Genomic DNA, 143,749 nt, shown 5'->3' with positions numbered 1-143,749 from the left:
TCTGAGGACTCATGAGACCAAACCATTCATCTTTGGTAGTGATGGAATAAATTATGTATAAAGAAGAATTGGAGGAGGTTTGTTTCCTGGATGTATTGTACAGTAACTACAATGAAGCATCCAGTCAGTGTTATGGTCTGGGGTTGTAGGACAGCAATGGTGTGGGCAGAATCTGTGTGATTAATTCTACTCTATATGGCAAATTGTTACAAAATACCATTTATTGTGGTTTTCGGTATAGAACTTTAAACGACCTTAAATGGAGAATACTATCTATATCTATCAATATCTATATCTATCTATCTATATCTATCTATCTATCTATCATCTATATACGCAGGGGTACCTCGGGTTACATACGCTTCAGGTTACATACACTTCAGGTTACAGACTCCGCTAACCCAGAAATAGTACCTCAGGTTAAGAACTTTGCTTCAGGATGAGAACAGAAATCGCGCAGCTGCGGCGGCACGGCAGCAGTGGGAGGCCCCATTAGCTAAAGTGGTGCTTCAGGTTAAGAACAGTTTCAGTTTAAGAACAGACCTCTGGGATGAATTAAGTACATAACCAGAGGTACCACTGTATATATATATATTCAAGTAGGTGGCCGTGTTGGTCTACCTAAAACAACTCAGTTGGCCTCTACGGTGCTACTTTATAATTTTAAAATTCCTTTTAAAGGGATTCTTTTAAAGACTTTCTTAGATCATATAAGAAGACTTGATTTTTTAAGGGTATTTGTAGGTTTTTAAGAAGTGTCTTTCTAACTATCTCTTTTAATAATCACACACACACACACACACACAATCAAAGGTCCTCCCACCCCTGCACTACACATTCATGTTCTGTAATAAAAGACTTTATTACCAATCCATGGCTGATCATCAATACTCACCCTTCTTTGGATTTGGGGCCGATAGCCCCTGCTCATATAGGCAGGCCAGCAGGAGCAAGAGGATTTGCAACATCTTTCTTCTGCTTAGTGAGCAGAGCGGCTTCAGACCTTGCATAAATAGCCACAGTGAGCGGCTGTAGAGATGGGTCATGAAAGACCCTGGCTAATCACATGTGTCCATACCACACAGGATCTTGTGGATCTTGATGGGCAGCATCTCATATCTGCTTTCCAGATCCAAATGTATGCACAATTTTATTGCAAGAGGGCAGACAAACAAGACCCTCTCAAAGCAAGCATACCTCTGTTTAAGGCCAACCTGGAATGCTGAGATTAGCCTCCCGCAGAGCATCCATGGGGTTGCCCCTTGATATTTCTGCATTCCCCACTAGTCACATTGGAAATGTTGATCGTGGTCTCTTGCAGATGACATGTTTATTGAGCATACAGTGGTACCTCGGGTTACAGATGCTTCAGGTTACAGACTCCACTAATCCAGAAATAGTACCTCGGTTAAGAACTTTGCTTCAGGATGAGAACAGAAATAGTGCAGCAGCAGCGCGGTGGCAAGGGGAGGCCCCATTAGCTAAAGTGGTACTTCAGGTTAAGAACAGTTTCAGGTTAAGAACGGACCTCCAGAACGAATTAAGTTCTTAACCCGAGGCACCACTGTATTTTATCCCATTGCTTCCTATTTCAAGAGGGAACATGGGTCAGTGGCTCAGAACCTGCATGATGTGATCAACCTTCAAACACTGAGGCTGCTAAACCAACAATTGAACACTTGGTCTGGAGCAGAGTTGTATGGAGAGGGATTGTTATTGATTATTATTTTTTTTAAAAAAGCTTTTATTATGATTTATGTGGAAATCGTTGTGCCTTTTTTAATGTTTTATTGTTTATGACTACTTTTTATGTTTTGAGTGCATAATTTATTCATGCTTTAAACAAAAGTGTGTGTGTGTGTGTGTGTGTGTGTGTGAGAGAGAGAGAGAGAGAGAGAGAGAGAGAGGTACTTTATTCCACACTAGTCACATTGGAAATGTTGTGGTCCCTTTTAGATGACCTGTTCATTACACACACATTCTCCCAGTGTCTCCAATTTCAAGGGAGAACATAGGTCAATGTCACAGAACCTGCATTATGTACAGAAGGTCCCAGGTTCAATCCCCAGCATCTCCACATAGGGCTGGAAGAAACCTATGTCATCTAGTTATCTAGCTATAATCTACTGTACTTGGTTCACACATGGAACACATATATGCATGATATCATTAATTCACGTTTTCCAGAACTCAAGTAATTTGGCTGCAGTTCTAGGCATCAGCCTTCACTAGCCTCCAGATATTTTGGATTCTAACTCTCATTAGCTGTGATGGGAAGAGTTGGTGGAAGTTGGAGTCCCAAACATCTGTAGGGAATCGGGTGCGTGAAGGTCCCTGTACATTCTTATCTGAGAGTAAGACCCATTGAACTGAATAATACTGACTTCCATTCCCTTTACGGTAAGCCTGCAACAAGTGCATTTAACAGATGCACATTCGGCTTAATTTGCTTAGAAACAAATAAAATTAACACTTTAAAAGAGGGCAGAAAGGGGTGGGTGTCTGGGGTAAAGAGGCTGGCCATCCTACCTGCCATTGCACTCCATGTGCTTTGACTGCACATGGTTTTTATTTTAAGTGTGACGCCCAAAACTCCTTCATAAGTTGTCTGCTTACTGTTCCTTTTAAAAGAAATCACTGAAGTGTTTTGATATCTTTATATATTTAAAAAGAAACTTACAAACTGCATTCCTTTGCTTATTATTTGATGGTAGTTTTGGAAAACCTGTTACAGGGAGAAGAGACTCATGGATAAATTGAATGAGTTTTAAGATTACTCACCAGAAAATGGAGATATTAACAAAGAATATGACAATATAAGATCAAAATACTTTGATGGAGAATATACGGATTCAAAATGAGAAAAACGTAAAATACTTGGGTATTAAATGCAAATAGAATATTGTTTAGAAATAACTATGTTAAGGCATGGGCTGAAATTTTTAAAAGATACTTTAAGATGGGAGAAACGAAAATTGTCATTGCTAGGTAGGATTTATGTGATAAAGATGAAAGTTTTGCCTAGAATGACATTCATGTTTCAAATAATACCTATTTTGACTATGGACACACCATTTAAACAATGGCAAAGTTTGTACAGCAGGTGGAAAAGGCACAAGTTGAACTCCAACTTATGCAAGATGCAAAGACAAGCTCAGGATTGGGCTTGCCTGATTTAAGGGTGTATTTTGCAACCTGCTGTTTGGTATTGTTGAAAGGATGGGTGACACTGAGAAATAAGAGACTTTGGAATTAGAAGGACATGATTCAAGGTTCGGATACAATGGATACGTGTGGTATAATAAAGTAAATGTGGACTTTAGGAACCACTTTATTAAATGTGCTATATTAAGAACCTGGAATACATGTAAAGCTAGGTCAGTCACTTTGAATGATTCATGTTCTATTGCAATAGAACCCATAATCAATCCTGGTTGCTCAATACTCACTGTTTGCAGGTGGTCCTGGGGGTGTGGCTGTAACCCCCAGCCTATAAAGGAAGGCCTGGAGAAGGAAGAGAATTTACAGTATCTTTCATCTCTGTGGTAATCAGTGGGAACAGCCATTGACTAAATAATTGAAGTGAGAGGTTATAGAGATGGGTCATCAAAGGTCCTGGTCAGTTACATCTGCCTGTAACACATAAATGTGTGTCGATCGAGATGGACAGCATTCTGTAGCTGCTTTCCATGCCAGGAAGGTTTTATATGAAGAAGACAGATAAACAAGACCCTGTTATAGCAAATACGCTAATACCAATCTGGAATGTTGAGCTTTATCTCCTACAGTGCAGCTATATCATTAGCCCTTGATCATCTAGCATTCTCCATTAGCTGGGAAGGACAACTAAGAGGATGGTGTAGAAAACAGGTGGGAGAACTATCAAGAGCTACTAGAGTGAAACCAAGGAGACTGTAAAAGTGACTATAAAAGAAGGGAACAAATAATAGTGGAAGGTTATAACTTCTAGTGGTTTTCTCACTTACAACTAGTAGAGGCATTTAAGTTGTCTTTGGAACAAAGTGAGATGGATTTTGAAATGTAACTGTAAGGATGATGAACAAGTTGCTTCTAATATATAAAAATATCCAAACTTCTGTTGAAATTTCAAATGGAAGAGGAACAAGTTAAAGAATGTATGATTAAATGGGCAGAAAACCCTTTGGTTATAACATAGAGATGGAACAGTGGGGACAGTTAAAATGCACATTGTGCTATGACTTGAAAGAGAACAAGGAGGTTTAAAAAATGCTTGGTGAAGGTTTAAAAAAGCTAAACAAATTGAATACAAATACACTGATACAGAAGATTTTGGAGATTAATGTCCAACTGAAAGCAGTAAAGGAAATGGCGGAAATGGTAAATGCCGAGATCTGAATCCAAAGTCCGTGATGTTTGGGGAGCACCCACAGATTGGCTGCCTACCTAAAAATAGGGTTTGACAGAAGGCAGGGCCTGAGGCGGCCACCTCAGGGCAGCAGATCTGACCCCCAACTCATAGTGCTACTCCCACTTAAATCTTCCTCTGGCTGCAGCCCACCGCTCTCCTTCTCTGGCCTTGACTTCCAGCTCAGCTTCTGACTCCTTCTTGATCAGAGGCCCCTGTGATGCAGCTATGTTGCTTGCTTTTCACCAAGGTTGGAGAAGGGTGGCAGCTGAAGGATGAGGAGAGGGAAAAGCCAAAGCCTACACTTTGCCAATGCTGATCTTCAACCCCACTTCTTTTGTGCTCTTTCTCTTCCGCTTTCTCCCTCTTTTGGCAAAGATCCCTTCTTTTCCAGCTCCGTGCAAACTTTACCTCCCCCCTTTCTCATCCCCAAATGCAAGCTTTCCCTCCACCCTTTTCATTCTCTCCATGTTAACTCCCCTTCCGTCTTTGTTCCAGGGTTGTTGCAGTGGAAGGGGTTGCTGTTATTGATATATATTTTTTATTTTTAAAAGCTCGCATGATTTATGTGGAAATCATTTGTTGTGCATTTTTTGATGTTTTATTGTTCATGACTACTTTTATTATGTTGTAATTGCATAATTTATTCATGTTGTAAACAAAATTCTGTGTGTGTGCATGAGAGAGAGAGAGAGAGAGAGAGAGAGAGAGAGAGAGAGGAGGAGGGTACTTTATTTGGTTTAAAATGACAGATCTTATTACTTATTGTTATTTCTGTTCCAAACATTGCAAATTGTGGACAAAATGGACTGTTTCAAGAAGTGGCAGAAAGATATTTCTAAATTTGTCTGTCAGGGCAAAAAGCCCAGAATAAAATTTAAGATTTTAACTGATGTAAAGGAAAGGGCTTTGCCCTGCCGGACTTCAAACTCTATTATGAATCAGCAGCTTTTTGCTGGTTGAAAGATTGGCTGCTTCTTGAGAACACAGACATTTTGGACTTGGAAGGTTTTAATAACGCCTTTGGGTGGCATGCATATTTATGGTATGACAAGGTTAAGGTTCATAAAATGTTTAAGAATCATATTGTCAGGAAAGCACTATTTAATGTTTGGATAAGATACAAAGATTTATTGGAAAATAGAACCCCAAGGTGGTTGTCACCGATGGAAGCTAAAGCTTTTAAAAGACTTAACATGGAGTCCAATTGGCCAAAATATTGTGAGATCCTGGAGCAAGAGGGAGACAAATGGAAACTGCAGAGTTTTGAGAAATTAAAGAGTAAAGTACGAGATTGGCTTCATTATTATCAGATAATGGAGGTATATAAAATGGACAAAAAAATCAGATTGCAGGTGGAAAAATCAGAATTAGAAACAGAATTGTTAGAATCTAAAACTAAGAATCTGTCTAAGATGTATAACTTGCTGTTGAAATGGAATACTCAGGATGAAACTGTGAAGTCTGTTATGATTAAATGGGCACAAGACGTTGGACACAACATTATGTTTGCTGACTGGGAACAGTTATGGAACACCGGTTTGAAATTTACGGCATGTAATGCCTTAGGAGAGAATGTTATGAAAATGATTTATAGGTGGTACATAACTCCCGTCAAGCTAGCAAAAATCTATCATTTGCCTGATAATAAATGTTGGAAGTGTAATGACCGCTCCCCACTTAAAACGGGGGGCGCCCTTTGCGGGGACGCGTGCAGCCTTGGATCTGGAGTGGCCCCATCAGCATAGGCTTTGCCTTCCCTCAGGTGGGATACCTGGAGGTTCCCGCCTACCCCAGTGAGTTGTCCAATCCCACCTGGGGGAAGCGTTGCCAGGGAAACCAGGCCAGGTAGGGGGAGGGATTACCTGCCCACACAATAGAGGGTGGATCTTAATTGGTAATCCTCACTTGGCTCCAGAGCTTCTCCCACCCTACCCACCCTCAGTTAATGTCTTCTTTTGCAGGTTAACTTTTCTTCATAGGTTTTGCAGGTTAACCTGTCTCCACAGGTATGCGGGCGCTGCTACGATAAGGTCGCTGTTAAAGGGCCGGAAAGGAATTTCCCTGCATTGGCAGGTTTCGCCTTTCCCGTAGCAAAACGTCACAACTTTGGCGGTATCAGGCCTTGGGCGGAATCCTTTTGTCCATCTTCCTCTTTGCGGCGGCGATACCAGGGTTCCCCGTTAAAGGGGTTTTTGAAGGGAGGCTTTGGCCGTACGCCGAAAGGTTGTCATTGCTCTCCCCTGCTGCGGCGTAACGGGGGCTGCTATCTCTGCTTGATCATATGTTCTCCAGAGCCGGCACATCCCCCCACACACACACTTGATAACCCTGATGCTCCCTAGGTCCCTGGCTGGGGACTAGGGAGGGAGAACGCCCAATGCCTGAGCCAAGGTCTACCCACATTTGAAATTTAATAAAGTTGTGGCCAATTTAATCCCATAGCACGTTGTCTAGAGTCGTTATTCCACATGACGGGGGGGGACCACTCGGGATCTGGGGACTCCGCCTGTCCACACAAAGAAACTGAAGGTACATTCTTTCACCTTTGGTGGACTTGCCCAAGGATCAAGGCCTTCTGGGAAATGATATACAATGAATTGAAAAAAGTACTTAAGTACACTTTCTTGAAGAAACCAGAGGCCTTTCTTCTGGGCATGGTCGGCCAATTGGTGCCAAAGAAGGACAGAACATTCTTTATGTATTCAACAACAGCAGCAAGAATACTGATTGCGAAATATTGGAAGACACAAGATCTACCCACTCTGGAAGAATGGCAGATGAAGATGATCGACTATATGGGACTGGCAGAAATGATCGGCAGAATCCGAGACCAGGGAAAAGAGTTGGCGGAAGAAGATTGGAGGAAATTTAAAGATTATTTGCAGAAACATTGTAAAATTAAAGAATGTTAGAATGTTGTTGGACAGAAATTAAGTGGTTACCAGCTGTAAAGTAAAAATGGAGCAATAACCTAAAATAAGATATAAATAAGTTATAATAAGGATTTGCTGAATTAAGATTCGAACTGGAATACAAAAGGGGGAGGTGTGAGGAGGTTCGAGAAACAAGGTAATAGAAATAACTTTTGGAAACTATATTTGTTTTGTTTTGTTTTTCCCTTTTTTTTCTTTGATTGTGTATCTTTGTATTTTTGAATTTTTGTATTTCTGTTTTTTGTACTAAATTGGAAAATCTAATAAATATCTAATAAAAAAATAATAATAAAATGACAGATCTTTGCAGCTTTTATATATGTTGGAAGCCAACCAGAGTGGCTGGGGAACCCAGTCAGATGGGTGGGGCACTGCTACTACTGCTGCTACTACTACTGAAGGAAGGGCTGAACAGAACTTATTCTGAACCCCAATTTTGTGTAAAAAGTAACAAGCCTCTTTGCAAAATGAACCCCAAGCCGGAGCCTGTAAAAAATGAGATTTGTGACCTTGGAGTGCTAACCTCTACAGCACCTTCCAATTCAGTGAATCTATGTTAAAGCTTGGGATGTAGTAAAGAGGAAGTTTGATAGCTTGTCATGCTAGCTGGGGAAACCTAGGCTGGCATACTCTTTCATAAGGCAAATATAGGTGATGTGATGCCCTGGGAATAAAACAGTGACGGTTCTTCATAGCTCATCTCAGTAATGACAAGGGAAAAGCCAATGGCAAGGAATTGCTATCCTGCCATGTGTAGCGGTGTTGCTAAATGAACACAGCTTTCTTTCCCTTATCCGATGGGACAGGCAAGGCAAGGAGTCTTGGTGTGAAAAAGAACAGCCTAAAGTTCTGAATGAGGCAGAAGGAGAGAGAGGGGCGGGCAGAGCTTTGGCCTGTGTGAGCATGTGATGTGAATTGAGCAGAGTGGGTTATGGCTATTGGAGTGCTGAAGCTAAGTTTCTCCCCCTAATAAGGACCTATAAAGAATGCAGCTGGAATGCAGCATGGAAAGAATCCATGGAAGAGCTGGTTGAGCATACTGTCCTTACAATGGCCAACTGCACTTCCCATTATGGGAAGTCCTCAAGCAGGACCTGAGTGCAAATGGGTGTGATCAACCTCTGGAGTAAATGCAAAGTGTCATGTTCCCCTCTCAAATGTACGGTACATACAAATGAGGAAACCTTTCTCCTCATGGTCAGCCTTCTGGGACCTGCATGCAAGTGGGCCTAACATAAGCAGGCAATACCAGACCAGGAGCACACGCACACAGAGAGGCATACATACATACATGTGGCACACACTTCACACATTATGTACTCTGACAGGCCTATATCCACACATACAGCTAAAGCAACTATCACTGATCTATGGCCCTTTTGCACAGACATCCATAGTAGTCACTTTGTACAGACACCCTGCAGTCACTTTGAATGCTTTATGTTCTATGCCAATAGAACCCATCATCAATCCTGGTTGCTCAATACTCAATGTTTGTGGGTGGTCCTAGGGGTGGGGCTGTGACCCCCCAGCCTATAAAGGAAGGCCTGGAGAAGGAAGAGAATTTACAGTACAGTATATTTCATTTCTGTGGTAATCAGTGAGAACAGCCATAATAGCTGAAGGTCATCAAGGTCATCAAAGGTCCTGGTCAGTCCCATCTGCCTGTGACACATAAATGTTTGTGGATCTAGACGAACAACATTTTATACCTGCTTTCCACATCAGTAAGGTTTTATATGAAGAAGGCAAGCAAACAAGACCCTGTTGCAGCAAACTTGCTAATACCAACCTGGAATGTTGAGCTTTGTTTTCTATCATTAACCCTTGATCATCAACATTCTCCATTAGCTGGGAAGGACAACTAAAGAGAACAGGTGGGAAAACTTTTCCATTCCAGCTTTCATATTCCTCCCTTTTAGGGGTCCTGTGTCAGTGATGGGTGCTAGCATAGGCAAAGAGTAGATACAGACATGGATGTGACTCTTAACTTTGTGCAGCAGCTTACAGTCCAGCCATGTAAATGTCATCTGCCCTATACAATTAAAGTAGTATCATACCACTATAAACAGTAATGACTCCCCCTCCACGAATCCTGGGAACTATAGTCCATTAAGAGTGCTTAGAGACTCCATCTCACAGTGACAATTCCCTGGGAAGATGCATTGATTGTTAAACTACTCTAGGGACTGTAGCATTACTTGTCTTGATGAAGCTCAAACCTAACCAACAAGGGCCAAGATTGGTGCGGAGAGGGAGGAATACTGGGAGTGACACTGTGCAAGCAACTAACTAACATTAAAACACAGCCAAAAATATATATGTTGTTTTATTTTTACAATAAGGAATAGGATTCAATAACTTGAATAGAATGAAAAAGGGTTGGAAAACAAGCAAAAAAGTTTGGTAGAGTACGGTGTTTGTATGATAAACTAAAGAAAGACAAGTTGAACAGATAAATAAGGATAGGACTGAGATTGATGGGGAAGAGGAGGAAACAGGGCTGGTAGAGTACTGAAGTAGGAAGGACAAGCTGCCTCTGATGCCTTTCAATATGATTACAGTGGTACCTCGGGTTAATAACTTAATTTGTTCTGGAGGCCCGTTCTTAACCTGAAACTGTTCTTAATCTGAGCTAATGCAGTCTCCCGCTGCCACCGCACTGCCACCACACGATTTCCGTTCTCATCCTGAGGTACTACTTCCGGGTTAGCGGAATTTGTAACCTGAACCCAAGGTACCACTGTATATGCATTTCACAAGCAAAATGAATGTTCATAAGTGGTGCTCCATTTGTTTGAAGTCAGATTGGTTATGATGTCTCTTAAGTACAACAGTTCCTTTGACACATCTGCTTCCTTTGAGGCACCAGGAGGAGTCTACAGTTGAGCCTCAACTTCCTCATGGCTTCCTTTACCTCTTGGTTCCTCAGGGTGTAGATGAAGGGATTGAGGGCAGGTGTGACCACCACGTAGAACACAGAGGCCAGCTTGTTGGTGTGGGAGCTAGAGAAGGGCTTGAGATACACAATAGCACAGGGCACGTAGAAGAGGCAGACCACTGTCAGGTGGGAGCTGCAGGTGGACAGAGCCTTCCCGCTGCCCTGTCTGAAATGGCCACAGAGGCTGGTCAGGATTGTGATGTATGAAAGGAGCAAGGCCAGAAAGCATGGCAGAGTTAGCAAGCTGCTGTTGACTACCATGAGGATCTCATAGGCATATGTGTCTGCACAGCCCAGCTTGATCAGTTCTGGGATATCGCAGAAGAAGTTGTCCAGGACATTGGGCCCACAGAATGGTAGGTGGGCAATCAAGACCATCTGGATGGTGGAATGAATGAGGCCCCCTGCCCAGCAGAGCATGAGAAGCTTGAGGCAGCACTGGCTATTCATGATGACTGTGTACCTTAGTGGGTGGCAGATGGCCACATAGCGATCGTAGGCCATGAGGGTGAGGAGGAGCATCTCTGCACCACCAAAGACATGGAGGAAGAAGATCTGGGCCATGCAGCCCCCATAGGAAATGTTATGGCCACAGTTCAACAGATCTGCAGCTAGCTTTGGAGCAGCTACTGAGCTGAGGGACATGTCCGCAAGACTCAGACTGGCGAGAAATAAGTACATGGGGATGTGTTGTAGCTGTGTCTCAGACATCACAGTCACTATGATCAACAGGTTGCCCAGAACGACAATGGTGTAACAGGCAAACACCATGGCAGAAAAGAAGATCTGGGAAGGGCGGGAGGCAGAGAAGCCCAGCAAAATAAACTCTGAAATCGTGCTTCCATTCATGATGAGGGTGATTCTAGTAGGAGAGACAGAGAGAATTGGCATAAGGTGGTAATATTCCTTCAGCCCATGTTCATAGGGACAACCCAATACATTTTGCTGCCTGGTGGGAAGGACATGAGGGCATCGCCCATTCCATAGGCAGAATCTGACTGAGCTGGCTGTTGAATCTTGTTTCAGCACTGGTGGTGGGGCAATATCTTCCACCAAATCTGAGGGGTGCAGGAGAACTTAAGAGATACGGAGCAGGAAATGTAGGGGATTCAATGACAATCATAGGGTAGAATGAGTGCTATGCCCTTTCATCAGGCTGCCTCACTTTGCCTTATGGGAGGACCTGTCCTTAGTCCTATCTCTTCTGTTTTATTCCCAAGTTACTGCATGCAACAAACTGTTTCAAAGTGATATTCATCTCTTTAAGAAAAAGACTCTGTTTAAAACAGCACTATACCTGGCAGATTAATGAGTTTGCTGATTTACACCCCCCCCACACACACATACAGAAAAACACTCCTTTTGTTTCTGCTATGCATAAAGAGTTTGGGTAAGACTATAGAGTGCAGAAACCCAGTCCCTGACAGTAGAATATCACCTTTGATATGCCACTAAGCATTTCAAGCATATATTTACAATACTGAGATCTAGAAACTAGATTGTGAAAGACAACTGAGAGTTTTCAGGATGTCAAGTTCTGTCTATAGCAAAATTTTGGGGTGCATACAACTAAGACTATCCATAATATCGGGCACAGCAATGACCAGATCTGGTTTCTTTATTACTGGAGTTTTAGATGTAGATAAAAGCTTATCAGTTTTTTCTTTTTTCTTTTAAAAGGTGGGGAATTATGTATTTTTGGCAAGTGAGTTACTACTATGGTAGAAATGGTGGTGTTCTCTTCTGCTGTCCATAAAGCCCAGTTCTATACATGTTTCCTCAGAAGTATGTCTCACTATGTTAAATGGACCTCAGCTCAAAGAAGTCTGCATAGTTCTGTTGTGTTCAACGACACTTTGGAATTTACATGCTAAGGATTCTACTGTTATCATTCTTCTAGTTTTTCCTATTTTTATTACTGTAATTGTGTTGGTCTTTCTTGCTTGCAAGTCACTTTGGGAGCTGCAAATAGAAAACAGATCCAAAATCTCATTAACAACAACTTAAATTATGACTACGAATTCGTTATCATCATCATCGTTATAGATTTATAAACAATCCTGCATCATAAAATCTCAGGGTGGTTCACAAAGTAAAATACAGGGTAAAAACAATAATAAATAAATAAAAATAAATTCCCATTGCAGGGTCAAGGAGAAGAGACATAGTCTGCAATCCTAAATCAACTTACCACAGAACTCAGCGGGATTTACTTCTGAACAGTATTGTGCTGATAACTATGATAACAAAATGACTGGATGCAAGAGTCATGGCGCTGCTAGAAATAACTACCATGGTCACTTTCATATCAATAGAAGGCAATCCAGTGTCCATACCTCCTTCAATCTCTGCTATCAACACATTATTCCAAGGCAATCCTGAATTCTCCAACTTTTGTGATCTTTTAAAAGTATTTACGTGGACAAAAGGAGAAAGGGGGGGGGGAGGTTGGTTGGTTGGTTGGATGGATGGTTGGATGGTGATTATCTCCAGGATTCATTTGTGGGGGTGGATGGTGGTGAGGAAAAACTGAGAACCTGAGTAGGGTGTGTGTGGGAATCCTTCATGCAATTGTGAATATTGAGAATGCGAGTAAGAATGAGCACTTTCTTCCAATTTCTTCCAGACCATTTTGGAACAAAGAGGTGGCAAATCTTGGAGTTTCCTTTTATATACTACTCCTGCAACAGATGTCTTTGGTTCCCACCCTATGTGTATAAACATGGATTAACTCTTCTTGATGCTGCTAGCAGCCTAGAGAGAGTGTACTGCCTGCTGTGTGGTCCCAAATGACTTAATTAAAAATCAAAGAGGCTTAGAAGCTGTTTTAAAAGATCTTATCTTCTGCATAATATGTTGGGCTTCCCCCGCCCCACTTGGGAGAAGATCTGATGCTAGTAAATATTGGTGTGTTTTATTTGTTTTGTATCAGAACCTTTCAAGGGTCTCCAATGTTCCCATCTCATTTTCACAACAACTCCGTGAGCTAGCATGGCCCAAGGACAATAACCTACATAACCCAGTGGGCGCAGCATGACTGAGTTGGGATTTGAACTCACATCTCCCTTAAGAATGAACCAGTGAGATGTGATGGACGTTAGTCCATGAGGAGCAATGAGGCACTGTCCTACCAACCATAATCTGCCCTCAGCCAGCCTCCACATGCCTCCCTTCCAACTTCACAATGAGTCTTGGGGGGCACTATCTGTTGGCTTCCTCCTTCATAGTCTCCATGTAGACCCCAGGGACTTCCTGCTCCCATTATGCCAGATTATGCATTTTCTCAGAAGTGGGAAGTGGGAAGGAAAGAAAAACACCCTCAGCTTAAAAACCCAGATGACTTTAGTACAGTGGTACCTCGGGTTACATATGCTTCAGGTTACATAGGCTTCAGGTTACAGACTCCGCTAACCCAGAAATATTACCTCGGGTTAAGAACTTTGCTTCTGGATGAGAACAAAAATTGTGCTCCGGCAGCGCAGCAGCAACGGGAAGCCCCATTAGCTAAAGTGGTGCTTCAGGTTAAGAACAGTTTCAGGTTAAGAACGGACCTCCAGAACGAATTAACTTCTTAACCCGAGATACCACTATAGTTAACCCAATATACCACTGTGCCAATCTCAAGAGGATGTATCCAATACTGCCCCATCTCCGATGTATTGATCATGACATACAGTGGACGCTCAGGTTGCTAACGTGATCCATGCGAGAGGCACGTTCACAACCCGCAGCGTTTGCAACCCACAGCACCTTGTCTGAGCATGTGCGGGTCGTGATTCGGCACTTCTGTGCATGTGCAAGCGCCGGAACCCGGAAGTAACCCGTTCCGGTACTTCCAGGTTTCGGAAGGTCCGAAACCTGGAAACGTGTAACCCGAAGCGTCTGTAACGCACGGTATCACTGTATATACAAATAAAACCTTCAAACTTGTTCTTTCGTGACCCTTTCTTCCGGGTTGTTTGATGTGTTTTCAACTCTGCCATGAATTGCATTCAGCAACACTCCAATGAAACAGTAAAACTGAGCAATTTAATAAAGCAGTTATGATCAAGATGGCAGCAGCGTTATTTTCACTAGCAGAAATGGAGCTCACACATACTACTTCAGGGAAAGGGCTTCCTTCAACATTAGTCATACTCAGAGGGGACCCATTGAAATTAATAGCCCTAAGTTAGTCATCACTATTAATTCCAACCGGTCTTTTTCAAGTATGACTAACATTAGATGCAATGCAAAATGTTTGTGCAGTGTCCCTCCTTGATACTCAGATGGGAGCATTCAGAAATGTTCTTTCTTCTCCCTGTCATCCAGAATTTTAGCATCAGCTCATGGGTATGGAACTTCAGACCTATGGGGCTAAATGTGGCCCTCTAGGCCTTTCTGCCTGGCCTTTGGAACGTTCCCCGGGCAACACACACCTCCTTAGGCCATGCCCTTCACTTGCTCTGCTTCATGCACAGAATGTTTTGGCCTGGCAAGAATGCATCTTTGAATTCTGACAATGTATTTTGGATGCCTGGGTGGAGGATAGAAAGGGGTCTGTGAGTGTGTGTGGAAACTAACCTACCCTCAGGGCTGGAGTCGTAGGCAAGTCAGCATAAAAGACGCAGGGCTTTCTTGTCAGTGAAGCTAACTTTTTATTCAAAGAAATAAAGAATCATGGATCCAATGTGTGGATGGGGAAGGGTCATGATCAATGGTGGAGCATCTGCTTTGCTTGCAGAAGTTCCCAGGTTCAATTCCCAGCATCTCAGTGTAGACAACACAGAACTATTTAGACCAATGGTCAGACTTTCTACAAAGCAGCTTTCTATGTTCCTGAACAGTTGCAAGCCATGCCACATTTTCCTGTGGGTCTCATTTGTTCTTGATGTTTTAAATAAAATGGAGACTGTTTTCAGGAGATGCATTCCCCATCTGCCCACATTCCTTGAGGCCTGCACATCAGCCATATCAAAGCAGTCTGATGTAACAAGAAGTCAGTGATGCAATAGGGGCTCCTCTGCCTTTGTTACCTACCTGCTTGCTCTGTCTGCCCTTGAACCACACAGGTGGTAATCCATGGGATGTCCTTGTGCAACAAATTGGATGAGCCCCCTGCAATAGAGGTCTATGAATCCTCTGTGAACATCCTAGCGACCTTTTCTGAAAATTATTGACAAAGGTATCAAAACTCCGGGGAACGCTTGCTACTGTTGAATGCCCCAGAGGGTAATTAAAAATAATGATTCAAGAAATTTTGGGAAATATTCAGCTCCAAAACAGTTCAGCATGTGCAAATATGGAGATTTGAGAGATTTCTCTATTGGGGCACCATATATAGCACTCTTCCAATATACCTGATGAGCAGGCCCACCCTCTTTCTGAACCACTCTTGACCTTTCCTGCATCCAGTATTTTTTACCATGGGTTCCTTCTGGATTTGCCAGCTATCACATCTAATCATTTGTAGAAGCATGGGGAATGAATTTTCCCCCAACCATTGTGTTCAGAATAATGTTATGAAAATAGGAAGCTGTCTTACTCTAAGCCAGACCATTGGTCCCTCTTGATCAGTATTGCCCATGTTGATATGGCCCCTGCTAACCAGGAGCTGCCAGGGATTGAACTAGGAGTTCTACCTATCTATTGCATGTTTGTGATGCAGAGATACAAGAAAAATAAAACTAATCCAGCCAGGGTTTTTTTTTGGTGTGTGTGGTTTTTTTTTGTTTTTTGTTTTTTTTTGCAGGGGGGATATAATAGTACTTCAACATTCCCAGTTTCTTTAAATAAGTTCCCTCAATTAGAAGGAAAATATTGAATGATACTGTTTTGATTTTGATTTTATTTGTTAGTTATATTTATTCTGCTGGTGGATAAGCTTCCACGTCTCATTTAAATTTTGCTTTAGAAGAAATCCAGTGATAACATATGGCTATTGTCCTAATGCATATTGAAGAGTTGCAGATGAAGCTTTAAGTTAGACATCTGGAATACATATTGGCCCAATGACAATATTTTAATGACTTTTCTTTTTCACAGAAAAGATTCTGTGAGACATGGAGTAAAGATGAGAGAGAAATTTGGTTTCGCTCACATTTTAATGCTCTTAATTTGCATTTACCAAAGCAATACATGAACCAAAACACAGCTCTCCTTTGAAATCAATACTTCTCCAAATGTTGCAATGTAGTTCTTGAACCAAAAACATGTGTGCAAAAATGTGTACATTCATGAGAATAGCATATAAAAATGCATTTTATTAAGCTTCCAAAAAAGGACATATTAAGAGAAACAAAAACTAAAACACTGACCAATTGTTCTGAGGACTTTGCAAACTGATATGGGAATGTTGTGAAAAATGAGAAACTGAGAGGAACCACAAATAACAGATTTGTTCAACCCTAGAATGAAGAGAATTTGGGTTTGAGTTGGGCAAAGTGAATCACACTTCAATCCTACTGATATTAATGTAACTAGAACCAAACCCCAAAAGTTGTAGATCCACATTCTCATATTAACTTTCCAGTTAACATTACAATTTCATAATACTATACCAGTAATAGTTTCAGATGTTTATTTTCTTCTTGTTACTCCTTATTAGCTGCTCTCTTCTGTTCAGTTCAGGCCTCAAAAGAATTATGTATACTTTGGGGGAAAAGATGCAGCCCAACAATCCAGCGCTGGAGGCCAAGATGGAGAAAATTTCTGCAGCCACCATGTATTTCCCTTTGGTGCTTAGATAAGCTGGAACAAAAGAGACCCACACACTGAAAAACACCAACATACTGAAGGTGATGAACTTGGCTTCATTAAAAGTATCCGGCAGCTTCCGAGCAAAGAAAGCTAAAGTGAAGCTGACCAAAGCCAGCAATCCCATGTAGCCAAGAATATAGTAGAACATGTTGGTTGATCCTTCATGGCATTCCACAATGATTTCTTCAGGCAAGGAGTGCATGTCCAAATTTGGGAAAGGAGGGTCAGCACATAGCCATATCATGCAAATGTTTGCTTGAATACTTAAGCAGCAGAGAACAAGAGAGACTGAAAACCGGTTCCCAATCCATTTCCTTATCTGGGATGTAGGCTTCGTGGCCATGAAAGCCAGAACCACAGTAAGAGTTTTTACCAAGATGGAAGAAATGGACATGGAGAAGACTACTCCAAAGGCTGTTTGTCGTAGATAGCAAGTCAGCAACTGGGGATGGCCAATGAATAGCAAGGAACAGAGGAAGCAGAGCAGGAGGGAGATGAGAAGAGTGTAGGTGAGGTTCTCGTTGTTGGCTTTGACGATGGGAGTCTTCCTATGTTTGATGAAGATTCCAAGCACCAGAACTGTGGCTGCAGAAAAAGTCAGAGCCAAAATGGCCAAGCTGATGCCCAAAGGTTCAACAAAAGATAGGAAGTGTAGATCCTTTGGAAGGCATCCATTTTTATTGGAGTTTGGATACAGAGCTTCTTGACAATCGAAACAGTCATCCATGTCTGGGGGGTGGAATGGACAAAGAAATGAAGAGATATGATCTCTTTAACTCCAACATAGCATAACTGTTTTGCCATTGTAACATGCCATAATTGTTTTATTCCATGCTGAAGGAAACAGCTAGGTTTTCTTTCAAAGGCAGAATCCAACAAACTCATCTGATCAGTGCAAAGATTTACTCTTGCACAATGGGACTTCCACCTTCTCTTCTCCCTGGGTGTGCCCTATAGTTTCCTCAGATCTGCTCCAGAGGGTTGTGGGAATTCCCAAGATTTGATTTAGGGTGCATGGGGAGGAGGGAGGATGGGGTAAGTTCTATGGTACAAGCATAAATCTTTACACTAATTGAACATGTCAGATAATGTCCAGCATCTGGTTATGCCTATACAATCAGCATGAAGCATCATCATGCAGCAACTCCCTTGGAGATCCTTCAAAATGCAGGTCAGAATCAGAACAAATAAGGACATAGCTTTCTTAGAATTATTTCTGAACTGGCTTTGAGCAAAGAGAAGTCTGGCCAACTAAAGTATATGCCACAATACATATGTTAGTCTTGACATAACCCAAAGATCCTGCTGTTTGTGCTGACAGAGGGCAATAAACAACAGAATTATTAAATTCTAAAGGCAAATTATGATTCAGTTATCTTCTAAGTGGCAGAAAGTATAACAGGCAAATGGAAAATATGAAGAAATCTCATTGTTTTTCTGTTAAAGGTAAATTAACTGTGTTCAAGTCCACGCAATGGGGCTAGCTCCTGTTGCTCTGTCACAGCTCCTGTCAACCCAGCAGTTCAAAAGCATACCAGTGCAAGTAGATAAATAGCTACCACTACAGCAGGAAGGTAAACAGCATTTCCATGCACTCTGGCACTCGTCATGGTTTCCTGTTGCACCAGAAGCAGTTTAATCATGCTGGCCATATGGCCTGGAAAAGCTGTCTGTGGACAAACGCTGGCTCCCTTGGCCTGAAGTGAGATGGGCACTGCACCCCATAGTCAGGTTTGACTGGACTTAACCATACAGAGGCCCTTTACTTTTTTTTTAAAGGCCTGGGAGTCCCTACCTGTGTTATAAAGTTTGTTGGAACCTGTTATGAGACTTTATGGGGAAGGATGGGAAATAAATCTAATAAAAATAAAATAAGGAAGGAAGGGCGAGTGGGAGGAAGAATTGAAATCAATCAGAACTGAGCTATTTTGCTTATCCTACTATACTTTTCTGCACTGAGCATTGCACATCCTACCCTTCTTGTCAGACATCTTCCCTTTTGGGCATGGAACACAATCATAGCAACAAAATGGCTGTCCTTCCTTCTTTGTTCTTCTGTAGCCCGGATGGCAGTTGTCATTGCACAAAGAAAGAGGCAGAACCTACACACACAGAGAGAGAGAGAGAGAGATTGTATTTTCTCTTCTAGGGAGGGACCATAGTTTAGCACTACACATTGGTTCATAATGAAACCAGGTTCACTTCATGGCATTGCCATTTACAAAGATGTTGTTCCTAGTTGGAATCCACAAATAATAAAGAGCAGAAAGTTGAAGATCAGGACCACAGACAGCTCTCTTTAAATGGATATGTAGGTTTAGGCTGCATATGAAGCCTAGAAGCACTAGCCTGGATCTGACTGAAACTTTATATCAGGGGTGTGGATTGGAACCTCCTTCAGCCAAAGGACTGCATTCCTTTCTGGGCAGCCTTCTGAGGGCCACATGCTGTTGGTGGGTGGAAACTTTGTTTAGCTTTGTACAATACACACACATACCAAGTTTTCCATGCTTCATCCAAACAAGGAAGGAAGGGTTCAATGGCACATTCCAGCCAAGCAGAAAACTGAAGTAGAGCCAGTGAGCAGGTTGGGTTGGAGAAAGTAAGCTCCAAAAGCCCCAATTAGCCCCTGGGCCTGAGATTTCCTGCCCCTGTTAATAAAGTCCTGCAGAAAGAGAAGAAGACGACGACGACGAGGGGTTTGGATTTGATATCCCACTTTATCACTACTCTGAGGAGTCTCAAAGTGGCTAACAATCTCCTTTTCCCTTCCTCTCCCACAACAAACACCCTGTGAGGTGAGTGAAGCTGAGAGACTTCAAAGAAGTGTGACTAGCCCAAGGTCACCCAGCAGCTGCATGTGGAGGAGCAGGGAATCGAACTTGGTTCACCAGATTACGAGTCTACCGCTCTTAACCACTACACCACACTGGTGTTGATAGCCTCACTGGATAGTGCCTGCTTGGATATTTCAAAGATTTTGCAGTTTAATATGCAGATGTAGACTCAAACAAGGTTAATGAGCCCCCTTCAGCACAAGGATGAGGTGATCTTCTGAAGTTTACTATACAGCGGAAAGGAGCAGCCAAGCATACTAGGACTCAATTTCTTGACTTTAAGAAAGCTGACTTCATAAAACTTAGGGAAGTGCTGGGTGAGATCCCATGGACAGTAATACTAAAAGGAAAGGGAGTTCATGATGGCTGGGAGTTTGTTAAGAGGGAGATAGTAAAAGCACAACTTCAGGCAATACCAATGAGACGGAAACATGGAAGGTGCCTAAAGAAGCCAGGGTGGCTATCTAAAGAACTTTTAACTGAGTTAAGATTAAAAAAGGATGTGTACAAAAAATGGAAAAGGGGGGAAACCATCAAGGAGGAATTCAAACAAATAGCCAGCACATGTAGACACAAAGTCAGAAAAGCTAAAGCACAGAATGAACTTGCTAGAGAGGTTAAAAGCAACAAAAAAAGGCTTTTATGGGTATGTTCATAGCAAAAGGAAGAACAAAGAAACAGTGGGGTCACTCAGAGGAGAAGATGGTGAAATGCAAACAGGGGACAAAGAAATGGCTGAACTCCTCAATGCCTTCTTTGCCTCAGTCTTCTCCGATAAAGTAAACAATGCCCGACCTGAAGAATTTGGAGCAAATGATTCAGCAGAGGAAACACAGCCCAGAATAACTAAGGAGATAGTACAAGAATACTTGGCTAGTTTAGATGTATTCAAGTCTCCAGGGCCAGATCAACTGCATCCAAGAGTATTAAAAGAACTGGCAGATGTGATCTCAGAACCACTGGCAGTCATCTTTGAGAATTCCTGGAGAACAGGAGAAGTCCCAGCAGACTGGAGGAGGGCAAATGTTGTCCCTATTTTCAAAAAGGGGAAAAGAGAGGACCCAAATAATTACCGCCCAGTCAGTCTGACATCAATACCAGGGAAGATTCTGGAGCAGATCATTAAGCAAAGTCTGTGAGCACCTAGAAAGGAATGCTGTGATCATCAATAGTCAGCATGGATTTCTGAAAAATAAGTCATGTCATACTAACCTGATCTCGTTTTTTGACAGAATTACAACCCTGGTACATGAAGGGAACACAGTGGATGTAGCCTACCTTGATTTCAGCAAGGCATTTGACAAGGTGCCCCATGATATTCTTGTAAAGAAGCTGGTAAAATGCGGACTTGACTATGCTACCACTCAGTGGATTTTTAACTGGCTGACTGACCGAACCCAAAGTGTGCTCATCAATGGTTCCTCTTCATCCTAGGGAAGAGTGACTAGTGGGGTGCCACAGGGTTCTGTCTTGGGCCCGGTCTTATTCAACATCTTTATCAATGACTTGGATGATGGACTAAAGGGCATCCTGATCAAATTTGCAGATGACACCAAACTGGGAGGGGTGGCTAACACCCCAGAGGACAGGATCACACTTCAAAACGACCTTGACAGGTTAGAGAACTGGGCCAAAACAAACAAGATGAATTTTAACAGGGAGAAATGTAAAGTATTGCACTTGGCAAAAAAAAAAAAAAAATGAGAGGCACAAATACAAGATGGGTGACACCTGGCTTGAGAGCAGTACATGTGAAAAGGATCTAGGAGTCTTGGTTGACCACAAACTTGACATGAGCCAACAGTGTGACGCGGCAGCTAAAAAAGCCAATGCAATTCTGGGCTGCATCAATAGGAGTATAGCATCTAGATCAAGGGAAGTAATAGTGCCACTGTATTCTGCTCTGGTCAGACCTCACCTGGAGTACTGTGTCCAGTTCGGGGCAACACAGTTCAAGAAGGACACTGACAAACTGGAACGTGTCCAGAGGAGGGCAACCAAAATGGTCAAAGGCCTGGAAACGATGCCTTTTGAGGAACGGCTAAGGGAGCTGGGCATGTTTAGCCTGGAGAAGAGGAAGTTAAGGGGAGATATGATAGCCATGTTCAAATATATAAAAGGATGTCATATAGAGGAGGGAGAAAGGTTGTTTTCTGCTGCTCCAGAGAAGCGGACACAGAGCAATGGATCCAAACTACAAGAAAGAAGATTCCACCTAAACATTAGGAAGAACTTCCTGACAGTAAGAGCTGTTTGACAGTGGAATTTGCTGCCAAGGAGTGTGGTGAAGTCTCCTTCTTTGGAGGTCTTTAAGCAGAGGCTTGACAACCATATATCAGGAGTGCTCTGATGGTGTTTCCTGCTTGGCAGGGGTTGGACACGATGGCCCTTGTGGCCTCTTCCAACTCTATGATTCTATGATTCCCTCTTACTTTCCCTTATATTGGCGATTTGTTTGAAAATGTAAAGTGGAGCTCTAGGGTGAAACACCACGAAAAAGTGAAGATGGGGTTTATTTGGTGTGGTTGGCACCTAATCAGGTCCTTGGTGAATTAAGGAACAAAGGAAGCTGTGTTATGCTAAGTCATAGGAACACATAAATAAGAACAAAGGAAGCTGGTGCTGTCTTCTTTATGTCACCTTGAGTTCCTGTCAGGGGAAAAGGTGGGATATAAACATAATCATAATATGGGGTGGTGTTTGTGTTTGTGTGTGTGTGTGTGTGTGTGTGTGTGTATAAAAAGACTAGGGTAAATTGATCTACTCATGTGTCTATTTATTGATCCAATCACTCACCCATCACTGCATAGAAAACAAGAGATATATGATCTATTAAAACATACAGAAAATTATAATAAAAGCAGCACAGCACTCATCCTTTCCTTGTGGTCTCTTCCAACTCTATGATTCTATGATTCTATGATCTAGCTCAAGGTCACAAATGGAGCTTTATGGCTTGGATGGATTTGAACCTGGGTCTCCCCAGTCCTGATCTGACACTCATGCTAGCTGGTGAAAAGCCAATCACATTCTTGTTAAAATGAAATGTCTAATACATTAAGTTTGTGCTCACAAATCACTAAACTACCAAAAAAAAAAAGCAAATTGAAATGTATATCATTATTTTTGTCAAGGCTTGTTCCTCGTATAAATTCAACAGGGAAAAGAGCACAGACAGATCCTGGAACTGTTGGCAAGATTCATATGTGCATAAAAACATTTTTGCAAGGGCTAAGTCCAGAGATTCACTAATATTGTAGAGAATTAACCCAGCATTCTCAATATGCCTTAGAACTACTTTGATATCCTACCTGATTATACGCGCTGTGCCAGGTGATAATATCCTCATTAATAGTGAACTCTCTGCCTGGTGCTTGGGGATCCATCCTTCCTACCTTCACTCTTTTAAAAGATTTGTTTGGGAAAGTAACCCAGTTTATAATATCAAAGCCAGCTGTCAACACACCATTCTCATTGAAAGATATTGTGTCCCCAGCACTGTTATTAAATGAGATTGTCTGAAGAAAAGGGTGAAGCTAGAATGAAAGTGAAGAAGGCAAAATATAGATGTTAATGGAAAAGGGCATATGGGACACACTTCCCTACTTGTCATGTGATACCACTTCATGACTGGATTACTAGAATGCTGTCTCTGTGGAGCTGAGGCGGCTGATGGGGCAGACATCTGCTAGATCATCTACACTGGCTGCCCATAGGTTTTCAAGGCATATTCAAGGTTTTGGGTTGACATACAAAGCTCTGAACTACTTGGACCCTGGATACCTTGAGGACCTCTTGTGTCCTTATATTCCAACTGAGATAATCCTGAGGAGCACTGTTGAGTCTTCTCTGTGTTACACTGGCCTAAGTGATCTCAACTAGAAGTTGAGCATTTACTGTCACCAGTCCCACCTGCAGAACACTCTTCCAGCTGTGATCCAGCAGGCACCCTCACTTTGGAATTTCAGGCACCTCTTGAAGATCTTTTTAGGCTGAGAGGGCTTTGCAGCCATTTGATTCTAGTTTTAACCTTATCTATGTTATTTATGTATTTATATATTTATACTGCTTGATTGTACAAAACCTCACATGGTGGTATAATGCTGTAAACCTAACAGATAGATATGTAGATGATAGAGATAGATGATAGATAGATAGATAGATATAGATAGATAGATAGATAGATAGATAGATAGATAGATAGATAGATGATAGATAGATAGATAGATAGATAGATAGATAGATAGAGATAGATAGATAGATAGATAGATAGATAGATAGATAGATAGACAGACAGACAGATAAAGATGATAGATAGATGATAGATATAGATAGATAGATGATAGATATAGATAGATAGATAGATAGATAGATATAGATATAGATAGATAGATAGATAGATAGATAGATAGATAGATAGATAGATAGATAATTGATAGATAGATGATAGATAGATAGATAGATAGATAGATAGATAGATAGATAGATAGATGATAGATAGATGATAGATGATAGATATGGCAGTCTAGAAATACTTTTATAAATAAATAAATGTTCACACCCAAAATAGCTATTTTTGAGGACATTAATTACCTGCCATGTATGCAGGATTTCAGACTCCATCATAGCTCCATTGGCCACTGCTCTACATTTGGATCTTGAGGAGTGCATGGAATGCAAAGCATGTGCTATGGCATACACAGCATTATAGATGCTGTAGCTCTGGCCAGTCATGCTCATTTCAAATAAAGGCCCAGGAAGGTTCTCTAGTTGTTCCTCCCCTGTGCAGTGTACCTCCATATCCTCTTCTCCAGAACCTGAAAGTAAACAGCTGAAAGCCTGCTCCCAGAAGACTCTAGTAAGAGTATCTCTTCTTGTTGAGTGGGGATTTAGACTTTGAAGGAAATGTTGAAATTCAGTCACCTCACTGGAGTGAATTGCTAAAGACAAGGCACCATGGAACAGATCTGTGTCAAATGCCCTTTGAAATGTCTGTAATTCAAAACTCCAGTGGGCAGTCATAATCCACACCTTGCCAGCATACACACCTCCCATATATGTCTCAAGAGATAAATAGCAGTTCAACCCAAGCATAGTCTGAATGTCTGCATTTACAATAAAGACACTGAATGTGGTGGTCTTACTTAAGAAAAAGATCTCATTCTTTGTGATATCAAAGTCGTTCACCATGTCTGAAAAGTATTTCATGATGGGTATTCTGTAAGTCAAGGCAGTGCAGATGCCATTCATGGAAAGCTTTGCTATCAAGTTCTGCAAAAAAGTTTCACCTTTATCGTCAGCTGTTGCAATGAGCCCGACCCAGTTCCACTGGAAATGCAGAAGTAGTTGCACAATCCCTTCATACTGATATGCTTCATTGGGGACCATTTGGTATAAGAAAGGGAGTTTGGCTCGATCATTCACTGTTGGAGCAAATAAGCTATAAGTGACCTAAGAAAAACAAGGAGTGGAGTGTGTCTTTTCAGCTGGGGTAGAGATTGTTTCACGCTCATCATCACACACTCATCTTCACTACACTAGGCAAAATCTCACATTAAAAGCCTGCTGGGATTGAAATGTTTCCAGTTTCTTTATGACTGAAATGCAGGAAAGGGAAAGCCTCAGAAATCCTTAGAGGGGTGCTCCAGAGCTGCGTCTCAAGTTCATTCACTTAAGGCTGGGAAACTTGTACAGCAAAAAAGGTCCATATTGCCTTCTGGGCAAAGTTCCATGGGCCACATACCAGTGAGGGGTGGATCGAGAAGCAAAAGTGTGAGAAGCAATGATATATATTCATATATGTCATTGCGTTTATAAATGCAATTACTTGATATATGTTTTGTTGTATTGTGGAATCATTTGGAGATGCTTTGTAGGAAGCTATTCATAAATGAAATGAAACATCACCACCACCACCACCACCACCACCACCAATTTATCTTTGTAAAATAGTGTACATTCTTCACACACTCCTTTGTCCTCCATCCAGGCAAAGAAGAGGCTTTGCCAGAGTCATTGGACAGCACATACCATTTTAGAATTGTTTTTGTTCGTGTCTTATTGTTGCATTTGTAGTCTAGCTGTAAATCACTTTGGTCCTTTCTGTAAGAGTTCAGTGAACTCCACTCATGGCAGACAGCCAAGGAAAGTAGACAAAGAAGCTCTGACCGAGTCTTTATTCAGTATTCACAGCAAGGGGCATAGGTATGCTCCAACTGAGCTCCTCCTCCCTCACTTCTTAGCAACAGCACTTACCATTACGGTGGCTAATTGTCTCTGAGTCCTTTGTTCTTCCACTTTCAGTGCATGCCAGGTTATGGGAGAAGGGGGCTCAGGAATGCTTTCCAGTGATAATGTATCAGCTGGCTGCTCTGTCTCTGTCTCCCCCTTATCTTCTCCCTACACCTCCCAACTCTTCTGTTCACCTGTCTCTGATCTGTGACCTTCCTCAAATCACTGTTGTAAATCAATACTGCCTTCCTCTTCTCTGGAAGTTTCAAGAGGAGGGGGGGACGATCTCCACCACTCCTCCTCGGTCCAGTCCCCCTCAGTCCAATCCCTGCCACTTTCTTTTAGTGGGAAGTGCTGTATAAATTTAATAAACCTAACCTAAACTAGTGATGAATCCCCCATATACCATGCATGTGACCTACCTGTGGAGTCTTGTAAGTGCCTAAGATAGTGGCTATGTGGAGGGAGGTTTCCAAGTCCAGCCCCCCAATGATGGTTACCATCTTCTCAGTGTCACAGGTGTAGTTGGGCACAATCTTATCCTGACCGCAGAGAAGCTTCAAGGTGTTCTGGTAAGTCATCTTTGCATCAAAGTAATTCTCATAGACATGGAAACCCAAAGTGATGTTGGGTAAGAGCTCAGAGTTCTCACTGATCTCCTTCACAGCAAACACCAAGGAGATGACATGCTGGTAGTTCTTTGGCACTGATCTGCAAGAACAATCACATGTCAATTTTTGCTCTCTGCGAGCCCCTAAAGAAGAAGAGACAAAGGTAGAAACTGCCATTACCAAACCGAGCAGTCTTATCAGTGTCTCTATCTTAATCAGCATTTGTTTGTTTGTTTGTTTGTTTGAACAATTTTGATACTGCTTAATGCTGTAATTTCTGAGCAGTGTACAACAAGGTTACAAAATGAAATGAAATCAATGAAAAGTAACCATAAAAGTGATATTAAAATGTCCACTGATTATTTACTTATTTATTATTTAAAGTCTTCACTGGGGAAGGAGGCTATCTAATTTCAGTAAAGAAGAAGTTCCACAGAACTGGGTCTACCATATTGATTACACAGCTTCTGCAAAACCATGGATAATAGCAGTGTCTGCACCAAAGACCTCAGGATGTAATTTAGTCCCACTCCCAAAGAACTGCTGTCTCCAAGTGCCTTTACTTACGCAAGTCCCTCTATCTGCTTCATTTGGGGTGGTCCATTGAACATTATGCTATCTGAGAAGAATAAGAGTTGAGAAGCAATTCCACCAATGATGAAGCTACTTGGTTGATAATACTGGTGCTGGATATGGACTGGATTGTCGAAAGTGCACATTGACAGATTTGCCTTACTGTATCTTTGAGGCTGAATAACTAGAAGAAACAGGAAGAGACCAAGCATTCTGGGGGGGCAAACCCCTTTCTCCTGACAATAGTCCTGCAGTTTCCAACACAAACGTCACTGAGGTAGCAAACCTGCACCTGGGTTAATCATTTCACCTTCTGGATGGGAAATCACATGGAAAGCTATCAAAGGACTTTGCCCACAAACTATAAAGCATGGAGAAAAAACTTCCAGAGTCCCTCCCCACCCAGTTCTGTATGGCAAAAGGGCATTTTATATAAGCCTTCAGGGTTGGTTATTGATGTTGACTATGATCTCTCCAAAGTCTGTTGAGAACTGCCAAGATTGGGAGTGAACAAGATGTGGAGTACATTCAGATAATTACAGGATTCATAATCTTCTCTCCAGAGGCACACTGTGTAAGAAAACATGTTTGTCTAATAATGCTGCATCTCTTCTCTCGGAAGTGACAGGAGGGTCACTTGTGCTCAGTTTCACTCAATTGTACCTTAATGTCCTTGGATGGAACCAGAGAGGAGGTGACCATTTCTGGAAGCATATGTTACCTTGCTCACATTATTGATCCCCTTTGGGAAGAGGAACCTGTGGGCCACCAGATTTTGTTGGACTCCAACTCCCATCATCCCTGACCATTGTCTACATACCTGAGGATGATGGCAGTTGGGGTTCTCATGGAGGGCCGCAAGTTTTCCATCCCCACTGTAAGGCTAGAGTCAAATGAATCATTAGATTTCTGAAGTATCAACAGTGTTCATGTTAAGTATTCAGAGGTGTGAGTTGATGTATCACAGGTTTGCCCCCACTGTCAGAATGGCCAGTGGCTGTGGGTAAACAGCAGCAAGAGGGTTACTGGCTTCATGTCTTGTTTGTAATCACCAAGGGAAAATAGAGTGCTAGACTAGATGGGTCGTTGGTTCAATCCAGTAGAATTGCTCTTACATTCTTAATCACATCAATTCACATGGTCCTGGAAGTCCAAAAACCAGTGTGATGGTCATTCTCTCTGTTGCATGTCTGATAATAAAAAGCTGGGGCTCCAATTCAAAGTCCAATACTTAATATTAAAAGACCAAATGGCTTGGCACCAGGAGACCTGAAGGAACACCTCCTCCTATATATACCTCTTTGGACCTTATGCAGTTGGTAAACCAGGGAAAGGGCCTCCTTTGTGGTGGTGCAGTTTTTGGAATGCCCTTCCCAAGGAAAGACATATAACCTGGCACTGGGGGTGTTAAGTTGTGGGTGAACATATCAGACGACACAGCGATTCTTCAAACAACTCTTGTTTATTCACAGGCCAGGACAGAACTCCACTGAAGGGCTCAGTCAGCCTGCTTATATAGAGCTCCAGTACCACGTTACTGTAACAACTTTCTAAAACTATCCAATCACTGAATGTCACTTTCGATCCTTCATTTGCATAACTATCTACAGTATCCCCTTGCTGGTCCAGGGTGAGAACTTCAGTACATAACAGGGCGGACAATGAGAGCTTGTTCATTAAGGACAACTGCTTCATTGCAGAGGGATAACAGGTGGCGAGAGGAATGTTAAACCGTCCCTCCCTGCACATTGTGGTCCCAATAAAAAAAAAGTCCCTTAATACTTAAAAAAGAACCAAACATATTCCATGTTTTCCTTTTAGCAAAATATGTTATTTGACTTTAGAATGTTTCTCATCACACAAGGTACAAATTGTCTCCATTGACAACTATGGTGGTTTAGGATGATGCAAAAAGTCTTGTACATGTGCAGAAACTGAGCTTTCTGACACACAGAATAATGCACCCTCCCTGTACTCTTACCCTCTTGAGGACATGAAGTTCCTTTCACTTCCTGTCTGCAAATGAGCACCGCACAGTCACAAATTAATAATCCCCTTTGCAACAAAGCTCTGGGATATGGTGTCACTAACTTCTCATGAACTATTCATTCATTGTGCTTATACTTGTTTCCTTTGCCTTCAGAAGTGATATATCAGCAGCCACAAACATATTCCATCTTGGTGGAGTCTCTGTGTGGTGGGACCAGGAAATGTAACAGTTCCACACTCCTAAATGAAGCTGCAAATTAGATTGAAGACCACCAGGACAATGGAGGTAAATGCCTGCAAACCAAAGTCAATTAAGACATTCCCATGGCTTACTACAGAATTTCTAATGGCTGTGCTAGTTGCTGAGACTGTTAGATAGAATTATTGCCTTGGTAGACCTTGACCTGAAGCAGCTAGTGAAGAGAACCTGAGTAAGCACTCTTGTTTTGTAGACTTAAAATATGTACGTAGGAGTCGTGTGTGTGTGTTTGTGTGTGTGTGTGTGTGTGGAATTGTGTCATGTAAGGCAGGTGTTAGCCCATCTCTGATGTAAAACAATACTTTGTTGAATGGACATCCAGGTCAAAAACAGCATGGCAAGATGAAACCTGATGAAGTCAAGTAGTTTGTGTATTTATTTATTTATTTATTTATTTATTTATTTATTTATTTATTTATTTGCAATTATTCTATACTTCCAAAATGAAGAAAAAAATCACAGCATAATAGCATAAAATCAACAATAACATTACATAACTGCAGTGGTACCTCGGGTTAAGATTTTAATTCGTTCCAGAGGTCCATTCTTAACCTGAAACTGTTCTTAACCTGAGGTACCACTTTAGCTAATGGGACCTCCTGCTGCTGCTGCACTGCTGCTGCATGATTTCTGTTCTCATCCTGAAGCAAAGCTCTTAACCCAAGGTACTATTTCTGGGTTAGCAGAGTCTGTAACCTGAAGTGTCTGTAACCTGAGGTACCACTGTAGGGGCATTACAAATGCTTACCATGTATCTTATCTGTCAATCAAATTGCTATTTATAATCAATATAGTCATGATGCAGAGGTGTAGGCAGAAGTTCACCCCTCTTTGCTTTAAAAGAAAAACAACAGCAACCTTAGCTCCACCCTTCAAATTTTTTATTTTTTATTTTTTATTTTTTTAAGATAAGACAAAACTTTATTAGCATCACCCAATGGCCATAGCAACAGTAAAACATTACAGTATATGCAGAAAAGGAAGTTTGATATAAGAGCACAATTTAAAGTCCTGAATCAGCTGTCAGTTAGTGGCCCTTATTCTGATTGCCCCTGCTATGAACCTAGCCACCTTTGCTGTTATCTGCTCATTTTGATCTCATAGAAGAAAGGACATTGTGGCAGTGGTTGTGAGCACTCTGGGATGGTTAGTATGAGTGGGGTGATGATTTCGTTCCTCAGGTTTTTGTAGAGAGTACAAGACAGGAGGACGTGTGCCGCTGTTTCGGTGCTACTGCAGGTGGCAAAACATCCAGTCTTGCAAGTGTAAAAGCACATCTGTATTTTGGGATAATACGTTTGTGCAGATATAGGGCCAGAGAATCAAAATGGAGAGGTGGAAAATGAACATACCAACGGCAGATTTTCCTTCTAGTGGCCAGGTTATTCTGATGCTTGATATTTTGTGGACATTGACTAATTAGACTGTTTACTTTAGTAGTGCCCATAGTAAGTAGGTGTTGTGGGGATAGGCCACAAGAGTGAAGTTTTGGATAGATGGTTTTAAGCCAGGCACTTTTATGGGAGTCTTGAAGTACTAGGGCTAGTAAACCGGGGGGATTTGAGTTTAGGCGGAGCCAGAAGTTAAGAGTTCTTTGCCAGGTCTATACTTCTACTGAAGGGAGACTTGCCTCCAGTCTCAATGATACGTTTGGGACGCATGGTGGTACAGGAAAAAATCTGCCTTAGAAACTTTGATTGAACAGCTTCCAAAGTGCTAAGATGGTTACCAGTCCAAATCTGAGCCCCGTATAGTAGCTGTGCTAGGGGTTTAGCTTGGAAGACTTCTAGGGCTGATGGTATATGTTTGCCACCCTTTGTATGGAAAAAGTCTTGGCACTCCCCATGACCCCGTAGACTGGAAGAAAAGGCCCAGATATTTGAAAGCTTTGACCTGTTTGATTGGTTGATTGTCCATACACCAACTGTGGGGCCTATATTTTCTTGAGAAAACAATAACTTTAGTTTTCTGATAGTTTACGACCAGGTGTTCTCTCTGGCAATACACTGAGAATTCTCTTATCAATCTTTTTAGGACTATTTTTGTTTGGGATAAGAGGACCGCATCATCAGCATATAATAGTACAGTGATTGGTTTTGAGGCCAGTTTAGGGGCATGGAAATCTGGAGATGTTAGGCACTGGACCATGTCGTTTATGTATAGGTTAAGAGGGCCGGAGCTAAAATGCATCCTTGCTTGACTCACTTTGTGGCTGGTACAGATCCTGTAAGTTGGCCATTTGTAGAGCAACACACTTTCAGCACAGTGTCTTTATAAAGGCAGTTAATCAGATATAATAATCTTTGTCTATGCTTGAGGTGTTCAGTTTAGCCCATAGTCTTACTCGTGAGAGTGAGTCAAAAGCAGCTTTCAAATCAACGAAAGCAGCATACAGCACACCGTGAGATTGCTTGGTGTACTTATCTATGAGGTGGGCTAGGACAAAGCAATGGTCTATAGTAGATCTGCCTTGCCTGAATCCTGCTTGCTCTTCCGCAAGGATAGCCTCACATCAATCCAGTTGATTAATTTATTGTGGAGGTGTTTTGCAGATAATTTACTAACTGTAGGTAAGAGGCTGATAGGTCTGTAGCTGGCCGGATCCGATGTGAGTGGCCTCTGATGTGGCACAGGGCAAATTTATCTTTCCCTCTGTCTCCAATACGAGCATAGCAACCTGCCTTATACTGAATCACAGTATCACCTTGTGGCTCAAGGTGCAAAGCAGATGCTCTACCATGGAGCCCTGACCCTCCCCTTAATGTTCAGGCTGTGAGTGTCATTGCTTATGTAACCAAAATAGCACCACTCATGAGAGGGAGGTACCAGAAGGCACAGATTAACTTCAAGGTGTTCGTGGCAATTTTGAAGGAAAGTATTCTAAGGGAAGCGGACCCCAAAACTTCCCAGCGAGAACTGACCATTGTCATGGAATGCCCACGTGAAAAGGGGAAATATAAAATGGGAGAGGGGTTGGAATGAAGTAGAAACACTGGAGATCAAAACAGCAGCTCTGCCCATTGCAATTTTGTTGCAGTTCCTATGTTTCAAGAATGAGAGCAAAACGAGTACAGTGTTACTTCCCGTTACAAACTTAATTCGTTCTGGAGGTCCGTTCTTAACCCAAAACCATTCTTAACCTGAGGCGTGCTTTTGCTAATGGGGCCTCCCGCTGCTGCCGCACGACTTCCACTCGCATCCCAGAGCAAGGTTTGCTACCAGGAGACCTACTTCTGGGTAAGCGGAGCTCGTTACCCAAAGCATTTGTAAGGAGGATGGTATGTAACCTGAGGTTCCACTGTACTCAGAAATACCACCAGCTGCATACAGCCCACAAAGTGATGCTTTTTTCTGGACACACACACATCCAACCAATTCTATCAAGTTATAACTATAGATCAGTGGTAGAGTATCTGCACTCAGGAAGTTCCAAGTTTAATTCCCATCATCTCCAGGTAGGACTGAGAATGTCTCAAACTGAAACCCTGGACAGCCACTGCCATCCCATGTGGACAATACTGAGGTGAATGGTCCAATGGTCTGGACTGATATAATGCAGTTTCTTATGGTCCTACCAAAATGTGACAAAACGTTGTCCACAACATCAATGGAACAATTCTTCTTTATTTAATTTTTTCTTCCATAGCTTTTATTGATAACTATCCTGTATTCTTTCAGAGTCCCATCAGTGAGGCCTCAACACACATGATGGAAGGAGAGAACGACACCACTGTGAGAGAGTTTGTATTTCTTGGGCTGACCAGCAAGCCAGAAGTGAAGGTCCTCTTGTTTACTTTCTTCTTGGCTGTATATGGCACAACCATGCTGGGCAACCTCTTAATCGCTAGCCTAGTGGCTTATGCACCTATCCTCCATACCCCTATGTACTTCCTCTTAGGAAACCTCTCATTCCTTGATTTCTGCTACTCTAGCATAACTGCTCCTAAAATGTTGGTTGGTTTCCTATCAAAGACCAACACCATCTCTTATGTGGGTTGCATTTGCCAGATCTTCTTCTTCCACTTCATTGGCGGCATCAAGATCTTCCTTCTTGTCATCATGGCCTATGACCGTTACATTGCCATCTTCTGTCCATTGCGCTACATGGTCATCATGAACGGGGCAGTGTGTGGTGCCCTGGTATGTGCCTCCTGGACTGGTGGCTTTGTCCACTCCATCATCCAAGTGGCCATTATTACCCAGTTGCCCTTTTGTGGTCCCAACAAGCTGGACAACTTCTACTGTGATGTGCCACAGGTGGTCAAACTCGCTTGTACTAATACCTTTGTGGTGGAGCTACTCATGGTGTCCAATAGTGGCCTCGTGACTTTAATGTGCTTTGTGGTATTGCTTGTGTCGTACTCCATCCTTCTGGCCAAGCTCAGAGCAGGGTCTGCACCCAACCGGAGCAAAGCTATCTCCACCTGTGCCTCCCATGTCACTGTTGTGACCCTGATTTTTGGGCCTTGCATCTACATTTACATCCATCCCTTCCACAGCTTCCCCATGGACAAAGCCATCTCTGTTCTCTATACTGTCATCACTCCCATCTTGAACCCTTTCATTTATACCCTGAGGAACAAAGATTTCAAAGTTGCATTAGAAAAGCTCAAGGGAAAGAAGCAGAAGAAATTGACTCCCTGACAGACTATGCAACTGACTCCAATTCATATTGTGCATGGTTTCTTCACCATTCAAGGTGAAGCTGTGTACAAATGACCACGTTGTGGAAATCAGACCATGAGAGAATCATTTGAAGCATATGCCGGGGCATCACTTTATTTTCTGATATGCGTATCAGGGGAGAAACCTTGCACACCTGTGCCATAGGTGCTCTGAACATTGTAAGTGCAAAATATTTATACAGAAGTTGATATATGACAAGCACACAAGTCACTTTCTCAAATATACTGGAAAATTACAAAAGTTGAAAGAAGTTACTAAAATAGGTTTGCTCAGCAGCTTTCTTAGTGTTATGTGACAGTTTATAGTTATCCCAATCCTTTGTTTCATACAAATGTTAACTGTTGTGCAGAGCAAAGTTGATTTGTCAATTATCCAGAAGTCTAGACCTTATTGATTTCTACAGCAACCTCTTGATTTTCTGCACCCTGTTTGGGGGGAGAGAAATTGGGGCTGCCACATCCCAGAATTTTCTAAGGGATAGGAAAGCAATTCTTTAATGGTTTCTCAGGGTTTGGGGGCCCTCACCTTTCCAAGTGGCACTAAGAAATAACTCCCTTCTTGTTTTCCCTTCTTGTTTTTTACCACTGCTATGGATAACAAGTACTTCCACACCACTTTGCATCCACCACAATTTCCCAGACCTAGCATCTTTCCAGGGAATTGTGTGTTTGTAACAACATACAAAAAATTGCTACATAAGCAATGGCATTCACAGCCTGAACATTAAGGGAAAGGTTGTGGCACAGTGGGAGAGCATCTGCTTTCAAAACTGAAGGTCCCTGGTTCAGTCACCATCAACACTAGGTAGGGCATGGAACGATTCCCTGCCTGAAATCCTGAATGGCTGATGTATAATACTGTACAATATTGTCTACGTACATCAATGTTGTAGGCAAAATTGATGGTGCCAAATATTTGGAGAATTTCAATGGCTCTCCTCTGAGCCAAACAAAATGATGTAATTATTATTAATAATACCACTTCACTGGAATGGTTTACAAAAGATGAACAGGTTAAATCTGTAATGATACACTGAGTGAAAGATTTTGAGTATGATATACAATTTGCAGCATGGGAGAAGTTATGGAAATGTGATTTTAAAATTTACAGCATGTTGTACGTTTGAAAGAAAATTATATGAAAATGATGTATCGATGGTATCTAACTCCGAGTAAATTAGCAATAATGTATAAAACAGGATCAAATATGTGTTATGTGCAGAAATTCCAAGGGAGCAGAAAAGATTATTTATGTACGCACTGACGGCTGTGCGGATGTTATTAGCCCAGAGCTGGAAAGAAGACAGAGTCCCTCCCAGAGAAGAATGACAGATTAAGTTGATGGACTATGCCAGAATGGCAACAATGACCAGAAGAATGAGAAATTAGGATGACCAAGGCTTTAATAAGGAATGGGGAAAATTTATAATTTATCTTAAAAACCATTGTAAACAGTTAAAATCGTTAGTGGGATTGGAATAACACTTGTAATGTAACAATGAACTACGGACATAATGGAGATACACAAATTTGGATTAATATAAAAGATGCAGAAGGAAAGTATTAACAATAATACTACAAAAGGGAGGAGGGAAGTCCAAGGGATTCTTGGGAATCTTGTTTTTATATATTATGTTATTATGTGAATGTAAATATTAATCTGGAAAATTAAATAAATAGATTTTTAATATAACAACAACAATAGTAACAGCAGCAACAGCAACAACAACACTACAACTCCATGTATGTTTTTTGTTTCAAGGTTGAGATAGTTGTGCTTTTTTTAATTTGCTTCTGCATTCCAGTTTATGTTGTATTATACGTTTCTGTTCTTCTAGGTTTTTATTACTATTATTATTACTGTAAGCTTCCTGGAAAACTTGGTTTCTTACATACCGTAATTTTCCATGTATAAGACATCCCCATGTATAAGATGCCCCCTGTTTTGGGGGATTCAAATTTAAGAAAATGGGGGGAGGTGGCACATGTCACAAAATCCACCTCTCGTCTGTCCCCATTCCACCAGAAGCTGCCAATGGCCCGCCCAATTGCTGCAGTGTCCGCCAATCAACACCAGTCATTGATGCAGCAACCAATGACATGCCCAATAGCCACTGACAGCCACGGCAGAAACCAATCAAATGTCCATCCTATGCACTACCCATGTATAAGACCCTCACTTTCTAGCATAATTTTAAAGGAAAAAACCTTAGTCTTATACATGGAAAAGTACGGTGTGTGTGTGTGTGTGTGTGTGTGTATTACTGTATTATTAAGAAACAGATGAACCAACAGCAAGCCCCTCTACCTCCCATTCTATCTTAATCCCAAACCAAGCAGCTCCTGCTGAAATCTTAAACTACCAGTGCAAAAAGTAAAGGTAAAAAAGGTAAAGGTAATCCTATGCAATCCTATGCAAAAGAGTACAACATTGTATTTTAGGGGAATGTACGTGTAAAACGGCATCTGTTGGTGAAAAGAACATTGAAAAATACATTACATATTGTTACAAAATGCATTACAGGTTGTTAAAAATGTGTTTATTTGGTAAAATGTAATTCCATATATGCATATATGTATGGGGAAATATGTGCACCAAAATGCTGGCAAATTTCTGTGGTGACTTTTTTAAGTTTAGTGGTGGTTGTGAACTGTGGAAATGTGTGGAACTGAAATTAACACTGGGAAAATGAGAAACTGAGGGAAACTGAAATTGTCAGGTTTTTCAATCCCTACATAATACTGACAGCCAGTGTGGTATAGTGGTTAGGACCTGGGAGAACATGGTTCAAAACCCCGCTTGGTTACAAAGCACACTGCATGACCTTGGGCTAGGTCCTGCGTCTCAGCCTAACCTACCTCACAGGTTCGTTGCGATGATATAATGAATCAGACAGGGAATTCTTGGATGCTGGCCCATTGCCTTTCTCATCTCCCACTGTAACTTTCAGTAGCCAGGGGAGCTCCTCAAAGTTTTTTCCTTCTGAGTACCCCATGGGAAAACCCAAGTTGCACTTTTAATAATTCCCCTTGCAACCTGCATGTCGCCCAGAAGTCGCTCATGCTCTCTTGGGCCCCAACCGATCCAGAACTTCCAAGCCCATTAAGGGCATTGCATTTTGTAGATCAAATCATATGTTGCTAAGAAGATGCTCTCTCAGGTAGAGCAAATGCTGTGCTGGTGGAAAGAAGTGGCTTCACTTTAGCTGGTAGGTGCCATGCAGACTCTGCTAATCCATAGTCCCTATAGTCCTGCGAGTGATTCTTCCCCATAAAAGGCTTACAGGATGCCCTTTGTTTTAAGGTAATACCTTTTCCTACAGAGAGTATGATTGCTACAGGAAGCAAGAAATACCTCTTTGATTTCAGAAATTTATTTCTATAGCACTCTGCAGAATTGATGCTAGGACGTACTGTTTTTAATTTTTCTTGGATCGCCCCTCATTAATGGGAGTTTTGTCTGAAGTAGGTCAGAAAAAGATGTGTGACTAAGAAGTGAGTATGGTGTGTGTAAAGTATTAGTCAGGTATGACTGAAGGCTGACGATCGATATTAGGATGGAAAGAAATCAGAGAGCAAGAATGTTGAAACAGCTGACTAATGGATGAGAAAGGACCAAATGAGAGGAGAGTAATAGGTTCCTATTTCAGCCAATTTGCCTGAGGTATTGAACACATCCTATATAAGCTAAACCAGGAATGTTTTGAAATAACTGAGCACAGAATTGTTAACATTGGGGAAACCGTGAAACTGAAAGAATATTTGTTCATTCCACATTTATTTCATGAGTTGTCCAAAGAGTTTGTGGGAGCTCTCTTCTCTCCCATGTGAGGTCGTTTAGGAATTAGCGAATTCAACCCAGGCTTCCCATATTCTAGACCATTCCTCCTCAGCCCAGGATATTGCTGAACTCCAGTTCCCAACAGCACCAGTCAGCATAGTCAATGTCCCAGGATGGAGGAACTTGTAGTTGTGCAACATCTAGAGGGCACCTGGTTGGAGAAGTCTGTTTTCAACTGATGCTATGACACTGCTGAACTATTTGCTGTTCACCAAGGAATATATAAATAAGAAAATACTGAGAAAAGGAATGAGGTGTGAGAAAACCCACCAGTGTGGTGTAGTGGTTAAGAGCGGTAGTCTCGTAATCTGGGGAACCGGGTTTGCGTCTCCGCTCCTCCACATGCAGCTGCTGGGTGACCTTGGGCCAGTCACACTTCTCTGAAGTCTCTCAGCCCCACTCACCTCACAGAGTGTTTGTTGTGGGGGAGGAAGGGAAAGGAGATTGTTAGCCGCTTTGAGACTCCTTAAAGGGAGTGAAAGGCGGGATATCAAATCCAAACTCTTCTTTATAAATCTCTATAGACATGTAATTATTCTTGCAGCAAAATCAACCAAGAGTTTTGTGGCACATTAGAGACTGATACATTTATTATGGCATAAGCTTCTGCAGTCTTGAGTTCATGGAAGCCTATACCATAATAAAAGTGTCAGCCATTAAGATTGCGCAAGACTCTGTTGTTGCTTTTAGGAAGGAGCTCTTATGGGGGTGTGACAGAGACATGCTTGTGGAAGCGCTGCAGCTCAGTGACAGAACATCTGTTTGCATGTAGAAAGTCACAGGTTCAGCCCCTGACATCTTCAAATAGGGTTAGGAAAAATGGACCTTTCTGAAAATCTGGAGAGCTGCTGCCAGTCGGATGGACCTTTGGCTCCTGTGTTCAAGTGACAGCAAAAGACACAGAAGTAATTTCTGTTGTCTAAATACAGGAATAGCCAACATGGTGCTTTCCAGGTGTTAGACTTTCAGCTTCTATCATTCTTGACTACAGGTGGAGTTATAGTCCAACTACATCCGAAAGGGATCACATTGGCTGACTTAGAACATCTTCCATGAGGTCCTCAATATCAGGCTTGCCACTTTAATATAAAGATTTATAATCCCTACCCATAGGAAGCTGCTCAGAGTAGCTTACAAATACTTTTCTGTTTTAATGTCACAGCTGCTGCTTTGATGAAAGGCAGACACACTCAGCACCGCTGCTCTTTTCTGCCCTCTTACACACAATGACACCCAAGGGTGCCAACTTGAATAAAACAGTGGGGGGAGCCCAGGTAAGCCCCACTCATGAGATGCAGTGCACAAGCACCATTTGAATGGCAATGCCCATCAACTTGGGAGGGGAACTGAAGGGATCTTGGCCCCTAAGAGTTGGCTCCTGTGATGACACCATCTCCCTCTAGTATAGCATCTAGATCAAGGGAAGTAATAGTGCCACTGTATTCTGCTCTGGTCAGACCTCACCTGGAGTACTGTGTCCAGTTCTGGGCACCACAGTTCAAGAAGGACACTGACAAACTGGAACGTGTCCAGAGGAGGGCAACCAAAATGGTCAAAGGCCTGGAAACGATGCCTTTTGAGGAACGGCTAAGGGAGCTGGGCATGTTTAGCCTGGAGAAGAGGAAGTTAAGGGGAGATATGATAGCCATGTTCAAATATATAAAAGGATGTCATATAGAGAAGGGAGAAAGGTTTTTTTCTGCTGCTCCAGAGAAGCGGACACAGAGCAATGGATCCAAACTACAAGAAAGAAGATTCCACCTAAACATTAGGAAGAACTTCCTGACAGTAAGAGTTGTTTGACAGTGGAATTTGCTGCCAAGGAGTGTGGTGAAGTCTCCTTCTTTGTAGGTCTTTAAGCAGAGGCTTGACAACCATATGTCAGGAGTGCTGTGATGGTGTTTCCTGCTTGGCAGGGGTTGGACACGATGGCCCTTGTGGCCTCTTCCAACTCTATGATTCTATGATTCCCTCTTACTTTCCCTTATATTGGCGATTTGTTTGAAAATGTAAAGTGGAGCTCTAGGGTGAAACACCACGAAAAAGTGAAGATGAGGTTTATTTGGTGTGGTTGGCACCTAATCAGGTCCTTGGTGAATTAAGGAACAAAGGAAGCTGTGTTATGCTAAGTCATAGGAACACATAAATAAGAACAAAGGAAGCTGGTGCTGTCTTCTTTATGTCACCTTGAGTTCCTGTCAGGGGAAAAGGTGGGATATAAACATAATCATAATATGGGGTGGTGTTTGTGTGTGTGTGTGTGTGTGTGTATAAAAAGACTAGGGTAAATTGATCTACTCATGTGTCTATTTATTGATCCAATCACTCACCCATCACTGCATAGAAAACAAGAGATATATGATCTATTAAAACATACAGAAAATTATAATAAAAGCAGCACAGCACTCATCCTTTCCTTAAAAGCAGTCAGGTACCAAAATCCTATTGGAATAAGAAAGTCTTCACTTGCAGGGAGGGAAAGAGCCAGTCTATCTTCTCCAGGGAAGGAGTTCCAGAGTCCTGGAGCAGCCACCGAGAAGCCCTTCTTTAATTCAAAGGTTAATAATAATAATAATAATAATAATAATAATAATAATAATAATAATTTATTATTTATACCCTGCCCATCTGGCTGGGTTTCCCCAGCCACTCTGGGCAGCTTCCAACAGGAGATTAAAAAATACATTAAGATATCAGTCATTAAAAACTTCCCTAAACAGGGCTGCCTTCAGATGTCTTCTGAACATCAGATAGCCGTATTTTAAGCTGTATTTTAATTAACTCTTTTTTTCTTTTTTTCTATTACATTTTATTGTAATTTATATTCGGTGTTAGCCACCCTGAGCACAGCCCTGGCCGAGGAGGGCAGAGTATAAATAAAATGTTGTTGTTGTTGTTGCTGGTGGTGGTTGGTTGGTTGGTTGTTTCTTTGACATCTGATAGGAGAGCATTCCATAGGGTGGGCACCACTACTGAGAAGGCCCTCTGCATTGTTCCCTGCAACTTCACTTCTCGCAGTGAGGGAACTGCCAGAAGGCCCTTGGAGCTGGACCTCAGTATCCAGACTGAACAATGGGGGTGGAGACGCTCCTTCATTATTTCCTCCTCTTTCCCCACTGCTCTTTCTTTCTTTTCTGGTCCCCCTTTCCTATCTAGGTGCAGATCACTTAAACTTCTCTTGAGGTATGGAGGACACCACAGCAGTGGCCAAACTTAGGTTGCTGAAGTCTACCCACTTGGAGGGTCTGAGGAACAGCACCCAAGTGACTGAGTTCATCCTGACAGGACTGTCACATGAACGTGGGGTCCAACTTTTCCTCTTTGCCCTGTTCCTCACTTTCTACATGATTGTCCTGCCAAGCAATGTGCTGATCATCATCACCATCCGGAGTGACCCTCATCTCAGCTCACCCATGTATTTCCTATTGGCCAACTTGGCATTCCTGGACATCTGGTATTCTTCCATCACTGCCCCCAAGATGCTAGTTGATTTCTTGGCTGAGCGCAAGATCATTTCTTTCTGGGGCTGCATTGCTCAGCTTTTCTTCCTCCACTTTGTGGGTGCCTCTGAGATGTTCCTGCTCACAGTCATGGCCTATGACCGCTACGTTGCCATCTGCCGTCCCTTGCACTACTCTACTATGATGGGCCGGCGCTTGTGCATCCTACTGGTGATAGCCTCTTGGGCTGGGGGCTTTGTCCACTCTCTCATCCAAGTTGTGCTGATACTCCGCCTTCCATTCTGTGGACCCAATGAATTGGACAATTACTTCTGTGACATCACCCAGGTTCTTAGGATCACCTGTGCCAACTCCTTTGCTGAGGAGATGGTCATGATATTCAGCAGTGGCCTCATCTCTGTGGTCTGCTTTGTGGCCCTCTTGGTTTCTTACATCTTCTTGCTCACCATGCTGAAGAAGAACACCACTGGTGAGTCAGCCAGCAAGGCTCTCTCCACTTGCTATTCGCACATCACCATAGTCATTTTCATGTTTACCCCTGCCATCTACATCTATGCCCGACCCTTTGATGAATATGCTCCTGACAAGGTGGTCTCTGTCTTCCACACAATAATCTTTCCACTCCTAAACCCCATTATTTATACCCTCAGGAATAAGGAGATCACCACAGCTATGAAGAAGGTGGTCAACAGATACCTTCTGTGCAAGGAAACATGAGATCAATAGAATGGTAGTCATCCTGGGGTCTTCCTTGCATGACCAAGGGTGAGAAGATATGGTCAGTTTTAATAAGGAAACATCACTAGGAAACACCATTTCTCCACAATTTTTCAGTGGCTTCTTTTGCTTATGATTGATCTCCCCAACCCCTTTCTGCCTCTACACATTCACACTCTTACATGATTGAATTGAAATACATCCATATAAAATATTCTATTCAATTATCTCTTGAATAGTCGTTTCTTGACTTACGCTGAAATTATAGAAAAATTCTAACTGAAAATGGCATATATATTTTTTTGCATTAAAGCTGATCATGTAAATTCCAACTAAATTCTAGTGTGATCTATAACAGAATAAATTTATTTCAAAGACTTCTGTGAAATAAAATTTTAGAAGCAGTCTTTAAAAAAAATCTAACAAATTATCAGTTGCCTTTCAACAAGTACATGGGATAAAATTCCTGTAAGTAAATTATATTAAAGATGTACATGTTGGTTAAGTGAACTATTAATAAGCTCTCTCTATTGTTCTACTGAGCTCAGTTTCATGGAGTAAGCTTGTTTTTAAATGGTGTTAACATCCTTAAGCAGTGTGAAATGAAGAAATCTTTTCAATGCCAGAATACAAAACCCTGCTGTGAAATAATAAAAACTGAGATGTCTACATTACCTGAGGCCTGCTGGAGAGTTTGCATAATGAAATTAATATACCACAGACATTACACATTATGGCTGGAGAACCTACAAAATGGTCTGACACATGCACACCCCTCAAAGTCTGTTAGAGAGTATGCCTAATGTCTGGAGAATGTATAAGATGTAGCTGAGATATGCATGTCCCCCAATATGTATGGGAGAGGAGTACACACAATTTCCCATTCATAAACAGATTATGTGCATATCTTCCATGTGTTGTACAATGACTGGTAGTTGTACACAAATATACATTATTGCTCAATAAAAGATAAAGGTAAAAGACCCCTGGACGGTTAAGTCCAGTCAAAGGTGACTATGGGGTTGCGGCGCTCATCTCGCTTTCAGGCCAATGGAGCTGGTGTTTGTCCACAGAAAGCTTTTCGGGTCATGTGCCCAGCATGACTAAATTGCTACTGGCACAATGGGACACTGTGATGGAAACCAGAGGGCACGGAAACACTGTTTACCTTCCCACCACAGCAGTACTTATTTATCTACTTGCAGTGGCGTGCTTTCAAACTGCTAGGTTGGCAGGAGCTGGGGCAGAGGAACGGGAGATTCGAACTGCTGACCTTTCAATCGGCAAGCCCAAGATGCTCAGTGGTTTAGACCACAGTGCCACCCGTGTCCCGTGTTGCTCAATATACATTGCCATTAACATATATATTGTGAAAGAAGAAGCAGCTCGGGATCCAGTCCATAAAAGTGCAATAACACCCATTTTTCTACATGACAGTGATCTGCATCAAGTTGTTCACGGCATGAGAAAGTGCCAGAACAATCTCCTCTTCTCTGTCTGCTGCTTGCCTCATAAACCCTCACCACTGTTTAATTCAGAAGGTGGAATTACCAGCTCAACACACGCAACTCTACTAAGTTTCCTTCCTCCCCACTTAGAAGCTTAAAGTGCAGTGCATTCTGCAAGCAAATAAATGTTCCTATATGTCTTATCATGCACATCCAGTTATCCCATGGTGTTCATTTTATTCCTTCTATGCATCACTCTCTCTCAAAAAAAATCTTCATAAGGCCTAGAAGCTCCCACCACTTTAAAATCACACTGATTTTCACTAAGCTGTAAAATGGGACCGGTTGTTGTGGTTCGAGGACCCGACCCCCGCTTGGTGGAATAAAGACACATGGACAAAGAATATAAGGTTAATGGGCAAGAAAAGACCACAGCTTTATTGATTACAGCAAGTGAGAAGGTATTGGCTTAGGCACTGGACCACAAAAGATTTGACTCCACCCACTCAAAGAGGAGTGAGTCTGCAGAGGGGTTAACCACCAGTAGGGGGAGCCTGTTGATGCTAATACAACTATAAGCTCTCCTCGATGTCACCGAGGGTCATGCCATGGCCCCCCCCATGACACAGGCATCGGACTGGATTCACGACCGCCGGATTCCTTTAACGGAATACCCAAATTTGAAGGGGTAGGCGATGGCCACACCTTGCCCTTCCACACACCAACAACACATTCCAATGCCTAACCGCCACCCGAGCCCAAGAGGCTTGCCCCCAATACCCTCACAGCTGTAACCAATCCCTAATATTGCTGACGATGTTACCTAGCCAAATGTCGTTTCCCCGATCTGAAAGATGAACCCGTGAGCAAATGGGCTGAATGGCTGGCGTGGCTGCATCTTGAGCAGCAAACCACGCCCCCACCAAGCCGCCTGATTGGGTGCTCAACCGGGGGCGTGGGGTGCCAGCCATGTGGATGGGGCAGGGGGCGTAATGCCCCCTGCGCGATGCGGAAATCGTGTCCCGCCCACAACACCTCCCCTCCGGAAGGAGGAGAGACTTTTTCACTAAGCATAAACCTCTTCACAGGATTGTTGTGATGATAAAATTGGGCAGGGCAGGGTGGGGGGAGAACCACAGAAGCTTTCCTAAGGTCCTTCGAGGAATGGCAGGATCAAAGTTAAATAAATAAATAAATATCCATCCCTGGTAGGGATAGGCAGACATCAACCTATATTTCAACACTTCTAATGAAGGGAGAGCCCAGTGCCTTCTAAGGAAGGCTGCTCCACTGTTGCACAGCTCATACTATCAGACAAGCCCCCTCCCCACCTTTTACTTGGAATTCGTTGGTTTGGATCCTACTCTCCTGAGCAGCAGAAAACAAATTTCCTCCAACTCGGGGGAGGGGAGCTCTGGTTTGTGGGTTAATCTTGGCCTTCCAGGGGGTCCAATGCCCACTAGGGGTTTATCCTGTAGCTGAACCCAAGTTAAAGATTTGTTCTCTGTTTCCCCCTGTCTTTCCTTCTCTATCCTTCCTTCCTTGTTTTTCTTGAATCAAGTTTTAGTCTGTAAGCTCCTTGGAGGCAGACGCCTGTTCTCTTTCATGATGTGAATCACTGTGTACACTGCTGATGAAACAAAACAATTTCTTTAACATTTGTAAAACAAGGAGGCTAATCCACTGCACAAATCTACTCCGCTGGGTTTAGTGAGTTCAGATCAAATCTAAACGGGGCATGAGGATGAATTTGCTGTGCTTTGCAGATGGTGACAAGTTCTCAAAGTTTGTTTCCTTTGCCTCACTGGGGACACCAGAGCCAGATGTCAGAGTGGTAACTTTGGAAACAAACTCCCTTTGTAACAATGATCATCCAGCTCTTGAATGCCCATAGCACCAGTTTATCTTGCCAAGATCTAAAGGGATAAATCAAGCATCCTCTTCATTGTTCCCATTTTCCATTTGGCATGGAGAGTTCAAAGTCATCAAGCAAAACCGGAATGCTGATTCTGAGACTGAGATTGGATCAGCTGTGGAAAGAAGTTCTCTGTGCAATCTTCAAGTGACCTCAGAGTGAGTGAGTAAGGGGCAAGTGAGATGGATGGGGATGATGGGGTAGTTCAGATTCAAATTCGCTAAAAAAATATTACCCCCCTTCAGACATGAGCTGAGTTGCAAAGAAGGTTTAGAATCTATATTTTAATTCAGACCTTATCAATGTTATGCCTTTCACATGCTGCTGGATTAAAGGCAGCCCTCTTTAGTGAAGCTTTTAATATTTGATCAATTATTGTATTTTATTATTTTGCTGGAATCCACCCAGAGTAGCTGGGGAAGCCCAGCCAGGTGGGTGGGGTATAAATAACAAATTATTATTATTATTACTACTACTACTTCCATCATCGCTGGCCATGTGTTGGCTGGGTTGGTTGGAGTTGATTAACATCTTGACAACATTCCATTGGCTATATCTATTCAAATTCTCTACCGTAGGATATGGGAGTGATAGATGATTTTGAGTTCAGAGAGGTCAGGCAGAGATTCTGGGGTTTGTGACCATTCAAACAATTCTGTCAGTTGTCTGCTGATTGCTGTAAGGACAAAATGCTTTGCTCCTCTGTTTTCACCTTCAACTCATGCCTGCCTCACATTTTCTACAACCTCTCTTGCACACAAACCACTGCATGTATCTCTTGTATCTTCCCCCTCCCAAAGACTTCAACATCTAAGCACTGTTTTCACATTCTGCCCAACTCCCATGCTGTATACCTTTCTATGCCAGTGCTTTCATATTCAACCTCATTCCCATTCCTCCTATTCACTCTGGGGTTTTTTGTTGTGGGGGGGGGGTGTTGGCAACCCCCTTTCCACTTCCATTTTCAGCTTCACTCTTTTTTTAAATCTCTCCACCCTTCTCCTTTCTCTTCTTAGTTTTCCCTTTCTGTGTGATCACCATCATTTCCATGCCTTCTCCTGTTCTGCAGCCCCCTTTGTGTATACAACCCATACTGATATATGTTGCTGAGAATCTTAAGAGCAAGCTGTCACTTTGCTTATTCAGATAGAGAATCTCAAGTTCAGTTGATGGATGTTGTGCACATATGGATGTTTAAAATATCCTTTCTAAATTACCACATTGAATCTAGAACCTTATGTTAAAGACAACAAATGGTGCCAGGAGTGATGGTAGTAGATACAATGGAATATTAGAGGGCCTTTATCTTTCCCACATGAGGCAACTGAGAAATGGAAGAGGGAAAAGTTTAAAACATCAATTTTCACTCTTCTTCATTGGAAATTCATTGGACTAGATGATTCTCTGAGTCCCTTCCAGCTTCACAGTTCTATGATTCTTTGATTCTACAACAGCAGAAGTTTGCGCAAAGCAGTGGTGAAGAGACACTGAACAGAAAATAGCAGTTTTAAATAATGGAAATGGTCTGAGCAAAGTGGGAAGGAAGGGACACAGAAGAAAATGACAGTTTTCAGCAGCAGCAGCAGCAGCAGCAGCAACAACAACAACAGAGGTTTGAGTTAATAAGGGATAAAGGGATCTGAAATAAAGTGGTGGTTTTAAACACTGCTTTTCTTCTAGAAAGAAAGGTGTCAGTACTGCATAACCTTGAGTACCCCCAGAAAAAATCCCTGGCTTTTTAACACGATATATTCTATTCAAACATCTTCCAGAAAAAGCTATGCAGAAGATCAGTTCTGGAATAAATGTTTCATGCATAGAGAAGTGAATCAAAAGTACCCCCTTCACTTAGAAGCAAATGAAAACTAGTCATGTTCAATTGGTTTACTCTGAAAGGGGGGGAAAATTGGGTTTAGCTTTGGTTTACTAACTTGTTTCCTGTCCTCTCTCTCAAGGAACCTATTTTATGATGTTTTAGCAATTTTATAGCACACTAAGATGATTTCTTCAATGAGCTGTCAGCTTAGAAAATATTTTTGAATGAATGAATAAAAAAAAATGTTTCCTTTCCCCTTTTACAGGCTAAATGGGGCACCTTAACGAAAACCACACAAGAATAAATGAATTCCTTTTGATGGCCATATCCCCCACGTGGGAGTCCCAAGCCATCCTCTTTGCGGTCTTCCTCCTGGTTTACACATCTACCATAGTAGGAAATAGTCTTATCATGCTGACTGTGACTTCTGACATTCGACTGCAAACACCTATGTACTTCCTGCTGGGGAACCTCTCCTTTGTGGACCTTTGCTACTCCACAGTCACAACCCCTAAAATTCTAGTGGACCTTTTGTCCAAGAAGAAGAGCATCTCCTTTGATGCCTGCATGGCCCAGCTCTTTTTCCTCCATTTTGTGGGTGCTACCGAGATGTTCCTTCTCACCATCATGGCCTATGACCGGTATGTGGCTATTTGCAAGCCTCTGCACTATCCCAATATCATGAACAGGAAGCTTTGTAGCTGGCTGGTGGCAGCCTCTTGGACTGGGGGCTTCATCCACTCCACAGTCCAGTTAGTCCTCACTATAGGGCTTCCCTACTGTGGGCCCAACCAATTGGACAACTTCTTCTGTGATGTCCCACCAGTTATCAAGCTGGCCTGCACTGATACCTACATCACTGAACTCCTCATAGTCTCCAACAGTGGCCTCATCTCAATCAGCTGCTTTGTCATCCTGGTGACCTCCTATGCCACCATCCTGGTGAGAATCCGCTCCCCTGAGGGACGGCGCAAAGCCCTCAATGTCTGTGCCTCTCACCTAATGGTGGTGACATTGTTCTTTGGACCCTGCATCTTTATCTACGGTGGGCCCTTATCCACTATCTCAGTAGACAAGCTGACCCCTGTCCTGTACAATATCAATATCATTACTCCCATGCTGAATCCATTGATCTACACTCTGAGAAACAAAGATGTGAAGTCAGCCATAAGGAAGCTGACAGGGAAGGAAACAATTTCTGATGGGAAGGTAGACATGTGAGTCCCTGGGTTATTGCTTATAAAGACCTTCACAGCAGCTTAGTTGGGTGTAGCATGTAATTGGAGAGTGTTGAAAGCAACCATTTTTGATAAAAATTGGACTGATCTTTAAAAAATGTGCTTTGGCACATTTGAAATATGAATTAAGTACACATCATATTCTTTTTTAATGCTGAGGAGTTAGTAAGAAATCTAATTAACAACAAGAACAATAAGAACCTACAGGCTTAATCAGCAAGTCCTTTATCAGTAAGGAGGCTTCATTTTTAAAAACCATTATTATAGCACTATGGTTTTCTTTTCCTATGCAAAAGACCTGCTAGCTTCTGCTCAAATCCCTATTATTACTGCCTGACTGCAATGTAGATATCATTGGCAATCAAATAAAAAAAGAGGTTAAATGCATGTGAATATAACCTGTAATTAAATAAACTTAGTATGTGTATTAAACAAAAATATCAGTTTTTGATATATAACATTCAATAAACCTGATAGTGTGATATTTTAAGTTGTAGAACTGGGAACACTCTTGAGTCCAAAAACATATTTCATTGGCACTACCAAAGTAATTATTTCTAAACAACCACCCTACTCCAATTATTTTGGGGACATGACATGCATGGTCTTTAACCCTTTCTCCCCACACTATGGTTCTGATCTAGATTGCCTATTCTGAACATGGAAGGGGAAACTAGCAGTCACTTTCTGTGAACCCCTTAGATCCCTATGCCCTTCTGTCACCTATCCTGTAGCCAAATCCAAGCAGGTGCTACTAAATCATTTACATGCGCTTTCCCTGTTTATCTCTCTCTACCCTTCCTTCTTTTAAACTGTAAGATCCTTTACAAATCCTCAAAACTTTCTGCCTTTCTCTCACTGGAGACATCAGAGCAGTAACTTTGGCAAGAAACTCCCTTTGCAGCCACAATCATTCAGCTCTGCTATACTCACCATATCAGTTTGCCCTGCCAAGATAAATCAGGAAGTCTTTTCATTATTTTCACTTGCTAACTTTCAAAGGCATTGAGTGAAACTGGAATGCCACTTCCCACTCCCCAGGGCAAGATCTTAGTGGCTGTGTTGTTCCTCATGCAACCTCAGAGTGAGTAAGGACAGAGCAAGTGAGATGGACAGGGCTGATGGGGTAGACATGCTCTAAATTCACCGAGCAATTTCCCCCCTTAAAACACAAACTAGGCTGCAAAAAATGTTACAACCTGTCTTGTAATTCCCAGATAGGTGTCCTCCAGATGTTTCTGAACTAAAACTCCCATCACCATTGACCATGCTGTGTGGGATTGATTGGCGCTGGGGATGAATGACCCTTGGCAGCATCCCACTGGCTGCCACCAATTCTCTATTATAGGATTAGTGACTATAGCTACTTTTGAGAGATTTTAAGGAGGGGCATTTTGCATCTTGTGATTGTTTCATAATTCTTTCAGTTGTCTAGCAGTCCTTATCAAGCACAAAAGCAGGGCTGCCACTACCATTGGGCAAAGTGAGGCAATCACCCTCAGTGGCACATGTTGGTACCATTTTATAACTTGCTTTGGGTTAGGTTTTGTGAAAAAAAGCAGCTAATTAAAGATACTTGTGATGGTGGTGATAATATTACTGCTATGAGGCAGCAGCTCTCTGGTTTTCCTCTGACACACCACAGACATTCTCCAAGATCGTTGAGGCAGACAAAAGTAAACCAAACTGGAATGAAAAGTATTTATCAGAAGCTGAAAGAGGAATCTCTGTTTGTCCTTTTTCATTCTTCTGGGATTCTTTCATTCTTTTTTGCATGCTTATGTATTTGAAAAGCCTACACAACCTGTTAAACCAGATTGCCTGCATCTGGTTCAATTTGGAAGGTGATCTCTAGAGGCTTGCTGACATTTTCCAGTATATGTGTTTATTCAGAAATTTATAGGCTGGGTGCAAGTGAAGTTGTATCCTAAATATTCCCCCAGACTGTCCAGGTCCAATGCACCTCTGTCAGGTTCCTGGGGAGCTGTCCAGCACCTCAATCACTGTTAAATCCCAGAGCCCCAAAGTCATTTTTCTGTCCCTCTTTCTACCCCCCCTTCTTTCTTTCACCAACTGCAGTTTCTTTTCTCAGACAGATTGTTTTCACCATTCTTAGCTGTGTTGGAGAGTAGAGAGTGTGAGCCCACATGATTTATTCGAGGGGGGGGGGGTTAGGTAACATTGCATCAAGGAAGTGTTAATTCATATTTTTGTCTGTCCCATAGCACAAAAGTGCAATATTTTTTGGAGGCATGTTTGTTGCACAAGACATCCTAATCACCTGTAAATGCACAACCTGAATTTGCTGGCATGTGATTGAACCCTACCTGAAGATGGTGGTGCCCAAAGAGAGATTTTACTTCTTGGCCATTCAAAGGGGCAGCTCTTGATAGCAAGCAGCCACACACACACCTCTCCACAGTCAAATGAGACAGTTGGCATTTTTTTCAGGACTGATAAGGCTTTATCCAACAGCTTTTCCTGTTTCCACCAACCGTCTCATGTCCAGCCAGCACCACAACCCCCAGTGTACGATATAGATAAATATTAATATTTCTTGATGCAGAACGACTGATGCTCTCAAAAGTTAAAGCAAATCCTGGTACATAAAGGATGCAACTCAGTCTACCCTTTCCCTAGTCCAAGTCCTATTGAACACACCGGATTTGATCTAGACTGACAATGCAATCCCATCCATATCTACTCAGAATCATAGAATCATAGAGTTGGAAGAAACCACAAGGGCCATCGAGTCCAACCCCCTGCCAAGCAGGAAACACCATCAGAGTACTCCTGACATATGGTTGTCAAGCCTCTGCTTAAAGACCTCCAAAGAAGGAGACTCCACCACACTCCTTGGCAGCAAATTCCACTGTCAAACAGCTCTTACTGTCAGGAAGTTCTTCCTAATGTTTAGGTAGAATCTTCTTTCTTGTAGTTTGGATCCATTGCTCCGTGTCCGCTTCTCTGGAGCAGCAGAAAACAACCTTTCTCCCTCCTCTATGTGACATCCTTTTATATATTTGAACATGGCTATCATATCACCCCTTAACCTCCTCTTCTCCAGGCTAAACATGCCCAGCTCCCTTAGCCGTTCCTCATAAGGCATCATAAGTAAGTCCCATTCATAGGCATGCATATTTTAACTGTCCCTTCATATTTGCTCGACCTGTAGATTTGTAAATAAAGACAAGTATTCTAAAATGAAGATTTATTTTATTTTGTTATAAATATATTTATATACTGTTGTATCATAGAAATCTATCTTAGTGGTTTATGATAATTTAAAATACGAACCATATGGTAAAATCATTTTACAAAATAAAAACAAGTGAAAAGCAGAAGAATGAAAAACATAGGAATGTTGACAATCAAGAAAACAATTTCTGATGGGAAGGTAGACATGTGATTCCCTGGATTATTGCTTATAAAACCTTCACAACAGCAAAGCTGGGCAAAATATGTGATGGCAGTGTCTCAAAAACAGCCATCTAAACTGATGTGGTTTCAAAAAAATGTGAGGGGCACTGAAACTTTGGATGTATGATTTTAGGACCCAAACTATTCTTTTGATTTTATGGTGGTTAAGAAATCTGAATGATGATAACAGCAGCAAAATACAAACTTAATGAGGAAGTCCTTAGACAGTAAGGAATCTTCATTTTAAAATAGATATTATGGCAGTATGGTTTCCATTTCTTAGGTAGATTACCTTCAAGCTTCTGACTGAATCCCAAATGTTAATTCCTGACTGTGATGTAAATGTCACATATACTCAGATAAACAAAGAGGTTTAAAATATTATTGTAAAAAATAACAATAAGCTAAGTATTCAATAAGAAAATAAACCTGCTAATATATGGTGCAGTGTGTATACATAAAAATATACCAGATATATATGTATATGAACGTTGTGATGGAGAACCCTTGGGTCTGCCTCTTTGTGACCCAACAGCCAGTGGGAGCTGACAAGTAGATCAACTAATCAAGAGGCGTGGGGGAATGGGATGTCAAGGACTGGCTGGATGAGGAAGAGCATTGGAAGCTGCCCACCCAAGAGCCCTTCAGGAAGGACACAGAAAATGACTTAGATCCTGGATCACAGTGGTGGGACACTGAAGAGCAGTCTGCAGAAGGGATGAGCTGAGTGGTGCAAGAAGCACGGGGGGGGGGGGGAGTTGTGTGATCAAGAATGGTCAGGAGAAGGAGGGCCTTCCAGGATAGGGTTAGAGACTGAGAGTCACAGTGTGAGCACAGACTCAGACAGAGAAGAGTCAGAGGTTGCCCTTGCTGCCCAGCAACAGAACAGTCCCAATCCTGCTGGCTCTCCTCCCCCTCTGACACCCCGCTTGAGGAGAGTCCTGCACATTGCCGAACAACAGGCCAAACCGGTCTAGAGGAGGAGCCCCCCCCCCCCACCAACACAGCCTTTGTCTGCTTGAGATGAATCCAGAGTGAGAGGCTAGAGGGGAAAGGTCAGGGCTAGTGATCAATTTCAGCAACATCTCAGCTGGATTAAGAGAAACCAGAGGACTCTACTGTATTGTTATTTTCTGTTAATAAAAAGCTGACTGCATTCCATGTCTACCACGTGTCTCTGCACTGTGATCAACGTGGGCTCTGGCTAACCGAGCAGACTCAGATAGGATAGATGAAACAGAGTGGGTTAGTGTTGGCATTAGGAATAGTCTGTGGCCAAACAATTTTCTCTTTACCTAAAGAAAGTGTTAAGATCTGGAGGGGCTGGAAGTGTTCTGTGGGTGGAGTAAAACAATAGCCAGTCATAGGAAGCATTTCTCTGTCCACTTGAATGTCTTCAGTGAAGACTTATTAAACATCACTGTTAAGCTACAACCTCTTATATAAACATATAAAGTTCCTGTTTTGTTATAGGTGCCTTTACTTCATTTTTCTGAGTGAGAGCTGCATGGTCACAAGTTCACCTTCACCTATTTATACCATCTTGCTTCTGGTAAATAAAAGACTCTACTAAAATTGGTTTAGACCAGAACCTCTGCTATGGGAAGAGTACAGGCAGCCAGTCTCATTTCACGACTTAAGGCAAAACAGGAATGAAGAAGAAGAAGAAGAAGAAGAAGAAGAAGAAGAAGAAGAAGAAGAAGAATTTGGATTTGATATCCTGCTTTATCACTACCCGAAGGAGTCTCAAAGCGGCTAAAATTCTCCTTTCCCTTCCTCCCCCACAACAAACACTCTGTGAGGTGAGTGGGGCTGAGAGACTTCAAAGAAGTGTGACTAGCCCAAGGTCACCCAGCAGCTGCATGTGGAGGTGCGGAGTCGCGAACCCGGTTCACCAGATTACGAGTCTACCTCTCTTAACCACTACACCACACCACTCTGTAGGCAGAGTCTTGGTCTATTCAATACTGCAAAGCACCGTGAACACTGGTGTTGCAACACTGTGGATTGCTTTCAGATTTGTAAAGCAAGAAGGTGGTTGCAATGTACAAATCCATTCTAATGGACTTGCTAAGTGAAGATTAAAGGAAAACTGGGTTGAGGAAGAATTTCCTTTGCAAGTTCTCAAAGTTTACTGCCCTTCTCTCACTGGGAATACTAGAGCAGTAACTTTGGAAAGAAACTCCCTTTGCAACCACACTCACCAGCTCCTTAATGCCTACAGATATGTGCCAAGACTCAAAGAGATAATTAAATAAGACTTTTCATTGTTCCCATTTGCCAGCTTTCAAAGTCATTGAGTGACACTGCAAGGCAACTTCTCACTTCACACTCCAAGATTTGATTAGCTGTGAAGAGATGTTCCCTGTGCAACCTCAGAGTGAGTAAGGAAGAGAGTGCAAGTGAGACACACAGGGCTGATGGGGTAGACCTGATATAAATTTGCTAACCAATTTCCCTCCTTCAAACACAGACTAGCTTGCAAAAAAAAAAGGGTTAGAACTTGTCTTGTAATTCACAGCTAGCTAATGTGTTCTCCAGATGTTTCTGGACCACAGCTACCATTATCCTTGAGCATGTTGCCTGGGACTGATTGGAGCTAGGGTTGAATAAACCCTGGGTGGCATCCAATTGACAGCCCTGTTCTAATTCTCTGTTATAGGATTTGTGATGGTAGATGCTTTGGGGTTGAGTGATTTTAGGGGGAGATTTTGCATTTTGTGATTATACCATAATTCTCTCAATTGTCTTGTGATGCCTGTCAAACAGAGAAGCAGGGCAAAGTGAGGCAATCACTTGAGGTGGCACATGGTGGTTTCATTTCAAAGTTGCTCTGGGTCACATTTCAGGGGGAGGGAGCCAAATAATAAAGGATAATGGTGGTGGTGGTGATAATGCTGGGGATGGGTGGAGAGCAACCCTCTGGCTGCTTCATCTCACAAACCACATCCAGTCCCCAAGATTGTTGAGGCAGACACAGTTGAATCAAACTGAGACAACAAGTCCTCATATGGAGCAGAAGACAATTAGAAAGAAGGGTCTGTGATTCTCCTATTTTCTTCTCTCTGGGATTGGGTTTATGTCTCTTTCTGCAAGTATGTGTATTTCAAAAGTCTGCCCAGCCTCTTGAACCAGGTTGCCTGGGTCTGGTTCCTGTTGGGGGGAGATCTCTGGAAGCTTATTGGCATTTTGTAATATGTGTGTTTCTTTGCAAAAATACAAGCTGAGCATAGGTGCTGGAATAGCTTAAACACCCTAATAGACTGTCAAGAACCACTGCACCCGCCAACATCAGGTTCGTAGGGAGAAATCCAGTACCCCCCAAACCCTGTTAACTCCCAAGTCCCAAATCCATCTCTTGCCTTCTCTCTGTGTATGTTTTCCCCCCTCCAACTGCAGTTTCTCCTCTTAGGTAGGCATCTCAATTGCACAATTCTTAGCTAGGGTGGGGAGCAGAGCTTCTGGGCACTTGCAGAAGACCTGTTTATTGAGCAGTCAGCCCAATTCATTTGTAATTTGGTTAGGCAACATTGCATCAAGGAAGTATTGCCACATACTTTCCTCCGCATTTTCCTTATCAGAAAAAAAGTTAAATATTTTTTGGGGGGAAGCATGTCTAGAGTGCAAGATTTCCCAAACAACTGTAAATGTACAATCTGAATTCGCCATAAAGTAACTGAATCCTACCTGAAGATGATGACACCCTGAAAGGGCCCAGAAAGAGATCCTACTCTTAGATATTCCTTGGACCACACAAAAAGCCAGCTATTGATAGCAATCTCCCAGTCACCTTATTAAAGGAGACATTTGACATTTGTCAGGACTAATAAGGTACTATGTGGCTGTTTTATTGGTTTCATTAGCTCTCTCTTATTCCCACCCCCAATGTACAATATGGATAGAATTTTAAAATGTCCTGATGCAGAACTACCTGGTTCCTCAAAAGACAAGGTATAATTTTATGACATAAAGTTTGCATTCCAGTGCACACTTTTCTAGGACTGTGGTGTTAATCATGTTTGCTAGAGTTACTGAAGGTATCTTAAAAACTGCTTCATTAGGAGAGTGCTAAATGATATCCACTGCCATTGTGGGTGATCATTAGAAGAGTTTTCTGTGTAAAGACTTGAATACAGTGGTACCTCAGGTTAAGAACTTAATATGTTCTGGAGGTCCGTTCTTAACCTGAAACAGTTCTTAACCTGAGGTACCACTTTAGCTAATGGGGCCTCCTGCTGCTGCTGCGCCACCACCGCACAATTTCTGTTCTCATCCTGAAGCAAAGCTCTTAACCCAAGGTACTATTTCTGGGTTAGCAGAGTCTGTAACCTGAAGCGTCTGTAACCTGAAGCATCTGTAACCCGAGGTACACTGTATGCTGTGAAAATTTAGTGAAGAAGGCATCCCACTACTAACTGTCGTAGTCTATCTATATGGGTGCCTAGAACAGTTCCTTGCTGCGCTAGAGAACTCATGACAAGCAGTGTCTTGGCTCTTATTGATGCTTTTATTGGTTTTATGGTATTAATTAGACTATACACCACCTTACGATATTGTGTATGTAAGTGCTGTTTATGAATATGTAAATAAAGAAAACAGAACTTGTTACCCTCATCCCGTTTAAAGCGCTGAGTAGTTCCAGGGATATAGTGCTTAACTGGATCTTGTTTCTATTGGAAGTTACTAGAGGTTTATTGACATTTTGTAAAACTTGACTTTGTAGTTCCCTAGCCAATTGTGGAGGGGCAGACCTTGGTAATCTTTCATAATAAGAGGCCTTTATGAGGCCACATTTGGCACCCCCAAATGTATATTATTATTTTGCATCCCCTCAAACTGATATAGAAATGTAGTGAACTGGATGCTGCAAAAATGGGAAATTGCTAAAATGAAATTGACAGTTTTACCAATTCCTACACCTTGTATATTCTGTATACACCTTGACATTCTGGAGACCAGATACATAAAATAATTGAATGGACAGACAGAGAGATATTACCCTGTATACCTAAAATGTTGTTGCTATTGCCATTCAACCTGTGAAAGTTGGCAGTCCCAGGCAATTGCTGTTAGTGTCCAAAAGCTTACACCAGTAAATGACTCCAGTCACCTATACAGTATGTGTAGCGTGTATGGCAGAAGAGTGGGGAAATAAAAGTCTTCAGATATTGATCAATTGTATCTGGAAATTCAAATGTTCACATGATTTTGAACTTTGGGCCTGATATTGGACTTTTTGAATTGTAGGGGTAATGAGTGTCAATTGGCAATTATGCTTAAAAACCACCTAGAAGCCCCATCATGGGTCAAAGAAACCAGGCAGGAGTCAGGGGTGGAAGGACTAACATGCCCCTATAATGTATCTATTATGGTTTTGCCAGGAAAGGAACAGCTTGGCCACAGTCGAGCAAGCCTTGGCAACTTCTAGAATGCATTATTGCCTGGGTAGGCAAACTAAGGCCTGGGGGCCGGATCCAGCCCAATCACCTTCTAAAGCTGGCCTGCGGATGGTCCGGGAATCAGCGTGTTTTTGCATAAGTAGAATGTGTCCTTTTATTTAAAATGCATCTCTGGGTTATTTGTGGGGCTAAGGAATTCATTCATTATCCCCCCTCCCCAAATATAGTCCAGTCCCCCACAAGGTCTGAGGGACAGTGGACCGGCCCCCTGCTGGAAAAATTTGCTGACCCCTGCATTATTGCAATGCACTCTATGTAAGGCTACACTTGAAACTGCAGCTAGTGCAGAATGCTGCATCCCAGCATTTGGCCAGAGCACCTCCTTATTAACATACTACAATGGTGCTGAATGTCATTCTATTACTAGGCCAGAATATTACTGAGCTAACCAGGCATTATCTCAGCTCCCCATGAGACACCCAGAAGAAGAAGAAGAGGAGGAGGAGGAGGAGGAGGAGGAAGAAGAAGAAGAAGAAGAAGAAGAAGAAGAAGAAGAAGAAGAAGAAGAGCAGCTCTGAAGCTCTGAACAACTGCAAAGCATAGTTCGATCCTTGCTTACATTCTATCAGTGATGGTTTTTCCGTAGACACTAGTCGTTCTTATCTGCTATACAACAACAATTCATTTAGGAATCTGCCTTAGTCGGTAACTAAAGTCATCAAAAGCAGGGGGGAAGGATCACTTTAGCAGTATTTATAAGGATGGGGCAAAATGTTACCAGCCTGAAGATGGTGAAGAAGAGGAGGTTGCGGCCAAAAATAAGAAGGTGTTTTGGACAGTTTGTTTTAAGTGTGAACACTGAGCACATTCTACCCTGATTTAAGTTGCGTATATGCCATCCAGATTCTAGGTCCAACTACACACTTTAAAAAGTCCCTTGGAGGTAACAGTATTATTGTTAGTGAATAAAGTGCTTAAACAACCTGGATCCAGGTTACTCAAAGGACCAAATTTTCCCTAGTGTACAGGTTGGATCATTTTAATCACTTGGCCAAGCCTTCCTGACTGTTCCACAGTTATCTCCTGTTGATTTATTTTCTGTACCAACTGAAAGTTTTTGTGGTAATGGCTACTTGTCCATCTGTTGAAAATATTTTTAGTTTCACCAAGCACTTATAGAGAATTGATTAGATTCAGTCTTGATAATCTGATCCATGTTTTGTGATTTAGGGTTGAATTCAATGGTAGTCCTATTCAGGGTAGAGTCAATGAAAATGGCAGGCCATTCATTTGAATGGCTCTACTCTAAGTAGGAATAGCATTGGATACAGCATATATTTATTTAGTTGGTTGGTTGGTTATAGCTTGCCATTCCCCCCCCCCACACACACACACACAAGCAGCCAATTTTATATGGTTTTTGTTATTTTATTTTCCACCCCCATGATCTGTTTTAATGAATTGGCCACTTATCAATATTCTTATTAAATAAATAAATAATTAAAAATGCTTCTTTCCACGTTTGCAGGCAAAATGGATCACCTGAAAGGAAACTACACCAGAGTCAATGAATTCCTCTTTGTGGCCCTTTCTCCAACATGGCAGTCCCAAGCCACCCTCTTTGTGTTCTTCCTCCTAGTCTATGCAGCCACCCTAGTAGGAAACAGCCTGATCTTGCTGACAGTGACCTCAGACCCTCGACTGAGAACACCCATGTACTTTTTGCTTGGGAACCTCTCATTTCTAGACCTTTGCTACTCCCATGTCACAACCCCTAAGATGTTGGTGGACTTTTTGTCTGAGAAGAAGAGCATCTCCTTTGATGCCTGCATGGCCCAGCTCTTTTTCCTCCATCTCTTGGCCGCTGCTGAGATGTTCCTCCTCACTGTCATGGCCTATGACAGGTATGTGGCCATTTGCAAGCCTCTGCACTATCCCAAAATCATGAACAGGGAGCTCTGTAGCTGGCTGGTGGCACTCTGAGAAACAAAGATGTGAAGTCAGCAATAAGGAAGCTGACAGGGAAGGAAACAATTTCTGATGGGAAGGTAGAGACGTGATTCTAAAGACTTTCACAGAATATCCTCCAAAGAAACTATCTAAACAGCCATGCTTTTGCTTTTATGGAGAAGGGTGGATGACAAATTTAAATAATGACAACAGCAACAACATACAAATGTAACCAGCTTAATCAACAATGACACTTCGTTTTAAAACTGATATTATGGCACTTTGGTTTTCTTTTCCTATGCAGAAGCTTGAGATTGAATCACAATTATTACTCCCTGACAATGATGAAAACGTCCTATGCAATCAAGTAAATAAAGAGATCAAGCACATGAAAATATAACATGAAATCAAATAAACTGAGTATGCATATTTAATCAAAATATCAATGTTAAAATAAATAACATTAATATACAGGATAATACAATGGTGTAGTGTGTGTGTGTATGAATGATATGTTGTATGTAACTTAAAAATGTGATATAGTTGGTGAGCTTCTTCATAGACCAGAAGACTAGGAGTGGCTCTGCAAATATTTTGGAGTGGGGTGGGTGAGAGAGTCAGCAGTGAAATCTGAAGTGGGTAACATAAAGACATACAGACATAATTTTATTTGTAGCATCACAATGCTTGGATAATTGTCAAGGTTTAAACCCTCCCACCCAGCCCAACTCTGTGATGGAAAATAATGGCACCTCTACAGAGCCCTAACCTTGACATTTTCCAATTTCAGTAAAGTGGAAAAGGAAGACCAAGAAAACAAAGGAAGCATTGGGGAAATCCATTTCAGGTATAATATGCAGATTGACTCATGAGAACAGTGTTATCAATAAGCTACAGTGTTAACCCTCTCATCACTGATTTTATCTGGCAAAGTTACAGAGGTGGAGGCTTAGTCATTGTTTCAGAAACTATACCTCCCCCCCCCCCAATCACTCTCTCTATACCCAATCCTCACTAGGGGACTACATCTTTTTAAAGCCAAAACCATTTATTCTCTTTACCCACTTCTGTCTGTATCATTCTGGTTTGTATCTCACCCCAAAACCCACCTGTCCTGCCCATTTTTCCCTTCAGCTATGTGGTTCTCTGGCACCACCCTCAGATCTACTTCAACCTCCCTGTACCCCACTCTCTCTAAGTTGTAGAGCAGTGAACTGGATTGCTATAAGACCTTTTAAAAATTATTTATTTTTCTGCCTTCACAGATACTGAATGAGTCCCACCTCAGTCAGCTGTCACCCACAATTTTATTGATCACAGAGATAATAAATGAATTTACGATAGTTCAGTGCAAAGGAGCATATGGTTTCAGTTACATACTTAAGATATGATTTCGGTTCATATGAACATTCCTACCTACTCTACCATTCTAAATATATCCAGGCTAAATATACACTCACCATTTGTCCCAAAACCATGACCATTAATAACACCAACCCCACTCTATCTCACTAATGCTGCCACAGCTCCCCAAACACTTGACCCCAGCCCATGAAACTCCAACTACCACTGTTCCTTTCAACTAAAACCCACCAGTAGTCAATTTCTCTATCTAAATTCTTATCCAGTTACTATTTACTTCCAACATTCCAAGCACAATCTCTCCCTCTCCCAGCCTAACACCTTAATTCAACTATTATACAACCTGAAAAAAGAAGAAGAAGAAGAAGAGTTTGGATTTGATATCCCGCCTTTCACTCCCCTTCAGGAGTCTCAAAGAGGCTAACTTTCTCCTTTCCCTTCCTCCCCCACAACAAACACTCTGTGAGGTGAGTGGGGCTGAGAGACTTCAAAGAAGTGTGACTAGTCCAAGGTCACCCAGCAGCTGCATGTGGAGGAGCGGAGACTCGAACCCGGTTCCCCAGATTACAAGACTACCTCTCTTAACCACTACACCACACACTTTTGTAAACCATTTTGTGTGCATTTGACAATGCACACACTTTTGTAAACCAAGAAGATCATTAATAAACATTACAGTGGTACCTCTGTTTACACACGCTTCAGGTTACATATACTTCAGGTTACAGACTCCGCTAACCCAGAAATAGTGCTTCAGGTTAAGAACTTTGCTTCAGGATGAGAACAGAAATTGTGCTTTGGCGGCACAGCAGCAGCAGGAGGCCCCATTAGCTAAAGTGGTGCTTCAGGTTAAGAACAGTTTCAGGTTAAGAACAGACCTCTGGAACGAATTACGTACTTAACCCCGAGGTACCGCTGTATTTGAAATGCACTGCTTCCAGAAAGAAAGAAAGAAAGAAAGAAAGAAAGAAAGAAAGAGTGAGTGAGTTTGGATTTGATATTCCGCCTTTTCACTACCCAAAGAAGTCCCAAAGCAGCTAACAATCTCCTTTCCCTTCCTCCCCCACAACAAACACTCTGTGAGGTAAGTGAGGCTGAGAGACTTCAGAGAAGTGTGATTAGCCCAAGGTCACCCAGCAGCTGCATGTGGAGGAGCAGGGAATCTAACCCAGTTCACCAAATTAAGAGGAGTCCACTGCTCTTAACCATGACACCAGAAAGAATGAATGAAAGAAAGAAATTATACTCACCTATATATTTAGCAAAATATATATACTATCACATACTAGTTTACTGTAATTATTCTAATATTTACACACTTTCATTTATATATACACCAGAGCACCACAGGCTCCCACTCCCGTCAGTCCCAGGAGGTATGGCCAATGGGCATGGATGATGGGAGTTGAAGTCAATACAGCATATAAAATGTCAAACATGAAAAACAAGAAGCTGGTTGCAAAGTACAAATCCACTCTACTGGACTTCAGTGCAATTTAAGGTAAATTGGGCTGAGGAGGAATTTCCTTTACAACTTCTCAGAGTTTTCTGTCTTTCCCTCATTGGAGACATGAGAGCAGCAATAGCGGAAACAAACTCCCTTTGCAATCACAGTCATGCAACACCTTAATGCCCAGAGCACCTGATTGCCTCGCCAAGATCCAAATGGATAAATTGAGATGTCTTTTCATTGTTCTCATTTTCTGGCTTGCAGAGAGCATTTGATGTCATTGAGAGACAATAGAAGACCACTTCTCACTTCTCATTCCAAGATGTGATCAGTTGGGGAGAGACATTCTCCATAAAACTTCAGACTGAGTAAGTAGAGAGCAAATGGAATGAACAAGGCTGATGGGGGAGACCTGAAACAAATTTGCTAATCATTTTCCCCCTTCAAAGGAAAACCATCATGTCCTCCAAATGTTACCAGACTACAACTCCCCTTAACATTGACCCATGTTAGCTGGGACTGATGGGAGTTGGAGTTGAATAACATTTAAAGGGCATGTCATTGGCTATCAATGTTCTATTTCTGTTATAGTATTTGTGGTGATATATGCTTTTGGGTTGAAAGATTTTAGGGGTAGATTGTGATTATTCCACAATATTGTCAATTGTCTCCTGTCAAGCACAGAAGAAGGGCTGGCCCTACCATTAGGCAAAATGAGGCAACTGCTTCAGGTGGCCAACTAACTCAGGATAATAATAATGGTGATTATTATTATAATGATGATGGGAGGTGGTAGCAGCACCCATCAGTTATCTCCCTGCTTTGGAGATCACAGCTGTGTGCCACACAGCTTGCCTTGCAAGAGAGAGGGTCATAGTGAAAGAACAACCACTTTGCATGCAGAAACTCCCAAGTTCAATCCCTGGCATTGCCAGGAAGGGTAGGGAAGCCCTAGAGAGCCACTGCCAATCAGTGTAGACAATACAGAGCCAGATTGACCTATAGGTCTGAGTCAGTACAAGGCAGATTCCTATCTTTCTATGCAGTCACTAAAGTAGTCTGCTGTCATCCGGTACAATGAAGGAGGATACTCTCCCATTGCCAGAGTCAACTGCTAGCCCAGTCAGTTTGATTCAGAGAGAAAGCAAGACAGAGAGGGACACACATAGAAAGCAGAGAGTGACCTGTAAAACCATAGCAACACTCTAGAAGTACCAAAATAGCAAAGTCAAAGGTAACTATGGGGTTGCACATTGCTTCAGGCCAAGGAAGCTGGTGTTTGTCCACAGGCAGCTCTCCAGTTCATGTGGAGAGCATGACTAAATGACTTCTGGTGCAACGGAACACCGTGACGGAAACCAGAGCACACAGGGGCATGAAGTGATTGTGACAAAAGGAAATGAAATGGGACAAGATTTTCGATATAAGCAAAGTTAAACCAAGCAGAGACAAAATATTCTCACAGGGAGCTGAAGGCATCTGGCAGAGGGGTAGCTGCTTGTGATATTTTCATCTTTCTGGGGTTTGCAAGCTTGTACATTTCAGAAACCTACACAGCCTGTTGAACCAGATTGCCTGGATTTGGTTCCCTTTGGAATGAGATCCCTGGAGGCTTTCTGGTTTTCTGTAATATATGTGTTTATTTAAAAAGATACAATCTGAACAGAGGTGAAAGTAGGCATACTAGCAGACTGTCAATGTCCACTGTACCCCCCTCTGGTTCCCAGTGAACATTTCCAGACTTGTTTATTGTGCATGCATCCTGATTTAATAGTGGGAAGGTTAGGCAGCATTGCATCAATGAAGTGTAAACTCACACTTTCCTCTGCATTTACTTCATCACAGAAAGTGTAATATTTTGGGAAGTGTATTGTCCTGCAAGACCTCCAAACAGCTGTAATTGCTCAAGATGAGTTTGCCAGAATGTGACTGACTCTAATCTGAAAATAGCAACACTCTAAAAGTGCCAAGAGAGGGATGCGGGTGGCGCTGTAGGTTAAACCACAGAGCCTAGGACTTGCTGATCAGAAGGTCGGCGGTTCGAATCCCTGCTCCTGCCAACCTAACAGTTTGAAAGCACGTCAAAGTGCAAATAGATAAATAGGTACCACTCCAGTGGGAAGGTAAACGGCGTTTCCGTGTGTTGCTCTGGTTCACCAGAAGCAACTTAGTCATGCTGGCCACATGACCTGGAAATTGTACGCCGGCTCCCTTGGCCAATAAAGCGAGATGAGCGCTGCAACCCCAGAGTCGGTCAAGACTGGACCTAATGGTCAGGGGCCCCTTTACCTTTTTAATAGTGCCAAGAAAGAACTCTTCATCTCAGATATTCCTTGGTAATTTAAAAGGCCGGTTGTTGATAACAGTCAACCAATCTTCCAAACAAATGCAACATTGGGCTGCTTCATCAGGACTAATACGCAATTCTTTGGCAATTTCTCCTGGCTCCATTAACCCTCTCTTCTCCAGCCACCCATCTCCCCCATTGTACAATATAGATAGAATTTTAAAATATCTTAAGGCAGAACTATATATGCTTTAAAAAGTCAAATCAACTGCAGGTGCATAAAAAAGGATGCAATTCGGTTCACACTTTTCCCATCCCATTGAACACAGTGGAATCAATCAAGACTAACAGTGAAATCCTATCCATACCTAACCAGAAGAAACAGGGTAAAACAGAACCTTGAAATGGCCCTTGACACATCTCAGCTATTCCTATTTCTGGAAAGGAATAGCTTGGCCATAATGCTGTAGGCTTTGGTAGACCATAGGCTTTCTAGACCATATCCTCCAATTGCCAAAAAGATGGAGGGACAATCACGAAAATGTTTAAGCCATCAAGGGACCAGGTTATTTTAAGCAGTATCTTCACCAAATAAAGGTTTTTAGCATAGTGGCACCAGGATTTTTGCAAGACTGTGACTATCAAAATCAGACAAGCACTTACCATTGAAGTACTTGGTCACCTTCTAAAAACAAGATTTTTTAGATAAATGGTTTGATTAAGCACTGGCCATTTCTTCTGAATTTTATGATTTCTGGATTTTACTAATCTTGGTTTGAATGCAATGCTAGTGCTCCTCCGAGCAGACCTATTGAAATATATTGTCCTAAATGAGTCATGTTTATTTATTTCAGTGGATCTACTCTAAGTAGTTTTATTTTTTATTTCCCGCCTTTTCTCCCAAAGTAGCTCATTTTATGATGTTGTAATGATTTAATTGTATATCACCAAGATATTGCTTAATGAGCTAGCAATATATATAAATCTTTATTGTGGTCCAACAACCCATAACATGGATTCAGAATAAAATACAGATTCATACAGACAACCCCCCCCCCCAGGGAAGGGAGACCGAAGCGTTATTTGTTTAGTCATGTTGATCTTTGATTCGTATGACTACTGAAAGAAACTTTGCCATGGCCACTGTGATATCTTTGGACTTGTCATCCAGAAGATATTTGGTATAAGATATGCAGGTGTCTGAAAATTGAACCCACAGTAAATTCCTATTGCTAATGGGCCACAGATAACATGAGATTGAGATTGGAGATCACTATGTGATATACATTTGCCTCAGAGATTCAAGGGCAGTATCATAGCCCAGATGGTACAGGAGAGAAGGTGGCATACCAATTGAAGTGGTTTTTCTAACCATAATTTTCATCCATGAGCTGGTAAACTCCTCGTTGTTTAGGTATGGAAGTAAGCCCTTCCCTAGGCCAAAGACTGAGATCTTGAGCCAGTATCTCAGGGCAGCCCACCATGCTTTAGTTGATAAAAATAGTATTGCATTTGGAACACATTTTACCAGAGAAACTTTGCCTGGAGGCCACCAAACCTGGAGAATGAGCATTGAACCAGACGTTTGAGGCATAGAGGAGTTGAGAGACAGATTTTGCATTAAATACCTTAATGGCTGGTGGAACATAATAGCCTCCCCTTGGATAAAAGAATTGAAGTATAGCCAACTGCCTTTTGATAGGCTGTCTGCCAATGATGTTTCCAGGACTTGGAATGATGGAATAGAAGCCCTAGGTACTGGACGAATTTGGTCTGCTCTGGTACCCATTTACTCAGGGAGAATCTCTTCTCAAACACCAGAACTTTTGATTTTTCATAATTGATGGATAACCCATTACCAGAGCAGTAGTCTGAGAATTTCCTTAGTTGGTAGTTCAGGCCAGGTCTGGTTCAGGCGAGGATGGCCATGTCATCCGCATACAGCAAGAGAGGGGTCTTTCTCATCCTCATTTTTGGAAGATGGCCATCAGGGCCCATTAAGCTTGCCTCTAAGTTATCAAAAACAAACTGAACAAAGTAGGGGCCAAAATGCATCCCTTTCTCACTCCCCTGGCCATCTCAATACAGTCAGAGAGCTGGCCCTGCAACCTGCACCAACCTGCAAATTGTTTCCACAGTACAGGGCTTTAATAAGATGTAGGAGGCATTTATCCTTAGTACTAGCTGTAAATTGGACCATAGTTGGAATCTGAGGATGAAGTCAAAGGCAGATTTCAGGTCCATAAAGGTCACAAAGAGTATTCCCTGTAGAGGTCTGGTGTACTTCTCGGCTAGGAGGGACAGCATTAGACAGTGGTCTGATGTTGAGTGGTTCTCGCGGAAAGCTGCCTGAGTTTCAGATAGTATATTATAGTCATTTAGAAAAGTTGTCAATTTGTTACAAAGAAAGCGGGGCTACAGCTTTCCAAAATTGAAAGCAGACTGATTGGCCTATAATTAGAAGGCACATTTGGCTGGCCTCTCTTAAAGGTTGGGACTACTATTGCACGTTTCCAGCTAGACAGCACTTTGCCCAAGTTATTTACTAATGTAAAAGTGCTGCCAGAAGAGGAGCCCACCAGTGCTGATCTGATATGATCAATTCAGCTAAGATAAAGTCATTTCCTGGGGCCTTACCACTCTTCAGGTTCCCAATTAATGTGTAGACTTCTTCCACTGTAACTGGGCTCCATTGTGGTAGCAGTGACAATTCTGCCGAATCTTCATCATAAAAATTGGAGGGGAGATTTGAATTTTCCATGAATATATTTCTAAAATGGTTCTCCCATACCTGAGTTGGAATGGCACATCTAGGGGCTGGATTGCTATTGCTCAGGAAGCCAGAGACCAGTTTCCAGAAGAGTTTTGTTTCATTGTTTAGCGAGGCATTCAGTAAGAGAGACCAGGAGTCTTGTTCAGACTGCCTTTTGTTCAAAGCCAAAAGGGCTTTGTACTCTTTTTAAATTTTGAAATAAGTTGGGGGTAAACGGTTTAGGCCAGCATTTCTATAGGCCAAATAAGAGTTCCTTAAGGCTTTCTCCTTCATGCAGCACTCTTGGTCGAACCATCTGAACCCTTTAGCTATATGGGGCTTGCTGGCTGGGTTTGTGTTAACAGAGACCACATCCTGCAAGAACTCAATGAGATTATCGTAAACCACCAGGGAGGAATCTGTTGATAGGTCATTGATTATAGTTGATCTTAAATTAATTGCAGTTTGCGAATTCAATCCAGTCTCAACTATAGTAGCCAGCTCAGGTGTCCATTTTTTCCTACACAATGCTGGAACATTAGCTTTATCAATTTTTCCTTGTTCTATTGAGGCACCTAATCATAAGCCTGCATTTTTTATCAAAGCTTATATATTGCAATCAAGGCTTGTATTTAAAAATGAGCTTAAAAAAGGATTTTCAAATGTTTCATGCCAGGCAGAAAGAACCTTGGCAAGAGGTTTTTCTCCTAAGACAAGGGGGGCCCCATTGATTTATAGTAGAAAAACAATTCTCAAAGTCATAAAAAGGGAGAATTACATATGCTGCCCCAAGGCTGAAAAAACACAATTAGGAATGGGCAAATAGTAAAATAATACCAATGTGCCTCCCAGTAAAATGAGCCAGATCTTCTTTCCAAGGTTGAAAGGCCAAGAGCAGTGAAAAAGGCAACTGGCTTGGCTGGAGAAGAAGCTTCTTTCTATTTTATTTTGAGGCTGGAAAGGAGGGGGAAAGGGGGGAGGTGTAAACTGAAGAGGCTTCTTTTTAAAAGCTGTTTTTTACTGAGATCCTTTTTACTTTACAAAGGCTTTATTCTTTTAAAAGGCTACCTATGATAAATGAATGAAATATATTAGCTTAAATATATTGGCTTAAATGTAATTATGCAAAGGATTTAAGGAATGCTAGATTCTTATTTCATATGGTTGTAAGAGTTGTATTTATCCTGAAATTAAGTCAGCCACCAGCCTAGCCCCCCTGCCAGACAGAAGACGCCATCCAAGCACTCTTGATATATGGTTGTCAGGCATTTGTTTAGAAACTTTCAAATGAAGGAAATCTTTCAATATTGATGTGAAACTCAAGATCCTTGACATCTGTTGAACATAAAAATGTAAGATTAAACATTTGTTTTAGAAGGCAATAGGGCAAGGAGGGCAAGAGGTGAGCTGGTAATTAAGATTCCATGTAAGATATATTATTACTTATTTGTCATTTATATATAGCTCTTTGTCTCCCTTATAAGGACAGAAGGAAGTGGGTGTATCTTTTGTGATTGGTTCTAGCAAACAGCCAATAGGAATATTCAGCCAGGCTGATTGGACAGAGGCAGCCACAGGAGGAGCAAAGGGGGCTGGATTAAGGAAATATAAGTGCTGGCCAGGATGGCAGGAGGCCAGGCCAGAGCTTGGTAACCATATACCACTGAGCCTCTCATTTATTTGTCTGACAAATAAATTATTATTTTAATTTCTCTATTGCTGCGTTGAATATTTCATTCCAGCTAAGCGTTAACCACAAGCAGGGTGCTACATTTTATGGTGCCACTGTGACTCGGATAAGTGGTCTGCTGGAACGCAGCCCCTTCGCCCTACTGGGCAGGGTACAAGAGAGAGGACCACTGCTTACCCAGCGCGCACTGGTAAATTTTTCCAGGGGGAACGCAGAAGACTCGTCTGTCTGATACCCTGCTCATTGGCGGCGACGGACCGGGGGAAACAGGGAACCAACCAAGGGTAAGTGCACAAAGGGATTTTTGGCCCTCCAATTAATTAGGAGGAAGAGAAGTCTTGATCAAACTTCTGCGTCTCAGTAAGGGGAAACTGAGTACGCTAGGTGGTTGGGTACATCAGATGTTGGTCTGGTGGAGGAAAAGGGAAAATTGGGAGGTAGAGTGTGGTGAAGTATCTAGCGCATTGTATGTGTGAGAAAGTACAGAGCAATCTGTAGCTGACCTGAGTGTGGAGTGGGTAGTACTTCGGTTCCCAGTGAGGCGACTCCATCTGGGCAAGGAAACTCACGAAGTGTGTGTGCGAGTGACTGAGTGGATACTTCACAGGGCCATACAATGGGAGTTGGGGGTTCAAAGGGGGAAAATACACCTCTTGAGTGTATGTTAAATAATTTTAAGAAAGCCTTCTCAGGGGCATATGGAGTCAAAATGACGCCAGAGCGCTTGAGAACGTTATGTGAACTAGAATGGCCGAAACAAAATACTGAATGGCCATCTCAGGGAACTTTTGATATAAATTTAGTAAGCAAACTTTGGTCTAACATCGCCAAAGAAACTGGAGGGTGCCCAGAACAATTTCCATATATAGATTCCTGGCTGAGCACATTAAATAAAAATCCTCCATGGATAAGGGAATGCAAAGTCAAACGATGCAAATTATTGGCTGTAAAAGCTGAAGCTAGGAAAGGAATCTTGCCAAATAAACTCAAACCCATTTTTGAGGGACCAGAGGAAGAGGTGCTTCCACCTCCACCCTATGCTCCACATCGAAGGGAGCTTAATTCAAACACTCCGCCAGTTGTAACCCCAAGGCAAGAAAGTGGAATGAATAATGGGAGTGGAGTCACAGAGCTTGATTCCTTGATAGATTATGATAAATATCTTCAGGAGGCATTGGAGTCCTATAATAAAGCCCAAGCAGAAGTGGTTATTCCACCTGTGACTCCTAATAGACCTGCATCTACAGTCTCCTTTAGTGGAACAACTGATTGCCCACCCCAAACCCCTGTACATCCAAGTCCTAGAGAATTATTACAGAAGTTACAGGGAGACCTTAATCGGTCAGCAAGCAATACAGCCAGGCGTATAAAGCTGCTAAAAGAACGCCTTGGGACAAATACCATCCCCTATGATTTGAGGCCCCTAGAGCAAAGCGAAGAGAAAGATCACGTAGTAGCCCCTCTTAGAAGAGTATTTGATGCACTTGAGGAGCCTGCGCTGGTTAATGGGCAACCCGGACCACGGCCACCTCGAACTTCGACCCTGCAATATATTCCATTCACAACTACAGATCTGATGAATTGGAAAACACACACCCCATCTTTTGCAGAAAAACCTCAGGCTATGATGGACTTGGTGACTTCAATAGTAAATACTCATAGTCCTACTTGGACAGATTGTCGCCAGCTCCTAAATACTCTTTTCACCACTGAGGAAAGGAGAGACATAATTGAAAAGGCACAGATATATTTGCGTGAGCAGGCCAGAGTGGGAAATATTTTTAATATTGACCGTCATCTCCAAGACAACTTTCCCTTGGAAGATCCTAATTGGGATCCAAACAATGCAATTCACCTAGCCAGACTTACCACCTACCGCCAGACACTTGTGCAAGGTATCCGCAGGGCATGCCAGAAGCCCACTAATATGTCTAAAGTCTCAGAAGTAGAACAGAAACCAAATGAGAGTCCAGGAGACTTTTTAGAGAGGCTGCAAGAAGCCTATCGTATATGGACTCCTTTTGACCCTGAAGCCCCTGAAAACAGCAGAATGATTACTGCTACATTTGTGGCCCAGTGCGCTTCTGATATTCGTAAGAAAATTCAGAAATCAGAAGGATGGGAAGGGATGCTGATGAGCCAAATTATGGCCATTGCACGCCGAGTTTATCGGAATAGGGATGAGGCTGAGAAGCAAGAGAAGAAGAAGTGGCAGAAGGAAAAGATGGTAATGCTAGCCACAGCAGTGAAGCAAGACCACCGCCCCTTAAATGGAGGGAGAGGGCGAGGAAGGAATCCACCACTGGGAAGGAATCAATGTGCAAATTGCAAGAAGGAGGGTCACTGGAAGCGGGAGTGTCCTGAACCCCTGAGGTTGGAAGAAGTACACCCAGGCCCAGGCCCAGGCCCAGGCTCCGGCCCAAGAAACCAGGGACGGGGACGGGGAATGATCCGAAATGGAAGATATCAGAGACCAGGACAAGGACAGAGTAGAGACAATTTCATTGGACTGGCAGAAGAGGATTTTACTCAAGACTAGGAACGACCGGACTCCATAAAGTTAGGCTTCCAGGAGCCCACGGTCACGATTCAATTAGGGAGCCATTTAATAGACTTTATGATTGATACTGGGGCTGAATACTCAGTACTCCCAGAACTATTGCAGAAAAAGGCATCCAAAAGTGTAGTCATTAAAAGTGCCACTGGTCAGTCAGCTAAGAGGTCTTTCCTCCAACCTTTGGAATGCCAGATTGGGGGACATTGTTTAACCCATCAGTTTTTGTATATACCTGAGTGTCCAATACCTCTCTTAGGCAGAGATATGCTGTCCAAATTGCAGGCCCAAATCACCTTCACTCCTCGAGGTCCAGAAATGAAACTGCCATCAAAAGCAGCAGGAATAATTACCCTCTCAGTACCTAAGGAACAATCATGGCGCCTAATGTCAGCCTTGCAAGTCCAACCCACATTGGATACAGAATTAAACAAGCTCCTCCGAACTCTACAGGTGCCACCAGGAGTATGGGCCGAAAATAGCCCACCAGGAATGGCTAAGAATATAGCTCCAATTGTAGTAACCCTAAAACCTATGGCTACCCCTGTATCTGTAAAGCAATATCCCTTACCCCGGCGAGCAGCAGAGGGCATCCAGAAACATTTGGACCGCCTATTAAAATATGGTCTGCTTAAGCCTTGCCAATCAGAATGGAACACACCCCTTTTGCCTGTTCGAAAACCTGGGACAGATGAATACAGGCCAGTGCAGGACTTGAGGCTCGTAAACCAGGCTATCGAGACCTTGCACCCAAATGTACCAAACCCATATACCTTGTTGAGTTTGATCCCACCAGAAGCAACATTTTTTACTGTATTGGACTTGAAAGATGCATTCTTCTGTTGCCGGCTGGCACCACAGAGCCAACCTATATTTGCCTTCCAGTGGGAAGACCCTTTGACAGGAACAAAAGGCCAGCTAACCTGGACAAGATTGCCCCAGGGATTTAAAAATTCCCCAACTTTATTTGGCACTGCCTTGGCGAGGGATCTAACAAGTTACCCCTCAATACCGGGAGAAAAGGTGATTCTGCAATATGTAGATGATCTTATACTAGCGGCAAAGGATTTTGATACCTGTAAAGAAGGGACAGAGGAACTGCTCCACTTGCTCTGGGAAGCTGGCTACCGAGTTTCCCAGAAAAAGGCACAGTTATGTTTAGAAAAGGTCAAATATTTGGGCTTTGACATCTCACACCAACAACGAGCATTGAGACCAGAGAGGAAAGAAGCTATTTGCCTTATCAAGGAACCTACCACAAGAAAACAACTTAGAGGATTCCTGGGAACAGCAGGGTTTTGTAGACTATGGATACCTGATTTCAGCAGTCTGGCCAAGCCCTTACATGAAAGCACTCGAGGTGCAGAAAAGGACCCATTCGTATGGGGACCTGAGCAGAAACAAGCCTTTTTAGTTATCAAACAACGACTTATGGAGGCCCCAGCCCTTGGATTGCCTAATTCGGAAAAACCCTTTCAGCTGTATGTACATGAACAGAATGGGATTGCAGCGGCAGTCCTGACCCAGAGATTAGGAAGTTGGAACCGCCCAGTAGCTTATTTGTCTAAATAATTGGACTCAGTAGCAAAAGGATGGCCTCCATGCCTAAGGGCAGTAGCGGCCACTGCAAGCCTTGTCAAAGAAGCTGATAAATTTACCTTCGGCCAGACGATGTATGTGAATGTACCTCATGCTGTTCTGACACTCATGGAATATAAGGGTAGTTATTGGCTAACGAACCCAAGGATGGCTAGATACCAAGGCCTATTGTGTGAAAATCCCAGGATTCATCTACGAGTAGTGAATATGCTCAATCCAGCGACTCTGCTGCCTCTGCCAGAGGTAGATGATGAAGAATCACATGATTGTCTCCAAATAATGGATGAAGTTTATTCCAGTAGACCTGATCTGAAAGATGAACCATTGAAAAATCCAGATGTTGTATATTATACGGATGGTAGCAGTTACCTTCATGAAGGTGCCAGACGAGCAGGATATGCTGTGGTCACCAATGAGGAAGTTGTGGAAGCTGAAGCTTTGCCTGCTGGCACATCAGCACAAAAGGCTGAACTTATAGGCTTAACTAGAGCTCTGCAATTGGCAGCTGGATGTAAGGCAAACATCTATACTGATTCTAAATATGCCTTCTTAACCCTGCATGCACATGGAGCTCTATGGAAAGAAAGAGGTCTAATAGGAGCCCACGGGAAGGCCTTGAAATATGGACCTGAAGTAGAAATCCTGTTAGAAGCAGTATGGGCTCCAGAACAGATTGCTGTAATGCACTGCAAAGGTCATGGACGAGGAAGGGATCCAATAACCAGAGGAAATCATGCTGCTGACAAAGCAGCCCGAGAGGCAGCCCAAAAGCCTGTGGGAGGATTTATAGCAGCCCTCATACCAGAGGTAGTTCCAGAAGATGTTAAACCTCACTATACCCCAGAAGAGAGGAAGTGGGCTGAACAGGAAGGAGCGGTTGTGAAGGACGGTTGGATGATCCTGCCGGACAATAGGATTTATGTACCTCATCATCTAGCAGGCACAATTGTAAGAAATTATCATGAATCTACTCACCTTGGCGGTACTGCAACCAGAGAGAGTCTCAGTCGGAAGTTGTATATTATTAATCTATCACAATTAGCAACTTGCATTTCACAGAAATGTGTTCTTTGTGCTAAAAACAATCCCAGGCAGGGACCAGTACAACCTCCTGGAATCCAACATGTGGGATATGTCCCCATGGAAAGTCTAATTGTGGACTTCACAGAGCTGGTCCCTTCTAAGGGATTCAAGTATCTCCTTGTGTTTGTAGATACTCTTACCGGATGGGTTGAAGCTTTTCCCACCCGAACTGAAAAGGCACGAGAGGTAACTAAGAGACTCCTCACTGAATTGATCCCAAGGTTTGGATTACCTAGATGCATTGGAAGTGATAATGGGCCAGCGTTCATTGATCAAGTAGTACAAGATGTATGTCGAGTCCTACAAGTAAAATGGAGACTGCATGCAGCATATAGGCCTCAGAGTTCAGGGAAAACTGAAAGAATGAATCGGACTCTGAAAACCCAATTGGCAAAATTAACCCAGGAAACGGGATTGGGATGGGTAGATGTGTTACCCATAACACTGTTTCGTGTTCGGTGTGCACCCACAAAAAGACTTAAGTTGTCACCTTTTGAGCTCCTGTATGGGAGACCGCCCTCCTTTGTTCAGGATATTCCAGCTGACCTTAAACAAATAGGAGATCATGTGACACAGGGACAAGTGCAATCTCTCTCCCGTGTTTTTGTTTCTCTTAACAGGTGGGCCCTCGAACGCACGCCGTGCAGCATTGCCGAGCCGATTCATCAGTTCCAGGCTGGCGATAGCGTATGGGTGAAAGAGTGGAAACGCGATCCACTTGCACCTAAGTGGCGTGGACCTTACACCGTCTTGCTCTCTACTCCAACAGCGGTGAAGGTAGCTGAGGTGACCCCCTGGATTCATCACTCTCGTTTGAAGAAGTCCGAAGGCAGTTGGACGTGCAAAGGTGACCCCTCTAATCCTTTAAAACTAACTCTCTCCAAAAACCCCTGTATCTAGCCCTACCGGGAACGGGCTAGGTCACGGGCAACATTTGACGACCGGCCTGCTGCAGCCACAACCTGGAAGCTGGCTGACCTGCGCACGCCTGAAGCTTGAGGAGCGTCTGAACCAGCGACTGTGAACGGAAAGATTCTCTAATACAATTGATTGACTGCCCCCTTGTGGAACAATTATCAGAGATATTACTCATTGGGGATCCTCGGGATATATGTTTTGGTCTTGGTGGTACCCCATTTCTGTCACTGGGGGAATTATATTGGGGCTAATAATTATTTGCTATCACAATAAGGTAATCTTTTGTGGAAGGAATGCATATACTAGACATCAACATGATTTTATTATCAATCCTGATCCCTTGGGAAGGGGAAGGGTCCTTGAATCTGACCAAATTGGCTAAATATGGATTCAGCCATGACCACAATATGTGGGTAGGTTTAGCTGAAATGGTAGCCAATGTTGCAAATAGGACCAATTGCCTTGTTTGCTCTCTTGGGCCAGATGATTCAGAGGGAGGTATGCCCTTATTACCGATACCATTAGATGCCATTGGTATGGTAAGCGAAATGCCACACCAAACAGAAATACAGAATTTCCCCGGATGGAACTCAACTAAACCATTACGAGTTATACCTGTACAAGGGGAATTCTGTGTACATAAATCATCAGATGCAGCTGATTCTCCCATGATAGGCTCTTCTCATTGTCACTATACTTGGGATTATATTAAGAATAGTCATACCTGGGCACACGGTACTACCTATCGAACTCGGAATACCTTGCCCTGTGCACCTCCTTTTATTCATGCATGGAAAGTGGTGTGGAACATAACTATGACAGAAAAAGGCAATCTAACATACTGCACTGTGAACTCTCTACCTCTTTTGGTATTTCGCCTTCTGTACTCCACGTACCAAAAACCTCAGACCCGATGGTTGTGGTGGATATGTGGAGAATGGGCATACAAAAAGCTCCCTTCCAAATGGAGTGGGACTTGTTTCTTGGGTTGGGTATTACCACCAATGTGGATTATGCCCACTAGTTCGGCCAGGCGAACACGAAGGAATGCTGATATTTCTCATATAGCAGGAGGAAGTACCCAAAGTTGGAGCGGTACTGATGATTGGCCGCCAGAGCGCATTATAGCCTATTATGATCCTGCCTCCTGGAATCCTGGTGAGCTCATACAAGGGGCACGGGATCCTATTTATAATCTAAACAGAATAATTCGATTGCAAGCAGTAGTGGAACTTGTAACCAATGCAACGGCACAGAGTTTGAGACTTATTGCACAACAGTTGGATGAAAGTAGAGCCGCCATTTTGCAGCTGAAAATGGGAATGGATTATGTACTTGCCAGGCAGGGAGGCCTATGTGGAGTCTTGAACTTGACAGGGAATGCCTGTTGCTTTAACATTTCTGATAATGGTGAGGCAATCCGTGTGTTGGCCACAAAGATGGAGAATATAGCACATGTCCCAGTACAAACATGGGAAGGATGGGATATGGGATGGCTCACCAATTGGTTACCTAATGTCACAGGACTCAAAGGGATACTATTGTCTTGCTTGTTTTTCTTGACAGTAGTGGTAATGGTTTTATGTATGATGCCATGTATCATTTCATGTTTTAGAAGTACAATTAGCAAGATGGTTTCAAATGAAACTCTACCTCATATCATGGCCCTATACAGAGCTTTACCTCAGGAATATGATGAAGGTCAAGCTATCAAGGACACTTGGGATGAAGGTCCTTGAGCTTGAAAGGGGGGAATGAGGCACCTAATCATAAGCCTGCATTTTTTATCAAAGCTTATATATTGCAATCAAGGCTTGTATTTAAAAATGAGCTTAAAAAAGGATTTTCAAATGTTTCATGCCAGGCAGAAAGAACCTTGGTAAGAGGTTTTTCTCCTAAGACAAGGGGGGCCCCATTGATTTATAGTAGAAAAACAATTCTCAAAGTCATAAAAAGGGAGAATTACATATGCTGCCCCAAGGCTGAAAAAACACAATTAGGAATGGGCAAATAGTAAAATAATACCAATGTGCCTCCCAGTAAAATGAGCCAGATCTTCTTTCCAAGGTTGAAAGGCCAAGAGCAGTGAAAAAGGCAACTGGCTTGGCTGGAGAAGAAGCTTCTTTCTATTTTATTTTGAGGCTGGAAAGGAGGGGGAAAGGGGGGAGGTGTAAACTGAAGAGGCTTCTTTTTAAAAGCTGTTTTTTACTGAGATCCTTTTTACTTTACAAAGGCTTTATTCTTTTAAAAGGCTACCTATGATAAATGAATGAAATATATTAGCTTAAATATATTGGCTTAAATGTAATTATGCAAAGGATTTAAGGAATGCTAGATTCTTATTTCATATGGTTGTAAGAGTTGTATTTATCCTGAAATTAAGTCAGCCACCAGCCTAGCCCCCCTGCCAGACAGAAGACGCCATCCAAGCACTCTTGATATATGGTTGTCAGGCATTTGTTTAGAAACTTTCAAATGAAGGAAATCTTTCAATATTGATGTGAAACTCAAGATCCTTGACATCTGTTGAACATAAAAATGTAAGATTAAACATTTGTTTTAGAAGGCAATAGGGCAAGGAGGGCAAGAGGTGAGCTGGTAATTAAGATTCCATGTAAGATATATTATTACTTATTTGTCATTTATATATAGCTCTTTGTCTCCCTTATAAGGACAGAAGGAAGTGGGTGTATCTTTTGTGATTGGTTCTAGCAAACAGCCAATAGGAATATTCAGCCAGGCTGATTGGACAGAGGCAGCCACAGGAGGAGCAAAGGGGGCTGGATTAAGGAAATATAAGTGCTGGCCAGGATGGCAGGAGGCCAGGCCAGAGCTTGGTAACCATATACCACTGAGCCTCTCATTTATTTGTCTGACAAATAAATTATTATTTTAATTTCTCTATTGCTGCGTTGAATATTTCATTCCAGCTAAGCGTTAACCACAAGCAGGGTGCTACACTATGTGAGAGTGTTGAATTGAATTTTGGCCAATAGTGGAGATGATTAGAGGCAAATGATCACTGTTATCGATACTGAAGTTTTTGATTAATTAAAAGGCCTCCCTGTTAGTGAGACAGTAATCTACTCTGCTAGCAATTTATAAATAACAAAATAAATCTCTCTCCTTGCTTTCATAGGAAAAATGGAGAACCTGGAAGGAAACTACACTCGGGTCAATGAATTCCTCTTGGCAGCCCTTTCCCCATCATGGCAGTCCCAAGCCGCCCTCTTTGTGGTCTTCCTCCTGGTCTACACAGCCACCCTAGCAGGAAACACCCTCATCATGCTTACAGTGACCTCTGACCCCCGGCTGAGCACACCCATGTACTTCCTGCTGGGTAACCTCTCCTTCCTGGATCTTTGCTACTCCACTGTCACAGCCCCTAAGATGTTGATGGACTTCTTGGTTGAGAAAAGGAGCATCTCCTTTGATGCCTGCATGGCTCAACTCTTTTTCCTCCATTTTGTGGGTGCTGCCGAGATGTTCCTCCTCACCATCATGGCCTATGACAGGTACGTGGCCATCTGCAAGCCTCTGCACTATCCCAATATCATGAACAGGCAACTCTGCAGCTGGTTGGTGGCAGCTTCTTGGACTGGAGGCTTCATCCACTCTACAGTCCAGACCATCCTTACTATGAGGCTGCCCTTCTGTGGACCTAACCAAGTGGACAACTTCTTCTGTGATGTCCCACCTGTGATCAAGCTGGCCTGCACTGACACCTATGTTATTGAACTCCTCATGGTCTCCAACAGTGGCCTCATCTCAAGCAGCTGCTTTGTCATCCTGGTGACCTCCTATGCCACTATTCTGGTGAGGATCCGCTCCCCTGAGGGACGTCGCAAAGCCCTCAATGTCTGTGCCTCCCACCTAACTGTGGTGACATTGTTCTTTGGTCCTTGCATCTTTATCTATGCCAGGCCTTTCTCCACTTTCTCAGTAGATAAGCTGGTCTCTGTCCTTTACAATATCATCACCCCCATGCTGAATCCATTGATCTACACTCTGAGAAATAAAGATGTGAAGTCAGCCATGAGGAAGCTGAGAAGCAGGGAAACAATTTCTGGTGGGAAGGTAGACATGTGATTCCCTGCATTCTTCCCTATAAAGACTTTCACAGCAGCTAAGATGTACACAGTGTGTTAACTGGAAAGTCTCCAAAGTAATTATCTAAACAGCCATGAACTGATAAAATGTGAGATGTTTTGACTCCTCTGATATATGATTTTATGACCCACCCTGTTCTTTTGCTAGTATGGTGGATGGTTTATAGGAAATCATTATCATGATCACTGCTATTTTCCTAGAAAAAGAGATGCTGGAATTCACCCTGAACACCTACGTTGTTGTCTTATGACAATGGTGCCCAAGTGAGAGCTGCTGGGACTGAGTTCCGATGAGTTCCAGCTGTATAAAAGCCCTGATATGATTATCACTCTACATTGAAATCTATGCTATTATCACTATACACTGAAATCATTAATTTACTCAAGCCATAGGGAAGTCTCTGCAGTTTAATACATTCCTGAGTATTCTATCATGTGCTAGTTTGGGCTGATGAGAGTTGTCATCATCTGGAAGGCACTAGGCTGGGGAAGACTAGAGTACATTTCAGTCATTTAACGAAACTACCCAAAGCCCATAGCCATGTATGTATCATATAATTAGTTCATTTACAAACAAAGAGAGCTATTATTTGCATTGTGTGCTGAGGTTTAATAAATAAGACAATTAAATGGGGAAGTGACTAGAAAATGGGATTGTCAAAATGGGACCATCAATATCCTTGAAGCACCACTGAAATAAAAGAAATTGGCTATTGCTAACTTTTTTAATGAGGTCCTCTGGGATCAGTGGAAGGTGTTTCTTCTGGGCTCAGTATATTCTTGGATGCACTTCTTCCATAAGCAATATAACCATGAGGATGAGGAAGATTTATTCTGCCAGAAAGGCTGTCTGCAAATTGAAGGGCAACAAAGGGTAAATGTTTGTCTCATCTTTGCTTTTTTTACATTGTCTTTTTACATGGCTTTAGCTTTCCTCCCTTGCCCCTCTGTTGATCATTCAGCTCACTTTGGATACCAGTTGCTGGAAGCCACAGGAGAGGAGAGTGCTGTTGTCCTGCTTGCTGGCATCTGGTGGGCCACACAGAGAAAAAGATGCTGGTGGGCCACTGGCCTGATCCTGCAGGCCCTTCTTATGTTCTTAACTTCCTTGCTAATCACTACTAAGGAAGCAAAGAGAACGTGGAAGGGGTCTGGTGGAGGATCAGGATGGGAGGCAAAGTGGCTGTTTTTTCTGACTGCCTCAAGTCTTTGTGGCAGAGTTGGCTAAACTGCAGCCCTCCAGCTGTTGTTCAACTTTCACCAGCTCCAGATACCATGGCAAGTGGTCAGGGATGGTGACAGTTATAGTCCAGCAATATCTAGAGGACTAGTGGCTCCCTACTCTTGCTTTAAGGGGACAGGCATTACTTTCAATGCAAAAATTAGAAGGAATTTGTATTAAAATGCTGATTGGTTTTGATTAGGACTCTTTTTCTAAACAAATATCAAACTGATGTTGAAATGTGGGAAACTGAATTTAATATAGGAAAAATGAGAAACCAAGAAACTGAAAATGACAAATCCTTCTGTCCCTAGTCCCTGAGCTCTGTATGTATGGCCAGCACTACCATTTAGACAAATTGAGGAAGCTGCCTCAAGTGGCAAATGCTGGAGGGTGGTAAATGTGGAGGGCAGAACTGTGTGTTCCATATGGTCTGCCATTTGCATCCTAAGCTGGTTGTAGTTGAGGTGTAGTTGAGGATTCTCTGGTATCAAAGTAAAGTTAAGCTGCCAGTTTTGTCAGCAGCTGTGTTTGGTATTATGGAGTGGGGTGGGCACCATCTTATTCAGGCTTCCTCAACTTCGGCCCTCCAAATGTTTTTGACCTATAACTCCCATGAACCCTAGCTAGCAGGACCAGTGGTTAGGGATGATGGGAATTGTAGTCTCGAAACATCTGGAGGGCTGAGGTTGTGGAAGCCTGATCTAATTCATCTCTTCAGGCAGCAAAAGGGTTCTGCCAGATCTGCTCGTGGTCTTGAGAATCTCTGTGGTTGGCGGGAGGAAGGTGTAGGGTCCACCAGCAGCAGCAACAGCACTGGATCACTGTCTTGTTAGCCTTAGATTTGGGAAATGAGCCATTGTGGTAATCTGTTTTGCACTTCAGAAGGTCCCAGGCTCAATCCATTCAGATAAGTGCAATTTTCAAAGAATATTTGTTGTTTGTTTATTGTTTCTGAAAGTGCAAATGTGGTCAATTTGGCTTTAACTGCACACTGAACTGAATTTCTCCTCTTCACTATTAGTGACATCGTGTTCAGATCACAGAGGACTCCATGTAACTCATCTCCTGGGTTTAGTTTTCTGAACAATATGCAAACCAAAGAAAAGACAACCTTTGAACTTTGCACCTGTTTGAATTTTGCAGTGTAGGAATTATAGTCACCTAAGTCCTACTCAGAGTTGACCCATTGAAATTAATGAACAAAAGATTGTCATGTCCAATAATTTCAATGTGTCTGCGCTGAGTAGGACTAGAGGTGAATACCATCCTAGTCCTACACCTAAGTAATGTGTAGCTTATAATATAGCAAAAAGTGCATTAAAATGCACATAAGTGAAAATAATATTTAACGGAATTGATTAGATCAAAGAAAATTGTTTTGCAGAAATCTGTGTATATTTTGCAAAATTGCATACAAAAATATTTATATTAGGAGAAATTTGCAATAAAATGATGATAAATATTTATGTGGTTTTCTTTTTTAAAAAAAAACCATGGAGTGATGTGTAAATATAGAGAATTTAAGATTGGAAAGATGAGAAACTGAGAGAACCTGAAACTGATAGATCTACCCATCTCTACCTGAATTGCAAAGGAAATACTTTTCCTATCATCATGACAATATTCCTTGTGTAAATTTGGCCGATTGTGAACAGAAAATGAAGTATGAAAAAAGGAATAGTGGCATCAGAAGGCAAGAACAAACACAGACATGTATGTATGATACATTTGCTTGTATCAATATTGTACTCTTGCATCAGTGCTGTATGTGTCCCTGATTCCTATTTCTAGGTAAATGCAAAACATGCATGTAATTGACAGAGGTGTTATAAAACTTAGGAATAGAGAACAACAAGGAAAGAATTTTGTTGTTTCTTTGCATTTATGTTCTACCTTCCATCCAAGGAGCTCAAGAAGGCATACATGGTTCTCCCCCAACTCATTTAGCTCTCACTACCCTGTGAGGGAGGTACATCGGGATTCATTGCTGTTGTTTGAGGCTCAGATGGCTTCAGTGATGCAGAGTGCCTTCCATCATCTTCAGCTGGTGACCCTGTGGACAGGGATAGCCTAACTTCTGTTGTCTATGCTCTGGTAACCTCTAAGTTAGATTACTACTATATGTGGAGTTGCCACTGGATAAGGTTAGGAAGCTTTAACTGGTGGAGAATTCAACAGTCAGGTTGTTCACTGGGGAAGACGGTTTGATCATGTAACACTGATCCTGGCCTGACTGCACTAGCTATCATTTACTTTCCAGACCCAATTCATAGAATCTTAGAATTGGAAGGCCATTCAACCTCTGTTTAAAAAACCACAAGGAAGGAGAGTCCACCACCTCTTGTGGGGATCTGTTCCACTGCTAAACAGCTCTTAGTGTCAGAAGGTTTTTCTGAATGTCTCACAGGTATTAATTCCACACTCTAACCACTACAAAACACTGGCTCTGTGTTATGTACTAAGCTTGGATCCTAGAACAATAGGCAGGTAGGAGCCTAGAATGCAACAACTGATTGGCCTGCAGGAAAAGACCAATCAGGCTCCAGGAGGGAAGCAGAATCAGCCATTCAGACAGGACTCATTGCATAAATAATGTACAGTGGTATCTCAGGTTAAGTACTTAATTCGTTCTAGAGGTCTGTTCTTAACCTGAAACTGTTCTAAACCTGAAGCACCACTTTAGCTAATGGGGCCTCCCACTGCTACCGCGCCGCCAGAGCCCGATTTAAAAAGGAGCAGGGGTATTCCAATCATTTATTGTTTAACAATCTGAACATTATTGTTTTTCAGGACTACATCTGCAAGGATGGAAAATGGGAATCACACTGTAGTGAAAGAGTTTGTTATCCAGGGGTTGTCACAGCTCTGGGAGATGCAGCTGTTCCTCTGTGTTCTTCTCCTGCTCTTCTACATCATCATCCTACCTGCAAACTTTGTCATCATTGTGACAATCTGTAAGGACCCCCATCTGGGATCCCCCATGTTTTTCTTCTTAGCCAACTTGGCCTTCTTGGACATCTGCTACAGCTGTGTCACCCCACCAAAGCTCATGGCTAACATATTCTCTGGTCACAGGACTATATCTTACCTGGGATGTATCACTCAGATTTTTTTCATTCATTTTCTTGGTGCAGCTGAGATGTTCCTTCTCATTGCCATGGCCATTGACCGGTATGTGGCCATCTGCCAGCCACTACGCTATGCTACTGTGGTGACCCAACTAGTCTGCTGGGGTATGTTGGTATGTTCATGGGTTGGAGGATTCCTGCACTCCATAATCCAGGTCATTCTCATCATCCCTCTCCCATTCTGTGGCCCCAATGAGCTTGACAACTTTTTCTGTGATATCACCCAGATTATTAAACTGGCTTGCACCAACACTTACACATTAGAATTTGTCATGTTTGTTAGCAGTGGCCTTGTAAGCACTGCATGTTTCATCCTCCTCCTCATCTCTTATGGGGCCCTGCTAATAAAGGTGAGGACAAGCTCAAGCCATGGGAAGAATAAAGCCTCCTCTACATGCATCACCCACATCATCATCGCCTGCATTATGTTTGGTCCAGCCATCTACATCTACTGCCGTCCCTTCCAGGACTTTCCCTTCGACAAAGTGGTAGCCTTTTTCCACACCGTGGTCTTCCCTCTGATGAATCCCATGATCTACACACTGAGAAACAAGGAGATAAAAGTTGCTATGTGGAGACTGTTGAAGAAATATAAAAATTAGTGATTTCACAATCAGTCCCTCTTCCATCTTGATTCATGGGGCACAGGCTAGACAGCACCCTTTTCTGACACTCCAATGAATGAATACAGGGGAACAGGTGACCATGGATACTGTTTTGTGTTCCTTGGAGGAACCATGGTATTAACATAAAATAAAACAAATAAATAATGCCAAATAAAAAAGACCCCACTTTTTCCCCCACTGAGGAAACAAAACCTTTATAAAAAACAAAATAAAAGCAATAAAGGTCTTGGTGTTTTGGTCATTGTTCTAAAATATGTGTCCTCTTTGGGGAGTGCAGAAATGGAGCAAATCCTTTTCCTTTGTACTGCCCCCAGAAAATCATCATGGCAACCCCTCCTTACCATACAACCAGTCATTTCCCTTCTCTGTAGATCAAAGCTGTCTTGCAAGAGTCATAGCTCAGTGAAAGAGCATGTAGACACTCCCAGATTCAATCCCTAGCATTGCCAGGAAGTGTAGGGAAGCTCTGGAGAGCCACTGTCAATCAGTGTGGACAATACTCCCCCCCCCCCAATTTTTAAAACTAATTTTCACATTAGTGACATACAAAAGAAAAAGAAAAAATACAAAAGAAAAACATTACAATACACAAAAAACAGAAAAACACATAGAAAAGAATTTTAACTTCCAAATCCTGATTGCATTACATTGATGACTGACTTCCTCAAATCCCCTGTAACTGAATTTCATTTTATCACCTAATTAGCAGTTCTCCAAATTCATATTTCTAATAATATTAACTTCTTTAATTTACTAACTTCTTCTCCATTATTAATATTCCAATCATTTGTATTTTTAACTACATCAACCTATTGTAACCCTAGTCCTAATTTTTTACTTCCAAGAGATTTCTCTTTATCTTATATTACAGTATTTAGCTAGATATTCTTTAAAATTCTTCCAATCCTTTTGGGTCTCCTCTTCTTTCTGGTTGCGGATTCTTCCAGTCAGGTTGGCCAGCTCCAAAAAGTCCAACATCTTCATCTGCCATTCTTCTATTGTTGGTATCTTTTGTGATTTCCAGTTTTTGGCTAATAAAATTCTTGCCGCTGTAGTGGCATACAAAAACAATCTAACATCTTTTTGGGGGGATTCTATTCCTATTATTCCAAGTAGAAAGGCTTCTGGTTTTTTAATAAACGTATTTTTCAACATTTTTTTCAACTCAATATAAATCTTCTCCCAGAAGTCTTTCACACGTCCACCACATATGGTAGAAAGTACCTTCTTTTTCTTTACATTTCCAACACAAATTATCCTTTGTATGATACATCTTTGCTAATTTCACCGGGGTTAAGTACCATACACCATTTTCATAATGTTTTCTTTTAATACCGTACATGCAGTAAACTTAACCCCTTTCTTCCATAGCCTTTCCCAATCTTCCAACATTATATTGTGTCCAGCATCTCTTCCCCAATCAATCATCACAGATTTAACTTGTTCATCCTTTGTATTCCATTCTAACAACAAATTGTACATTTTAGAGAGTTTTTTTAACATTAGTATCTGTCAGGGGCTCAGGAGCAGAGGCACAGGGAAGAGAGGAAATGGAGAGCGAAGGGGAAGAATCTGAGGGCAGCGTAGGAGAAGATGACAGTGGCTCGAGAGATTCCATGAGCCTCTCCAGCGAATCAGAAGATTCACAGAAGGGGGCGCCGGTGGCCAGGGCAAGGGGGGTCCCAAGGGGGACACTCCAGAAGCAAGGGGCCAGCGGGGACTCCCAGAGCAGCAGTTGGAGATCAGGACCAGCTTCCCCACCAGAGCGTAGTGGGGGGGAAGAGTCCCAGGTATCGGGGCCAGCGTCTTCCCCAGCAGGGAAAGAAGATGAGTCAGGGCTGACCACGCCTCCATTGGAGAGTCAGGGAACGGAGGGGAGGTCAGGTCCAGCTAGCCTCCCGGAAGAGGGAACCAGCGACAAAAGCAGTGTAACGGTCAGGAGGAAGGTCACTGGGTTGGCGCGAGCGCCAAGTTCAAATGTACAGGCGCGCGGGACAGCATAGAACCCGGATTGGGAACCAGGTCCTAAAGCCCGCCGGAGGCAGGGGGAGGAGTCAGGGGACTCAGCGTCAGAAGAGTCCAGAAAGGGGAATGCCCCAGCGGACAGGAGGACCCAGAGGAGGAGAGAGCAGAGGAAGAGGTGGAGCAGGGCTAGAGTCTTAAACTGGTGTCAGAGGGGAGGAGATTCAGACGGAGCTTCGGCGGTCTAGGGTTTAAGACGTAGAGCTGCGCGCCACGGTTTTGAAATAGAGACTGAACTTCAATAAAGACTTTTGTATATAACAACGACCTGGCATTGGTCCTCTGTGAGCTGGGACTTCGGGCAGCTCTGACAGTATCTAACAATTCCGTTTCCAATTTGGATTTTTCTGTTGCAAAACCGTTTTTCCTATCCAATTTATATAATTCATTAATTTGATAATATTGTAACCATCCATCTAATTTGTCTTTGATTTGGTCAAATGGTCTTAAATTCTTCATTTTCTTCCACTAGTAAATCATCATATTTAAACTATTTACTCTCCATATTCAACTTTTTCTGAGCCTTAGCTTCCATTGGTGAAAGCCATCTGGGTGTTTTCCTTTCCAAGAGATCTTTATATCTTAACCATACATTATATAGAGATTTTCTAATTACATGATTTTTAAAACCTTTATGAGCCGATATCTTGTCATACCATAAATATGCATGCCAACCAAATACATTGTCAAATCCTTCAAAGTCTAACACATCAGCATTATCTATTTGAATTCATTCCCTAACCCAGCAGAAAGCTGCTGCCTCGAAATATATCTTCAGATCTGGCAGGGAAAATTCCCCTCTCTCTTTTGCATCTGTTAATATTTTATATTTAATTCTGGGTTTTCTCCCTGCCAGATAAATTTAGACAATGCTTTCTGCCATTCTTTAAAACATCTGACATTATCAGTAATTGGTAAAGCTTGGAATAAAAACAACATCATTGGCAGTAGATTCATCTTAACCACCAATATTTGGTCCATTAATGACAATTTTAAATTTGACCAAATCTCAAGATCTCTCTTTATTTCATTACATAATTTCTCATAATTGTTTTTATATAAATTCAAGTTTTTCACTGATAAATTCACACCCAGGTACTTCCCCTTTTTTACAAAAACAAGGCCTGTCTTTTCCTGAATGATTTTTCTCACCTCATTATCTATTTTTTTCCGCCAGCACTTTGGTTTTGCTCTTGTTTAACTTAAATCCTGCTACTTGCCCGAACTCTTAAATCAACTTCAGTGCTTTCACTGCACTGGAATCTGGGTCTTGTAATGTTAACACCAAATTGTGAACAAAGGCTTTTAACTCATATTGTTTGGATCCTACTGTTATACCTTTAACCTCTTACTCTTTCCTTAGCATGTTTAGCAAAACCTCTACGACCAAAATAAAAAGCAGAGGGGAAAGTGGGCACCCTTGCCTTGTTCTTTTCTCAATTCTAATTTCTTCTGAAACCACATTATTAACTATGATTTTAACTTTTTGCTCAAAATAGATCGCATTAATACCATTTAAAAATTATTGTCCAACCTCAATATTTTCTAAATACCTTTTCATAAAACTCCATGAAACATTATCAAAGGCCTTCTCAGCATCTACAAACATTAACATTGCTTTAGAGGTTTTTCTTTAACTTCCAATCTTTCTAACACATTGATTATATTCCTAATGTTATCTTTCATATGTCTCCCAGGTAGAAATCCTGCCTGGTCCTTATGAATATAATCTGTTAGTACCTTCTTCAACCTGTTGGCCAGAATGTTAGCAAAAAAAATGTAATCCACATTGGGTAATGAGATCGGCCTATAATTTTTCACATTGGACCTATCTTGATCTGGTTTTGGAATCAGGATTATAAAGGCTTCCTTCCAGGTTTCAGGTGCTTTGTCCCCTCTTAATATCTTATCGCATACAACCATCAATGGCTGAATAAGCCAGTGTTTCAAAGTTTTATAGTATTTTGCTGACAAACCATCTGGCCCTGGTGTTTTACCAAGCTGCATCTGATTTACTGCATTCTCAACCTCTTTTCTTGTGATCAATCCATTAAGTAGGATCTTTTTTATTTTCAGGAATTTTTTGCAATCCATGTACTTGGATCACTTGCTCGATTTTACCATTAGCTTCTTTTCCATTTTTATACAGTTGTTTATAGTATTTCTAAAAACATCTTCTTATCTCTGCAGGATTCTCCATAGACTTTCCTTCTGATACAATATAAGTAATAGTACTTTGTTTCTGTCTCTTTTTTAACTGCCAAGTCAGCAGTTTTCCACATTTATTTGCCGATTCAAAGTTTCTCTGTCTCATCATTTTTATTTTCCATTCTATTTCCTGATTTATAATCTGGGAGTATTGGATCTGTAGTGCTTTAATTTCCTTTTGAATCTGCTGATTCTTCAGATTAGATCTCAAGTTCTTCTCTTTATCTTTTAATTGAGACAGAATATTGTCTTTTTTCTCATTCTGTATCCTTTTCTTGATCAAATTTTGTTGTATGAGGAATCCTCTCATTACTGCCTTACTTGCATCCCAAACGACTCTTATTTCCACCTCAGAATTAATATTTGTCTCAAAGTAATCCTTTAGAGTCTTTTGGGCCTTCCTAATCATCTGCTCATTCCTCAATAAATCATCTTTCATTCTTCATCTGTAAGACCCCTGCAGAGACAATTTTATTTCCAACAACACTGCATTATGATCGGAGCAGGTCAGTTTGGACAATACTGAGGCAGATTGACCTGTAGATCTGAGATCTACAAGGCAGATTCCCATGTTTCTACACAGTCACTAAACTAGTCTGCTGCCATCAGGTACAATGGAGGAGGATACTCTTCCATTGCCATATTTGGATTTGATATAGAATATGTAAATAGTTGTTGTTTTTTCGTTTCCATTTTTCCTCTTTTTCTCTTTCCCCCCTTAAGAGTCCTTTCTTGATGTTTATTTTTTTGTGATGTTTGTTACTGAGAAAATTAATAAATATATTTTAAAAATAAAAACAAAACTGTGTTATTACTACCCATAATCCACAGCCATGTCTGTATCATATAATTAATTCATGTACAAAAAAGGAGAGCTGTTATTTACTCTGTGTTGAGGTTTAATAAAAAAATGACAATTAAACGGGGAAGTGACTAGAAAATGGGGTTATCAAACTTCATGCTGATTATCAATATCCTTGAAGCACCACTGAAATAAAAAAAATTGCTAACCTTTTTAATGAGGTCCTCTGGGATCACTGGAAGGTGTTTCTTCTGGGCTCAGTATATCCTTGGATGCACTTCTTCCATAAGCAGTATAAGTATGAGGATGACGAAGATTTATTCTGCCAGAAGGGCTGTCTGCAAATTGAAGGGCAACAAAGGGTAAATGTTTGTCTCATCTCTGCTCTTTTTCACATTGCCTTTTTGCATGGCTTTAGTTTTCCTCCCTTGCTCCTCTGTTGATCATATGGTTCAATTTGGATACCAGTTGTCCTGCTTGCTGGCATCTGGTGGGCCACACTGAGAAGAATATGCTGGACTAGATGGGCCACTGGCCTGATCCTGCAAAGCCTTCTTATGTTCCTGTCTTCCTTGCTGATCAATACTAAGGAAGCAAAGAGAACGTGGAAGGGGTCTGGTGGAGGATCAGAATGGGTGGCATGGTGGCTGCTTTTTTCTGACTGCCTCAAGCCTTTATGGCAGAGTTGGCTAAACTGCAGTCCTCCAGCTGTTGTTCAACTCTCACCAGCACCAGATACCATGGCAAGTGGTCAGGGATGGTGACAGTTATAGTCCAGCAATATCTAGAGGACTAGTGGTTCCTTATTCTTGCTTTAAGGGGATAGTCATTACTTTAAATGCAAAAAAATAGAAAGAATTTGTATTAAAATGCTGATTGATTTTGATTAGGGCTCTTTTTAAAACAAATATCAAACTGATGTTGAAATGTGGGGAATGGAATTTAAAATTGGAAAAATGAGAAACTAAAAAACTGTAAATGACAAATCCTTCTGTCCCTAGTCCCTGAGCTCTGCAAGTATGGCCAGCACTACCATTTAGACAAATTGAGGAAGCTGCCTCAAGTGGCAAATGCTGGATGGTGCAAAATGTGGAGGGCAGAACTGTGTGTTCCATATGGTCTGCCCTTTGTCTCCTGAGCTGGTTGTAGTTGATGTGTAGTTGAGGATTCTCTGGTATCAAAGGAATGTTAAGCTGCCAGTTTTGTCAGCTGCTGAGTATGGTATTGTGGGGTGGGGGCACCATCTTATTCAGGCTTCCTCAACCTCAGCCCTCCAGATGTTTTTGGCCTACAACTCCCATGATCCCTAGCTAGCAGGACCAGTGGTTAGGGATGATGGGAGTTGTAGTTTCAAAACATCTGGAGGGCTGAGGTTGAGGAAGCCAGATCTTATTCCTCATTTCAGGCAGCAAAAGGTTTTCAGTCAGATCTGATCATTCTATCATGGTCTTGAGAATCTCTGGGGTTGGAGGAAGGAAGGTATAGGGTCCAGAAGCAGCAGAACCAGCAGCAGCACCGAATCTTAGTCTTGTTATCCTTAGATTTGGGAAATGGGCCATAACTCAGTGGTAATCTGTTTTGCACTTCAGAAGGTCCCAGGCTCAATACATTCAGATAAGTGCAAGTTTCAAAGAATAGTTGTGTTGTTGTTTGTTCCTGAAAGTGCAAATGTGATCGATTTGTCTTTAACTGTACACTGAAATGAATTTCTCCTCTTCACTATCAGTGACATCATGTTCTAATTGTAGAGGAGTCCATGTGACTCATCTCCTGGGTTTAGTTTTCTGAACATATTTTAGCCATCCAGCCCAGCTGGACCACATATCACTGAGACATCTAACCCATACAGTGCTGTTAGGCAATCATCAATTCTCTGTGCAAAAGCCACAGAATCTGAATGTAACATGAACCCGTGAGCTATTTTGATCTGCTCCTGGCCAGCCTACCAATTGGTTGCATTTATAATAAGGTGTATAAATGGGGGCGGTGGGATTGCAATCATTTATTGTTTAACAATTCAGATATAATTGTTTTGCAGGACTACATCTGTAAGGATGGAAAATGGGAATCACACTGTAGTGAAAGAGTTTGTTATCCAGGGGTTGTCACAGCTCTGGGAAATGCAGCTGTTCCTCTGTGTTCTTCTCCTGCTCTTCTACATCATCATCCTACCTGCAAACTTTGTCATCATTGTGACAATCTGTAAGGACCCCCATCTGGGATCCCCCATGTTTTTCTTCTTAGCCAACCTGGCCTTCTTGGACATCTGCTACAGCTGTGTTACCCCACCAAAGCTCATGGCTAACATATTCTCTGGTCACAGGACTATATCATACCAGGGATGTATCACTCAGATTTTTTTCATTCATTTTCTTGGTGCAGCTGAGATGTTCCTTCTCATTGCCATGGCCATTGACCGGTATGTGGCCATCTGCCAGCCACTGCGCTATGCTACTATGGTGACCCAAGTAGTCTGCTGGGGTATGCTGGTATGTTCATGGGTTGGAGGATTCTTGCACTCCATAATCCAGGTCATTCTCATCATCCCTTTGCCATTCTGTGGCCCCAATGAGGTTGACAACTACTTCTGTGATGTCACCCAGATCATTAAGCTGGCTTGCACCAACACTTACACATTAGAATTTTTCATGTTTGTTAGCAGTGGCCTGGTAAGTGCTGCATGTTTCATCCTCCTCCTCATCTCTTATGGGGCCCTGCTAATAAAGGTGAGGACAAGCTCAAACCATGGAAAGAACAAAGCCTCCTCTACGTGCATCACCCACATCATCATCGCCTGCATTATGTTTGGTCCAGCCATCTACATCAACTGCCACCCCTTCCAGGACTATCCCTTTGACAAGGTGGTAGCCTTTTTCCACACCATGGTCTTCCCTCTGATGAATCCCATGATCTATACACTGAGGAACAAGGAGATAAAAGTTGCTATGTGGAAACTGATGAAGAAATAAAGAAATTAGTGATTTCACAATCAGTCCCTCTTCCCAAGATTCATGGGGCACAGGGTTCTCATGGATGTGTAGATCTTATGCAAATAGGGTAGACATCATCGCTTTCTGACACTCCAATGAATGTACATTGGGGAACATGGATACTGTTTTGTGTTCCTTGGATGAACCATGGTATTAACATGACAAAAATCATATTAATATAAAATCATAAAAAGCATATATAAATATTTCCAAATAAAAAACACCCTTTTTTCACTGAGAAAGCAAAACCTTTATAAAAAAAACAAAAATAAAATAAAAACAATAGAACTCTTGGTGTTTGGTCATTGTTCTCAAATATGTGTCTCCTTTGGGGAATGTAGCAGAGGAGAAAATCCATAGCCTGTGTTCTGCCCCCAGAAAATCATCATGGCACCCCCACCTTACCATACTTTCCTAAGCATGTTTATGCAAATATATTTACTTCCCAACAAGTGTAGTTAGGATTGCAAAATGGGGTTGTCAGCCACAAGCTTCCAATCCTTGAAGTAGCCTTGAAGTATTGAAAATAAATGAAAAAGAAGTTTGGTTTTTAATAAGGCCTTTGGGAGCCTGTGGAAGGGTTGTACCCAAGGGCCCAGCTTATCCTTTGATACACACCTCCTCACCTTCAACTCTCCAAGGGCCAGAAGTAATATAGCTAGGGAGGATGAGGAGACCTGCCGCTGCCTCAAGGTCTGTCATACACTTGGTGGCAGCAGGGGGTAAGTGACAGCTACATCTTCACACTTCAGCCTTCTCTGTCTCCCATCATACTCCTTCCCTCCTTCCTTCCTTCCTTCCTTCCTTCCTTCCTTCCTTCCTTCCTTCCTTCCTTCTGCAAGAAAGCAAGAGGAGCGATAAAGGAATAGGGTGAGGCTGTATTCACTCCTGTAGCCACAAGGTCTTTGATGGGATGGGCAAGGTTCTGAATTCTCTCTGCTACCAATAGTGAAGTGGTACAGAGGCCACAGAGTCAATCCCTGGATTCTCCAGGTAGGAAAGACTCCTGTCTAAAATCCTGGAGAGCAACTGCAGTCAGTGCAGATAACACCAAGCTAGATAGATGAATGGTCTCACTCAGTATAAAACAGCTTCCTATGTTCTTTATGTTCCTGTGTTCTTATGTTCTTTATCTAAACTGTTTTTCTCTCGTTAGTAGTTTAAAAGGAAACATACATTCATTGTTTTCTATGTTGCAAAAGATAGTCTAAAACTTGCATACATTTTAATGAGAGAAGAACAATCATACGTTTTCTCTTGGAGGGACCGGATTTCAGAAAAAGAAAGGCAATATGTTGAGGTCCCTCTTCTGGAAAACTCATGTGTCTTCATATTTTCTACTACACAGGTCCATAATGTGGGTATCTGAGAGAGAGCCTTTATGTATGTGTATCTATTTCCTATGTTTATTCAGTCCCATTATTTATACATGGAATGGAATGTAAGGTTCAGCATATTTGCTTTATTTACAAATATCCAAGCAAAGAATGATGGAAGCAAGCAGGCACTCCTAAAGCAGGGAATAAATCTTCAGAGAACAACTTCTGTACTCAACTCCCTTTAGGCACTATAAGCACAGGATCTCTCTAATCAAATATTTTTGCTCGTTCTCTCTACCCACTTCTGCCCACAGCTGGATATTTCTTATCTCTTCCTGATCTGATGGGTATCTAATTCAAAAGATCTATATATCTCATATATATTGCCCAGAGGAGAGAGAGAGAGAGAGAGAGAGAGAGAGAGAGAGAGAGAGAGAGAGTTTGTTACACACTGAGCACTCAGCCTAAACTATTAGCACACCAGTAACCTAACAAGGACATTATTAGCCAATCATAACATTATTTCTACTGCATTAAGTTGGGCAGCAAGTGAAAGAGCACTAAAATATGAAATGCACAGATGAGCCTCAAACTGATGCTTATTAAAAAGAAATTTCACCACTCTATTTTTCTCATTTTTTATTTCAGTCAATGACCAGTAGACAATAACCCTCCTTGCAATTCTTTCACTAGAACAGGGAGGGAAAACCTGTGGTCCTTTTGGTGTTGCTGGGCTTCATCAAGGCCCAGACAGTATGGACAATGGCCAGAGACTATGTTGTTGGCATTTGGAGGTGAATTCTCAGCAGAAGCTGAACTGAATACTGAACCCCTCTTGGAGAAGCATGCTTTCCCCCAGATATAATCACACTGAAACTCTGCTTTTAGGAAAACAAGGAAGCCAGTGTTTATTAGAGGAAATGCATGTTTGGTAAAAAAAGAGATTACCAAGCTTTAGTCAAGAAAGTGCATCTATTCCTGGCACTTTGAAAACTATACCAGTATGATAAACTTCTTTTCAATTGAAATTGACTTTTCATTTGCTTTTTGAAAAAGCAGCACCTGGACAAGATACCCAAACGATAACTGGGCCACTGGTTTCTTACAAACCAGCCAATCAATGGGCTGTATGCACTGTTTATATAACCTTGAGATGAAAGGGGGGGAGAGGGGAAACCCACCTTGTAGATTTTTCCTGTTTAACATCTTCATCATTATTTGACTGCAGAGCTATGCACTCTAAAAATGGAACAATGGAACCATACAGTAGTGGAGATGGAACAACTGAACTATACAGTAGTGGCAGAGTTTGTTCTCCAGGGATTATCACAGATCTGGGAGCTGCAGCTGTTCCTCTGTTGTCTCCTCCTGCTCTTCTATGTCATCATCCTACCTGGGAACATCCTGATCATTGTGACCATTTTGAAATATTCCCATCTGGGATCCCCCATGTTTTTCTTCTTGGCCAATTTGGCTTTGATGGACATCTGCTACAGCTGTGTCACCCCTCCAAAGATGATAGCCAACGTCTTGGCTGGCTGCAGAACCATCTCCTACAGGGGCTGCATTGCACAGCTTTTCTTCATTCATTTTCTGGGTGGGGCCGAGATCAACCTCCTTATTGCCATGGCTGTGGATCGGTATGTAGCCATTTGCCACCCACTGCACTATGCCACTGTGATGACCAGAGTGGTTTGCTGGATGTTAGTTGTAGGTTCATGGGCAGGAGGATTCATACATTCTATAATCCAGGTGATTCTCATCATACCACTTCCTTTCTGTGGCCCCAATGAACTGGACAATTTCTTTTGCGACATCACCCAGATCATCAAGCTGGCTTGCACCAACACTTATGCATTAGAATTTGTCATGTTTGTTAACAGTGGTCTGGTCACTACTGGATGTTTCATCCTCCTCCTCATTTCATATGGGGCTTTGCTGGTCAAGGTGAGGACAGGCTCTGGTCAAGGGAAGAGCAAAGCCTCCTCTACGTGCATCACCCACATCATCATTGTCTTCATCATGTTTGGTCCGGCTATCTACATCTACTGCCGCCCCTTCCAAGATTTCCCCTTTGACAAGATAGTGGCTTTTTTCCACACTGTGGTCTTCCCTTTGATGAACCCCACGATCTACACACTAAGGAACAAGGAGATCAAAGTTGCTATGTGGAGACTGATGATGAAGTATAAAATTTAGGCAGATATCTGAAAGGAAAATAGAGTGTAGTGCTTCAGTGATCACTTTATGTTTTACTTTATCATCCCAGTTTCTTGGACTAATGTTGTAGTAACACAGTAGTGTCTTTATAGTGAGTGCATATCATCAAAGGTAAATTTTAAGGTTTATTTGAAATGAACTATTTCTATGAAATAAAGTGATATAAGTGAGTGAGATTGAGTTTCAATACTGTAGTCTAATTAACTGTGTAGTAAAGCTAGCACATATTTTTTAATAACTTTGGAATAACTTGCCAAAACCAATCTTCATGTTGAAAAATGTTAGCTATTTTTGAGTCATTCAGATTTGTGCTGCAGTTTCACCCCCAAACCTTTGTAGTAAAATAGACTCCTTAAACAAAACTTGAAGATGAATCTTTACTTGTTAGGATGGCAACAACTGAACATGCTGTATTATTTATATATTGAGTGCAATACAATTTATTTCTCTCCCTTGAGCCCAAGAGAGGGTTTGGTCTTCTTGTTCCAAAAATACAGACTTTCATAGCAATGCATAAATCGTTAGTCCATTGCATGCCTGTCTTCATATTTTTTTCTGGACAGAGCCTGCTTGAAGTCTTCACACTCCCATGTTTTCAGGCAACAAAATGACAGCAAACACCCCCATCCTCACATTCTCACACACACACACACACACACACACACACACACACACACACACACACTCTTTTTAAAGGCAGTTAACAAGTTAAAAAGGCAATACAATTTATGCTTTGTAAAATACATTTTCTTTGTAAAATACAGTACAAAACTAACAGGAAACACTTCAAGCACATTTGTTTCCTTCACATCTGCCTACTTACACACACTTCCAAGTGTTGGAAATGTTGAGAACATTCTCCTAATAATGATGAGTATTTGTAATAAGTTATCAACTTTTGTTCCAATCATTAGACATTCTAGGAATATTCAAGTGTAATCTATGGAGCAGAGGTGGGTACGTTGTGACCCTCAAGACAATGCTGGACTCCAACTCCCATCATTCCTGACCAATGGCCATGCTGGGAGTTGGTGTCCAGTGACATATTTAGGGTTTAAGTGCCCAAGCCTCCTATAGAGGAACCCTGTATTATTAAAATTGCACAGGGAAAAAACCCCTGATACATTTCTGTGCAATCCAAACTCATGATCTACCTATATTGAATGCCCTGATATCCTTTTACCATATAGCTGCTACCATATAGCATTTCTTAGTACAGAAAGTATTGATCTGATATGTAGAGATCTTTCTTATTCTAATTAATTCAAGATGGTTTCTGGAAGCTTCTCTGTGTGAAAGAAACAAGCAGAAGGTTCATGATGTTTGGATTATTCCTTCAGAGAAGCTGAACCTGGGTTTCACTTTCCTTTCTGTCTTTCTTTCCTTTTGGTGTGGTGTTCTGTACATAGTATGCTTAGTGTTAAGATTTAGTCTTATTATAATTTATTATAAGTTAAAGTTAAGCTTGCTGCAACTAGAGTTCTTATGGACAGTGCCAGTCCTGAATGTATTGGATTTGTGACTATTGTGCTACTTTGCCTTCAATAGCAGTAAAGCTCTGCTGGATGAAATACAATTGCCTCTTGTCTATTTACTGGAAATCCTACAATTCTACAAGTTTTTACTCTGCTAACTATACATTGGAGTTCTGCTCTGGGTGATATTGAGTAGAATTTCATGACAATAGCCAGTCATATTTTACTATTTAACAGCACCACAAAGCCAAATTAGGCAACACTAATCTAAATAACCAATCACACAACTTCCCTGTAAGATATGGCTCCATAAGATATGGCAATTAGAATAAGATCTGTTATTTGATTATTGATGTAAATCCCCCAAATGTATTTTTTTATTGTTAAGTTTTTACCTCTATCTTCAGTACATTTTATTTTAATGCTTTGGCTAGTGGCTGATGCAAATAAAGATTCTTCTGATTCTACATGAACATGTTGCAGTGCCAGTTAATAACTAGCATTCTGTCAACGTGGAAAAGAGCAAATTTCTTCACTGCTGATAAGAATCCAGGGCAGGCCTGACAGGATTTCAGAGCCCATCAAGCAAAAGCAGAGTCATCAAGAAAGGCAGGAGTCAAAGAGTGACAATCCAGCTAACAGTTGCAGTCAGTGCCGGATTTACGTATAAGCTAAACAAGCTATAGCTTAGGGTCCCACTCTCTTGGGGCCCTCAAAAAATGTAAAGGAAAAAAACTGGATGTACATTTCCAAAATATAAGATAAAAAACAAATAAAATAAAACCTACATAGAGGGAAAGTGTTTTGTGTTGTGTATGGACCTATTAGGTCCATAAATTACCATATAGCATACCATATATACACAAAAAAACAGCAACAATTTGTTGTTGATAAAGGACAGCTAGACATATAAAGGGCCCCATTACCTTCAGTAGCTTAGGGCCTCATCAAACCAAAATCTGGCCCTGGTTGCAGTAAGCTGATCAAAAGTAGATGAGAGAAATTAACAGTAATGCAACAATCATGTCTACCAAAGGAAGAGATTGTTCAGATAAAATGCTATCACAATAATGTCAGCAAAGCCAGGGATTATTCAGTATCTAGTGTTGTTGGGCAAATGTTAACTCAGGGGTAGGAAACCTCTGTCCCATGGGTCAGTGTTGCCCCTCCCAGGAGTCCAAGATGACTCATGAGGCCATATTCTGCAAACCACACCCACCTGTCCATCATCTGATGTAATTGGGTGACATCACCTGATGGGTGGAACAGTGGGGTTCAATCCTGTTGGGGGTCTGCTTTGTCAGCATATTGCCTGAAGATTCAAAGGGCAGCACAAGCTGTTTGAAATCCCTGCTTTAAACAGCCCCATGCTACTTCCGAACCTCCAAAAACTGATAATTTATAGGACTTCCAAACTTCCCTGCATTGTACTTTGAAGTCCTGGCAGCTGAAGCTTCAAAGCTGACTTTTTAATAAAGTTCTTGATGCTAACTTTTTAATAAGGTCCTTGGGAGGCAATGGAAGGAGCTGCTCCTAAGGGCCCTGGATGTCCTTGAATAGGCAACTTCTTCTCCCCACTTTTGGCTCTCCTAGGGCCAGAAGCCATATAGCCATGGAGATGGATGAGGGAGCCTAGTGGTGCCTCAAGGACTGCTAGAAAATTAGGGAGGGCAATTGGGGACTGGTAAGAGGCAGCTTTCTCTCAATTCTAAAGCCCTTTCCTTATCCTTCCTTGTTCTTCTGCAGCTCTTCTTACCCCTTCTTCTCCTTCTCACTTGTTGTTGTTGTTTAGTCATTTAGTCGTGTCTGACTCTTCGTGACCCCATGGACCAGAGCATGCCAGGCACTCCTGTCTTCCCCTGGCTCCCGCAGTTTGGTCAAACTCATGCTGGTAGCTTCAAGAACAGTATCCAACCATCTCGTCCTCTGTCATCCCCTTCTCCCTCCCTCTCACTAGTCACAACTAAAGAGGAAGGAAAGTAGGTTGGGCCACTGGCGGAGGAATGAGGTAAACTGATTTTTTATTTTTATTTTTCTCCACTGTAGCCCTTCAAGGAACAGGCACATTCCCTTCTGGACGAGGACTTTCTGGACAAGCACCCACAACACTTTCACCCATACAGTATATGAGTATTGGCACCTCATTTTTAAACAAAAGAAAACATAGATATTGGGGGGGGGATACTTGCATAAATATGAAAAGTGAAATATGAAAAATACATAGAAAAATGTGTACAATGTCCTTTTTTTAAGGAGAGTTCACATACTGGTGTGGAAATTGGGGAAATGAATTTAATACTGGGGAAATAAGCATCAGAGAAAGAAAAATCAACAGATCTATCCATTTCTAGGTTACCCAGAGCATAAGCATACAAGAGTGAAGATCTGATCAGGAAGGAAACTAGGGATCATTTTCTTCCCTTATAATGAGGAGCCCATTGGCTGTTGTTAGGTTGTATTGATGCAGGGTGTCTAAGAGCTGAACTGTCCTTGTTTCAAATGCTAGATTTGCTAAGTTATGCCATAGAGATCCTTGTGCTGTAGTTCCTATTGACTGAAATAACACACTTGTTTCTGGCTGAAATCACTACTAAGAAGGTTTGAATTCCACTAAGAGCTTGCCTCTTGCTTTGCCATTTCTGTGGACAGGAATCACACATGGGTGCTGGAATCACACAAGAGTGATCCTGACCTGCTGTATTTATGAGCTAAAGCTGCAGAGACCAAATGGATCGACATGAGCCTTTTTCCTACTCCCTGCTGCTTGGAGTACTGCAACACACCCAATTTTGGGGGGAATTGATCAGCACTTCTTGCTGGCACTTGCTGGAATGGTATAACTTGCAACACTCTCAACGTTTGCACCTGGGTGGAGCACACAAAAGTATAATCAACCGCACCACTGGAGTACCTGTGCGTAAGGCCAAGGAACACACTCTTTCATTACCACATCTAGACCTTGAGAGGAGTGGGAACGTCTGAAGTGGGTGGCAACTTTATGGTTTTGTCTGTGTTACTAGTGTCTTGCTGCCATCACTTGCTGATTTATATAAATAGTGTTGTTTGGCAATACACAAACATGATCAGTTTTAAGAATTAAGGGCACTTATGATGGAGCTTTGAGGAAGGTGAGGGCTCATTTGCAGAGAGGAGAATAAATTTTACCAACAGATGAAAAGAGCATATAGTTTATGGATCCCACATTAGTTAACCTTCGCTCTTCCTGATGTTTCTGAACTACAACTCCTGTCCTTCACTGACAACATGGCTGATGGAAGTTGTAGACTAACAACATATGGAGGCCCACAGGTTGCCCAACCCTGATCTAACGATCCAAAATCTCTCCATTTTTAAAATATGTTCTGGAGTTATAAGAAGCATAAGATTTTGGAAGTTCTAAAACAGATTGTACAGGTCTCCTTATCTGCCAACTCACCCCTTCCTTTTCAATAAATGGCATCCCACAGAGATGTGCCACAACATCTACACTTCTCTGTGCAAAATTGAATTGATCCAGACATAACTTAGAAGGTTCATCTTTTCTTGGCCAGCCTACTAACTGGCTGCATGGAGAGGAATGCATACAAGTGAGGGGGAGGGAATGCTGTGATTGTTTTCTATTTAATGTCTTCATCATTGTTCCACCTCAAGGCTATAATCTGCAAGGATGGAAAATGGGACTCACACAGTAGGGGTCGAGTTTGTTCTCCAGGAAATATCAGAGATCTGGTTGGTGCAACTGTTTCTCTGTACCCTACTCCTGCTCTTCTATGCCATCATCCTACCTGGAAATGTCCTCATCATTATGACAATTAGGCATGACCCCCATTTGGGATCCCCCATGTTTTTCTTCTTGGCCAACCTGGCCTTCATGGACATCTGCTACAGCTGTGTCACAACTCCGAAGATCATAGCCAACTTCTTGGCTGGCTGCAGAACCATCTCCTACAGAGACTGCATGGCTCAGCTTTTTTTCATTCATTTCCTCGGTGGGGCAGAGACCATTCTCCTTATTTCCATGGCTGTGGATCGCTATGTGGCCATCTGCCACCCAATGCACTATGTCACTGTGGTGACCAGGGTGGTTTGCTGGGCTATGCTGGTGTGTGCATGGGCTGCAGGTTTCATACACTCCATGATCCAGGTCATTCTCATTGCCCCACTGCCTTTTTGTGGCCCCAATGAGTTGGACAACTTCTTTTGTGACATAACCCAGATCATCAAGCTGGCTTGCACCAACACTAATACATTAGAGTTTGTCATGTTTGTTAACAGTGGTCTGGTCACTACTGGATGTTTCATCCTCCTCCTCATTTCATATGTGGCCCTCCTTGTCAAGCTGAGGAAGGGCTCAAGCCAAGGGAAGAACAAAGCCTCCTCTACATGCATGACCCACATCATCATTATCTTCATTATGTTTGGCCCAGCTATATATATCTATTGTCGTCCTTTCCAGGACCACCCGTTTGACAAGGTGGTGGCCTTTTTCCACACTGTGATCTTCCCTGTGATGAACCCCATGATCTACACACTGAGGAACAGGGAGATCAAAGTTGCTATGTGGAAACTGCTGAAAAAAATTCAAAATTTCCAGACAAGTGAAAGATAACTATGGCATAGCATTGCAATAATTGCTTTTATTCTTATGCTTCCTTGCACTTAATCATTATTCATTAGATTTCTTCCACACCCTTTGCTTAGTGAATTCCAGAGATGACAGGAAAGCAAGTCTTCAGGCACCAGTTAAGTCTATGTCTCATCCATAAATTATAGCCAAAGACATTTTTGCAAATTTAAAAAATCCATCCAGACAGAAACTTTACCCCTACAAAAGAGGACATGGCCTAGAAAAAGAGGACACATGGCAACCCAAACTGAGTAGATAGATTCAGACCATACATTTAAAGCACATTCAGCACACATCTACAGCACATGACTTCCCCCAAAGAATCCTGAGAACTGTAGTTTGTTATGGATGATAGGAACTGTAGTTCTGTGAGGTGGAACTAGAGCTCCCAGGAAGCTACACTATGTACTTTAAACCTGAAGAAATGTGAGCTTTGCGTTCAAGTTTAATTCTAGTTTTTACATCATCATCATCATCAGGCTGGGAGAACTGCCATGTTTGCAAAAGTACAACTATAAAATGCAAAATAACCTTAGGGGAAGGCAGCTCCCTCCCCCCCAAAAAATAAACCCTGCTGAATAAGTACTGAGCATGTTCACCAGCCAAGGGATTTTAAATTCCTTTTTGAGTGGAAAGGGGAAAGAATGGAATATCCTGAAATAAGGCATGGCTAGTTGAAACAGTGCACAAATGGTTGTAAATTTTTCTCCATGGACACGCTCTCCTGCCTTATTCCTTGGATAAATGGTTGTTGGACTAGCGCCCAGATCAAGGCCTACTGCTTCACCATTTCCACTCCCATCCCAGAGGTCACCTGTACTCTCTTTCTCTCTGATGCACAATGCAAACTTTTTAATGAGCTCCCTTAAGAGTGATAGCTTGGGTGTCTCTGCTTCGAGTCTCTGGAGCTCTTAATATGGCAGCTTCCAGTGTCTGTGTGCCAAGGCCTTTAGATGAGCAGGGAAGTATTTTGTTCTTCCCAAAGAGGAAAAGAATGTGACCCTTTTCACTGCCCTTTACCCCAGAGGAAGAATAAGGAATTCGTTCTTTTTTCTTTCCTTCCTCACAATGTTCAGATGTTAGTTATTATTTTCTCAGGTTTCAGGGCTAGATCTTCAACAATCAAAAGCATTTTGCCCTCACTCACACATCCCTGATCACACATACATTATGTGTCAACTCATGTGTAAGCCCATGCTGCCACAGAGGTGTGATATGAGCAAGATCTTGGGCCCACAGTTTTGCCACAAGGCAGGGGTGTTGCAGTGCACTTCAGCTATGTTAGTCAGAGATAAAAACAATGGGAAAACAAGCTGTTGATCATTATTGTTCTGTTGGAAAGCAGTCTCCCACTGTCCATGCAAGGAGATGAAGAGCCCAGAACAAAAGCATGTTACAATTTTCTAACCCTCAGATAGTACCCACCCTTGTAACAGAAAAGCTACCCCTAAAATGGCAGCTTTAAATGGCACAAAAAGGGTTGTACCTGTAAATCAGGTCATGCTCAGAGTTCATGTTTCTCCAGCATATTTAAGAGTCTGTTAATCAATTGGCGGAAATGACCGGCAGGATCCGAGACCAGGGAGAAGAGTCAGTGGAAGAAGATTGGAAGAAATTTAAAGATTATTTAAAGAGATATTGTAAAATTAATGAATTTTAGAATAATGTTGGATTGGAACTAAGTGATTTCTAGCTGTAACAGGTTAAAAGAATATGAAAAAAATGGGTTTATATAAGTAAAAATTCAAGATTGTAATAATTTAAGAATAAGATTTGGGTAGTAAAAAGAGGGAAAGAAATTGTTGAATTAATAATTTGATTTGGAATACAAAAAAGGGTGGTATGAGGAGGTCCGAGAAACAAGTAAATGAAAAATAATGTGATGGAAAGATGGATTTTTTAACAATTTTTATTTGATATTTTTTTTTTCATTTTTTTTTGTAATGTAAAAACCTTTATAAAAATTATTTTTAAAAAAAGAGTCTGCTAATCAAGATGCCTGCAATGCCTGCTATTTGCCTTTTCCAAACCAGTTTAAGATACCCTTTGAAATAGTGAATACATTGACTCCAGAATCCATTATCAAGAACCTGTTTCATTCATACAGAGATAGCTGCTCTTTGGACAAGTCTGTGGAAATAGTTATCAATACTTGTTAATCCAGAGGGGAAACTTGGGAAGGATTTCCTGCTATGTGGCTGGAGGAGTGTCGATGCTCACTAGGGGTTAAACATGGCTGTTGTACTGCTCTCTGTTTTCAGCTCAGGTTTTACTGGTAAAAGTGATATTTCATTAATTTTTCCATAACAGTTGCAAGCTGGTCACTGAGGATATGTGCACCATATATATTTTTAAAAAGTACATTTAAAGCACATTTCTCCCCTCAAATAATAATGGGCCCTGTAGAACAGTGAGTAGGTTACTGAGAGCTATAACTGTGAGGAGTAACAGTGCCCCAAATTATTTGTGGGAAACAATGTGCTTTGAATGTACTTTAAAGGTATAGTGTGTATGTAGCCAGAATCCCCATTAAGGTTAAAGATAAATTGGCATATTATTACAAAGCATCAAAATGGCATTGGAAAGTCAAATGGCTGTCACAGGGCTTATAGATGCCTGGACTGTGTGAAACGTGTGGATCTGGGATTACACCTTTTTATCTCCTTCAAAAATAACCATAATCTTGGGTAAACAAAACTCTGATCTACATAGATCTTCAAGGTAAGATTCTGGAGGCAGAACATGGAATCATTTAAATGTAGTGGTCCAGAATTTGTTGATATAGATTTAATGGAAGGGCAACAATGATTTCCCATTTCCCCATAGCCCCATAGACCAAATGGTTTAAGGCTAGGGACATTTTCAGAGCAGTGAACATTTGATCTACCACTCAGAGGTCTGTGTTTTGGGTGCATGGGTACATGCATGTTCCTAGCGACATATGTAATAGGGTTGCCAGATCACCTGTAAAAGGTAAAGGGACCCCTGACCATTAGATCCAGTTGTGACTGACTCTGGGGTTGCGGCGCTCATCTTGCTTTACTGGCCGAGGGAGCCGGCGTACAGCTTCCGGGTCATGTGGCCAGCATGACTAAGCCGCTTCTGGCGAACCAGAGCTGCACACAGAAACGCCGTTTACCTTTCCACCAGAGCGATACCTATTTATCTACTTGCACTTTGACATGCTTTCAAACTGCTAGGTTGACAGGAGCAGGGACCGAGCAACGAGAGCTCACCCCGTCGCGGGGATTTGAACCGCCGACCTTCCAATCAGCAAGTCCTAGGCTCTGTGGTTTAACCCACAGCGCCACCCGTGTCCCTCCCAGATCACCTGAGCACCTGGTTAATGATATAGCCACAAAATGTATTGATAATATTAATATCATATACAGCCTTCCTTCCTTCTTTGAAGATTAATAGAATTGGAGATCATTCAACTGGTTGAGTATACATGCACAGTTTGGAGATTACCCTGTTTTTGATCCCTTGCCACCTACCCAAGAAACCAAATGAGAAGTCAAACCAATAAGCAATGCACCCCTGAGGACAGTTGTGTATCACATCCCTAAGTGACAAAGTATTGTTTTCTTCTCTAGCACCATTGGAGCAGATAACACACCAACTAATGCAGTCAAGCAGATATATCATCCACATAGAAATTGTCATCGCCACACCAGCCACAGGCAGAAGAAGGAACTGGATCAACCAGCTCCAGGCTGATGCTGATCAGGACAGAAGAAGTTGCTGTAGCAACCTCAGGGAATTTCTGTTGGATTTTGGAGGTGGGTGAGAAACCACTTGAGGATGTATTGCATTTTTCCAGAAGGCAGGTGCGAAACAATGGGAAGAATGACATTGCAAACATCTCCAAGGAGCTCTCCAGCCATTTCCATCAACTAATCTTCTCTTTCCCATTCTCTAACTCCAGCACTCCAAATGCCTTTTGGTGGATAGATTGCTGAGTAGTGTGAGGACTGCTCAGCATTATTATCGTGTAATTGTCCACCCAGAACGCTGAAGACTACATACTATACCCAGTTTCTGATATGATGGGCCTCTAAATCCGGGGAACAGCTGTGGGAGAGGTCTACTGCACTCGTGTTACATGTGAGAAATTAGAACTGTCATTCTACATCAGACAGCAGCTACATACCCACGGCAGTTTATTCAATTTTCCTGATGTTTCTCTGTTCATTTCTGCATGTAAATAGAGCTTTCACCTGACATAAAAGCCACTTCAAGAACTATAGAGGAATATAGTGAATATTTAATGCTCATTTCCATATTAGTTGCAAATGATTATTTTTTTCCTGGAAAGGAATAACGTGGAAACTAGGACTAAATGGCACTATAGTTCTGGAAGTGATATTTGCATCATGTGAATGCAGAAATTAACAGTTCGCGAAATGGGAAATGGAATAAACTGTAGTGTGATTTCCGCTTGTGACATCAAGCTGAGCACTCTGTCTTCTTATGGTGACTAACCAGATGTTACTTTGGAAAGGAATCACAAAATAGGGGAAACTAATGCATCTGGCCTATTAATAATTCAATCAGAGCAACATAATTTTAAGGTAAGTCTTTGCACAAACAAAAAAGTGGATACACTTCAGTAATGAAGATAGACAGTGGATCTATCATATCCACATCTCTGTGTGTGTGCACAGTGCTATGATGCAGTCTCAGTCAAACACCCTGCCGGTGGAGCTGATGTTAAATGAAACCACTGCGTAAGGGCACAGACAGCTACTGCTTTTTTCTCCATGGGCTCTTCTCTGTGGTAACTTCTCCTTGGAATCTCCTCTGATCTCCTTCTGCAGCAGATCTGGAGTACCCAAATGGGTAGTTCTTCAGATATTGTACAAATTTAGATTGTATTTTGGAAAGTGGTCTGCTTCTTAGCAAGATAGATAGTTGGAAAGATGGTGTGTGGGGGTGTGTGGGGGGGGGTGTTGTAGAAGGACAATATATTTTAGAGGAGCTGCATTGATGGGGAAGGGTCATAGCTCACTAGTAGAGCATCTGTTTTCCATTAAGAAGGTCCCAGGTTCAATCCCTGGCAACTCCAAGTAGGAGTGTGAATTTTCTCCTCTAAATCTCTGAAAAACCACTGCCAGTTAGTGTAAACTATACTGAGCTATATGAACTAATGGTCTGACTCAATATAAGGCAGCTTGCTGTTTCCCTAAAAGAGGCGTGTGTGTGCACTACAGCCCTTCAGATATCTGTTGAGGTCCCCCTCCCATCAGCCCCAGCTAGCTTGGACAATAGTCACGGGTAAGGAGCTGGACTCTGTAGGGCCACAGGTTCTCAACTCCTAGTGCAGATAATACTGAGTTGGATAGAGGAATGGACTTAGTATATGCCATCTTCCTATGACTAATGTATGAACAATAAGGACTGGGGTCCCAGGACCCAGTCAAGAATACAGTGGTACCTCAGATTACAGACACTTCAGATTACAGACGCTTCAGGTTACAAACTCTGCTAACCCAGAAATAGTACCTTGGGTTAAGAACTTTGCTTCAGGATGAGAACAGAAATTGTGTGGCAGTGGCACGGTGGCAGCAGGAGGCCCCATTAGCTAAAGTGGTACCTCAGGTTAAGAACAGTTTCAGGTTAAGAACGGACCTCCAGAATGATTTACGTTCTTAACCCGAGGTACCACTGTAATGGCAGCTGACACATAGCTATACCCTTTGCTAAGGCTATAATGGAAGTATCTCATTACCACCTTTTTCTCCCTTTCCAGTTTTTACAGTGATTTGCAGAAGACAATGGCATGGGGAAACCAGACAATGGTAACTGAGTTTGTCCTGCTGGGCCTCTCTGAAACTTGGGAGGTCCAATTGGTCTTCTTTGTCTTCTTCCTCCTCCTCTGCATGACTACTTTGTTCATCAACATTCTCACCCTCTCAGCTATTTTCAGATGTCGCCACCTTTCAGACTCACCCATGTTCTTTCTCCTGGGTCATTTGGCTTTCCTGGACCTCTGCCTATCCTCCTTTGCCACTCCAAGATCTCTTTTTGATTTCCTTGCCCAACACCATGTCATTTCCTTCCATGGCTGCATGGCACAAATCTTTTTTCTTCATCTCTTTGGAGGCAGTGAGATGCTCCTGCTGGTAGCCATGGCCTATGACCGGTACATGGCCATCTCTCATCCTCTCCATTATGCCACACTCATGAATCGGCGGCATTGCATGGGGCTTGTGCTAGCCTGCTGGACTGGTGGGCTCCTCCACACCACTGTGCAATTGGTTTTTACAATTAAGGCACCTTTCTGTGGGCCCAATCTTGTGCACAATTTCTTCTGTGACCTCCCCTTTATCATCAAGTTGGCCTGCACTGACACCTACCCCCTGGAGGTCATGATGGTCACCAACAGTGGCATTTTGTCACTGGTGTCTTTCGTTGCTCTGCTTCTCTCGTATGGATTCATTCTTCATACCATCTGCTCCATGCCCCACTCTAAAAGGACCACAAAAACTGCTTCCACATGTACCTCTCACCTCATTGTGGTCACCATGTACTTTGGGCCCTGTATTTTTATTTACCTGCAGCCATACAGTCAATTCATGGCTGATAAAGTACTCTGCATCTTCTACACCTGTTTCACCCCCTTGCTGAACCCGACTATCTATGCTTTGAAGAACAAGGAGATGAAGGCTGCTATGGGAAGCCTGCTGGCAAGGTTTTCTGGAAAGGTTTCCACTCAAGGCCAGCCCTATCATTAGTCAGCATGAGATGGCCACCTCGGGCAGCTTATTTTGGTTGTCACAAAAGAGGCAAAATCAATAGTTATTTAATTTACTGCTCACAGTGTGGAGAACCCAATTATCTATGCATTAAAAAACAAAGAGATGAAGGCTGTCATTGGCAATCTGCTGGCAAATATTTCTGGACAGGTCTCCACTTAGGGATGAACCTACCATTAGGCAGCACAAGGCCGCTACCTCTTGAAATTGAATTTGGGTGTCACGAAAGAGCAACTAATTTAATTTACTGATCTTCTTGCATTTATACATGGGGTGGAGAAAGCGGTTAGAGAGAAGTTTTTTCTCCTTTTCTCCTTTTTCTAGAACCCGGGCTCATACAGTGGAGCTGAAAATGAAGTGCTTCCTTGCACAGCACATAGCTGATAGGTGGGGAAGCTAACTTTTTAAAAGTGTTTTTAAGAAACCTCATTCAACGTTAGCTCCACCCCACCCCTAAACTGATTTGGGCCTGGATGTAGACCAGATGTTCTCTGGGTAGCCCCAGGTCAAATGGGGGTGCTGTGTGTCACCCTAGGATTTCTTTGATTGTCTACCTCAGCTACCAAAATAACTTGACCAGCCACTGATATGCAAAGACCTATGCAGCTTGGGGACCAGGATACCAGAAAGACCATCACACCCCTTATTGACTATGCCAGGGCATCTGGCATATATCATCTTATCAGGAGGTCCTAAATATTGTTTTTAATCCAATCAGTATTTATTGACATTTTAATAAATATTCTATTCTCCTTTACATCTACAGGTGTGGCAGTTGATGTGCTAGACCAGTGTCTGGCTTTGGTAATAGGCTGAATGAGAGCCAATAAGCTGAACATCAATCCAGATAAGACAGAGGTACTGTTGGTAGGTGGTTCCCTAGACAGGATGGATGGGAGACTGCTTCATTTTTTCAGGGGGTTACTCTCCCTCTGAAGGAGCAGTGACATAACCTGGTGGTGCTCCTGGACCCATTCACTAGGAAACGTTCTAGGTATCTTGGGGTACCAATTACCCATAATTTGAACAACTTGTTGTGGTCTAATTAGAGAATGGTTTGGAAAGGTATAAATATGGATATAATACATCAGAAAAAAATAAGACTTTCCATTTTGGACAGACTATCCACATCTAAAATTATGATTATACATGATTGATTACTCATTTTTTTTTGTTCCAGGATGCTGCCAGTTTGAATACCAACCGTTCATCTGCACAAATGGCATAAAAAACTTAATAAGTTTATATTTCAATCACACTGATCATGGATAAAAAATATTTATTATATCTCCATTTATTGGTTGGCAGTTGGGGCCTTCCTAATTTAAGTAGCTTTCAGGAAGCAAGCCAACTTAGCCATATGATGGAATTGATGTCATCAAGTAAGAGAAACCCCTGGTCAACACTGGAGGATGTAGAAATTGATGGCATTCCTATAGGGGCATTAGCACTAATGAAAAAGAAGCTTTGATCATTAAGATTAATTACTAACCCCCATGCACTCAAATCATTTAGAATATGGGAAAAAATGGACAAAAGGTTTTGACCCCAGACTGTCACCTATAATTCTGATGCAACGTCATCCTTTACTTCAAAATAAATGCAGATCATATAATGGGAATGTATGGAAAGAACACCAGTTATATTATTTGAAAATTATTACAGCAAGAGACGGCTTCTTGCAGTAGCAGAGATGCAGGAACGTTTAGAAAATCATCGAATCTCATGGCTGTTAGCATATCAGTTAAGTTCATTTCTTACAAATATACAAATTAAAACTGAAGCTACAAGAAAATGTTAGTAGCCAAAACTTGGAAAACCTTTCAGTTAATTAAGATTGACCACTGGTATAATATACTCTGGCAAACAGCCAAAAGGAAAGTGGCAAGGAGACAGGAAAAAAAGATAATGTTTATACTGATTAAATATTCAAATAAAACAACATATATTGCAATATGGCATAGATACGCAGGCAATACTCGTTAGCTCACTCCTATTGTTCTGTTTTTACAGAATTGATTTATTGAAAAATCCATTGCACTGGTTTACTGTAATCACATCATCATTATGTACTATAATTTATTTTTTTAACTGCACGGTGACCCATTTTTTGTCAATCATGTCATGTTTTATTATTTATATGTGTAAAATTTGGAAACAGAAAAATAAAATAGATGGGGGAAAGTATAAACAAAAATCTTATTGATGATCTTGTTGTCTACTGAAAATCCTGTAAACCTTCCACCCCCTCCTGGGTGGGCTACCTTCCCAGGTCTGCCCCTTATTTCCCTCTGCAGCAAATTTAGAAACTACCTTCTTGACCACTGGACCCATTATTGCTCTCATCCGCTCAATCTGCAGATGTCTTCACATGCAGTGGGTAACAAGTCCCTAGCTCACTAAGAATTGAAGACTGATTGGCTTCCCACAACTAATTTAGCCAGCTGGCTTGTCTTGTCTTGACTGAGAGGTGATTGTGACCAAGAAGGCAGTGATCAAAGGGAAACAAGAAAGAGACAATGGTGGGGCTGGAGGGAGGGAAGGAAAGAGAGGAAGAGGAAAGAGAATGGGTGAGAAGAATTTAACGTGTCTTCTTGAGTGCAGAAGTGGAAGAGCCTAACCTCCTTGTCAAGTAGGAGGCCTCCCATCACCAGCCATGAGGGGGAAGCAGCGCCAGCACAGACCTGAAGGCCCAGCCCATGCAGAGCTCAGAGAAGCCACCCCCGAGCTCCGTACCACACAATGCCTCTGATTGATTGACTTTAGCCCAAATGTCACACTCTTCCATTGTCTCTCAAGACAAATCAATGTCATCAAGTAAGTGAAACCAGTGGTCATCACTCCAGGATATAGAAATTGATGGTGTTCCTATAGGGGCATTAGCATTAATGAAAAAGAAGCTCCTCCCCTAATTAGAGGTGGATATCATTCCATTGGGATAGGTGGTAGAATCACACACATTTGGGACAGGGAAAGAAAATCACACCCCTAATTATCCCCCCTTTTTATCTCTTACCATCTACCCAGAAAACCAGACCTGAAGTCAAACCAATGCAGAATGCATCCTTGAGGGCAGCTGCGTAAATCACTAAAGCAAGTGACAAAAGTATTACCCCCCCCCCCGTGCGCGCTCTGTAAGAACAGATAAGGCACCAACTAAAGCAGCCCCCTGGGGGGGGGGTGAGCAATTAATTACACACACATACCACTGTCTCTTGATTTGCTCTTTAGCCTGCCTTTCAAGCAGAGATCACATCCACATAGATAACTCATCCCCACACTACTCATAGGCAGAAGAAAAAACTGAATCAAACAGCTCCATGCTGATGCTGAGCTGAACAGAAGAAGTTGCTCCAGAAAACTTCAAAGAATCTCTGCTGGGATTTGCAGGTGGGTGATATAGACCATTTGAGGGGGTGTTAGATTTGTCCAAAGGCAAGTGCCTTTGGGAAGAATGACACATTGCAGACTCCTTCAAGGAGCTCTTCAGCAGTTTCTGTCACCTAAACTCATTTCCAACTCCAGCACCCCACATGCCTTTTGGTGGTTGAATTACTGATGGAATATGGGGCAATGTGGGAACTGGACAGCATTGTTACAACATACTCATTCATCTAGAAGACTGGAGAATATATATTACATGTCACTCGGGTGACATGCCTCTGATTCCTGGGGAACAGCAGTGGGTGAGGGCTTATTACATTTATGTCCTTTTTGTGGGTTTCCCATAAGTGCCGTCAGAAGGCAAAGCACTCAGTTATATGGGCACAGCCTGGTCAATAATGGTTTGGGCCCAGCATGTTGTTGGAATCCTGAGGTTAGGGAACTGGTGTTCCCTGTAAAGTGAAATATAAGATCTTAAGAAATCAGAGCTACCATTCCAGATCAGACTGTGGCTTGTATATGCATGTTTATTCCACTTTCCCAACAGTTCCCTAACTGTTATTTTTTACATTGTATTTGAGCTTTCACATGATGCAAAATCCACTTCCAAAATTATAAATATAGCATATGTTTAGCACTTATTTCAATACTATTTCCAATGATCCCCCGTTTTCTTGTGTAGGTCTGAAAGTGCCTTTTGCATTGTATGAAAACTCAAAGATAATGTGAAATTAACATTTAGAGAAACATTGGAAAAAGTGACAATCTAGATGAGGACTCCATTTTCTGACAGTGCCTAACAAGATGCTCTTTTGTAAGAGAATAACAAAATAAGACATGATAATGCATCTGAACCTGTTAATAATTCTGTCAGTTTGTTTCTGCCTCTGAACATGGTGCCATGGATAGAAGTCATTGAGATACCTGTGTGTGTGAATATAAGTTTTATTCTCTTCTCTTCGAGTCTATTCTATTCTTACTGAATATCACAATATTCTGAGACAATAACTCCTAGGGTATGACCAGCCTAGCTAGTTCTTCTTACTTTGCACAGCAGAACACAATAGTTATAACATCTGTAATGCTATCTAATAGTGATCTTGGCACCAACAGGGCTGTAGCCCAAACAGGGCTGCTGAGGAAGAAGAGTGTATCAGCATCCTCAATGGAACCCCAAGGTTAAAAGAAGTGCCACAAATAAAATAGGGAAGCACCAATGAAGCTGAAAGGGGAAACAGATGAAATAAAGTACTTCTGGAATACTTCTTTAAAAGAGCATTCAATGCATTCATGGAGGACAGGGCTATCAGAGACTGCAAGTCATGATGGCTATGGTCTGCCTCCATGGTCAGAGTCAATATGCTTCTGAATACTAGTTGCTGGAAGCCACAGCAGGGGAGAGTGCTCTTGTGTTTTTTTTTTTTTTTAAATCATATTTTATTAGATTTTACAAAAGTTAACAACCAATAAAAAATTAACTAAAATCACAAAAACAACACACATCAAAAATACACACAGAAAAACAGAAAAAAGAAAAACATTAAAAAAAATTAGCATAAAAAATACTCTCTTTCAAATTAATACCCTTCCAGATCTTATTTTCCTTACTTCCACCCGCCTTCCTTTCTTGTATTCCACTTTATAAATTAATTCAGCAAAATCATTTGATATTCAAATTCATCCTTTATCCTTCCCTTTATACTCTTATTTATCTTAATCACCAGAACCCCTTCATTTCATTTACAATGCCCTTAGCATTCATAAATTTTACAATATTTCTGTAGGTAAACTTTAAACTTCTTCCAATCCTCTTCCACCTGTTCTTCTCCTTGATCTCAGATTCTGCCGGTTATTTCTGCCAGTTCCATATAGTCTATTACTTGCATCTGCCATTCTTCCAGAGTGGGTAGATCTTGTGTCTTCCAGTGCTTTGCGATGAGTATTCTTGCTGCTGCTGTAGCATACATAAAAAAGGTTCTATCCTTCTTTGGCACCAATTGGCCGACCATGCCCAGGAGAAAGGCCTCTGGTTTCTTTAGAAAGGTATACTTAAATATTTTTTTCAGTTCATTATAGATCATTTCCCAGAAAGCCTTAATCCTTGGGCAGGCCCACCAAAGGTGAAAGAATGTTCCTTCCGTTTCTTTGCATTTCCAACATTTATTATCGGGCAAATGATAGATTTTTGCTAGCTTGACTGGGGTCATGTACCACCTGTAAATCATTTTCATAATATTCTCTCTTAAGGCATTACATGCCGTAAATTTCATACCGGTGGACCACAACCGTTCCCAGTCAGCAAACATAATGTTATGACCAATATCTTGTGCCCATTTTATCATAGCAGATTTAACCGTTTCATCCTCAGTATTCCATTTCAACAGCAAATTATACATTCTCGACAATATCTTAGCACTGGGTTCTAGCAATTCTGTTTCCAACTTCGATTTTTCCACCTGGAAACCATTTTTCCTGTCCAAATTATAGGCCTCTCTTACTTGGAAATAATGTAACCAGTCATGCACCTTATCTTTAAGTTTCTCATAGCTCTGTAATTTCAGTTTGTCCCCCTCCTGTTCCAGAATTTCCCAATATTTTGGCCAATTCGTTCCCATGTTAGTTTTTTTCAAGGCCTTAGCCTCCATAGGTGAGAGCCACCTTGGGGTTTTATTCTCCAAGAAATCTTTATATCTGACCCAGACATTGAACAATGCTTTCCTGACAATATGATTTTTGAACGCCATATGTGCTTTATCCTTACCATACCACAAGTATGCATGCCATCCAAAAACATTATCATATCCTTCCAAATCAAGAATATCTGTATTCTCAAGAAGTAGCCATTCCTTCAGCCAGCAAAAAGCTGCTGCCTCATAATATAGTTTAAAGTCCGGCAGGGCAAACCCCCCTCTATCCTTTGCATCAGTAAGAATTTTATATTTTATTCTGGGCTTTTTGCCCTGCCAGACAAACCTAGCAATTTCTTTTTGCCACTTCTTGAAACAGTCCATCTTGTCAATAATCTGTAACGTTTGAAACAAAAACAACAATCTTGGCAATACATTCATTTTGATAACTGCAATTCTACCCAGTAAGGAAAGCTTTAAGTTTGTCCACATTTCAAGATCTTTTTTTCACTTCAGACCAGCACTTTTCATAGTTGTCTTTAAATAAATTAACATTCTTAGAAGTCATATTCACCCCTAGGTATTTTACTTTTTTCACCACTGTTAAGCCTGTTTATCCCTGAAACCTTTCCTTCTCAATCGGTGTTAGATTCTTCTCTAAAACCATAGTTTTTGATTTATTCAATTTAAACCCTGCCACCTGACCAAATTCTTGTATTATTTCCAAAGCTCTTTTAGTGCTAAGGATTGGCTCCTGTAATGTCAAAACTGAGCTCTTGTGCTCAGGTTCTGCTTACAGGTTTCCCGCAGGAATCTGGTTGGCCACTGTGAGAACATGGTGGATGTTGTAACTCTACTTACACTTCCAGCAGTCCTTCATGTGCAAGGAACCATGGAATGGGTGAGGAAGAGAAAGACCAGGGCTTCAGCTCACCAGCTCACATTTCCTTAAAAAAAGAGGTGGAGGGTGACAACTAAAATCCTAACATGTAGTCACTGCCACACACCCTGGTGGTGGAGCTGCCACTAAATAAAGAACTGTGGAGGGCACAATGCAGCTTATGCTTTCTTCTCCACAGTTTTCTCTGAATGGTAACTTCTTCTTAGAATATCCCCTAATCTCTGATGAACCAGATCTAAAGAACCCAAAAGGATTGTGCTCCAGGCAGTGCTATTTTTCTAGAAAAAGAGGTGCTGGAACTCACCATGAACTCACTCTTTCTCTTAGAATGGCAATGACGCCCATTGTCATTGTTCTGGAACACACCCGAGAGGTGCCAGAACTGAGTTCCAGTGAGTTCCCTCTGTTTACACTGTTTTTTTGGAAAGTGGTCTACTTCTTAGGAAAATGGGTAATTAGGGAATTGTGGTGTATGCATGAAACTATGGACACAAAGGCAGTATATTTTAGATGAGCTGATAAGATGAAGGGTCATAGCTCAGCTGTAGAAAGTCAGGTTCAATCTCAGCTTTCCTCCGTTGTCAAAAACCCTGAAGTACTACTGCCAGTTATTACAGACTATACTGAGTTAAAAGGAGCAATGATCTGACTTGAAATAAGACAGCTTGCTGTCATCCTAAAAGGTTGGTCTCTCTGTGGTTGCAGGGGACTCCAACTCCGATGAGCCCCAGCTAGCATGCTCAGTTTTTGGGATGATGATGTGAGGTGAATAACACCAACATCTGAAGAGCTACAGGTTCCCCATCGCTTGTGAAGACAATAGTGTGCTAGATGAAGTGAGCTTCTGACTCATTATAAGTCACCTACATATGTTCCTGTGATAATGCATGAAGCACTAGGCCAGGAGTCCCAGGACTCAGTCAAGAATAATGTCAGATGATACAAAGGCACACCCTTTGCTGATTTAACCTAAGAATGTGATGGAAGTATCTCATTATTGTCTCCTTTCTCCCTTCCAAATTTTCACAGTGATACGCAACTACTGTAAGGAATGTCAACAAACCAGACAATGGTGACTGAGTTCCTCCTGCTGGGCCTCTCTGAAACCTGGGAAGTCCAAATCTTCTTATTTGTTTTATTCCTTCTCCTCTACATGGCTACATTATTCACCAACATCCTCATCCTCTCAGCAATTTTCAAGGATCAACACCTTTCAGACTCACCCATGTTCTTTCTTCTGGGTAACCTGGCTTTCCTGGACCTTTGCATGTCTTCCTTTTCCACCCCAAATCTCTTTGATTTTCTTTCCGAACACCATGCCATTTCCTTCCATGGCTGCATGGCACAAATCTTCTTTCTCCATCTCTTTGCAGGCAGTGAGATGCTCCTGCTGATAGCCATGGCCTATGACCGGTATGTGGCCATCGCCCATCCTCTCCGTTATACCTCATTTATGAGCCGGTGGCATTGCATGGGGCTTGTGCTAGCCTCCTGGGCTGGTGGGCTCCTCCATGCCACTGTGCAATTGGGTTTCATCATTAATGCACCTTTCTGTGGGCCTAATCAGGTGGACAGTTTCTTCTGTGACCTCCCCTTGATCATCACGTTGGCCTGCACTGACACCTACCCCCTGGAAATCATGATGATCACCAACAGTGGCATTATGTCACTGGTGACTTTTGTTGGCTTACTTCTCTCCTACGGATTCATTCTCTACACAATCCGCTCTCGGGGGGCGTCTGAAAGGAGCACCAAGGCTGCTTCCACATGTACCTCTCATCTCATTGTGGTCACCATGTACTTTGGGCCCATTATGTTTATTTACCTGCGTCCATATGCTCGGTTCATGATTGATAAAGTGCTCTCTGTCTTCTACATGTCTGTCACCCCCTTGCTGAACCCAACTATCTATGCTTTGAAGAACAAGGAGATGAAGGCTGCCCTTGGAAATCTGTTGGCAAGGCTTTCTGGGCAGGTTTCCACTCACTGATGGCCCTACTGTTAGGCAGCTTGAGGCAGCCTCTTCTAGCAACTGATTTTGATTGTCACAAATGAGCAGTAAATTGTCAGTTGTTTATTTTACTGTTCCTGTTGCATTTATGCATGATGTGGAGAAAGTGTACAGGGTGGATTTTTTTCTCTCCTTCTCTTGTAATTGTAGGTCTTGGGCTTATCCAGTCAATCAGGAAAGGAAGTGCTTCTTTACACAGCAACCAATTGAACAATAGATTTTGCTACTTCTCCAACAATTCTTAGACCACCTATGTATCCCAACATGGAAACCAGAGACAGAGGTTATATGCTTCTTATTACTAGGGAAAGACCAGCAGCTCACCAAGACAGTAGCCAAGTTCCTCTATTTGATTTTCTGCCACCAAAGTCTGCTACAGGACCCTGCCCTTGCTGAAGTCCCACAGAGGTGAAATAGATTGCTTGCCTCTTCCCTTTGGCAAATGATTGTATGTTGTAATGGCGACGAGATCGCATTGATCTATTTATTCTGAATGTTTGTAAGTGATGCCAATAAAAGCTGGTGATGATTTTGCTACTACAAGGGATGGCCACCACTTTGGATCCCTTAAATGCATTAGGAAAAAATCCTGGATGATAAGGCTATCAGTGGCTACTGCTGATGATAGCTACATTATCTGCAGTATCCAGAAAATTCTATGGTAATTACCAATATGTTGAACATGAGGTGAATCACACAACAATGTTAACACCATTGTTGGAGTTCCGTCAGGATCGCACCAGCACAAGTATATACATGTAGAGTTGTTCTTACGGGATTGTTTGGGTTTGAGATATTGAGTTGCCTATGTCATTATTATTTTGGCATTGGAGATATTATTTAAAATTCCATGTATTAGAAGGTGCTGAAATGACATTTATTACTGTTAATGAATTTTTGTAAATCACATACAGAGTTGTTCAGCTTGGATTTTATCTCTCTGTATTCCTCAGTCATCTAGGTTTGGGGCAAGTACTCGTTGGTTAGAGAACCCTAACAGAGATTTTAAAACACAAGATATGCAGCAAAGTAAAATGTGGCAATATAGGCTGTTAGGCTTATAAAATTGTTCCCTTTTAAGTTGCTCCCAAAGTTCCCATCTTCCCTCAGCATAGAAAGAGTCCACACATTTGTTAAGTTACACATGGTTTGCTTACAAACACTTCACAGGTCAGGTTCATATGCTTTTCCATACAGCAGTCTGAAAACATGGGCATTAAAACTTAGATTTCAAAGTGGTGAGTGTTTTTTAATCATTTGTATATAAATCATTTGTATATATATATATTGTTTAAGCCATGTGGTCTGAGTTTGGTACAACCAACTCAGACCTCTTTACTAGTAGGGTTCACATGGTGGAATGAAGACAGAACAAGGGGCTTGATAACCTTTCCTACAAAGGTGATGGTGAGTAACTCTAGTTAACAATGGCAGGACAGCTTACTTTATGGTTTTAACCCCTTCATGCATCAATTAGACTTAAGCATGTTGGTTACATGAGGCTGGTTATCCCACACCTTCTTCATAGGAAGGCAGGAACCTACCTTATATTGAATCAGACCATTAGTCCATCTCTACAGTATTGTCTATACCAGCTGGCTGTGGCTACCTGGGGTTTCAGACAGGGGTCTCCTGCAGCCCTGAAACTCAAAACAATTGCAAGGGCAGTTTTATGAGTCCAGAAGACTCAGAGTTCCTGGTCCTGACTTCTGACTTCAACTTACATGCATATACAGAGCTTCAGGAACACATCTCCAGTCCTGAGATAGTTCAATGACATCTATTCTAATTTCTTGTGATTTCTATAGCTAAGTGTTACAGTTCACTACTTTCTTCTCCATTTGGAAAGGGCCCTTTATTCTTCAGATTGAGGAGTATAAATGTATCAGGATATTAGAATTAAAATGGACTCATGGAGGTACAGTGGTACCTCGGGTTAAGTACTTAATTCGTTCCTGAGGTCCAGTCTTAACCTGAAACTGTTCTTAACCTGAAGCACCACTTTAGCTAATGGGGCCTCCTGCTCCTGCTCCTGCTGCGCCACCGGAGCACGATTTCTGTTCTCATCCTGAAGCAAAGTTCTTAACCTGAGGTACTATTTCTGGGTTAGTGGAGTCTGTAACCTGAGGCGTATGTAACTTGAAGCGTATGTAACCCAAGGTACCACTGTATTGCACTGCATTGATTAGACCATTGTGACTGAAATCTCGTTTTCTCCCTCCTCAGTGTAATAAAAAATAAAAATATGATTTTTAAATTGTCTGTCTTGTGAATTTCTGGATTGAGAACTGTTTAGGTACATTTTGCAGGCAAGGACCATTTGATTCACACAAAGATCTACCTCTCAGAAATCTTGCTAATCTTGTTATTCACTTGGAATCCTATTCTTCCTTCCACCCAGAGTGGAACAGTTCGAAATGATTCTATTGGTGGAGTTGGTGAAATCATGTATTCAAGAAAGGTGCAGAAAATTGTAGCCTTCTCTCTTCCCATCTTCTTTGATCCCTTGCCATTTACCAAGGGAAACAAGCCAGAACTTAAACCATCACCATGCACCCTTGAGGGACATCATGTAACATTTGCCACAGTGGCAAAGCATTACCTTTTCCACTAGCTCCCTAGGAGCAGATTAGGCACCAGCTTCAGCAGTCTCCTTTCAAAATGTATGAGCAATTAATCCTACACATTCCATTGACTGTTAATATGCTCTTCATCCTGCTTCTCAAGCAGCTATATCATCCACACATATATTCACAGCCCCACACCACTCACAGGTAGAAGAAGAAACTGGATCAAATAGGTTCACGCTGGGATTTGCAGGTGAGTAAAAACCCAGTTGAGGATGCATTAGATTTCTCCAAAAGGCAAGTGCAAAATTCTGCAAAGTATTACTTTGTAGATCTGGGGGGGGGGTCCCCTCTGTGTCCCATCTGCAAGTGTGACTGCTTTGCAGAACAGCTCTTCAGTTCCACAGTAGACTCCACAAGGAGCTCTCCTGCAGTTTCATCTGCTAATCTCCCCCTCTCTATCTCCAGCACTCCACATGCCTTTTGGTGGGTAGATAGGTGATAGGGGTAATATGGCTACTGGTCAGCATTCTTAGGATGTAATTGTCCACCCAGAACACTGAAGACTATATAGAATGCCTCCAGAAACAGGTGACATGCTTCTAAATGCTGGGAAAAGGCAGCAGGAGAGGGCTATTACACGCATGTATTTTTTGTAGGTTTCCATAGGTGTCTGGTTGACCACTGTCTGAACACAGAACATTCCACTAGATGGCTACAGCCTGATCTGGAATGGTTCAGTCTCAGCATGCTTTTTGGAATAATGAGGTTAGGGTAGTGATATTCCTTGCTAAGCAAAATATAATAATTTGATGAATTAGAACTACTATTCCAGATCACACCATGACCATCTAGCTGAACACCTATTAATAATTCTTCCAGAATTCCTACACCTGGTACTCTAAACATGATGTAGTGGGTAGAAGTCACTGAGATATCTATTTATATACCACTTGATCATAAAAAAGCTCTCAAAGTGGTTTACAAAGTCTGTGTGTTTGTGTGCATTTGTGCAATTCGTTATTACTGAATATTACAATATGCTGAAGCAGTAAATCTCACAAGCTACCCATGAGCTCTCTAGCTGGTTCTTTTTACTTTGCATAAGGGAATATCATGGCTGTAACATCTGTGGTCCTGTCTAATAGTGATCTTGGCACCAAAAGGGATGTAGCGAAAACAGGACCACTGAGAAACAAAAAGGAAGGGTCAGCATCCTCCGTGGAACCCCAAGGTCATCAAAAGTGAAAACAAAATTATTTCAGGAAATTATTATTATTGTTGTTGTTGTTGTTGTTGTTGTTGTTGTTGTTGTTATTGTTATTATTACCCCACCCATCCAGCTGGGACACCCCAGCGACTCTGTGAAGCTTACAGCATATATAAAAACATAGTAAACACCAATGAAACTGAATGATCATTCAGGATGGATGAAGGAAAGTAATTCAGAAAGCAGCAATGGTCACCAATGTGGATGGCTTTAAAAAAGGATTAGACAAATTTATGAAGGACAATGCCATCAATGGCTACTGGTCATGATGGCCCAACTCTACCTCCATGGTGGGAGGCAGTATGCTTCTGAATACCAGTTGCTGGAATCCACAGCAGAGAAGAGTGCTCTTGTGCTCAGGTCCAGTGGTTACAGAAAGCTAACTGCCTCTTGCTATTTTCAAGGTGGGGGTGGAAAGATGGTGAGCTAGAAGAGTGAGAATACAATGGAGTTTACAGGAAGAGGAGATGGCTAAGTAGGATAGTGAAGCACTCCTTATTGTAACATTCCCTTCTCTTCCATTAATGTTTACAGAAATGGTTAGACCTATCTGAGAGTCACTAAGAATAGAATGGGTAAGAAAGAGGAACATCAGTCTACCAGCCCACATTTCCTGAAAAAGAGGTGGGGGTTGAAAACTTATTCAAATGGTGGGTGGGGTGAAACCAAGGACTAGGATGGATTTTAGACAGACATAAAAAGAGGAGAGGCATTCCCCTTTAAGATAAGCCTTTAAACAACACAGCATCCATAGATACAATTAAGTACCAGATAGACAAAGGGATACATTCAGAGCACTCCTTGTGTCTATAAAAGGAGTCCGGAGATGCAGTCTCCGGTGGTGGAGCTGCTGCTAAATAAAAGAGGTGTGAGAGGACACAAAGCTGATTGTGCTTTCTTCATACTAATCAATGGATGATAACTTCTCCTTATAATCTCCTACAATCTCCTTTTGTAGCAGCTCTGAAGACGCTTATTACATTGCATTTTGCAAAGTGGTCTACTTTTTAGGAAGACTGATAGTTGGTGATTTCAGGTGCATGTGTCTATATAAAATGTGGGGAAATGGGCAGTATATTTTAGAGGAGCTGATAAGATGGGGCAGGATCATAGCACAGAGGCAAAGCATCTGCTTTGTATTCAGAACGTCACAGATCCAGTGCCCAACATGTGAATTTTCTTGTGTCTAAAACCCTGAAGAAACACTGCCAGTTACTGCAGACTATAACTGAGCTAAATGGACCAATGATTAATATAAGGCACCTTGCTGTCTTCCTGAAAGGGGTGGGCGTGGGAGGTAGGGGTGTAAATCACAAAGACATGCAACCTACAGCCCTTTGGATTACAGTTCCCATCAGTCTCAGCCATTGTGGTCTGAAGGGCTACAGGTTCCCTATCCCTTGGGCAGTTGTTGCTGAGTAAGATGGAGCAGCAGTCTGACTCACTATATTCCTATGATAACATATGATCCGCTATGACTGTAGTCTCAGGACACAGTCAAGAATAGCGGAAACTGAGAAAAGGATGCTCCTCTTCACTGATTTAAGACTCTGATGGAAGTATCTTATTACCATCTTCTTTCTCACTTCCCAATTTTCACAGTGATATGCAAGAAGTGGATGATGGAGGCAAACCAGACAAGGGTGACCGAATTTATACTGCTGGGCCTCTCTGAAACCTGGGAAGTCCAACTTTTCATATTTCTCTTCTTCCTCGTCCTCTACGTGGCTAGTGTCTTCACCAACATTCTTATCCTCTCAGCAATTTTCAGCGATCACCACCTTTCAGATTCACCTATGTTTTTTCTGCTGGGTCAACTGGCTTTCCTGGACCTCTGCTTGCCCTCTTTTGCCATTCCAAATTTCTTTGATTTCCTTTCCGAACACCATGTCATTTCCTTCCATGGCTGCATGGCACAAATCTTTTTTCTCCATCTCTTTGCAGGCAGTGAGATGCTCCTGCTGATAGCTATGGCCTATGACCGGTATGTGGCCATTGCCCATCCTCTCCGTTATGCCTCACTCATGAGCCGGCACCATTGTGTGGGGCTTGGGCTTGCTTCCTGGGCCGGTGGGTTCCTCCATGCCACTGTGCAACTGGGTTTCATCATTAATGCGCCTTTTTGTGGACCCAATCAATTGGACAGCTTCTTCTGTGACCTCCCCTTGGTCATCAAGTTGGCCTGCACTGACACCTACACCCTGGAAGTCATGATGGTCACCAACAGTGGCATTATGTCACTGGTGTGTTTCATTGGCCTGCTTCTCTCATATGGTTTCATTCTGTACACAATCCACTCCAGGAGCGCCTCTGAAAGGAGCACCAAGGCTGCCTCCACATGTACCTCTCACCTGATTGTGGTCACCATGTACTTTGGGCCAATTATGTTTATTTACCTCTGTCCATCGACCTTGCTCATGATTGATAAAGTGCTTGACATTGTTTCCCTTTTTGTCACCCCTTTGCTGAACCCAACTATCTATGCTTTGAAGAACAAGGAGATGAAGGCTGCCCTTGGAAGTCTGTTGTCTAGGCTTTCCGGACAGGTTTCCACTCAGAGCCATCCCCACCATTAAGCAGCTTGATATGCCCTCCTCTAGCACTGGATTTAGGCTGTCACTATGAGTCTCAAATCACTAGTTACTTAATTACTTGGGCAAACAGAGGGGTGGATAAGTCCTAAGCGGTAAACAGTGGACTTTCTTGGAGAAAGCTGTGGGGCAAACAGAAAAACACTAGGACCAGTGCTTAGCCCAGAGACAACTCACATACACATAACAGCAAGATAGTTGCAACGCCCAAGTTAGGTCATTGTATTCTTTCCTATTTTCTTGGGGTTTCAGTAGCTTAGGGTTATGCTCCATCATTTTGTTTTCTACTTTAAAACAACTCTTTTTCTTTTTCTTTAGATTAAGCTTTGCAAATGTATTATTATTAAAATGAACCCATCATTGTCTTGCAACACATTGATTGCATTGTAGAACTTAAATCTCAATTTTCCAAAACGACACTTTAAAAAGTTCAATTTTTAAATTGTGTTGTGAATTTCTGGCATTTGTATTTGACTCACAAAAAAGTTCCACCTCTCACACATGCCTGTTTTGAGGTTCATGGATGCATGTTCATAGAGGCACATGTAATAATGGTGGCAGCTAGGAAATAGTTTAGCCACAAATCATCTTGCTAATCTTGTTAACCCACTTAATATCTTCATAGAATCATAGAATCATAGAATCATAGAGTTGGAAGAGACCACAAGGGCCATTGAGTCCAACCCTCTGCCAAGCAGGAAACACCATCAGAGAGCCACTTCCGAGCTCAAGAGGAGGGGGGTTGCGGGGCCATCCCCTCCCCATGCACACAGGGGCTGGTTCTAGATCCCGCAAGATGAGGGAATCCCCGGGTGTGTCCAATCGGTGGGCCGGGGAGGCGAGGCCTGGCCCCATTTAAGGCCAGGGAGCCCGGGGACTGCCCTCTTTGCCCCCGTTCCTGCTGCCGGTTAGGCATTGGCAGGGGTAATTGTTATGCAAATGAAGGGGGAAGGAAGCGCAATCACCTTCCCCCAATGAAAAGGGGTAGTCCGGTAGAGGACTCCGGGGGGCATTGCCTTGTCCGAAACCTAGGGAGGTAAGGGCTTCCGGCACGCCCCCGAGCGGTGACACCCGTGGGATCCTAGTTGGCGTACTTCAACAGGACCCCCACGGCTTGTGGATAACCCTTCCCGGTCTCCATGCCAGGCAGCCGATAGGAGCCAATGCCTAAGGCCAATACCTTCCAATTCCTGTAATCAATAAAGGTGTGGCCTTTTAATGCCCATTAACCTTGAATAACGTGTCCTGTATCTTCATTTCTCTTGGGGGGAGGGGTTTCGCCACGCAACACTCCTGACATATGGTTCTCAAGCCTCTGCTTAAAGACCTCCAAAGAAGGAGGCTCCACCACACTCCTTGGCAGCAAATTCCACTGTCGAACAGCTTTTACTGTCAGGAAGTTCTTCCTAATGTTTAGGAGGAATCTTCTTTCTTGTAGTTTGGATCCATTGCTCCATGCCTGCTTCTCTGGAGCAGCAGAAAACAACCTTTCTCCCTCCTCTATGTGACATCCTTTTATGTATTTGAACATGACTATCATATCACCCTTAACCTCCTCTTCTCCAGGCTAAACATGCCCAGCTCCCTTAGCCGTTCCTCATAAGGCATCGTTTCCAGGCCTTTGACCATTTTGGTTGCCCTCCTCTGGACACGTTCCAGTTTGTCAGTGTGCTTCTTGAACTGTGGTGCCCAGAACTGGACACAGTACTCCAGGTGAGGTCTGACCAGAGCAGAATACAGTGGCACTATTACTTCCCTTGATCTAGATGCTATACTCCTATCTTGCTCTTCCTTTCCTCTTGATTGGTATAGCTGGACATTATTCAGTTGCTGGAGGTGGTGGAATCACACATTCAAGAAAGGGGTAGAAAATCAAATCCTCTTTATCCCCATCTTTTGTTCTCCCTTGCCTTCTAACCAGGAAACCAAACCAGAAGTCAGATCAAAATGCAATACACCCCTGAGGACAGCTGTGTACCTTAGTGACAAAGTATTGCTTCTTTTGCTAGCTCCCTTGAAGCAGAAAAAGCACCAGCTAATGCATTTCAAAAAGAATGAGCAATTAATCACACACACACACACTTCACTAACTCTTGATTTGCTCTTCATCCTGCCTTTTAAGCAGAGATCTCATCCACACAGGTATCTCATCCTGTCACCACTCATAGGCAGCAGATGGAATGAGAACAAATTTATCCATACTGATTCTGAGCTTTACAGAATAAGTTGCTGCAGAAAACCTCAAGGAATATCTGCTGGGATTTGCAGGTGGGTGAAAAAAAATAGTTGAGGGTGTATTAGATTTTTCCAACAGGCAGGTGCGAAACTCTGGGGCAAGTGACATTTTGGAGACTGCTCCAAGGAGCTGTCCAGCAGTTTACATCTGCTAATCTTCCCTTTCCCCCTCTCTAACTCCAGCGCTCCAAATGCCTTTTGGTGACTAGAATACTGATGGACACGGGTGTATTCTCAGAACTGGTCAGCATTGTAAGGATGCAATTGTCTATCAAGAACCTGGGGACTATATTTACTACCTTCGGTTTTGGAGGTGGTGTGACTCTAAATGCTGGGGGAACAGCAGGAAAGGGCTATTGCACCCATGTTCTTTTTATGGGTTTACCATAGGCATCTGGTCTAACCACTGTCAGAAGGCTCAACCACATGGCCAGAGCCTGATCTGGAATAGATCATTCCCAGCACGTTGTTGGAATACCGAGGTTAGAGAAGTTGTGTTCCTTGCTAAGGAAAAACTTAAGAACTTGAGAAATCCAGTCTACCATTCCACATCAGACTCTGACCATCTAGCTGAGGACTCAGTCTCTTGACAGTGCCTACCCAGATTCTTATTTGGAAGGGAATCACAAAATAGTGATAGTGGCATATGGTCTGTTAATCATTCTGCCACTGGTGTTTCCCCCCCTGCCTCGAGCATAGAGATTTAACACCCGGACCTGTGACTAGAAATGTGGCACAAAAGAAAGTCTGGATGAACTCTCTGCAAACACAGTGCTACGATCCACTTTTTATCACACACCCTGGTAGGGAAGGAGCAGCTGCTGGAACCTGCTGTGAGAGGACACAGAGTACCTCCAGCTTTCTTTTCTACAGTGTCCTCTGGAGGGTAAGTTCTTCTTAGAATCTCCCCTAATTTCCTTCTACAGTAACTCTGAGGAACTCCAAACAGCTGTGCTCCAAGCACCTCACCTTGCATATTGGAATATGAACTGATTCTTAGGAAGAGGAATAGTTGGTGAGCATACCAAACTTTAGGCAGAAGGACAGCATATTTTAGAGGAGTTGATGAGATGTGGAAGGGGACAGCATCTGCTTTGTGTGCATCAAGTCTCAGGTTCAATCCCCCGCATTTCATTAATAATAATAATAATAATAATAATAATAATAATAATAATAATAATTTATTTATACCCAACCTATCTGGCTGGGTTTCCCCGGCCACTCTGGTCGGCTTCCAACAGAATATCAAAATACAATAGTGTATTAAACATTAAAAGCTTCCCTAAACAGGGCTGCCTTCAGATGTCTTCTAAACGTCTGGTAGCTGTTTATCTCTTTGACATCTGATGGGAGGGCATTCCTCAGGGCGGGCACCACTACCGAGAAGTCCCTCTGCCTGGTTCCCTGTAACTTGGCTTCTTGCAGCGAGGGAACCGCCAGAAGGCCCTTGGCACTGGACCTCAGTGTCCGGGCAGAACAATGGGGGTGGTGACGCTCCTTCAGGTATACTGGACCGAGGGTTGCGGATTTTCTCCTCTCTGAAACCCTGACTAAGCTAAATGGATCAATGGTCTGACACAGTATAAGGAGCTTCCGATCTTTCTAAAACACACACACACAAGAATTGTACTAGTTTTCGGAAGAAATAATAAAATCAGCTTTTTCATTTGCTAATGAACATGCATACCAGCAACTTTTATCAGGAGAATTTCACAGTTTTGTGTTCAGAGAAAATAATTCCATAATTAACTTAGATAACTCAAAATAAAGAAAATAACTCAAAAGAAAATAATTTTAAAAGAAAAAAAGGAAGAGCGACAAAAAAATCTGTTGAGAATTTACTTCAGTCCTGAAACTCCATTCAGTTAGTTAGTTAGTTATTGCTGTATCTCAGTTTAGGTTTTTGTGTTTAAGTTTTGCAATTCGACTCCTTTTTGAACCTGCATCTATTTCTTTTGTTCATCTACTTTCTGCTACATTATTTCCAGATTCTTCAAATATTGATTTGACATACATCTTTTTTTGCTCCATTAAAGTTACAAGACCTGGTACAGAGTGCCTTCTCATATTTCCCCTGTGTACACTAATGTCTAGCCTCTTTGAATCCATAAGCATTCTGAATAGATTTTATGGCGTTCCATTCTCCATCCCAATATACAATTAGCTTAAAAGCTATGCCCCATTTGTACTTGATCTCTTACTGTTTGAGTAGAGATGTTTATAAAAATTCAATTCCCTTCTTTTATTCAAAACATGAGGGAGTATGATTGCAAGTCTCTCAATATGGTCCCCATTTAGAAGCTTTTTCTTTCTTACCCAGTCCCTAAAACTAGTGGGTTCTTCGACACATAGACTGGTGAACTTAAGCAAACTGTACCTCGGATTGTTTGGCCTTTTTTGTGGCATATTTGATTTCCTTGTCACTCCAACTCTGATTCAATATAAAGCAGCTTCCTATCAGCCTAAAAAACAATAGCCCTGTGTCTAAATCAAGGATCGGGAACCTTTGATCATTTAGATAATTGGTGGGGGTAGTGGTGGGTTAGGGTGTGTACAAAAGTTTGGGCAGGAGGACAGCATATCTTAGTTGAGTTGATAAAATGGAGAGGGGGTTCAGAGCATCTGTTTACATTCAGTTGATGTGGTTCGATTCCTGGCATCTCCAGCTAAGTTTGTGAATTTATTGTGTCTAAAACACGGAAAAGCAGCTATCAGTCAGTGTAGACTATATTGAGAAGGACTGCCAACTTGAATAAAATATTGTGGATGCCCAAGTAAGCCCCATCTTGCATAAGTGCTCGCAAAACATTTGAATGGCAATTGCCATCAACTTTGTGGGAGCATGGCCCCCTCAAATATTTTATTGTGGGGGCTGAAGCCCCCACAGCCCCCAAAAGTGGGCTTCTATGGTGCTGAGTAAAATAGACTGGAGGTCTCCCTCAATGAAAGGCAGGTGTGTGTGTGTGTGTGTGTGTGTGTGTGTGTGTGTAGGAAAGGGAACAAGACCTTCAGATTTCCCATCTCCACTGCAAACATTAGTGAGCTAGTTGGAGCAATGGCTTTGCTCCGTATAAGTCACCTTCAGGTGTTCCTATGAGCAATGTATGATCCACTGGGATTGGAGTCTCAGGACCCAGTCAAGAAGAAGCTGCAATGAGGTGGTGGGATGTCACGGGTGAAGAAATGTGGATATTGTTTGGATTTATTTTATATTTAATATATGTTAAAGTATGGATTGGAATATGTAACTGTCTAACAAAAGAATATCAAATAAAAACGAATAATAAAAAAGAATAATGACAGATAACACAAAGATGCACTTTTTGCTGATTTCACCAAAGACTGTGATGGAAGCATCTCATTACTGTCTCCTTTCTCCCTTTCCAATATTCACAGTGATATGCAAAAAAAGAATGCTGGGTTTAAACCGGACAATGGTGAATGAGTTTGTCTTGCTTGGCCTTTCTGAAACCTGGGCAATCCAACTCTTCTTATTTGTCTTCCTCCTCCTCCTCTACATGGCCATTGTCTTCAGCAACACTCTCATTTTCTCAGCCATTTTCTGGGATCACCGTCTCTCAGATTCACCCATGTTCTTTCTGCTGGGTCACTTGGCTTTCCTGGACCTCTGCCTGTCCTCCTTTGCCATCCCAAGATATCTCTTGGATTTTGTTGCCCAACATCAGATCATCTCCTTCCAGGGCTGCATGGCACAAATCTTCTTTCTCCATGTGTTTGTAGGAAGTGAGATGCTCCTGCTGGTAGCCATGGCAATTGACCGCTATGTGGCCATTTCCCATCCCCTCCGTTATGCCTCACTTATGAGCCGGCCTCATTGCATGGCACTTCTCCTTGCTTCATGGGCTGGTGGGCTCCTCCATGGCACTGTGCAATTGGGTTTCATTATTAATGTGCCTTTCTGTGGGCCCAATCAAGTGGACAGTTTCTTCTGTGACCTCCCATTGGTCATCAAGTTGGCTTGCATTGACACAAATCCCTTGGAGGTCATGATGGTCACCAACAGTGGAATTTTGTCACTAATTTCTTTTATTGGCCTGCTCATCTCATATGGATTCATTCTCTACACAATTCACTCCAGGGGTCCCTCTGAAGGGACCACCAAGGCTGCCTCCACATGCACCTCTCACCTCATTGTGGTCACCATGTACTTTGGGCCCTGTTTGTTTATTTACCTGCGTCCATATGCTCGGTTCATGATTGATAAAGTGCTCTCTGTCTTCTATACCTGTGTCACCCCCTTGCTAAACCCAACCATCTATGCTTTGAAGAACAAGGAGATAAAGGCTGCCATTAGAAGCCTTTCAGCAAGGCTGTCTGGGCAGGTTTCCACTCAGGGACGTCCCCAACATTAGTCAGCATGAGGCAGCTGATTATGGCTGTCACAGAATAATAGCAAATGGTCACTTATTTAATTTGCATTTATACGTGGTGGAAAAAGTTAATAAGGAGAAATTTTCCCCGTCTCCTGATTGTATAACCCAGGCTGATCCAATGGAGCTGAAATATTGCACATTCTTGAACAATAGACTTTGCTGTCACAAGGGATTGTCAGCGGTTTGGATGAAGACCAGTCCAAACTGGATCATGCAAAGCTTGGGCCAAGTCAAGTGAAGACAAGCACAGATTGTCCCATTTTGAGATGGGCCACGTGGAGTGATCCAGAGTTTTGAATGGTTGAGTGGTAGGTGGGAAGGCTGTCAGAGTCTATTTCACCACCATGTTCCCTGCAGAAACCTCTGCTCAGCAGTTGGTTAGGGCAGGGTTTGATCCTGCTGGTTCCAGGTTGCTCCTATGTAAGCAGCACCCATCAGGATTCAATTTCTATTCTCAGTTGGGGGTGGAGGACACATCATCTCCTTTTATAATATATGAAATTACACAAAAATATTACAAATCAAACTTTGATTGCTGTGCACAGATTTCATTTTAGAATATGTGTGTGTTATGCTATAATATCATTCTCCCTTTATTCAAAAACAATTGCCTCTCCATATTCAGGGAGAGTGTTCTGTCTAAAGAGCCACAGGTTCCCTGAACCTGCAATTGCCAGTTGGTTACAGCAGGGATATTTAAGTATTATTCATTCATCCTTCACCCTATTAAATACAGTTTAAAACAACATTAGACAATCTTTCAGGTTTCTGGGTCCCAGTTTGTACAGAGCTTTAGGCACCAGTGGCTGGTGAAGTAATTTGGGAAATGGGGGCAGAAAATGGCACAAATACGAGGGCTTTGCACAGTTCCACCACCCTCAACCTGGGGTGACCAACCAGGCAGGACTCAAGGCAATTTTGGGTGCAGGTAGAGCTAATGGGGTACCCAGAATACATTGCTGGTTTGGTACTGGGTGATGCACTACTTCACCCAGTGTTTGAAGACTGAGATTCTACCCAATGGTTTAACCAGCAAAAGTTTTGATGTTTTGCTATTAGGGAGTCTAAAACTCCAGGCCAGACAATTTCTCTACAAGCAAATTCCTTCCAAGATCCAAATATGGCAACCTTTATCAACAATGACAAGGTCAGCAGGTACAAGAAAAATGAAGTCGTTAGATGGAATGACGCTTAGGGAGAAAACCTATGTTAGATCATGACCTGAAAAGCAAAATACACTTTACAAGCATGATAATTAATTGACCCAAATTGAGAGTGGAAATAATAAAGGAGGGTGGGAGGGTGTCGCTCTTCACCCAGCCATTCTGCAAGAGCCTCCTGCAACTGCCCTTTTAAGCCTCACTGCCAGGCCAGACAAGACAGCAGCCAATAGCCACAGCCAGCAAGGCATTGCACTCCAGGAGGCACCACTGACTGGGCCATTTATGGTGCCTTTTGGGTTGGAAAGACCCCTCCCTTTTGAGATCCACCAGCCAAGAAGAATTCCCCTCCAAAGGCCAGCATATGTGTGTGCCTAGGCCATCAGGGAAGGAGGCTGAGAGTGAGGTTACGAAACTGTCAACCCGTGGGAAAATGGTGAGCAGCCATTATACTCATGCCACATGGCTGATGTGGATCCAGGTCCACTCAACCAAATTCCAAGATGCTGAAAACACAGTACTACATTTTGAAGTCTCCATTTTTTACAAGGTCTTCTATTCTGAACTTCAAACTTCAAAATTCACCAATACACCACTGGTCCCTTATTATCTGCTGAAAGGGAATTAAACACAACAGTTCTGAATCTGTCACAAACACATTTTCTTCTGCAATTCCACAGGGGTTCACAAGCATTGAATAAATAACTAAATTCCAGCTTGGTTATTAACAGGACTATAATTAAATCTGCTGCTTCTCAAAAAACCCTGTGGACTTTCAGTGGCCACTTGCAGAAGTAACATAAAAGATACCAAAATTAACCAGAATAATTTAAATAGGGTGTGGGATCCACAAGTCTGATCATTCATACTCCCAGATTGCATCGTCTCAGGAAACGTTACTACCATTCAAATGATACAATTTTATCCTGGAGAAGTTAATTATAATATTGCTAGAGAAATCATGGGTTCCGTGTAGAACAAAGAGTTGTTTTTTTAGTGAGAATGGTGGTTTTAGTGTTCTTGCTGCTGGAACTGATTTCTTATAATGTATGTGAGGCTCATATAGCAAAATGCATGCTCCAAGGTCCACACAATCCACTTCACACGTATCATCAGCCAGGAGATTTCATCATTGGTGGCATTGTTTTCCATGGTGCCTTCATCTCCTCTCCAGCAGCATTCACTCAGGAACCCCCACCAGCACTGCCTGAAGAGCTCGTGTAAGAACTAAGCCACTCTTCCATTACAGCAGAGAAACGATCAAACCTAGAGTCACAGCCTGAGAGTAATAACTAAGGCTGCAAACCTCTACCCATTTACCTAAGAATAACAACTTTGCAAATCAGTGGGACATAGGCTGATGTAAAAATCTATAAGAATGTCTTGGGAATTAAGAGAATACTGAAGAAGCTCCCATTTCTCAATAGGAAAAATAAATATAAATGTTTTGAAATGTATGAATGTTTATGTGTCTGGGAGAACCATTTGATCAGCTAATTTTTATAGACCTTATCTGAACTAGAGTGTTAGTAAGAATGTATTTTTGAAAAACCTGTTCTGAAGCTGAATATCCTTATGCTTTTATTTTCTGAACTTAGACTAAGGTTTGTTTCAGCACTGAAAGGTGCTTATTATGAAGTATAGAATTTAGTGAATTCCAACGACTATCACTGACTCATGAAAGTCACTGCAGGGAGAGACCAGAGAGACCATAGACTTTGTAAGTGTCAGAAAAAGACCTCAGACATGTAAGGGAAGTCGTCCCATGGGCCCCACATTAGCAACCCCTACTCTAGATACTATTAACCTTAAAAGATTGGTACAAAAGTAACAACATGAATTTCAATAGGGACAAATGCAATCTAAGATGATGAACAATTGACTTGCCAGTAGTACATGACAAAAAACTCAATGGATCTGCATCAACAGAAGTATAGTGTCCTGATTAAAGTAAGTAATAGTACACTCTGTTCTGCCTTGGTCACCTGGAGTACTGTGTCCAGTTCTGATCACCACAATTTAAGAAGGATATTAGCAAACTAGAACATGTGCCGAGGAGGGCAACAAAGATGGTCTGGAAACCAATTCAAGTCTTATGAGGAACAGATAATGGAGTTTGGTATGTTTAGCTATGATGAGAATGAGGGAGGAATGATAGACATTTTCATATATCTCAAGGGCTGTCACCAGGAACACACTTGTTTTCTCTTGCTCCGGAGGTTAGGACTCAAATTAGCTTCTTCAAGTTACAAGAGAGGAGATTTCAACTAAACATCAGGGAGAAGTTTTCATTGATAAGAGCTGTTGAATAGTAGAATGGACTGTGAGTTAATCCGAATGAACACAATATAATTAATTGCTGTGCTGTTATGTAAAATGATAGATCTGCTGAAGTTCCTGTTGATACAGTTTGCAACTCTCATTCTAGGGTGGTGCCTAAGATTTACCAGCACATCGTGGCCTTGGCATTTGCAGTCAAGGAGGTCAACGAAGACCCTCACATCTTACCCAATATCACCTTGGGCTTCCACTTATATGACAGCTATAACAATGCAAGGAGCACATATCTTACCACACTGCTGCTTCTATCCATGGTGAAGAAATTTGTCCCTAACTATATATGTGATGTTGAAAATAATCTGACTGGGGTCATTGGAGGACTTGATTCCGAAATTTCCTTTTATGTGGCCACTGTTTTGGATATCTTTAAGATTCCACAGGTAGGACACTCATGTACAATAACTTTATTAGCTTGCATAGAGGAAGGGGCAGGTTCCTCGGAATTAATTCCGGGTGAAGATGAAATTGGAAGGACAACCATGTACACCACCTTGAGATCTTTAGAAAATAAAGGCGGTACATAATTATAATATAAACAACCAAACATCAATAAGGGGAAATGTGCAATACCAGAAAAAAAGGTCACATCCCCCCCTCCCCGTCTTACACACACATCTAAAACACTGTTATCCCAAAGGCCAGTGATGGGGAAGTGGGCTTCTCCCTCACCAGCTGCTTTTTGGTTATGTAGTACTTTCTGCTTAGTTAGGAGGGTATTTGAATTGAATAAGTGGGGTAAAGGGGAAATTGCTTACAGGATAAAAGCTGACAGGTGGGTGCCAGTAGTAAAATTAGTGGTCAGGGCATCTCAAAAAAGCTGCTGGGGAAGAGGGGGGAAATTGCTTATAGCTAAAACAACTGACAGGTAGGTTCCAGTACCATAATTATTCTTCTTTATTGCACCAAACACAAATAAGTTATGGAAAATTGAAGATAAAATCCAGTTCTGCAAGTGAAATAAGTGTTCATAAATAAAGTCTGAGAAGAATCAGCGCAGTTTTGCTGTGTGATGGGGCATGTGCATCATGAAGAAGAAAGAAGCACCAGAGAAGAAATATGTATCTGATCCAACTTGCAATTTTGACAAAATCAGATAATTTCTAGGTAATCTGCTGCTTGGGGAATGGTATGTTCCCCATTCAGTTTTATGCATTATACAAGACCTTGCCAAATTTTGCAACGACTCAAAAAATGTTTGGTTTTTTAAAAAGTAAAATAGACACAATGCCCTGCTCCAGTCATCAAAGTGTTAACAAAATTTCCAAAACTAAAGCAGTCAAAGTCCCCTGTGAAAGGTCATCAAGTGAAAGGTTTAAAATAAGAAAAGGGAGATGATCCCAGGTTTCAGCCCATCTGCATGTGTGTCTTTTGTAAAACTGAGAGAGAGGCATACAAACCCTAAAATGTTGGCAAAGGGCATATTTGACTAACAGGGTTCAGCACATAATGTATATGAATACTGTGAAAGGAATCTACTTTGGCTCTTCTCTTCCTCCATTCCCTCTTTAGCTCATTTATGGCTCTGCTCCGGTGATGAATGATAAAAGCCCAGGGCTTCCCTTCTACCAGATGGCACCCTCAGAAGCCCTTCAGTATGAGGGAATTCTCTCTTTGCTTCTGCATTTCAGGTGGACGTGGATTGGAGTCATTGCAATGGACAATGAAAATGGAGAAAGATTTGTGCAAACCATTTTCCCAATGTTTACCAAGAGTGGTGTGTGTTTTGCATTCCTAGAAAGAATCCCTGATTTTAGTTTTATTTCTGAAATTAATGGCATGCTACAACAGGGGGCAATTATAAACCATAAAATTCTAAGCAGCAAAGCTAATGTTATGGTGGCAAATGGAGAATCTTATTCCATGGCAACTTTTAGATGGCTTCCATACCTATCAGAACAGGATGACATGATAAACAATATAAAAAGCAAAGTATGGATAACAACTGCCCAGATTGAGTTTGCTTCATTTGTCTTTCAAAGGAACTGGGATTCAAGAGTATTCAATGGTTATATAGCCTTTGAAATTCACTTTAGAAACCCACCAGGATTTTATCAGTATGTTGTGCACAGAAACCCTTCCAGCACAGATGGGGATGGTTTTATCAGGGACTTCTGGCAACAGGCCTTTGAATGTGTATTCCCAGATATGACCACAGAGAAGGTGGAGGGGAATATTTGCACTGGAGAAGAGAAGCTGGAGAGCCTTCCTGGATCATTTTTTGAAATGAGCATGACAGGCCACAGTTACAGCATCCACAATGCTGTCTATGCCATGGCCCATGCTTTACATGCCATGTTGGCATCCAGACTCAGGCACAGAGGAATGGCGTACAGAGGGAGAGGGAAGAATCAGAATCTACGGTTTTGGCAGGTAATAGGCTGAATATCCTCATCTGGAAGAAACCTGTTATTCTCTGATAAAGTATGGGTTTCCAAATGTTGCTCATTGCTCTCAGAGAAAAAACGGTTTTGTATGACATAGGTTTGGAGGTCACTGAGATGCCACTGTATTCACAGATAAGAAGCAGTACTCATGGCCGAGAGAGATGTTCAGCATTCTCTCAACCCATATACACCAAATCCTCCCTCAGAGCAGGTGGTTGCACACCACTGTGGTGTCTTCTGAGATGAAGAGGGACAGAGGAAAAGTGGTGTGGGGCAGGGGAGATAAAGAAAGGTTGTAAATAAGGGGAGAGGGAGAGAGAGGGGTGTGGGAGAGAGAAAATTGGTGGTCTCTCTATCCTTGGACCTGACTCTACTCACAGTTGACTGTATCACCACCCACCTCTTTCTCTAGGTCCTGCCCACAGGAGAAAAGATACCTCAGTCTTGTATTAGAACTGCAGTCTTTTCCAAACAATTGCCTCTTCTGTATTCAATCTAGCTCCATCACTTTCTGAGAAGCATCTCATTTAACAATACTGCAGGAGATGTGGTCTTCATCAACCAGAATGGAGAGGCAGCATCTAGCTTGGATATTGTCAATTGCATCATATTCTCCAACCAAAGTTTGCACAGAGTGACAGTTGGGAGGATAGACCCACAGGCTCCTCCAGGCCAATCATTCATCCTTGATGAAGATGCCATAACATGGCACAGTTGGTTTAATGAGGTAGGGCTGAATTGTTAGATAATTCCAAAGAGATTCAATCTTGCATAAGCAATGATCATTCACCTGCATGTCTACTCACTGTCTTTTAAACTGCAAGTTACTATGTAGAACATGGCGAATGCATCCAAGTACTAGATTAAGAGCCAAAAGCTTGCTGCTAGAAGCCACTACAGGAGTAAAGGAAAATATTTTATTAAGGATGATACAAAACAGAACACAGAGCGCCTTCATGCGAATATGGATGCTTTGATCTAGGTCAAATACCAGTTTTTCTATGAAAAGGCCTGGAGATAGGAGTGCAGGGTTTTTTCCCAGCCAATCAGGGCCTCTGCATTTATTTTGCCTGCACAAGAGGGTGTACGTGGTTGTAAAGGGAATTGGGGTTGCTTGTGTGTAAGTGGCTGATGCTTTTGGCAACATTCCCTGGCTAAACTTTTCCCGTGGCTGTGTCAGTCACTGGCAGAATCCGTCAGTGGGCGTTTCCTGAATATCTTCCAACATAAAAGCTCTTTGTCACCAAGTCGTCGCTTAGCTTCCCTGCGCGGAAGTTTTCTGCGCACAGTGGGTGTGGCCAGCGGAGGTCCTGGGCTCTCCCCGCTGATCTCTGTGGAAGAGTCTTGGAGCCATCTCTCTGACGTCCCTTCCGGCTCTCTATTCTTCCTGGTGTCACGCTGATCTCCTTCCTCCGAGGAAGTGTTCCCTCTGTCCCGGCTGGGCCCTTCTCCTACATCGCTAGGGAGCCTCACCTCCACTCTTGGCTCCGATGGCAGTTCCCTGACATCCACCTCCCCCCCAGGACCCCCCTCACCTCTGGCCCGTTCCTTTGGCCCAAATTCCTCCCTCCCCTCTGACGGTGATGCGGGGAATCCCCGGAAGGAGCTATCCCCATCCTCTGAAGATTCAAACATTGCTCTCCACCTGCTGCTATCTCTGCTTACGGGGTAATCTTCCCAATCCGATTCCTCTCCTTCTGATACCTCTCCCCCCTCCTCTTCTGAGGCCGGAAATCCCATAAATTCTTCTTCATCGTCTGTGGTGCCAAATTGTTCCTCCCAGAACCTCGCTATTGGTTTGGGCTTCCTTGGGAACCTGCTGTGAAACTCCCCGCGGAGATACTCATCCCTGATGGTTTCTGTGGGAACCCAAGTGTTTTCCGACTCGGGCTCCCCCTCCCAAGCCACCAAATACTCCATCTGTCTCCCTCGCCATCTTGAATCGAGTATTTCCGCGGCTTGACTACTGAGTTCCCTCTCCTCTACCTGTGGATGTGTGGGGACCTCTCTCTCTCTCCCTGGAAATTCCAGTCCCTCCCTGTATGGTGAGAGTAAAGACCTATGGAACACCGGGTACAGTTTCATGCTGGTTGGCAACTTGAGCCTAAATGCCACAGGATTAACCTGCTGTGTTACCTTGAAAGCTCCCAGCCGCCTTGGCTGCAACTTCTTGCAACCTCCCTTGAACGGTAACCCTTGGGTTGACAACCACACCCGGTCCCCAACCCGTATGGTTTCCCCTTCCCTACGGTGCTTGTCTGCCTGCCTCTTGTACACTTCCTTGGCCCATTCCAAGTTCATCTTGAGTTGTTGGTGTAAGGCCTCCATTTCCTCCACAAACTGCTCTGCCACCAGTACACTCCACCTCTCCTCCCGCTCCCCTGGGAAGGCCCTGGGGTGACACCCATAATTGGCCATGAACGGGCTCATTCCCGTGGACACATGTTCAGCGTTATTGTACGCAAATTCGGCCAGCGCTAGTTTCTCCACCCAATCGTTCTGCCTCTCGCTGACATAGCAGCGTAGGTATTGTTGGAGTATACTGTTCGCTCTTTCCGCTTGCCCGTTGGTCTCCGGGTGTCTGGCTGTTGAGAAGCTCACCTCGACTTGCAGCAAGCTCATGAGCTTCCTCCAGAACCTGGAAGTAAATTGCCTTCCTCGGTCAGACAAAACCCTCAAGGGGGCGCCATGCAGCCTGAAGATGTGATCCACAAACAGCCTGGCAGTTTCCTCTGCCGTCACCGCATGCGAGCAAGCGATAAAATGGCACATTTTTGTTAACAGGTCTACAACAACCATGACGGCTGTTTTCCCCCTTGACTTGGGCAAATCGGTCATAAAATCTATGGATACCACCTCCCATGGACTTCCTGGTGTGGGTAAGGGTTCCAGTAACCCTGCGGGCGCCGCCCTCTCCCCTTTCACTCGTTGGCAGCGATCGCAACCACGTACGTACTCCCATACATCTTCCCTCACTCTTGGCCACCAGAACTGCCTGGTGACAAGCAATATGGTTTTGTGTTGACCGAAATGCCCCGCCGTCGGGTTATCATGTAGTTGTTTGAGTACCCTTCTCCTCAAGTCATTCCCTGGTACATACAGTGCTCCCCTGTAATACAGTACCCCGTCCTTCTCCTCAAAACCCCCATGGTTTTCCCCTTCACCCCTGAGTTCCCTAATTTTGGTTTGGGTGAACTCGTCGTCCCTCGTCAGCCCGGCTAGTTCTCGTCTCCCCACCAACACTCCCCCACACACCCATTGGTTCTCGTGGATCACATGTCGGGCTTCTGGTGGTCCTTCTCCTTCCATGTACTCCGGCTTCCGGGAGAGGGCGTCTGCTCTGACATTTTCCTCTCCTGGCACGTACCGAATCTCAAAGAAGAACTTGGAGAACTCCTGAGCCCATCGCACCTGTCGCTGGTTGAGCACCCGTGCAGTCCTCCAGTATTCCAGGTTCTTATGGTCCGTGCACACCTGGATCTTGTGCTGCGCCCCTATTAACAAATGTCTCCAGCGTCGAAAAGCTTCATAAATTGCAAGCAGTTCCCTATCATACACCGGGTAGTTTTGCTCCGACTTGCTCAACTTCCTCGAGAAAAAAGGCACACGGCCTCCAGCTGGACTGGTCTCCCGGCTGTAGCAGCACCGCCCCCACGGCTCGGTCTGACGCGTCTGTCTCCAGCCTCATTGGCTTCTGCAGATCCACGTGCAAGAGCTGCTCTTCCGAAGCGAACGCCTTCTTTAGCCTTTCAAAAGATTGCTGTGCCTCTTCTGTCCGGACGAACTTCTTTTTGCTACTGAGACAATCGGTGATGGGTGCGGTTAAGTGGGCGAAGTTCTTGATGAACTTCCGATAGAAATTCCCAAACCCCAGGAACCTCTGCACGTCCTTCCGGGTCTTGGGGGTCTTCCATTCCAGAACCGCCTGCACCTTGCCTGGGTCCATAGCTAGGCCCTTGTCCGACAACCTGTATCGCAGGAACTCGACCTCTCGGGCGTGGAATTGGCACTTCTCCAGTTTGACCCACAACTGGTGCTCCTGTAGCCTCTTTAGCACTTCCCGGACGTCTCTGACATGCTCCTCATTCTCCGAATAGATTAACACGTCATCTAAAAAGGCCACGCAATTCTTGTACAGCAGAGATCCCAACACGTGGTGCATGAAAGATTGAAAACAGGCTGAGCCTGATTGTAATCCAAAAGGCATAACTAAGTACTCAAAGGCCCCCAGAGGGGTGAACATGGTGGTTTTCCATTCATCCCCCTCCCTCATCCTAATCAAATTGTATGCTCCCCGGAGGTCCAGCTTGGTAAAAATCTTCCCCTTCCTCACCCTGGTTAAAATATCGTCAATCCTGGGCATTGGGAAGGTCACAGGTTCCGATACAAGGTTCAACACCCTGAAATCTATGACCAATCTGGGCTGTTTAGTGTCTTTTTTGTCCACAAAGAACACCGGACTGCCTCCCACCGCCCTTGATTCTCTTATGAAACCTCTTTTCAGGTTCTTGTCAATAAACTCCCGCAACTCCTGCATCTCTCTGTCTGACATGGCATACGGTTTACCGACTGGCAGCTGAGCTCCTGGGAGTAGGTTGATTTGACAGTCAAAGGGCCGATGGGGGGTAGTCTATCCGCTTCCTTCTCACTGAAGACCTCCTGCAGGTCAGCGTATTGCGGTGGTACCTTCCCCCTTTCCCCCACTGCCACCCCTGCCACCCTGGCTACGGCCATCCTCGGGGTTCCCCCCCCCCCGTGACAGTGTTCCATGCAGTGAGCTGACCCAAAAGTAACTGTCCGCTGGTGCCATGCCACCACTGGATCATGTAGTGCAAGCCAGCTCATGCCCAGTATGATTGGCGGTCCTGCCAGTGTGGCTACGTGGAAGGCAATGGTTTCTGTGTGTCTGGAAACTCTCATTCTCATGGGGGGAGTCTGGTGCGTCACTTCTCCTCCCAGGAGTTCTCTGCCATCAATGGTCGTTACTTCTAAGGGACACTCTAGAGGCAGAAGGTGGAGCTGGTGCTCCAGCGCGAAATCCTTGCAAAAAAAATTGCAAGAACTGCCGGAATCCAGTAGTGCCTTCACCTTGATTGGGTGCCCATTAGGGAGTTCTAGTACCACCTCTATGGCTATGGCTGCTTTGGGGGGGGGTCTGGCTTGGGCACTTTTACTGGTTGCTGGCCTGGCTGCTGTGCCCACTGATCGGCAACCAAGCGTTGGCTTTTCCCTGTTCCTTATCTCCCTCCTCCTCACAGCCAGCAGCCCCCACCATTCCTTGCCATGCCTTCCTCTGAGGGCAGACCCTGGCAAAATGTCCTGGCTGTTGGCAGAGGAAACACTTCTTGGCTGTTTTCCCCTCCTTTCCCTCCTTCTTTCGAACTTCACCGGAGTTTGGAACCCCGCGCGTGCGCGCTCCTCCAATCTCCATTGGTTCCACTGGCTGGGAAGGCTGCTCCGGTATTTCAGGAATGCGGTTGTCATGCCAACACTCTCCCCTCCCGTCCCGCTTCTCTAGAGCGTGCGCTTATTGCCGTACTCCTATCGCAAGCACAGCTTTAGTCAGTTGATCCATCGATTGAGGGCAGGGCGCGCGGGAAAGTTCATCCTTCACCGAGGGGGATAAGCCTTCCTCAAAAAGCATTTGCACGGGTTCCGAACCCAGTTCCCACCTAAGTCTGTGGATCAGCATCACAAAACGCGACCAGTACTCTCTAACTGACTGGCCCCCCTGCTTGCACTCCATCAGTTCCCTGCGCATCACACTCTGTTCCACTTCACTTGAGAACATGGTATCCATGGCGCCAAAAAATTTCCTAATGTCCTTTAGGGCAGCATTCTGCGTTGTCATTAATGGCCGGATCCATTCTCTGGCCGTGTCCTGAAATCTCTGGGGTTTTCCCCAAACTTGTGCACCAGTCCCGGTACCTTCCTTGAGATGGGCGTGGGCTTCCCCTGGGCATCTTGAGTCCGCCTTTCATCTAGCCGCGCCGCTAACAGAGCCACTTGCCGTTCCAAATCTCGGTTTCTCTCCTCCAGATTTGGCGCTGCCACTGCTCCCTCTCCGGCGCCTGCTCCTCCTGTTTGACTCATGATGCTGCCTGTCTTGTCGTTGTGCACAAGCAACGTCAAAGATTGACGGATTGCTGTAAAGGGAATTGGGGTTGCTTGTGCATAAATGGCCGCTGTTTTTGGCAACGTTCCCTGGCTAAACTTTTCCCTGGCTGAACAGCACTTTGATCTAGGTCAAATACCAGTTTTTCTATGAAAAGGCCTGGAGATAGGAGTGCAGGGTTTTTTCCCAGCCAATCAGGGCCTCTGCATTTATTTTGCCTGCACAAGAGGGTGTACGTGGTTGTAAAGGGAATTGGGGTTGCTTGTGTGTAAGTGGCTGATGCTTTTGGCAACATTCCCTGGCTAAACTTTTCCCGTGGCTGTGTCAGTCACTGGCAGAATCCGTCAGTGGGCGTTTCCTGAATATCTTCCAACATAAAAGCTCTTTGTCACCAAGTCGTCGCCTAGCTTCCCTGCACGGAAGTTTTCTGCGCAGAGTGGGTGTGGCCAGCGGAGGTCCTGGGCTCTCCCCGCTGGTCTCTGTGGAAGAGTCTTGGAGCCATCTCTCCGACGTCCCTTCCAGCTCTCTATTCTTCCTGGTGTCACGCTGATCTCCTTCCTCCGAGGAAGTGTTCCCTCTGTCCCGGCTGGGCCCTTCTCCTGCATCGCTAGGGAGCCTCACCTCCACTCTTGGCTCCAATGGCAGTTCCCTGACAGTGGTGAAAGACCAGGAAACTATGAAATGGATGATCTGTTTGACCTTGAAGCAATCTTACATCAGAGAGTGCACATAAGTGGTTAGCTGGAGTAACTAATGGGTTTTCCTTTCCTCTGGAAGACTGCAATGTGAATTTTAAGTAAAAATAGAAAGCTATATTAATATAAACATAAGAATTAGGATATCTTTACATTTACAAAATACTGATTTTAAAGTGAGTTAAAGAGGATGCATTAATAGATAAGCCCAAGATTTCACCTTTCTTGCTATAAGGTGGAGGAATGAGCTGGTTGGGAAAGGGAGGTATAATAATACCAGAGGAAGAAAATGGGAACCGACAGCAGCAGGTGCAGGAGACTGCTAGTCTTCTAAGTTCATAAGTGGAAAAGAAGGAAGCAGGAGAAGTGGTGAAGATTGAGAGAGTGAAGGAGAGAGCTGAGAAGAAAGGTGTAAAGAGCAAGTGACTGGGCATTAGGAATGTATACATTAGTCTTTAAGAGTTATCTTCTTAAAGTTT

The 143,749-nt window shown here is 42.5% G+C and overlaps 14 protein-coding genes across 15 annotated transcripts in view; 12 read left to right on the top strand and 2 right to left on the bottom strand.

Annotated features, from left to right (window-relative positions):
• Positions 1 to 10,147: 10,147 nt before the first annotated feature.
• Positions 10,148 to 11,113, bottom strand: LOC310830420 (olfactory receptor 4Q3-like; the record flags this gene model as incomplete). Its single annotated transcript, XM_083710204.1, has 1 exon — positions 10,148 to 11,113. One exon carries the CDS (start codon positions 11,111 to 11,113, stop codon positions 10,148 to 10,150), a length of 966 nt encoding a protein of 321 aa, XP_083566330.1.
• Positions 11,114 to 16,814: 5,701 nt separating this feature from the next.
• LOC310830419 (vomeronasal type-2 receptor 26-like) lies at positions 16,815 to 31,163 on the bottom strand (the record flags this gene model as incomplete). Its single annotated transcript, XM_083710203.1, has 7 exons — positions 16,815 to 17,731; positions 18,978 to 19,104; positions 23,151 to 23,375; positions 24,433 to 25,290; positions 26,493 to 26,781; positions 27,249 to 27,438; positions 31,133 to 31,163. 7 exons carry the CDS (start codon positions 31,161 to 31,163, stop codon positions 16,815 to 16,817), a joined length of 2,637 nt encoding a protein of 878 aa, XP_083566329.1.
• A 2,047-nt stretch (positions 31,164 to 33,210) lies between these two features.
• Positions 33,211 to 34,146, top strand: LOC310829254 (olfactory receptor 4D5-like; the record flags this gene model as incomplete). The annotated part of the gene is made up of 1 exon (XM_083707527.1): positions 33,211 to 34,146. The coding sequence occupies one exon, from the start codon at positions 33,211 to 33,213 to the stop codon at positions 34,144 to 34,146; it is 936 nt and encodes a 311-aa protein (XP_083563653.1).
• A 6,850-nt stretch (positions 34,147 to 40,996) lies between these two features.
• Positions 40,997 to 43,812, top strand: LOC310829268 (olfactory receptor 4M1-like). Of its 2 annotated transcripts, none has more exons than XM_083707554.1 (2): positions 40,997 to 41,958; positions 43,644 to 43,812. In XM_083707554.1, exons 1-2 carry the CDS (start codon positions 41,214 to 41,216, stop codon positions 43,670 to 43,672), a joined length of 774 nt encoding a protein of 257 aa, XP_083563680.1. In that variant the 5' UTR covers positions 40,997 to 41,213; the 3' UTR covers positions 43,673 to 43,812. The 2 variants fall into 2 exon arrangements, with proteins under 2 accessions (XP_083563680.1, XP_083563681.1); XM_083707555.1 differs by lacking the exon at positions 43,644 to 43,812 and adding an exon at positions 42,140 to 42,433.
• On the top strand, positions 42,134 to 59,736 carry LOC310829250 (olfactory receptor 4Q2-like). Its single transcript, XM_083707523.1, has 3 exons — positions 42,134 to 42,254; positions 47,651 to 48,594; positions 59,491 to 59,736. The coding sequence occupies exons 2-3, from the start codon at positions 47,656 to 47,658 to the stop codon at positions 59,500 to 59,502; spliced, it is 951 nt and encodes a 316-aa protein (XP_083563649.1). The 5' UTR covers positions 42,134 to 42,254; positions 47,651 to 47,655; the 3' UTR covers positions 59,503 to 59,736.
• A 441-nt stretch (positions 59,737 to 60,177) lies between these two features.
• Positions 60,178 to 79,308, top strand: LOC310829251 (olfactory receptor 4Q2-like). The gene is made up of 3 exons (XM_083707524.1): positions 60,178 to 60,239; positions 62,469 to 62,572; positions 78,227 to 79,308. Exon 3 carries the CDS (start codon positions 78,232 to 78,234, stop codon positions 79,174 to 79,176), a length of 945 nt encoding a protein of 314 aa, XP_083563650.1. The 5' UTR covers positions 60,178 to 60,239; positions 62,469 to 62,572; positions 78,227 to 78,231; the 3' UTR covers positions 79,177 to 79,308.
• A 3,919-nt stretch (positions 79,309 to 83,227) lies between these two features.
• On the top strand, positions 83,228 to 84,236 carry LOC310829256 (olfactory receptor 4N2-like; the record flags this gene model as incomplete). The annotated part of the gene is made up of 1 exon (XM_083707532.1): positions 83,228 to 84,236. One exon carries the CDS (start codon positions 83,228 to 83,230, stop codon positions 84,149 to 84,151), a length of 924 nt encoding a protein of 307 aa, XP_083563658.1. The 3' UTR covers positions 84,152 to 84,236.
• A 7,025-nt stretch (positions 84,237 to 91,261) lies between these two features.
• LOC310829259 (olfactory receptor 4N2-like) lies at positions 91,262 to 92,176 on the top strand (the record flags this gene model as incomplete). The annotated part of the gene is made up of 1 exon (XM_083707535.1): positions 91,262 to 92,176. The coding sequence occupies one exon, from the start codon at positions 91,262 to 91,264 to the stop codon at positions 92,174 to 92,176; it is 915 nt and encodes a 304-aa protein (XP_083563661.1).
• Positions 92,177 to 94,239: 2,063 nt separating this feature from the next.
• On the top strand, positions 94,240 to 95,764 carry LOC310829247 (olfactory receptor 4N5-like). Its single transcript, XM_083707515.1, has one exon. The coding sequence runs from the start codon at positions 94,762 to 94,764 to the stop codon at positions 95,713 to 95,715; it is 954 nt and encodes a 317-aa protein (XP_083563641.1). The 5' UTR covers positions 94,240 to 94,761; the 3' UTR covers positions 95,716 to 95,764.
• Positions 95,765 to 100,878: 5,114 nt separating this feature from the next.
• Positions 100,879 to 101,820, top strand: LOC310830904 (olfactory receptor 4N2-like; the record flags this gene model as incomplete). The annotated part of the gene is made up of 1 exon (XM_083710734.1): positions 100,879 to 101,820. The coding sequence occupies one exon, from the start codon at positions 100,879 to 100,881 to the stop codon at positions 101,818 to 101,820; it is 942 nt and encodes a 313-aa protein (XP_083566860.1).
• Positions 101,821 to 116,661: 14,841 nt separating this feature from the next.
• Positions 116,662 to 117,498, top strand: LOC310830418 (olfactory receptor 4K14-like; the record flags this gene model as incomplete). The annotated part of the gene is made up of 1 exon (XM_083710202.1): positions 116,662 to 117,498. The coding sequence occupies one exon, from the start codon at positions 116,662 to 116,664 to the stop codon at positions 117,496 to 117,498; it is 837 nt and encodes a 278-aa protein (XP_083566328.1).
• A 5,480-nt stretch (positions 117,499 to 122,978) lies between these two features.
• Positions 122,979 to 123,932, top strand: LOC310830417 (olfactory receptor 4K3-like; the record flags this gene model as incomplete). Its single annotated transcript, XM_083710201.1, has 1 exon — positions 122,979 to 123,932. One exon carries the CDS (start codon positions 122,979 to 122,981, stop codon positions 123,930 to 123,932), a length of 954 nt encoding a protein of 317 aa, XP_083566327.1.
• A 5,684-nt stretch (positions 123,933 to 129,616) lies between these two features.
• Positions 129,617 to 130,555, top strand: LOC310830416 (olfactory receptor 4K14-like; the record flags this gene model as incomplete). The annotated part of the gene is made up of 1 exon (XM_083710200.1): positions 129,617 to 130,555. The coding sequence occupies one exon, from the start codon at positions 129,617 to 129,619 to the stop codon at positions 130,553 to 130,555; it is 939 nt and encodes a 312-aa protein (XP_083566326.1).
• Positions 130,556 to 134,129: 3,574 nt separating this feature from the next.
• Positions 134,130 to 143,749, top strand: part of LOC310829187 (vomeronasal type-2 receptor 26-like) — a gene marked incomplete at its 3' end in the record, with an annotated part of 12,166 nt that continues 2,546 nt past the window's right edge. The window contains exons 1-3 of the mRNA XM_083707399.1: positions 134,130 to 134,456; positions 135,586 to 136,446; positions 136,960 to 137,187. Of these exons, the coding sequence (XP_083563525.1) occupies positions 134,328 to 134,456; positions 135,586 to 136,446; positions 136,960 to 137,187 (1,218 nt within the window). The 5' untranslated portion in view covers positions 134,130 to 134,327. The remainder of the gene's footprint in view (positions 134,457 to 135,585; positions 136,447 to 136,959; positions 137,188 to 143,749) is intronic.

Source organism: Podarcis gaigeae (genome assembly GCF_964106915.1).
Source record: "Podarcis gaigeae genome assembly, chromosome: 13".
In the NCBI taxonomy this organism is placed as follows: Eukaryota; Metazoa; Chordata; class Lepidosauria; order Squamata; family Lacertidae; genus Podarcis; species Podarcis gaigeae.
Note: the sequence above shows the minus strand (reverse complement) of the source record. Positions and strands in the feature narration are given on the sequence as shown.

Coding starts and splice junctions, on each gene's coding strand:
- LOC310829268 (XM_083707554.1), top strand. CDS start 41,214: ATGGAGGACACCACAGCAGTGGCCAAACTTAGGTTGCTGAAGTCTACC. Junction 41,959..43,643: donor GCTGAAGAAGAACACCACTG/GTGAGTCAGCCA, acceptor TCTACATGACAG/TGATCTGCATCAAGTTGTTC.
- LOC310829250 (XM_083707523.1), top strand. CDS start 47,656: ATGGGGCACCTTAACGAAAACCACACAAGAATAAATGAATTCCTTTTG.
- LOC310829251 (XM_083707524.1), top strand. CDS start 78,232: ATGGAGAACCTGGAAGGAAACTACACTCGGGTCAATGAATTCCTCTTG.
- LOC310829247 (XM_083707515.1), top strand. CDS start 94,762: ATGGAACAATGGAACCATACAGTAGTGGAGATGGAACAACTGAACTAT.